The sequence below is a fragment of the Anastrepha obliqua genome, chromosome 1 (genome assembly GCF_027943255.1).
Source record: "Anastrepha obliqua isolate idAnaObli1 chromosome 1, idAnaObli1_1.0, whole genome shotgun sequence".
In the NCBI taxonomy this organism is placed as follows: domain Eukaryota; kingdom Metazoa; phylum Arthropoda; class Insecta; order Diptera; family Tephritidae; genus Anastrepha; species Anastrepha obliqua.
The window spans coordinates 68,655,860-68,765,953 of NC_072892.1; the positions used below are offsets into that span (position 1 = coordinate 68,655,860).

Sequence of the window (110,094 nt, forward strand, 5' to 3'; positions counted from 1 at the left end):
GCGACCCCACGCATAATCACCGGGATTGCCCATAAAAAACATTGGCGTATTTCCAAAGTAACCGTCATCGCCACCCGAAAGCGACTGTAGAAAATCAAGGAGAACGGTGTCTAAGCTTCCTAGATTCGGTGGATGCACTCGACCACCGCCAGGACCACCACTTCCACCGCTATTGCTGCCCGCATTTGTGCTGCCAGCCCCACTTCCTAAAAGCATGCTACTGCGTCTATTTGCTGGACCAATGGCAATTTCTATAGGTCCATTTCGTGACATTAACAACGTTTCAATTTCGCCTCGAATAACATCCAAATCAACTAGGCGATTTAGTCCAGGTGCATCGGTACTGCTATTACTGGGACCATCAGTTAGGCTAGATGTACTACTGCTGGCGCTCGTTGTACTAGGTAACGCTGGCAACTCCTCCACAAATCCACCAGAACAATGTGGGCAGGTGAAATCAGTATTTGGAATGTTTACTTCCATGCTACACATGTGGCAATAGAAACGGGTCGGAAGCGGCGGACGCTCATCAACAACGGCCTCAGCCATTCTGACTTGGTTTGAAATTTCAGCGGATTCACTGATAGGTGTACTGACGTCGACCACCGAAGCGGTTTCTGCGTTGTCTGGCTGTGTGGAGGTTGTTGTAGACTTCTGGTCGTCGCTAATTTTTGTATAATATACGGCAAATATGTCGAATCGATATTTAAATAAGTGCTATGTAAAATTTCGAATAAAACAAATGATTTCTTTTTCGACCTCTTTCTTTATGGATCGTTGCGTTATTTTCGTCCCGAATTGCGTTCAGTGTGCTCACTTCACGTTCCACCAACTTCTAGACGTCAGACAACGGCTGTCACAAAACTCAAGCGAATTTGTTGTTCCTTTGGATATGATGAAATTTAGCGATTTTTCTTTTTTACCACTAATGCTAGATTTTTATAAAATTTAAATTTTTCGATGTATGACACCGGCCGCTGAATTTGCAAAGTTTAATGAACGTTTTGAAATGTTATATATATTTCCTTTAAGACCATTTTTGAAGATATATAGCAGAGCTAAAGAACTGCTAAGATGGACCCATTGGGTTCCACTTAGGAAATGTTCGTAAAGACTTTATCGTAAGAAGGGGATTCGATAACAACAAGCATTGTTATCGACGTACAAAAATATGCGTTCCAATGACAGTCCGTTCTACGTTACCGGAACGACCCGGATTTATATCTGGCCATTTCACAATAGATCAGCTCTGGTCGCAGTGCGTAATGGCCTTCTAATAATAATAATATATCTGGCCAAGGACTGTCACTCCAGCAGCATTCCCAGTCCATGCTTGGGGAATGTTAATGCTGTTACAACAACAAGCACAACGTACAATAATAATAACAAGGAATACATTTTTTAATAGTAAAACAACAAAATTGTTTGCTGTTCTTTTCTTGTTTGCCGTGTTTTTTCAATATTACCTCGATATATTGATTTAAATATATTTGTGTATATCAATTAAACTAATTTTGAGTTTTAACTCAAAATTGAGGAAAATTTGCGAGGGAGTATTTATTGAAACGGACTGGCAACTTTGTTATTTTAACCTCTCATCATTTTGACTTTTTTAGTTTGACAGATAGAAACAAAAAGTCATCTTGTTCATTAAACGATATTTCATTGTCTTGTCCGAGATATTATTTAGTTTATACTTTTCGAAATAATCTAAAAGAAAACTAGCTTGCAAAATGTCGATTATGGCGTATAATGGTGGTTGTCTTGTCGCGATGCGCGGCAAGAACTGTGTGGCAATAGCAACTGATCACCGTTTTGGTGTGCAAGCGCAAACTATTAGTACAGACTTTGAGAAAGTATTTCAGGTCAATCCTCGCACATTTCTGGGACTTGTTGGTTTACAAACGGATATACTGACTGTGCACGATCGCATCATGTTCCGCAAGAAGTTATATGAGGATAGAGAAAACCGTGAAATGGCACCGGAACCTTTTTCCGCAATGATTTCTAATTTTTTGTATGAACATCGTTTCGGCCCATATTTTATCGAACCAGTTATTGCTGGTCTGCATCCGAAAACCTTAGAGCCTTTTATTTGCAACATGGATCTTATTGGTTGTCCAAATAAACCGGATGATTTCGTGGTTGCAGGAACTTGTTCGCAACAACTTTATGGTATGTGTGAAACGTTATGGAAGGAAGACCTAGAACCGGCAGAATTATCAGAGGTGATCTCGCAGGCTATGGTGAGCGCTTTCGATCGTGACGCTATCAGCGGCTGGGGTGCGAGTGTATATATTATTGAAAAGGATAAAATTACAAAAAAACAAATTAAAACACGTATGGATTAAAATGGAATTTAATTTTAACATTTATTGGAAATAAAATGTTTTATACCTTTAAAACTAAATACCAACTAATCTTGTTTTTTGCCGTTATGATTTAAGTAATATAAATAAAGTAAAATTTATATTATATATAATAAAATGCTCTAAACGTAAGCTCAAAAGCTTAAAAGAATGTTCGATCTCTTCCGATACTCAATATATTTATGAACTTGCAGGAAACTTAGCCTTGAGTCGAAAAGTGCAGATTATATATATTTAAACCTAAAACTAAGATGTATGATTGCATATAAGAAACAATTTATATCGAAATCTTGTTCTACATAGGTAGATTTCAATTAGTAAGGCATGTTGTTATTGTTGTATCAGCATAACCAATCTCCATACATACAGCTGTGTTCAAAAATATAGTGGTGCAGCGCCTCACAACATTCATATTCATTTTTCGACATGTTAAACAGTGTTAAATGAACACGTGATTATTTGTGTGATAAGAATAGGATGCAGGGAAGAGAATAGCGATTAAATCCCGTTAGTTTTGCATTGATTTGTGTAAGCTTTTGATGACTTTTGCGAAATCTCTCGGTCAGTGTCATTTACAGCCCGTCTAATTAAGCCAAATCTAAATGCCAGAAGTTCTAGAAAAGTACCCCTTTTGACTAGGAAGCATGTGGAAGGACGACTCAGTTTTGCAAATGCTCATCTGCTCTGGCCCGCAGAAAAGTGGCGAAACATATTGTGGATAGGCGAAAGCAAAATTGTTTTATTTGGTGGAACTGGCTCTTGGCAGTATCTACGACGTCCACCAAACACTGAATATAATCCTAAGTACACAAAGAAGACACTTAAGCATAGTGGACTAAGTATAATGATATGGGCTTGCTTTTCTTTCAATGGCGTTGGCCCTATCCATATGATAAATGGCATTATGGATAGACATGTTTATGTAGACATATTACAAAATATAATGCTACCTTATGCCAGTTGGGAAATGCTTATAAAATGGACATTTCAACAGGACAACGATCCGAAAAATACGAGCAAACTTGTGAAAGATTGGTTTGCGTCCGAAAAGATCGATCTTATGCTATGACCACCTCAGTCCCCAGATCTTAATCCGATCGAAAACTTATGGGGAGATGTTAAGCAGGTTATAGCAACTGCAAATGCTTCAAACAAAGCTTAGCTTTAGCAAGTGGTTCAGGAAACATGGTCTCAAATCCCCTAGAGGCGTTGTCAGGTCCTTATCGATTCCATGCCCTGCCATCATATGTGCTGCCTAACTTCTTAATTGTTAAGTTGATTGCGTTCGTAGAAATATTACACAAACATTTTTTTAAAAGTTCATCAATTGTTCAAACTAATTTAAAAAATTATTAGTTGTTCATAAAATATTTATATACAAGATAAAAAAAGAAAAATATATAGCTCAGTTTTACATAACTTGCAAGCGGTACTATTTACCAGTATAGAGCTGACTTTGTGGCACTGAACAATTACTCATTAGCCACATTCGATGACAGGTAGATATTTAAATAAATTTTTTTCAAAAAAATTTGGCGACAGATATTTTTTAAGATAAGTGACCCATTCGTGAATGAAATGAAAATACAAATACAGTGAAACCTCCCTTGGGCGGACACTCACCGTCGGCTGATTTTTGTCCGGCCAAGAGAGGTGTCCGGTTATGGGAGTGGGTAGCTATTTTGTAAAGTTTTGAATTTTTAACTAATTAAATGCTTACCAATTGCTCATTTAAATAAAATATATTCATTAGATTGCTCACACAAGATTTGTGTTTATTAATTCCAAAATTCATACACATGCATACATATCTCATATAAAGTAATAACAAAAATAAAAATAAATATTCCACTTAGAACAAAGCATTTTTGTTTGATTATTTAAAAAACTGGGAGATTGTCGATTGGCGTAAATTTTGTTGTTTATTTATAAGGAACATATTTTGCACATGGCTCTCTAATTGTTGCAGCAATTCAAAAGCGACCAGGTCTTCGCTGTAAAATCTTTTCAAATTTGAAATAGCCCCCAAAACAGTTTCGTTTGAATTAATTGGGTTAGCTTCTTCGTGAACGCTCACAGTATCAGTATCATCAATCGTTTCAAAACTTTCAGCCATTACAACGTCCAGCTCTAACTCAGAGCTCTCGGTCCATACATTATTATCAATTGCTACGAAGCCATCGCAACTTGAGTGACTAGACTCTCCAAGGGGTTTTGATATTTCCCAAATAGAAGCAATCGTTGCTAACGGCAAATCATCTTCGGGCTCGAATTCAGCTGGAACATTTTCATTTTTGTCAAAACCTGCTTTCTGGAAGCAATTTTTCACGGTTTCCGGTTGAACCTTCGCCCATGATTCTTTTATAAAATGTATTGCTTCTAAAACATTTATATTTTTGTTTGGCGAACCTGCCTCCATGCTAACCAAGATATTTTTTACTTGAAACTTTCGATAATGAATTTTAAAATTTTGGATAATTCCTTGATCCAAAGGTTGGCAAACTGATGTCGCGTTACTGGGAAGAAAAATTACCTTAACATTTTTCAAACTCATATCACGTGGATGAGATGCCGCATTGTCAAGAAATAATAGTACTTTTGTATTTTGCAACTCCATTTTTTTGTTAAAATCTGTCAACCACTGTGACATCACCTCACGGGTCATCCATACCTTCTTATTTGAATACCAATGTACTGGCAGTTTTTTAATATCAATTGATGCAAACGCTCTCGGCCGTGCAGCTTTCCCAATAACAAGTGGTGTTTCTTTCTCTCCTGCCATATTAACACAAAATAGGACAGTCAGACGCTCTTTCGAAAGTTTGCCTCCTCGACATTCCTCATTTTTTAGAGCCAACGTTTTGTTTGGCAAAGCTCTAAAGAAAAGGCCTGTCTCATCAGCGTTATAAATATCCCTGGGGCCATATCCAATTAGCATTGATGGTAGTTTTTCCAAAAATTGCTTGACATCTTGCATATCAACAGCAGCACTTTCACCACAAATGTACCGAAAAGTTATGTTATGTCTGGTTCGCCATTTTTGTAACCAGCCATTAGAGGCCACAAAATTATTGACACCCTGTCTTAAAGCGATATCTCTAGCCTTTTCCTGAATTATTGGCCCGGATATTAGAACATTTTGGCTTCGGGCCCTACAAAACCACTCGTAACACATCTCGTCAATTTTTTTTCCATCTACTTTCATAAATGACCTTTTGCTTTGATTGTTGTTTCCATCCATCCATTTCGCTCGGATATCTTCTTTATTTTTAACGATGAGCGCAGCCTGGGTTTTTCCAGTTTTGAGCCTTAAAACAGATAATATAAGGACTCTGTACATAATTAAGTCGATTTTATTTTTCATTGAAAACTGTTTTTACCTTCCGAATATAAATTAGAACGATGTTTTTTTTTTAATATAGTAAAACTTACCTTTTGGCTAATGCTCGTGCGGACATATTTTTTTCCTCACTAGCGATTATTATTTCAATTTTTTCTTTCAAACTCACATTCGACCGCGACATGGTTTTACGTCTTTTCACTTTCACACTTAACTGAGCAAACCAAACTAAGCATGCGCTTTAAAATTTTTTTCAACAAACACGGGATTCCCCTTTTTTTATTTACTCATATCGTATGTGTGTATACAACCACTACGACGTTTTTCAAAAGTCAGTATATATAATTGTAACGAACGTTTTGCATTATGTGTGTAAAGTTTTGCCCGCTTAAGGGGAGTTCGCGTCCGCTCAAGAGAGGTTTTTCTCTGATTTATTATGAAACGAAATCTCTTTGTCCGTTGACAAGAGGTTCGCGTCCGCTTAATAGAGGTTTTTAGTCTAATTTTATGACAAATCACTGTCCGCGTCCGGCCAAGAGAGTGTCCGGATAAGAGAGGGGCATTTGTTCTGAAAAATGCACTTAAAACTTGGTGCATGAAAAAATGTCCGGCCAAGGGAGGTGTCCGGTTATTAGAGGTGTCCGTTATGAGAGGTTTCTCTGTATTTATTACTGCAAATCAGATCGCTATCATATATGTAAATCCCAAAAGCTGTTTTGATTTTCTGAAGGATTAAAAATCAACGAGGCTGAAAGAACTTTTGTTGTGAGCATGGCGGAAGCTTAAGCTCGGTTGTTCTCCTACCATGCACGGTAATTACAAAAACTTACGAAAGAAACTTACTTACTTACAGAAACTGAACTGCGGAGGTTTATGAAATTCCTTGAAAGTTTATTGAAACGTTAGAAATTTAAAAACAACCGAACTGGTATTTTTAAATTCTTTGTTTAAACATGTCCTGTTTTGAATCTGCTTCTAATTAGTCGAATCAGTTGTTGCAAGTTTAAAACCGAAAACATTTAAAACTAATGTCTACAGAATGGATTTCATTTCATTCCTTTATTAAGTCTATGATTATAAAACCTTACAGACTAGATATACAGAAAGTTTTTAACACTAAATACAAAGTTTTTCTTATGAATAAGATGAAATAAGATCGCAATCTCAGTATCTACCTGATAACATTCTCAATAATATTTGGTGAAAACTGCAAATTTGCTAACCACAGAGAAGCGATAACATAATTTTTGTTATCAGATTTAAATCGATTTAGTTGAACCCAATTTCCAACGGTCAATAACAACTTCAAGGTAGGGGGAAAGATTGAAAAAAAGAGAGAGTAAACACCACATTATGACATCAATATCCACAGAATCACTAACAAAATTAGATTTGAAAACGTCCGCAAAACAATTTACTGTGTCAGAGAAATTATCGGAGCGCTTATCAAAAAGTCATACAGGTTGGAATATTTGAGCACCCTTTCAAGGACCGAATGTACTTCCATTAAGCCTTAAGCTTTGGGCTTTGCCTTCAGATTATCTTCGTCATAGAGTAATTTAGCAAGTACTTTCCCTTAAAAATGTATTAGGTTATTAGTGGACTTGTAGATTAAAATATTTGTTTCTTTTATTTTTCAACTTTTTTGGACTTTTTGTAAACCACGGTAATTTATGCAGCTGAAGCAGATTGCAGTTTAAAACCTAAAGAATATTCAATAAAAAAGCATTCCTTATTTATATTTATAGCATTAGATAGAAAAATATAATTCCAATTTATTTCTAAAATGATTGAGTTAAAATTTGTGTTACTGAAATGAAAAGATTAGTACAGGTGGAGAGGGAATCACACAATTGAAGAAATAAAGGGAGGGAGGTTATCATACTTGCAGATGACAAATTTATATTCTTATAATTAAAATAATTAGTCCTCGTCAACAAGCATGAAATCAATAATATCACCAATCTTATTAGCAAATTAGTTAATTTGGGTTACATTAATACTAAAACAATTATTTCATAGGAACACCTTACATTGGACCGAGTTAAGACATGATTTCCTTAGCAAGTTAGACCATACAATTCTGTTCAAATTGAAATCTACCTTATACAAAAAACCAAAAAAAAATATGGCAGTTAATGCGGGAGATGAAATAATTCAAGTTGTGGGATACTGATATTAGCACGACTGGAAAATTGGAACCCATCTCACGGGCAGTCCTTTTCTGAGATGCCGAGAAGTAGAAAAGTACAATATGATAGTTTATCTTATATATTTTTTTGAAAGCATGATTTTTTAATTTAATTTTTATCTATCTTTAGCTACTAACTCTAATATATCTTCTATTTATCTTGCCATTGAACACTTTTCAACGCCATTTGCAGAGCAGCTTCCTTTGTCTTTGCGCCACCTATGAATCCTGTTGAGTGAACAAAAATCAAGTCGGGTATGTCCGCCACTTTCGATAACTCTTCATCTCGCAAACCACGCCAAGGGAGCGGTAGGAACTTTCTGCCTAAGAAACTGGCGGGTGAAACGGGGACGCCTGCAACTCGCCAGCTATGCTCGTTTTCCGAAAATAATACAAGTTTTGGGATACCTTCAACGTTGTATTCCTTTTCTAGGTCAAATAAATGTACCTTCCATGGACAAAAACGTTCCAGTACTAAAATTTCACCAGTTTCGTAAACAGATGTAGCTTGCTCTAAGGCTTTTCGAACATACTCTCTACCCCTGATCCATGAGCCGGCCATGGCCAAAACATTGTCTACGAACTCTTTGCCAACCAACTCTAGAGCTTGTTCAAATAGTTTTTGTTCGGTTTCGTTACATCGCACATCTTCCCAGGACGGATTTAGCCTCTGAACACGTGATGACAGATGTGTCGATATTCTATATAGAGGCTCACCTACATTTTCGTACATGGGCACTCCATTATCAATAGCATCTATTTCACTAATAAAATTTCGATATATCTGTATGAAGCTTAATTTTAAATTTTTAGGTGATAATGCTGCCTCTTTATGCTTTTGAAGAATACTTTCTATTATCCGCTCACCATAATGGACATAAATAAGGCCAGCACTGCTGAGTCTGTAATAAGTAAAATAATTTTTTATATAAAACTTGGTAATTATATCTGCCTACCTAATTTTATATTCGTCTCCCAGTTCTGGACGCAATGAACTGAACGTTTCTTCAAAACTTTTTTGATGGTGGTCGTACAACTTTTGTTGGTGATCGAATTCCCCGCCAACATCGACAATTATATCACATTTTTCATGTAAGGCTTTATCATCCCGGCTTCTAAAAATAGTGGCATTTTCATATTCCGGTAGCTGCTTAAGCATAAAACATGCCAGTACTTCATCACAATGGAATGTGCCGCTGTGGGTCCCAATTACTGGAGTACTACTACGAATGCGCTTAGGAGCACTATCAGTCAGTGCCGAATCGGTGATAGAAGCCATTCTGTTGAAAACTGGGAATGCCGGTTTCTGCCTACAAAGCTGAGGATCTTAATAAATGGTTAATATAAGATAAATTAATAATTGAAATAATTCACCTTTATTCCACACACGTTTTGCCGCAGAATACCACAAGCAACACGTGAAGCGAATAGATGTCATTTTTATAAATAGCGTTGCCAAGTAAACAAAGATAAAGCACGTAAAAGATAGCAGCCTCAGGGAAATTAAGAGAGTTAGTTTATTTTAAATTTCTTAGTAGAGCGAGGATACAAAACGAAAATCAAGAAAAAAAGCTTTATTTTAAACAAATGTAGCAAAAGTTTAAATAAAAAGAATCGTATTTCATTTAATTTTTGCAATATTATGGTAAAACTCAAAAAATATTATAATGATTGTTATACAGGGTCCAGCACTAAAAAGTAAAAAATGTTTGAAAAGAATACAAAATTAAGAATCAATTTACTTTTCCTCGATATGACCACCTTTCGCCTTGACCATGGCCTTGAGACGGTCCAGAAACGAATCGCAAGCTGCCCGAATGTGACTTGCAGGTTGCTGTTGTTGTTTTAACAGTAATAGAAACCCCGCCAGTGTACGGATATATCACCGGTCGTCTTCGTCTGGCCCATCTAAAGGTAGCTTCAGGAAACATGCTGTTTTGACGGGTTGGGTCCAGAGGGAGAGGCGTGTTAGATGAGTAGGTTTTAGGGGGCATGTGAAAAGGTGGTTAGTGTCGTGCGGGGTATCTTCACACGCCGTATATATGTTTGGTATGTCGGGGTCAATTCTGCATAAGTATCCAGAACGTAGTTGTGCCAGTGTTACACGTGTCTCACGGGGAAGCTGGAACTCTTCATCTGCAATAGGTGGTGGTTGGTCTCCGATTACGGCATTCACAAGGCGGGAGCTTAAGAAGGTGGTGACGGTCTCCCACTGAATGTCGTTTATTGGCTGTCTAAATACTGGCTGGTCCAGTAGATTTCTGTCAGTTTTGCCCTGGATCTCGTCGGCATAGTTTAAAAGGTGTCTCCTGACGTGCCTAGGAGGCGGCTCTGGCTCAAGCAGGTGTCTGCAAGGGTGAAACCTACGGTAGCACCCCATTAGGAACTGCTTGCTGATCAGTTTATTGTGCTCCATTACAGGGAGCATTTATGCCTCATTGTGAAGGTGTTGAATAGGGGACATCAGGAGGCAACCGGCCGCTGTCCGAATGCATTCGAATGGCAGTATTTTGGCATGTCTGTAGCTTTATCCACCGCGTGCCACTAGTACCAGGCGACCTGACAGGCGCAGTATAGTTTAGAACCGACCGAGCAATTGCCTTAAATGTCGATAGCAACAGTTCTTTGTCTTGCCCCAAGTGCTGCCGGCAAGCGACTTGAGGACCTTGTTGCGATTTTTGACCTTAGTGGCAATTGCGGTTGTATGCGCTGAGAAGGAGAGAAAACTGTCAAAGGTCACACCCAAAATTTTGGGATTGTTTACTGTCGGAATTGGTGTGTCATCGACTTTTACACTGAGGGACAGTTTGGTCTCCATTGTCCAGGTGGTAAAGAGGGTCGCCGTGGATTTAGCGGGGGAAAGTTGGAGATTCCTCGCAGTGAAAAAGCGAGAAAGGTCGGTGAGGTAGCTGTTTACTTTCGAGCACAGACCATCGATGTCATTGCCCGACGCCATTATCGTGCAGTCGTCAGCGTATGAGACCAGGGGGACTCCCTCTGGTGGTTGGGGGAGCTTCGGGATGTAGAAATTGAACAGCAAGAGTGAAAGAACACCACCCTGCGGTACAACTTGCTTAATCTTCCTCTGCTTTGATATTTGGTCTCGAAAAATCACTGACGAGTGACGACCGCTGAGGTAGTTTGCGGACCTCCTCTTCAGCCCTGGCGGGAGTGTCGACTGATAAATATTATCTAGTAGCGTGGAATGGCTGACTGTATCGAAAGCTATCTTCAGGTCCAACGCTACTAGGACAGTCCTCTCGTAGGGGCGGTTTTGGTTAAGCCCGCGGTTTATCTGGGCGTTTATGGTGGTAAGTGCAGTGGTGGTGCCATGCACTCGTCAGAAGCCGTGCTGATGTGGGGCTGGAGCCAGGTGTTTCGTGAAGAGTGGGAGTAGGAGGGCTTCAAGTGTCTTCACTACTGGGGAAAGGAGAGTTATCCGACGATAAGATTCCCCTTGGTTGGCGAGTTTCCCAGGTTTCAGTAGTGGGACCACTCTCTCTGCGTTCCACTTGTCAGGGATGATGAGAGTGGCCAAGGACAAATTGAAAATCTTTGTGAGAAATCCTACTCCCAATGGTGCTTCAGGTGCTTCAACATCAGCGCGTTCAGTCCGTCAGGGCCAATGACTTTTGATTATTTTGAGTTGTTGATGGCCCCCTGCATCTCATCACAGGAGAAAGCAAGTGGCGCACTGTCGTTCGCTAGTTTATGCATCCTTCTGAAGGCACGACGCTTGGCCCTGTCGACCGGAGGATACAGTATAAAAAGTCGCCTAAAATGGCTCGCGCATCTCTTCGGGTCCGACGAAGTGCAATCGTTGAAGGTGATAGCCACCTTGTCGTTGTGCTTCGTCGGGTTCGACAGGGACCAAACGGTGGACCAGAGCTTACTCACCTATCTCGTCGACCTTGCTCGTGAGTCCGTTGCAGTTATATTAAAGAAGCTTAAAGCTTCTTGGTAAGTTAGTAGTAACTCGGGGGGTGAGGGACACGTGGGATTGCCTACGTTGGGCCTGCTGTGCATTCCGCTGTAGTTGTTGTGGCCTGATGGTGGTGGGGGCCGCGCCTCGGGGGCGATTGCGGGTGCAGAGCTCTGCAGCAGGGGGCAACATAGTCAGGTGTCCAATCACGGACTTTGTCCAAAGACTTTGTGCAATCACAGTTAAAGAGAAACCGAGATAAGCAATCACCAAACAAACTCGAACTCTCAAATAATAACAAAAAAACAAAAGAACAAAATGAAAAGCTCTACACAAACAACTCTACAACGAAATTAAAATCCAACCGAAAGAAACAACACATTATACAAAAATAATAGACTTACTAAAACAAAAAAAAAAAAAAATTTTATACATTTAGACTGAAAGAGCAACAAGGGTTTAGAGTAATTTTACGACAGATGCATCACTCGACTCCTATCGAAGACATAAAAAATTAACTTTTTGAACTAGGTCATGAAACAACAAATATTCACAACGTACAAATTAAAAACGCTTCGGGAATAAAACAACCTCTGTCACTATTTTTAATTGAACTAAAATTAAACGAAAACAATAAAGACATATACAGTATAACTCATCTACTTCACTGTAAAATTAGTTTTGAGCCACCGCGTCAAAAAAGAACAATTCCTCAAAAAACTATTGTATGGTAGGTCCAGTCTGCGTTAAGGGGTAACACAACTGTAGAAATTCCAAAAAATTGATTTTTTTTTTATAAGCTTAAAAAATTCTTTGAACCTTTTAAAATACAGAACAAAAAGTTTTATACGTTACCGAAGTTTATTTCATAAATATTTTAAGCTTTTAACCAAGCGTTAGTGACTGCTACCTAACGACTTCTCCAAATTTCCAAACTTTAAACGCGTTTTTCTCAAAACACGTTTTCTGAAACTGGCACGCAGCATAACTCAAACAATTTTAAATATTTTTAATCAGGTTTTTCACTACGTCTGTATAATAACCTTCTTAAGAGCAGAGCGTAGGGGATTTTCGATAGATTAATTTAAACGATTGTTATAATTATTTAAGTGCCGTTTTTTTTAGTCCAAAATAGAGTTTTTTCCTTCAAATGCTTGCTAATTGCACAAAAATAAATATTTTTTAAATCCCCTACGTGTTTCTCCAGCTATTCTTATCTAGATTAAGAAAAAAAATGTTTGTTTGTTCCAGATTAAAATTTGCACCCTCTGTGCTGCGTGCCGCGGAGCTCCTTCAAGAGAAACCACATTACAAAAATGTCTCCAATGCCGCCATTTTGTAAAATTTTTCGATCAAACTTTGTAGTTTTGTATTTTAGTATATAAGTAATATAATAACTTCCCAAATCAGAGTGATTGTTTCCCCTTTCCTTCTATACAAAAAAATTCTTTAAAAATCGTGTTTATTTTACGCGTGTACAGTGGTGTTGCCCCTTAAATGTGCTGGCAAACACAAGACAAATATGTGTAAAATTAAGAACAAAGCGGAAACAGACCAAATTAAATGTGCTCATTGTGGCGAAAAACATACAGCTAATTATAGAGGCTGCGAAATCTACAAAAAACTCCAAATATAAAGATATCCGACACTACGCAAAAAAGAAATTCAAACTTTTGTAAATATACCCAATTACAACATACACTACACTAATCACCCACGGAGGAACCGCAATAATCATCAAAAAATCAATTAAATATGTACTACGAACTTGATGGTTACAGAAAAATCAACATACAGGCAACGACAATTTCAATAAATATCTCAAATGGATCAATAACAATATCACCAGTATACTGTCCACCAAAATTCAATAATACAAAAGATCAATATCTGGACTATTTAAACGGGCTAGGAAGTCGATATATCGCTGGAGGTGACTACAATGCAAAAAATTCTATTTGGCGATCAAGATTAACAACTTCGAAGGGCCGAAAAGTTTTAGACGCTATAAGAGAAAATAATGGATACTTCATAAGCACCGGAGAGCCGACATACGGGCCTACAGATATCAAAAAACAACCAGATTTAATTGATTTATGTATTGTTAAAAATATTCCCCAAGCCAATCTCACCATTAAGTCATGTTTGGAGCTATCATCGGATCATTCACCACTTCTAATGACAATTATTGGAACTCTGCACCAACAAACTTTTAGAGGATTATATAATAATAAAACAGACTGGAATTATTTTCGACAAAATGTGGAAGCACAATTGACTTTAAATATTTCATTAAAAACGGTAAACGAAATTACCTTTTTTCAACTATTCCATAATCAAAGCCCTCACCTTTTCGACACTAAATATAAAAATTCAACAAAAAGAGTCTATTCCAATACATATCAAACAAAAATTTCAACAAAAAGGGAAACTCCGTAAAAAGTGGCAAACTACTAAACATCCTGAAGATAAAGCAAAACTTAACGATTCAACAACTAAATTAAAAACATTATTAAAAAAACACCAAGATAAAAAGCTTGAGAATTACATACATAACTTGGGCGCCACGGCAGTTAACGATTATTCTCTATGGAAAGCAACTAAAAACTTAGTCAAAGCAGTTCCATATAAACCTCCCATCAAACCTCCCATCAAAACACAACATTGGGCAAATACCAATAAAGAGAAGGAAAACACACTAGCTGAACACTTTAAAACAATATTCTCAAACGAAAAAAACAATCAACACATTGAACAAAATGTAAATACGAGTAACCCAGAAAAGATAATGAAAATGACAACCTCAGCAAAAATCAGATATCATTTGAAAAATCTGAACAGTAAAAAAGCATGATCTAATAATGATCTAATAAATGGTAAAATACTAAAAGAACTACCTGATGGAGCAATTACATATATACGACAAATATTTAACAGCATATTACGGACACAATGCTTCCCACGCCTCTGGAAAGTTGCACAAATAAGGGCAATCCCCAAGCCAGGTAAAAATGCATCAGAAACGACATCATATCGCCCTATCAGTTCTTGCCCATTCTTTGTTCTGTTCTGTTTGAAAAAATACTCTTTGCCAGATTAGACAAAATTCTGATAGAAAAAAATATAATACCAAGCCATCAATTTGGATTTAGACGACAGCATTCAACTGTGCAACAAGTCCACAGAGTTATAAACAAAATATTAAATGATATGGAAAATAAAAGGTTCTGCATAGCTGTCTACCTGGATATTGCAAAAGATTTTGACAGGGTGTTGCATAAAGTACTACTGCATAAGCTCAGCCAAATATTACCACGGAATCACTTCACCATTCTCGAAAGTTATCTGGAAAACCGACATTTTTTTATAAAGTTCGAAGACGAATGCTCAAGCATGATGCAAATGACAGCAGGTGTACCCCAAGGTAGTGTCCTAGGGCCTCTATTGTACCTGATATTTACAGCAGATATACCGATCCCAACAACAAAATTGCATGATAGCCACATTCGCGGATGACAAGGTATCATCGGATAAAATAGAAAAAAAGCGACGGACACTCTTCAACAAACAATAAATGACACTGTATCATAGCTCGATAATTACGGAATAGAAGTCAACAAGTAATACAGTATAATTCCTCTTAACCGGCTTCGCATTAACCGGTCGACGGATTAACCGGCCTGTTTACAACAGTCGAGCGCAATGCAATATTTTCCAAGAAATTCACCGACGAGGCGATGCGGCTGGGATTCCCCCGATATTACGGGGAGATCGCGGCGAAGTAAACTATAAACGATGTTAGATAGGATTTTGTCGTTTTGATCAATTTGGTTTGTTTTTGCTATGGGTACGGACATAACATAGTTCTTTCCTTAACAATGAGTGCAAAGCGCAAACGAATTGTGGTTTCGATGGGTACACGTTTAAAAGTGCTAAGGCGGATTGATAATGGTGAATCCGTAGCGAAAATATGTGCAGAATTTAATGTTGGAAAAAGCACTGTAAATGACTGGCGAAGAGATAGGCGTTCCATTGAGGAGTTTTGCTCGAAAATGGAATCTGATAGAAATCAGGGTAGCCGTTGTACGAGAAAAAAACCGATTTGCGAGGTCGTCGATGAAGCTTTGTGGATCTGGTTTCTTCAGGAACGTCGAAGAGGTACACCGATTTTGAAAGAAAAAGCTTTGGCTATCCACCAGAAGATTAATATTGGAGGTGACTTTTTGGCAAGTGATGGTTGGCTTAATCGATGGAAGAAGCGACACGGAATTCATTTCGCATATGTAAGTGGAGAAAAAATGTCTGCTGATACTTCTGGTGCGACAGAATTCAAGACTAAGTTTGGTGAAATGGTTAAAACAGAGGAATTATCTCCAGAACAAGTCTATATATGGACGAGACCGGGCTAAACATTAAAATGTTACCAGAAACAACTTTTCTAGGCAGTCATGAACAGTCTGCCTCTGGCTTCAAAAAGAACAAAGAACGTATTACAGTGGCGGTTTGTTCGAATGCAGCAGGGACTCATAAAATTCCTCTTTTCGTTATTGGCAAGTCTGCTAAACCACGGGCATTCAAAAACTTGAATCCATCTTCCCTTCCGGTTTATTATAAGTCACAAAAATCAGCGTGGATGAATTCAGACTTGTTTAAAGAGTGGTTTAATTTGGAGTTTGTTCCAAAAGTTAAAAAAACATTTAAAAAGTGTAAACTTGCCTATTAAAGCAATTCTTGTGTTAGATAATGCTCCAACCCATCCTCATGACCGCGCTGTAGATGACATAAAATTAGTTTATCTTCCTCCTAATGTGACAAGCTTAGTGCAACCAATGGACCAAGGAGTGATCGAAAGCTTAAAAAGACGATACAGGCGTAAACTTGTTTCTGAAATTCTGCAACATTCGGAGAGTGAAGACAAAGGTCTTTTAGAAGTCATCAAAAAGGTCAATATCAAGGACGTTATCTCTATGTTAGCTACAGCATTTCAAGAAATGCCCTCTTCAACGTTTGTTAAGTCTTGGAGAAAACTTTGGCCAGATGTTGAGAATCTAATTGTGATCTCGAATATTACAGGGACTGAAGAAGAAGAAAACAAATCTACTTTACAAGACCTTCAAAAGTTATCGGGTAACGAATAATTACAGGCAGAAGATGTGGAAAATTGGATGATAAACTGTGACGAACACCCTGAAAATGAATTTTTGAATGGTGACGAAATCATAGATTTAGCAAACAAAGAACAAGAGGAAGTGGATGAGAGTAGTGACGTTGAAGAGGAGAAAACAGTTTCTCATGAAGAAGCCAAAAATGTGATGGAAATTGCATTGAAATACATTGAGCAGCAACATGAGTTAACAGCATTAGACGTTTTGGTGATTAGAAAATGGAGGGATGTCGCATTCAGAAATTCACTGAAGGATAAATTTGATCTGATAATTTTTTTTAGACGGAAAACTAAAAGTTTAGGGGGCGACGCAAGAGAAATAATCAAATTGGTAAATAATGGACACCCTAATACACATATGTATGAAATTTGAAATAAAGTGCTTCATGGCGTAGGCCCCGAGATTTCCTGATCGCTGTAGTAGAATGGTAAGCAAAGTCATTATCGTTCTTTTGTCGCAAGACTGTCATAATCCAAAAAAATATGCATTTTTTAAATAATCGTGCAGAAAAGGCTAATGGCGTTATCTATTAACTGTATCTCATTAGATGTGTTTTTATTTTGGGTTTTCAGATTAAGACATTAGGCCGTACCGAAAAACAGAACGTAGGGTCGTCTCTTTCCACTTTTTGTCATAACATCCGCATTTATAGTCAGATCTTAAAGTATTATGTATCGATATTTTAGCCTTGAGAATAAATTTTTTCTTATTCCAAAGTTCATTTCCCTCAAGTACCCCGTCCTAGTACTTCCCACCAAATCTCTGATTACCCTAATGTACCTCCATAATGCCAGTTAAATAAAGCTTGCTAAAAATTATTAAAGTTTTATTAAGTAAGTTTTTCGATTTGAAGCAGTTTTGATTTTGCTTTTTGTCGAACGTAGAGGACGACTTTTTATATTTCTCGTCATATCCGCGGCATTTATCGTCAGATCTTAAATTGTATCGATGTTTTTGTATCAAGGAGACATTTTTTTGTGCAGTAAAAAAATTTAAAATAAAAAAGAAATTTTTAAAACACAAATCTATTTGTTTCATTTTATTGATATTTTCTGAAGTGGAGTAGATGCTTTCGAAGTGTAAAAGTGGGTAATCACTCTGATGTTATTTGTTGGCAGAGGTAATTAACACTTGCAAACTAATTTAAAATCAAAGCATCCAATGACGGCATTACAAACTGGCAACCAGACGTAGTTGATGGTGCGCCTGCCTTTATTTTGCTCAGAAGCTGAAATATAACCCCGACATGATGCATAGAAGAGTACATATGTGCACATAATATATAAGTATATGTACTTAAATACATATATAATATTAACAAGCAAATAAAATGTGTGTTTGAAGGTATAGCATGTACAGACATTCATACATACACACATATATACATATAATATATGGGTACGTATGGAGTTATGAATAGTTGAATTTTTTCATGTGGGTTCAAATCGGTTAACAAAATTTTCTATTACTTAGTGCGCGCATATTATGAAAAAGGTTTGGACGTTCTCCGCGACGTAAAAGGTTCAGGTTTAGAAAATTGGTGTTAATGTGAAATAATAAGCCACACAGAGAAAAAATTGTAATGGCAGAGACCAGGCTGAGGCGGAATTTTAGTAGTCACATGCCAACAATGTAAGTTTCCATTTCCGGCAAGAATTTAAATAAACATGTAAATAAAACACATAATGAAGTTATCTAATGCATTCAATATAATTAATAAAATGTATTAATTTTCGAACGAATTATAGTATATTTACAACCAAAAGGTATACATATACTGACAAGGTAGGCTGAGTGTACGTTTACAAAATATGGTGGCTTTAACCTATACTCGCGTTAATTTTTGTAACACATATACCCGCGCACGGTCTCACAGACCGAAAGTTCAAACTACATAAAATATTAGTTTTTTCAAACAAAACTAAAAACAAATTATTATTTTTCAATCCCGTAGATGTAATAAAAAAATATAACTACGCATTAAATTTGTATTCACTTATTTTATTGATTTTAAGTGATTAACAAGAAAGCCATCAAAATCGATAATTTTTTCTTAAGTACTACAAAAACAAAACAATAACATATTTTTTTATTCACATAAATAAAAATAAGTTATAATAACTTAAAAACACTTCTTGGACAATACATAAATTATACAATAAAGTATATTACTTTTTAGACTTGAAATAAAAAATCATGGCATATCGCAATTCATGTAAAAATCTGCCTTAAAAAGAAAACTTACGCTTTTACCTCTTCAAAAAAAAAAAAAAATACCTTTTCTAGCTTAAAAAAAATTTATTTGCAATAAAAACGTCAAACTAAACTGGGACACACTGTAGTATTTTTGAAACGCGGCTACAACTTCTTCAAATAATTCCCTTGTTGGAGCTAGTTTATCTACGGCAGTCCTTTCCGCTCGCGTAAATTTATTGTCAAATCTTTGACAACGCATTAATAAATAAAATCGATTCCAGCTCATAGTTAATCGAAATATCTCCGAAGAGGAACCATCTGTTTTGAATAAATCTTTAGCATTGAAGCGACTATTTCTCCTAACTCCAGCAAAGATTAAAAGGCCTAAAAGGGCTTCGATTTCTATGTTGCCTGCATAGGTACAGTCGCTTTCTCTTGAAAAATTAGGTTTTATGAGATCAATATGTTCATTAGTATACTTTACAATACGATTTATAACAACTTCAGTAAAAAATAAGCTCCAAACCTCTGCTGCTTTTCTAGGCCCTGGCAGTTGAGTGACTATATTCCTAGCGAGACGTCTTAAACGATTTGAAGGAGCATCATTATTCCACCTAGTGTGTCCATCTTTACCAAGATAAAATTCTCTATCATCTATCTCATTCAACTCCTCGTCGATTTCTTCATCATCTGCTTGCTCGGTATCATAACTTTCTACATATCCTGTAACAAAGTCTTCAACGTCGCTGTCATTTTCATCCTCATAATCAGAAGTCGAATTGTTTTCCTCCAAAAGTAGTCTGATTTGCTCTTCATTCATTATAATATTAAAAAGTACCTGCAAAATAGTAAAACGTAAAAAAATAAGAAAGAAACAAAAAACATAATAACTGCTTTAACTTCACAAAAAATTACACATATACCCGCGTCGGTCTCACAGACCAATTTTTATAAAAATCACCAACACGCCTGTCTAGTGCAAACGTCAAATCAACACTAATATAGAGCTTGCAAGAAAACCGGAAGCTAGCAGTAAATTCAACTTTGTAGAGTTTCTGGAAGAACAAAAATTTACGTAAAATCATTTTCTCGGTCTCACAGCCCAACGCGCGGGTATAGGAAGGTTAAGTGTTAACGGATAATGAAAACTACACACAATTCTAACCAAACTTCCTGCTTCTTTAAGTACCAAATTTTTACGTTTCCTGGCAAGTTACCAAACCCTGTTAAAGCTATCAAATTATCGAAATTATTGAGAAGAAGCACAGTTCTATGGAATTTCTTCACAATCGAAATTTAAGTGAACTAATGTTTAAAGGTGAAATTATTTCAATACAGAAAACCTATAGTTGTGTACGATTTAGATATGATAAGTATGCGGTTATTAAACGAAAAATGCGAATCAAATATAACCACCCCCAGTATAAATTAGTAACATCATTCTTAAGCCGTGCACTTTCAGCATTTTTTACATTCGAAAGAACTTTCTGATCGTCTGCGTTGAGGAACGAAAAATAACTAAATATGTAGACGGTCTTTCAAAGGAGACGGTTAGATGTCAGTAGTGAATACTTCCTAGATGGAAATTTTCTTTTTATGCCATTTTTGACGCTTGTGAAATAGACAGATGTACAATTTTTCACGATAGAACAATATGCTAAAATTATTGAAATTTATTATGAAAATGGTCGACCTTTAAAAACAACATATTGCAAAACTCGTAGTTTTTGGTGAAAATAAACGTCCAAATGAGTCAATATTTCAAAGGTTGGTGCAAAAATATCAAGAAACTAATTCTGTCGAGGATAGAAAAAGGACTGTCAGACTAAAGACTATAAGGTATGTCGCGTATTTTGCCATCTATCTCTCGACGTTCAGAACAATTAGGCATGAATTGGCTATTTGGCGGAATTTACCTGTAGATTTGCTAAAGGGGGACATTTAAGTGATAAAATTTTTCAAATAAAATTGTTAAGACCTATATTTTGAATAAAAATAGTGAAAACATTTGAATATTAAATAGTGGATTTTTACACTTTCTATTTAAAGACAGTCTTGATGTTGTTCCACAAATGGCCGACTTCAAACGGCAGAACCTTTTTCATGGCAGAAATACACTCGGAGGTTTGCTATTGGCTGCCAAGGGGCAACCGTTGTTAGAGAAACCTTTTTCTATAATTTGCTGTTTCGTGCAAGGAGATTCGAACGTACGCACTTTCGAATAGTAGTCATGCTCCAACTAATCGGCTACGCCGATAGTAAGGGTCCTCATATTTTACCTTGGGAATGCTTGAAGCGGCTATGAATTTATACGTTTAGTTGACAAATATAAACTCCATTGTTGACATTAACAGCAGGAGTTTGTTCGAGTTGCAATCACAACCGCTGTGTTGTATGTTTTTTAAAGTGTCATTCCGATAACTTTGACAAAAATATATCGTTGTGGTGTTAAAAATTCATATTACTCTTTACCTATCTATGAAAAATAAGTGCCGAACAACAGAAAAGTATCAGCTTAACAATTGCAACAGGGTTGCAAACCTTTAGTGCAACAGTACTGCCATTTTATCACGTGCTTCGAACATGGCCGAGCTTATCTATTAAAGTTTCATTCAAACTTGGTCAATATAAATACGCAAACATAAGGTAAAATCTTCCGAGAAATATTTTTTGAATATTTTAATCAATTAACGCTCTAACGAAAGGGTATTGTAGTCCTGAGGGTATTGTAGGAATGAAAGGGTATTGTAGTAATGAGTATGTAGATCGTTAGAGCACTCTCAGGAAAGGTCTGCATGCGAAGAACATAGAAGTCTAAAAAGTAACAAAAATATATATACATACATACATCTATACTTAGTCTTGCCATAAATTATGTGCAAAGCATACGGCAAAAATTACACTCAGTTTCGTGGCAAATTTCGCCTACCTACCTAATATTTCGAGAATGTTTGTTTACCACACGATCAATCGTTTTTTCCAAACTTCTGAAGTGACAGAGAGAAAAAGAAGTGGTCGTCCTCGCGTGGATCGAAGCAGAGTATCCTTAAAAGCTGTTCGAGAAAGAATTCTCAGAAATCCCTTTAGAAAACATAAAATCATGTCCATGGAAATGAATGTATCGACTAGATCTATGTCAAGATTAATTAGAGATGATCTCCACATGAAAGCCTTCCACCGCTCATCTGGTAATCTTTTGTCAATGCTTTTGAAGAAAATTAGCCTCGACAGATACAAGCAGCTTCTTCGGCGGACACGCGGTCAAAAGCCATGAAAATATTATTTTCCCAGAGGAGACAATTTCCACTGTGGAAAAAGTTTTTAATATGCAAAACGCCCAAACCTATGCTAAAACTTCCAAAGACACAACCTCCATAATAGTTTGGTGGAGAGTCTTGTAATATTCTTGGGTTCGTAGCCACAGAAGATTGGGCGTCTGGAAGTCCAGAGCTGAATCTATTGGGCTCCAGTTTGTGGTCAGATTTGGAGAACATGGCCTGTCGAAGATCTCACAGAAATTTGGAGAGTCTCAAACAATCTTTGGTTCGAGCAGCGACGTCAATATCCATGGAAACCGAGAGTGTTGAAATAGCTGAGTGGGCTAATCGTTTGAAGGCTTGTATAAAATCAAATTGTGAGCATTTCGAATGAAAATTAAAATTTTGGTTTTTAATATTTACATGATTAAATAAAACTAACCTCTTTAAAAAATATATAATTTCATATCTATAACGGACTTAACTTGCAACAGAACTTATGGCAGGACTAAGTAAAGGGTTTCTCAATAAGGGCAGGTGGATGTTGAAAATGTGAATCGTGGCGTTTGCTGTGTGGCACGTAGCGCCATCCTGCTGGAACCACATGTCGTCTAGGTCCATATGGTTTAATATGGGCCATAAGAAATTGGTTATCATCGTTGTGTAGCGCTCGCTGTTGACGGTGACCGCCTCACCAACGTCGTTTTCAAAAAATTACGGACCAATGACGCCGCCGGCCCAAAATCCACACCAAACGGTAACTTTTTGAGGATGCATTATCACCTGGTGAACCTCGTGTGGATTGGTGTCGTCCCATATACGGCAATTTTGTTTGTTAACACAGCCATTCATCCAAAAATGCGCCACGTCACTAAAGATGATTTTTCGCCCAAAACTGGGGTTCTCTTCCAAACGATTCGAAGCCCAGTCAGCGAACAAACGGTGTTGTCTATGGTCATCAACTTTGAGCTCCTGGGTCAGTTGGATCTTGTACGGGTCCCGACGCAAAATTCGCCAAGTTGAAGTCTGCTGTACACTTTCACGGACCGCGGCAATGTTCTCGGCTGATCTTGCGTTCCTTGAACGTACGGGTGTTGGCTGATTGTTTACTGACCCGGTCGTCTCAAATTTGGCCACCAAACGTTGAAGAGTCGATTTTGAAGGGCCACCACGTCTACCGAAAAATGGGCGCAATGCGCGCAACGTTTGCGTTAATGAACACTCATTAAGTTTTATCATTTGAACGTGCTGTTCAATCGTTCAACCTACCTTGATGATTTGGCATAAACAACTGAATAATAAACAAACGATTTGACAGATGTCACCAAAACTAAATGGCTGCCACAGGGCGCCAAAATCGACCCGCGCCAATTGAAAAACCCTTTATATAACTATATCTGCAAAGTTCTGTTCATTTGCAATATAAATGCTAATTAAAAAATAAGTTTTGTGTATTTTTACAAAAAAATGTGTTTTCTACCCATTTGTTTCAAACTAGTTTTAAAATTAAAAAAAAATTTTTTCTATAATCTTAAAGTTTATGTCGAATTTGAAAATTACTTGACGAATGGTCTGAGCTAACCGTATTAAAATAAAACGACAAAAATGTAAACTGGGAGTTTATGGTCACAAATTTATATCTGATTTCCAGTTAAACAAGGTTGAAACGTCTATATTTGCAGGCTTACACTCAGTTTAAAAAATTCACAACAGTTAAGCTAGTGCTTTAAAATTTAATAATTGCGTTCAATTTCAGAATATTGGAGTTTTCCTTCAATATTTGGACACATCCATCGTTTTCGACCTATTCTCAAATTCTTTTTGCTCAAAAATTAAATACGAATTTATATGCCTTGATTACCTTCTAAAAGCAGCCAAATGCAATGCTGTAAATTGTTTTCAAAAATAAAAATGTTATTCTAAAAAAATCCACATATTTATTGTATACGTATATTTAAAACTGACATAAACATAACAAAACTTTACTCTATAAATAAAATATTAACGAAAATCCTACGATTCCCCATATTTTTAAGGGACAAAAGTATTCATACAAAGTATGAGTTTTAAATTTTAACCGATTTTTTTCTAACAAAGCCACCCATGCTTACGAATAAGCCCCGTTATGAATATGAAAATGAAACTTACACATGTATGTGATAATTTCAAGTCTTGGGTCGGAAACAAGCAGACACAAATGAAGTTGAAAGAAAAATACGAGGGTGGTTCAATAAGTACCAGTATTTCTGTCTACCAGAAATGAAGACACCATTTTTAAAACAATTTGTTTTTATTTTCCAACATGGTCGCCTTTAGAAAGATACACTTCTCCCAACTCTCCGGCCTCGTTTGAATTACATTTTTTTCCCTTGAGCCATTTTTTTATGTTAAGGAACAAGAAAAAGTCACAGGGGGCCAGATCGGGTGAATACGGGGGTGCGGCAGCAACTCATAACGCAACTCATACAGTCTGGCGGCGACAACTCCGGATGAATGTCCGGTGCGTTATCGTAATGAAACAGCACTTTCTTTTGCGCCAAATGCGGCCGTGTCCCTTTCAATTTTTTGTAAAAGCGGTCCAATAACTCAATGTAGTATTGTCCAGTGATCATTCCTCCTTTTTCTAAAAATTTGGATGACGCCGTTCGCATTCCAAAAAAATAGTCGCCTTGACCCTTCCGGCCGATGGGACTGTCTTCGCTTTCTTTGGAGCAGATTCACCGAGAGAAATCGATTGTTTTAATTATTGCTTAGTTTCTGGTGTGTAATGATGAATCCAGCTTTCATCAACGGTGACAACTCGACGCAAAAATTCCTTGGGATCTCGCTTAAATTGCTCTAAACACTGTGTCGAAGGTAACACTCGCATCCGCTTGTTTTTGCTTGTGACCAATCGCGGCGCCCCTTGGGCCGACAATTTTTTCCCCGCCAACTTATCATGTAATATATGTATGTATTAATTGCGATTCCGGTCGACACACCTATGGCCTCTGTTACTTCGCGCACTTTCGTTCTTCGATTAGTGATGATGTCGTGGACTTTTTGAATGATTTCCGCGTTAACCACGTCTGCGGGCGTACTGGTCGCTCCTCATCAAAAACGGATGTTCGCCTACTGCTCTTTTTCCATCTTAGCGAACATCACGAAACACGTCTTACTCGAACGTCTTTCCAAATCCAAACTAAGCTATCAATCAGTCTGAAATTTGTTTTGCTGTCGTTTGATAGCACACGATACTAAAACCAACTTCCCTTAAGAACGCCCTCTGTCATCAAACACGGGCACTTATTGAACCGTCCTCGCAATGTTTCATAGGTATGATTAATGAGAGCAAATCATGTGCAGAAACCGGTCAAATGGTGAATAGAAGGCATTTCACTATTTATAGCATAATTAAGCGATTCAAAGGGAAAACAAATCTTAAAAGGCGACCTCATATACTGGATGACCTTTCAAATTGACCGGCAGTGATGAACACCATAAAATAAGGAAAATAAAAAGGAATCCAAAAATTACATCAACGCAAGTAGTAGCAGAAGTACCTGAAGAGATTATAGTAAAGAAGTCCATTCGAGAACTGTTTGCAGGGCCATGAAACATGCCGGGTATAGCTCACGAATGGCACGATGGAAATCACTCATCAGCAAAATCAATAAAAATAAGAAGCTGGGGTTTGCAAAGATATATAAAAAAAGCCACTTGATTTCTGGAGCAATATTATTTTTAGCGACGAGAGAAAGTTAAACATTTTCAATCAGGGGGAAGGATTTGAGTCTGGAGAAAACCCTAAACTGAATTCGAAAAAGTACAGTAAAACTTGGTAGTGGAAGTGGGGTGTATGTCAACGGCAGACGTGGGTCTTGTATTCATTGATGGAATTATAAACAAATCACTTTGCCTTTATATTTAAAAAAAAGACTTATATGAAAGTGCGCAAAAACAATGTGTTGGGAATAACTTTTATTTTCAACAACACCACCACAGTCTCCACACTTGAATCCCATCGACCATTTGTGGGATGAACTCGGTAGGCACGACGCTAAAGTTAATATAACAAGCAAAACCCAACTAAAGGAGGTACTCCAACAGGAATGGCAAAATTGGACCCATGTCAGAAAAAATTAATTAGCTCTATGCCAAATAGATAGATAAATATAGGAAAGTTTCCAACCACAATCAGTGAGATTATGGAAGGAGCTCTGGTATTCTCAGCAATTGGACCACAGACTGTGGTTTAAGTGTAAAGCAAAGAAAAACTGAACTGATGCTATTCACCAAGAAAACCAAGGTACCAAACTTTAATCTCCCAAAACTAAACGGCGTTAGTCTCACGCTAACCCAACATGCAAAATACCTAGGCGTTATCCTAGACCTCAAATTCAGCTGGAAGTCCAACGTAGAGTACAGGGTAAAGAAAGCGAATTTAGCTTTTTACACGTAAAAGAGAATGTTGGGAAAAAAATGGGGTCTCCAACCAAAATTATCCAACTGGTCCTACACAGCCATTGTAAGGCCAATACTAACATATGCGGCACTAGTTTGGTGGCCTGCAACAGAAAAGAAATACAACAAAACTAAGCTGAACAAGATACAAAGAACAGCGTGTATCTTAACTACAGGAGCGCTCATCACCAACCCTACTGAAGCGCTCAATGTACTAACTCATCTGCTACCATTAGATGTACACATTAAAACAATCGCTACTTGCAGCGCGAGGAGACTCAGAGAAATAGGAAGCTGGACAACAAGGTTGTACGGTCACAGTAAGATCCTTCTACAGGGACCCTCGCTGCTCAAAAACAGATCCGACTACACAGTCCCCGACCTTAACTTCAAGAAAGACTTTACGGTACGTTTTCTACAGAGAGCCGAATGGAGCAAAGGGAAGGTGATTGGACGGTTCTAAGATGAACTGTGGTGTAGGAGCTAGTTTCCATTCGAAGTCACTCAACCTATCTCAGTCAATTCATCTTCCTGATTATGCCGGCAGAACTTTTAGCGATCAGAGAAGCATGCAAATAAAAAAACTCTACAAGGAAGTTGGTGCAAGAGTAGCTATCTTTTCAGACATTCAAGCAGCTATCAAGGCCTTGGACTCCAACTCCATTTCATCCAAACTAGTCTTACAGTGTAGAGAGGAGCTGGAATTGCTTAGTCATTGGCTTGAAATTACTCTGATATGGGTTCCCGGTCAAAGGAACATACGGGGTAATGAGATAGCGGATGAGCTAGCAAGAAAAGGTTCAACACTAGACTTAGCAGAGGCGGTGGCAGTATTCACCCCACTGAACACAATAATAGCATAACATGCTTTAGCTGAAAGAAGATGGAAGCAACTAACTACATGTATTACAACAAAAAACACATAGCCATACAAAATCCAAAGGACGAATCACCTGTTAGGATGTTCTCGACCAAACATCTCATAGACTCAACCTCCCCTTCAATCCCATTTGTAGAAGCTGTCAAGCGGAAGGAACGAAGGAAAGTCTTTTCCACTATTTATGTGAATGAACGGGGCTACCTAGGGTAAGCCTTTCCTACAGCAAATTAAGGAGATCTCAGACATTGAGATAAAGGATTTGCTGTTATACTAGGACTTCGCCAAATGGATCTCACTTGGAAACGAAAAAAAGACATCATCACACGAGACAGTGGTAGCAAAACGGTGCTGGTCACTAATTAGGATTATTTCAGTGGAAATATTAAACCACTTCAACAACAACAACAACATGCCAAATAGACTTAATGAACTAAATATTTTATTTGAGAAATTGAAGCGAGTGAATAATTTTATCGCTTAAAAATATGAAGAATTCTGTGATTTTTGTTAATTTTTTATTCCTGGAGTAAAGATTTGTTAAGATTATATTAGTTTGAAATATACAATAAATTTGTGGATTTTTCTTAGAAGAACATTATTATTTATATTCACTTTTTCTCAAGATACAGCTTGAATGAAAAATTAGTTGTTGTGAGATTAATTTTGTGTGTATGTATGTATACAGGCTAAATTAATCAAACGTATAGGAAATATTAATATTAAAAATAATGGTTACAAAATTACAAAGTTTCCCTGCAAACTGTTGCAATCTTACGAAGCAGGCATATTAAATATTTGTTTTTAAACAAAAAGCAATAACATTTCGAATGGCACACTGAAATATCACAAGGATGGTATGCACGAGTATGTTTGTAGAGTGTATTGTTGTAATTTTATTCGCTTGGAAAGTAGCAACAACGTCTTCAAATCTGTCGTAAAGCTATAGAAATTATGACATGAGATGTTTTAACTATAAATCTCCTAATTGTTGGAGCCCTAAAAACGATGATTTTACATTCTAAATATTAAAGTGCAATTCATCATGTTTTTGACTTGGATTTCTACGAGGGCTACTATTAGGTTGGGGAATAAGTTCGTAGCGTTTTTACATTTTCTTTTATTTTACAACGATTTGTTTGCTGTTTGGCAAAGGGTAAGTATTCATTCGATAGAATGAATAGAGTGCTCAACAAAACTATTTTAATTGTATTTTTGAGTTATGTATTGTATTATTGAGTTATTTAGTTTTGAGGTTTAGAAATGGAATACTCAGGAGGCAAAAATCAACATTTTGAAGAGCTCGAATGGGAGGTCCTTCAACATTTGCCGTATTCTCCGGACCATGCACCTATCGATTACCATCTTTTTCGCTCCCTGCCAAACTATGTGTAGGAGGTTACCTTCGATAACAAAGAGGCCCTGAAAAACTAGCTCAACAACTTCTTTGACACCAGTCCAGGCGATTTTTAGCGGAACGGCATACACAAATTGGTCGAGAGGTGCGAAGAGGTTGTAAACAGCAATTGATTCACTAATTGATATTACTTTGTTTTTTTGTTGAAATAAAAGTCTTCGGTAAAAACACTACTTTTCTTCCCCAACACAATATTTATATTGTGGGTCTAATTATGAAAAACAGTATCCCTTATGTACTCAGAACATATCTATATCTATCTATATGTATTTAATTCTGCCTTAAATTTTGTTTTCTTTTCCCAAGCTATGAAAGATTGCATATATTATTCCCGTTCCCAAGAGTGACAATTCTGAAACACCAAAAAATTATGAATTTTGCAATATGTTGTTCTTAAAGATCGATAATTTTATATTAAGTTTGTCTTCATGATATAGACATAAAAAGGTACCGTCTAGGAATTATTCACCACTGATATCTAGGCGTTACTTTTGAAAGATCCTTTATTATTGTTGGCCCTAAAATGGTTTCAATATATTTTATGTTATATTTAACTGATTACCGTATTTCGACTCGTTTACGACTGTACCGATTCGATCCTTGGTTTTCGGTTCAGTCGCAAGGCTCAATATTGGGTCGTTTACTTTTTAGTAAACAAACTGGCATTGTCTACTTCTGTGAACATGCTTATGTATATTATTTTGTATACCGATGATGTACATATCTACTAGTCGCGACCAATTAGATTCGAAGTTCTTAAGATAATAGAAATCTGGGCCAAAACGATTAGACTCTGTTTAAATGCTGTAAAACTGCGGGTTCTATCTATATCACCTGATTCTTTTGACCTCAGTGTCATTCAACTTACTCAGATCAACCACTGCATATCAGCAATATATTTTGTTTTAAGAAATCTTTCGCTTACTTGTCCTGCCGAATGAGTCGAAACTGTGCGGCCACTTCTCGTATTAGTGGGAATCTTGATTGTGAATAGAGAAATAAACTAAAAATAATGCTGCTGCTTTTATACATATATAAAGGGTGTTTCAATAAGGGCGGGTAGATGTTGAAATGGAATAAAATGGCATTTGCTGTGTGGCACGTAGCCCCGTCCTGCTGGAACCACATGTCGTCTTGGTCCATATGGTTCAATATGGGCCATAAGAAATTGGAAGGGCCACCACGTCTACCGAAAAATGGGCGCAATGCGCGCAACGTTTGCGTTAATGAACACTCATTTTGATAATAAAGTTTTATCATTTGAACGTGCTATTCAATCGTGTAACTTGCCATGATGATTTAGCATAAACAACTGAATAAAGACAAAAGATTTGACAGATGCCACCAAAACAAAAGGGCTGCCACAGGGCGCCAAAATCGAACCGAGCCAATTGAAAAACCCTATAGTAAGAGAAATTTGTTTTATTAAATACTGTTTGGAATTTGGCTTCGAAAACTGCCAAATAATACTATACTATTTAATTTTTATTTAAATTAATCAGAAATCGAAAACCATATCGTCCCCTTAGTATTAAAATAGCCTATAAATTTTTTGATGCTTTGAGAAAATGAATTTCAAACTTTTTGTTGAAAGTAGCTTTCACTCAAATCTCGTTATGTCTGTAAATATTTATTATTTTTTGACTGACGTTTTGACCCACTTTGTGGAACTAGAATTTGACAAAATTTTGACCACATATAAAATCGACGATGGAGAATCCAAAAATTCAATAAAAAAATAATAGCCTATGAGCACATAGGCTATTGTTATACTAAGGGGACGATATTATCTTTACGATGTATTAAAATGTGTTTTATCAATTAGCTCTCGAGCTATTGTTGTTCCAAAATATTGAACAAATCAAATTCGGTCCTTGTAGCCGCGTGGGTTGATGTGTGACTATCATTCGGTAGTGTTCGAACTCATTCGAAACACCAAAATTATAGATAATAATTTTCTAACACTGGTCAACCCTCGGCAGGCAATGCCAAGCCTCCGAGGGTATTTCTGTCATTAAAAAATGTCTTGTATCATGAAAAACCATCTGCCATCAGGAGTTCGGTCACTCATCCGACAAAATAATGCAAGCGCAAATTTATACATATGTATGTAATGTCTTCCCGAATGTATTTGTTGTACTATCACAATAGACAACTTCAATAAATGTCTAGTTCAATTCAAACAGCAGTAGCTTTCTGCATCTGTTCTTCAAGTGTCTCCCATTTTTTGGAGTTAGTTTTACATTATACGGTATATTTTATATACATATTATTATTCGCTTATATTCGCCTGCACGAGTGTTGCAGTTCGCATAACATAGGGATTATTTTCCTTTGGCGCTGGGACCAGAAAGGCAGAAGTTTGTTGGTGAGCTTGATAATCAAAAACACTGGAGTGGAAGTAAAATCTTGCCACAATGATCAAAACGATTAAACCATGGTCGTAATTTCTTAATTATCAAATTGAAGGTAATCAGAAATGTATCCTGTGAGCAGTTTAACTATAAATATTATTTCTAGCATTTTTCTAGCACTATTAAGATTTGGCAATTGCACGGTGTTGTTATTACGTTATTTGAATTTATCGTTCTGCATTGCTGTAATGACGATATGATTTTTTTTGAAAAAATATACGACGAAGCACTTTGGGTCCGAACAGCATTAGTTAGGTTTGTCACGTCTCGAAAGACACATACAGGATTGCTGTTTAGTTTCCACGATTTCCTGGGCTCAGAATATAAATAGTGACTCTCGTAATAAATTGCTGATCATGCTGTTGTCATTTTCCATTATTTCAACACATTCGGTTCCTTTGTTACTATCATTAAAAGTGCTACTTTTCAGCTTTTGTATAATCGATGCAACAAGCGTGCATTGTTTATGATCAACTAATGAGAAAATATTCACACGACCTTGGTTTGCAAATGCGGTAGAACGGCCAATGGCAAAAGTCATCTTAATTCCATCTATAGTATTATTGTACATTAGGGTGGGTTGAACCGGGTCGCTGGATGGAAAAAACTTACGGTCATGCCAGTTTATTATTGCGACAAACTCAGTACACCTCGGAGAGGACTGATTATATTGTACCGATGGTAAAATTCAAAAGGAATTTCCACTCTCTTTCCATCTCAGGAGGAATGGAATAACATATTCTCACTCAACAACTTTGACACTACAGCCTAAATGGAATTTGGTGCTGCAGCAGGTGGTATATATTCTCATAGACTTAAAATTTAAAAATCTGAACATCTTCCTAATGCCTGCAGTGTCTTCCAAGCGGAAATACTGGCAATTGGGAAAGCTTGTAGGCTACTGATCGTATATTCCTCTTTTAAGGGCAATATCGCTATTTTTCACCAAGCACCAATCCAGGCACGGGACTCGGCTACAACAACCTCTAAACTGGTGGAAAAAGTAGGAATAGTCTTAACACCTTAAACCATAGCGTTACCTTAATCTGGGTTCCGGGATATCGGAACATTGAAGGAAACGAAAAAGCAGATGAACTGGCAAGCGGGGATCTGCCATGAATAACGTTCTTGCAGAATCGATATTCACACCACTGGGTGCAATCAAAAATACAATTTCCTTAAAATACCTCCAAATCGCGGATTGTAGATGGAGAAACCAGACGACATGCAAAATTAGCGGAACGTTATGCCCTACCTACGACCTCAAACAAACGTCAACATTAATAAACATGAAACGACGAGTCGCTTGGATACTCACAGCAGTCATAACTGGCTTTTGGTTTGTCGGAGAACAAAGAGCCACAATGGGCAAATCTTACAACTTACACTGTCATAATTTCTCTGTGAATACCCTGCCCTATGAAAGGAGAAAATGACAACCCTGGGCAAACCACTGTTCGACAGTCGCGAACAACTGTCTGGCGTAGATGTCAACAACCTAATAAGGTTCTTAAACCACACATCCAGTCTGTGCTGCAAATAACTGATAAACAAGTTGGTAACGAGGAGCTGTCAACAAAATGTTGCGGAAGCGGTAGTTGGTCTTTCGATGAATCTCCACTTTAACCAACCAACCAAGGAGGGTTAGTAGAGGGAAGTATTTAGAAAGACTTGTCTTTCACTCCGGTGTAATTGACTGAGCTCTTCTTTTAGAACGTATTGTTTTTACCTTCAATAAAATGCGGAGTAATGATTTATGCTTTCTAAATCGAGTTAGAACGGTTTATGCCTCATATTATTATTATTATTAGAAGGCCATTTGCGTAATGCGCACTAGAGTTGATCTATTGTGCAAGACCTCTTTTTGTAATCCTAGAGTTTTATACTTTTTACAAATTTTAGCACAAGACTCATATGCTCTGATACATAGAACATTGAAAGAATTTAATAAAGTTTCAAATTCTTTGGCCTTTGATTTATCGTCTTCAAATTAAACCTTCAAATAGTCACTGAATGAATTATATAGAGAAGTATGAACTATTATCGTTAAGTATTTTTGTTGATCTGTCTGTCTGATTGTAGTCTGGATTTACTAAGAATAAATAAATACATAAATATAATAAATAAATAAATAAATAGAAGCAGCAAATTCATGCTAAATTAAAAAAAGTTAAATTGTAGGTTGATCATTAAAATCGTATAGTAAATCAGCCAATATTTGTACCTCTGCTGTTGACGGCAGGACTTATACAAAGTGTGGGAAATATTAAATATATAAAGAAAATTAAACCATCAGTTTGTTGATCTAGAGTTTTAAGCCGACTTCGAACTGCAAATGGTTTTTTAAGAGGAGCTTTTTAATGGCAGATATACCCTCGGAGGTTTGCCATTGCCTGCCGAGGGGCGACCGCTATTAATATATAAAGAACGTTTTTTCTCATTTGGTGTTTCATGAACGGAGGTCCGAACCTGGGCACTTACGAATGGTAGTCACGCACCAACCCATTCGGCTATGGCGGACATAAGTATAACAAAATAATATTTTTGCCAGAGTAAACGTCTGCTTATTTGGCAAGAGTCGGTCTATACTTTATTCCGCACACGTTATTGTAAATCATTAACGAGTATTCTAATGGACATATGTAAGTACTATACTTCATTTCAGATTGTACTTGGTGTCTAATAAAAGTTGGTTTATTTGTAATTATATCAAGCCGGAGACAGGTTAAGACTTTTTATAAATGCATGTAGCACACAGAAGAGTACAAAATAACAGCAGTTATTTTGCCAAGTTATGGCTATTTATTTTTTTGATTAAATTTCCTAAATTTTTTTTTATAAAAATATACATAGTTTATATGTACTACTACAAAAGCCATATAACTTAAAGTCCAAATGTAAAAAAAAATTTAAAAAAATATTTAAACCGTTTGAATCTCTTCGAAGTTTTTTTTATTAAAGTTTTCGTACTTTTATTCTGTGAGCTCAAGACTGGTTTAATAATGAAACAACAAATTAAGTTATTGCTTTTATTTATTTGTCAAAATCTCAATTAGAAGTCTTTTTCAGGAACTCTTGGATGTCTCTGTCGACTAAACATATGTTGAATTTCCTAAAATTTTGTGCAAATTTTTTAACTTTGAGTGGTTGTAGTATGAACTATATTTTTACGCAAAAAAACAACAACAAAAAACTGTTACTTTAATGCAATAAAGTCAATATCAAGCATTTCTAATAGTCCCATGTGCAACCATATGCATATATGTATGTGCATACATAGACACTCTTTATAAATGTGTATTTGCACCAAGTCAATTTAGTCATATTTAATTGCAAACAGAACTTACAGTAATGTAAAACTAATCGACAAGCAAACAAATTTAAAGTGTCCGAAGCACAATAAGATCATTTGATTTGAAAGTGGGCTTGTTTGAAATACTACTATGCAGGTTCATTCATATGAGGTATGTTCAAAAAGTATCGTATTATAAGTATTTTTTTGAAAAATTTTTTATTTATTCATTAATATATATTTTGTCCCCTTCAAAGTAATCCCCATGAGATAATATGCACTTGTGCCAACGTTTTTTCCAATCTTCGAAGCACTTCAAAAATGCAAGACTCAATTTTTGTTCTTCCACAAATCCGGGCGTCTCTGGCGGATTGCTTCTCGCAAATTGCATATAACTTGCAGGTAATATTCCTTATTGACTGTTTTACTCTGTGGTAAGAACTCATGATGCCCAACGCCCCTGCAATCGAAGAAAACGGTAGGCAAAACTTTTACATTCGACCGAACTTGGCGCGCTTTTTTCGGTCTTGGTTCGTGCGGCAGCTTCCATTGAGATGATTGAGCTTTGGTTTCCACGTCATAACCATAAACCCACAATTCGTCTCCAGTTATGACCCTCTGGAGCAAATTTGGGTCGAACAGAGTCCAACATCTCATTAGCAATGTTCATGCGATGCTGCTTTTGGTCGAAATTGAGCAGTTTTGGTACGAATTTTGTGGCGATCCGTCTCATGCCCAAATCATTAAAAAAAATCGAATGGCATGAGCCAATCGATATGTCTAGGTCCGCAGCAACTTCTCTAACGATGATTCGACGATTGGCCAATACCATTTTCTTCACTTCATAAATTTTTTCATCTGCTGTTGAAGTGCTCGGGCGCGCGGCACCCTTTTCGTCGTTCACATCTTCTCGACCTTCTGAGAACATTTTGTACCACCGATAAACGTTGCTTTGGTCCAAAGTAGCTTCACCGTATCACACAGTCAACATTCGGAATGCATACGCGCATTTAATTTCGTTTTTCACACAAAATTTGATACAGGTTCTTTGATCCATCTTTTAGAATAGGTAAAAATCGAAGACGAGCCGAAACACCTGCAAGCAAAGCAGTATTCAAAAATTATCTGAAGATTCAAAATGGCCGACCTCGTCGGCATGAGTGAGAGACATGAGTACCAACATATCACCACAAAAAAATCGAAATTCGAATATACGTAACCTGCGAAAATCTAAAATTCGCGATACTTTTTGAACACACCTCGTACATACATTTGCAGATTATTTATGTGCGTACGCTTTTTAATTGTTATTATTTTCTGAAAAGTTTGTTTGAAAATGACAAACTTCGCTCCGGTTAAATCAGCTTACGAATTTCTTCTTTATAAGTGACAAATTCTTGCCGCAAACACTTATTATCTTCGTGAAGAACACTGACAGCGGAAAGAATGCGAGCATTAACCTGTTTGACCGGCAAGATCAACAGTCGTAATTGGCAATTTTTGTTGCTTAATTACGCTCTTATCAGGGATTTTATTTTTCCTATTGGAATTGATTTCGATAACAACGGATGGAAGAGGAGAGTGAATAGAACGCAGACATACACAAATTGCTAAAAACATCTTATCTGTGTTCAGCAAGTACTCAATATCAGCCTGTGGACTGTCAACACAATTCAAGTGAAAAAATTATTGAATTTAGATCAATGCACTTAGGTCAAGAGCGATCTACTTTCAGCTCACCATGTCAAGGCATATTAAAGAATAAACATTTGTTCATAGTAAATTCAAATTAAAAAAAAATCATTATGTCAGATTGATTTTTGCACACACAATATTTATTTTTGTCAAAAAAAAAAAAACACTAAGAGCGAATAAAAAAAAAACATGACTGCACAGCTGACAGCTTCTTTGAATGGCCTGCGCCCTTTTGGACGCACTCTTTGAACATGTTTTTTGGTATGGCTTTTAATGGTGGTCGTATTGACTTTTTTGTTTCTTAGGTTCATTTTTTCCTTTGTCATCGAAGAGGTATAGTTTGAGCGGCATTTTTGATCTCCATAACAATTAAAATTTGCAAGGAGCTCGTGAAGTTTGCCCTTTTGACAAATTTTTCGGGGACATTTCGATGAAGGCCTAATTCAATGAAGGTGTTGAATCAGGAATTCTACTAAAGAAATAAATCCGATGGCATTAAATCACGAGATAAACAACTGGCACAATTTGGGTAGCGGATTTTCAGGGTTTCTATGCGCTTTAAAAAAGCGCTAACTTCAAAATACTCGGTCCGAAGGGAACATGTAATATTGTACTGATAAATGAAAAGGAGTTTGTGAGTATGCGTGATTTACTATGAATACTATGAAAATTTTACAAATTGTTTACGACTTACCAAGTATAGACGATATATTATATAAAGCATTTAACTTATTAAGGGGGTGGTAGGGTTTAGCGCTAAAAAAAAACACTTTTTTTGTGAATTTTTTACAGAAATATGGCTTAAGATACTTTAATAAAATCAGTTACATGTTATTGTACATCTTTTCAATAAATTTTTAAAAAATATTAATAATAAAATATTGACAAATAAGCCCATGACAGAGTTTTTTTGGAGATATGTTTTTCGAGAAGTGCCAATCGGCATTCGTCGTAGAATCATCTGAAACTATATTAAAAAAGTCGAATTTTTCAGTTAAAGTATGATGTAATGCTCCCCCCCCACATTAATAAAAATTTTTTTTTTCATTTTTGTAGTTTTGGTGGCAAGAAAACGTAAAACGACCATTTTTGGCGAAAAATTTCGCCATATTTGTAAGTGAAAAACAACCTTAAAAAAAAAAAAAAAAAACAGTGTGGGGGGAGGTATTTTTGATTTAGAAAACGTGTGCCAAATTTGAAAAGAATCGGTTGAATAGTTTCGGAGTTGTGATTGGCACCGACTTTTAAGAAGTCGTTTCGGGAAAAACGCGTTTGAAAAAATGACTCTGAAAAATTATCGATGCTCCGCATTCGAGGTAGAGTGCCTACAAAGGCTATAACTTTGAGAGTTCTGCTCCGATCCACTTAAAATTTTGACACAACATTCTTGAAATGATTTACTATAAGATGAGTGAAGAAAAAAAATTTCGATTTTGTGACCCTACCCCCCCCTTAAAACGTTCAGATACATGTTAATATATTGTTTTCCCGTTAAAACGCCTGTAAAGAATTCCTAGAGTTTTTCAAAGTGTTAAATTAAACGCCAGAAGAATGCATTTTTCGATCCATTTAATAGTGGAGTTGGAGTCCATCATATCAATATTATTATTGACTATACTTAAATATTTAAGAAATTGAAATAAGGCTGGCTAATTTTTTGTGAGTTTGTTTAAAAATATTAGTTTTGCATTTCTATTTTTCGACAAATATAGTGAATGTCGACCCAGGTATTAGAGTAATCAACCCATTCCCCAAAACAACTAATTTAAGCTACTTATAAGTATGTATGTGGAAACTTACCATTACTAATATATATATATAAATATGTAATCAATTTTCCAAAAATATGCATATGTTCATTTAGAGTAAGTAAACTCAAGCCACCACGTAATTTATACAAAATGAAATATTCGATCACACTTTTATAAATTTATTCAGAAGCAAATTTTACGTTCTACGCCATTTGTGTCAATTTCCTTAGGGCATTTTTGAACACTTCCAGTCATTTTCGTAAAAGCAACCTTTAAGTTCACCGAAAAAATCTTGAACTGGTCTACATTGTGGTAAAGTAGTTGAATTTCTATGTTTAGGCACAAAATTGAAGTTTTCAGTAACAAAGCAATCTAACGTAGTTCTTGGGTAAGGCGTGGACGATTATTATTCTCTTTAAGCAGAACTTAAATGCGGCAATTTTCTTAGTGATTTAACACCGCTGTCACCAAAATTTCCTGTGTAAATTGGGCTTCAATTTTTTAGAAAGCGATAAAATCTTGTAATTTACTGTCTATGCAATTTTGTCTTATCAAATTATCAGAAGCGCCCAACAATTCATGTTAACGAACCAATTTAGAAACTTATACTCCACGTTTCCTTTTTTCAGGCGATGTGGAATCGTTTAGAAAATCGCCTCTAGTAAATGCAGTTTTAGGAAGAAGAGGTATCAACATTTTGCTCGAAACAATAATTTTTATAGATGGCTTGATTTACTGCCATTTGGCTTGTAGTAAGGCTCCGAACTTCCTTCATCAGATACTGTAATATGAAACATAACCTTTTCCTGGCAGATATGTAAATTGTGTAAAATGTATCCTTTCATGGCACTGTGGAGCGTTTAGTGAAAAATAACTCTCTAAATTTTCGATTCTTCTCTGTAATTTGTGCACATCTACTAATACTGAATATTAACTGTTTGAATCTCCTGCTTTGTGTGTATTGGAGACCACAGTTATTTTTCGCTTTAATGTTGAGTGATTTCAATGTCTTTCAAATACATACACCCGACTCTTTTTTACGTTCCTTAGAAAAGCGTGCGAAAAAAGTCGTCAAATATAATCTTGTAAGATGAAAAAACTCTAAATATTTTCCAAAACGACCGTGCAAACAGACAAAAAAAATTAAATTAGTGTACACTGTACAGTGAAGATTTAATCCACAAGTACCAAACATATAAAAATTCAAATGGAAATTAAGTAAAAAGTCAATATTTGATTCATCGCTACTTGATGATAAGCGTGAACCTTTATTACGGACTGGATCAAAAATGCTATCATCAGCAGATACCATATCCAGCTCATCCCATTTTATTCAAATTATTCTGTTGGTTTTTTCGTTGTGACAAACAGACTTTGCTAGCGACTGTTTCTTGCTTTCTCGAGTTGTTTAAACAAAGTGCCGCAAATTGAATCACCTTATCGTAAAATTTAGATTTTTTAGTCATATTTCACTCTTGTAAACTAGAGAGCTGTAATATACAAACAGATCAGCAATGGAGCGCGTAGAACTTAAATAACGAATTTTTTTTTATTCAGGAAAAAATGATTCAAAAATTGGAATCTTTGAGCTTAATTTTCACTGGCTTCTAAAAATCTGATCGACTTGAAATTTTGCACACCTATCAAGGACCGATGACGATGCAATAATTTGATAAAAGTTTTCCATTATCCTTATTAGGATTGCCAGGATTATTATTTTCTTTTTTTTTACTGTGGGCAAAAAGTAAGGTGAATTTGGTTGTAAAATGAAAAATCTTTAGTTAGGCTCCCTCCACGAAATAAGTTCTTCATTCCATTCTTCTTTATCACCGCCGATAACTGCATAGCTTTAGACTCACAGTCGATAAGAAAGGAATTAAATATAACACGAATATATCGAATCATTTATTCACTGACTGCAATGATAACAATAATTTTCATTCATAATAAAAATAAATAGTTTAAAGAACCTAAAAAACACGCTTTTCTGCTAATCGAACTAAAAAGTAGAAAATAAAAAATAGTTTAAAAAAACTAAAAAACACGCTTTTATTGCTAATCGAACTAAAAAGTAGAAAATAAATTTTAATGACAAAGGGACCTATAATGAAGTAATAGCAAATCGAACGATCAGTCATAGTCAACTACCTCAAAACAGAATTATAACAAAAATTAAGATATATTTGTATGCATTTTGCTTCACTTTCATAACCCTCTGTACATAGGTAGTTGCCAATAGAATGATTGTAATATTTGCTATATCAAGCATCCCACGCTTTTAACTCTAATTTGAATTATTCTATTTGTATCTTAATTTTTGTTATAATTCTGTTCTGAGGTAGTTGACTATGACTGATCGTTCGATTATTTAAAATTTAAAAGAAAAATCATTTAACTTGTTTTATTTTATTTTTATTTTAAAATTTGAAAGGCGTGTAGTTTGATTTGCACTATCCAAAAAATCTATAACATTTTTCGGTCTTTCAACTTTAATATTTTAGCTGTCCACCACAACATTCCAAATTGAATTTAAAGTATTTTTATAGAATTTGTTGTTTATAAATGTTTTTGTCTATTCGACGTTACATATAAGTACAATCTTTTCTATGTTTTGATTTAATTTCTCGCGATATTTTTACTTCGATTGCCAGTAGGTAAAATACTATCAAGTTGAGTGTTATTCGTTTTAACAGTCTCACGATATTTTTTACTTCGGGTAACAATAGATGAAATACTATCGGGTCGTGTATTATTGTTTTTTACAGTCTCACGATATTTTTTACATCGCTCGGCATTTGATAGTTTTGCCCTTTTATTGTTAGTAATTGCTTTCACTCTTTCTGTATATTCTTTGGCACGCTCAGTGGCCGATAAGGCACATGCAGGTTTTCCAGATATTCCAGAATGGGTTTCCATACTAAATTTTTTATACATTTTTTTTATTACAAACAAGTATATAGGTATACAATGTTTGTTGACACTACAACTTTAAAAGAAACTAAAAAGCAGTATTATGTTAACAATTTTTTGTGGTTTTGATGAAGAGAATATTAAAATCTCTTTATATTATGTTAACAACAATAAGATCGCATGGTTTTTTTCGCTGGAGTCGTCGGGCTGGACCTGCGGTGTTGAGAAGCTTGCTGGCCTCCTCGTTAACGAGCCTCTAGAGTCTCAAAGAGTGAGCTTCAACTCATTTTTTAATAACATCAGCGACCATGGGGATGCTCAGGTCACGATGAATAGATTTCATTTGCGAACGTACCAAGGTGCATAAACAATATTTTTGACAATTTTACAATGAAGTCGTTTAATTATGTTGATATTATTTTGACTAGCACAGCCCCATATTTGTGCGTCATAAGACCATACTAGTTTGATAATTTGCTTGCATATAATTATTTTGTTATATATGGAGAGTTTTGAATTTCGTGCGATGAGCCTGCTCATTTTTATTATTTTTAAATTAAGTTCATTTCATTTCTATATGCTCCAAGATAGATATTTGGCAGTGTTTACGTAAGGAATTGGAGCGCCTAGTAGCATTATTAGGTGATGGTTTCTTTTTTATTGGTAAAGTTCACCTGAATAGATTTGTTACTGTTTAATTTTATTCGCCAAATTTTCGTCCATTTATCCACTGCGTCTATGCGGTTTGAAGTTTAGCTGCCGCTTCTTCGGGGGTTTTTTCTCTAGCGAGGATTGCTGTGTCTTCAACAAAGTTGGCGATCATAGTTCTTGGAGTTAATAATACAGGGTGAACGATATGAAGTGTTACCAACTTCACACTGCTTGTATCTGTAAACCAGCTCATGACATCAACGTCAAAATTGTTCTAAATATATTGTTTATAAGCCATCAAAAGCATTTGCGTTTCAGTTTTGTTGAATTTTTTTTTCTGTGATGGAATTCACACGTAATAGTGTGATTGCGTTATATTTGGCTGGAAAATCACAACAGGCCATTGTTCGTGAGCTCAGTCACCTCAAAGTGAATAAAATGTTTGTGTATCGCACTATAAAACGTTACAATGATACTGGTTGCGCTGCATTGCAAAACGGTATGGAGGTGGACCAAAAAAAACCACAACAACGCCAGAAATGTTTCGGAAAGTGAAGGCTCGACTTGTACGAAATCCACGTCGAAGTGGAAGAAAAATGACCAAAGAACTGAAAATATCGGAAGACAGCATTCGACGCATATTGAAAAACGAGCTCAAGGTCAAGGCTTACAAGTTCCAAAAAGCACACTATCTTTTACCCCAGCAAAAAAAAGTTCGGTGCGAAAGAGCAAAGGAGTTATTGCGCTTGCACGAACGTGGCGAATTTCCTAACATTGTGTTTTCTGATGAAAAAAATGTCCCAATTGAGCACTTCATAAACACTCAAAACGATCGTGTTTACTTGACCGAACGCTCATACGAGAATTTGAGCCTACGTATGGCCACTCGAAGCAATTTCCCATCGCAAGTAATGGTTTGGGCCGCAGTGACCGCTGATGGACACCCTCCAATCGTTTTTATCGAGCCTGGTCTCAAAGTGAATGCGACTTATTATCGGGAAAATGTTTTAGAAGCTGCTTTAGAGTCGTGGACACGCAAACATTTCGGTCATAGATCATGGACGTTCCAACAGGATTCGGCACCTTCTCATAAAGCTCGTGTGAACCAAGAATGGTTAAAAAATCATGTTCCACACTCATTTCATTCATTCACACTCATTCATTTCGTCCACACAATGACTTTGGATTCGCCTGACGCAAAACCGCCGTGACTGGTCCATTTTCGAGAGCAAGGTGAGGACTAAAAAATATGCCAGTATGGATGCGCTGAAAAAAGCGATTATACGAGAATGGGCCAAAATACCTCAAGATCACATTCGTGCAGCATGCAACTCATTTTTTGACCGTTTGAAGGCTATAGTCAAGGCAAAAGGTGGTCATATCGAGCTAAAGTGAATAGGTAACACTTCATATCGTTCATCCTGTATATATTTCGTGTACAGAAGATAAAGCAGGGGTCCCTTGCGGCACGCCAGCGGTTTTTTTCTCTAATTTGAAATTCTCATTGTGTTGTTTTGCGCTAAAATAGCGTTCAGTTATTATATATAAGAATTCACAGCGGCTCTGTAATGAAGTGGTAGGCATGAGTTCAATTTGTTAATAAGGCCAAACCTTGTCGAATGTTTGAGCGACGTCCAGGAAGTCTGCTGAGCATATGTTTTTCTCTCTGAACGATTTTTCTATTTCATCCTGTTATTCTGCGCACTTGGTTTATGGTGGAGCGTTTGCAACGGAATCGAAACTGGAGTGAAGTCATCAGATTATGAGATTCAATGATTGGTTTTAAGCGATTTAAAATGAGCTCTTTCAGTAGTTCTGAAATTTGTGGCAACAAGAAGGTTGGCCGGTATGTTGAGACAATGTGTGGATCCTTTCCTGGTTTGGCAATCATAATCATCTCCGCAACCCTCCACAGGCTTGGAATATATTGGAGTCTGATCCACGGCTTTTGTTGTTTTTACTCCAATCAAATCCAATTAAAAATAAATAAAAATAGATACTTGGCGCGTACACTTCTGTTAGGTGTTTGGCTGAGCTCCTCCTCCTATTTGTGGTGCGCGTCTCGATGTTGTTCCACAAATGGAGGGACCTACAGTTTCAAATCGACTCCGAACGGCAGATATTTTTATGAGGAGCTTTTTCATGGTAGAAATACACTCGGAGGTTTGCCATTGCCAGCCGAGGGGCGACCGCTATTAGAAAAATGTTTTTATTAATTTTGCTTTCACCGAAATTCGAACCAACCCTCTCTGTGAATTCCGAATGGTAATCACGCACCAACCCATTCGTCTACGGCGGCCGCCTAACAACAAATCCAATCAAATCCAATTAATAATCTTATAATACTGCGATAGAATTTTCGCAATTTTCTGACACGTATAATTATCCAAACGGTAAAATACTAAATAATTTTATAAAATAAGAGTATGTTCAACAATACATCCTGTGTTCTAAACTTCTACATGGCCAAACAAAAAATTAAATTAATAAATTTATCAGGTTTTAGTCAAGATAGAATTATTTTCTCTACGGTGGGTTTTAGTGTTTGATGGTGTTTCTTTTGCATATTTTCGAGCTTTTACTGATTTTCAATAATATAAATTTAATTGTGAACCGTGTTATTTCAAGATCGTCTAAAGAAAGATCATGTAAAAAGGGAGTTGGATGTACCCATATTTGAGTGTGAACGTATGATAGATTAAATAGTTCTTTTTGGCACGCAAAGCATGCTAAAACAATTAAAATAGTTATAACCCGTTAGTGTGTCTGTAATATAAATAGAGCCAGTTTATGGTTGATAGCTTCTTTGAAGTTTACTTAGTTTCATTTTTGACTTTAATCCATTCCAGCTCTAAATGTTACTGTGTTTTCAACATTTGTATAAAACAAAATCATATAAATACATATATAGTATATATGAAATCAATGGAAATACCATAATCAAACAAAACAAAAACATTTCTAAAACTGTTATGTGTGCGTATTTCTATGTTTAACATCGCCCAGAATATCTATAAAACGTAGCTGAAAGACCGTCAAATACAAAAATTTGCGGAAAACCGGATTCGGTGTTTTCAATATGCTACGCCCTCTAAGTAGGTTAGATTAGCCAGGTTGCTTGTCTAAGACAAGACACTCGGCTGCCCTAAGGCATATTGTGATACCAGCATTCATCCCTAACAAGCAACTTAGTTCTTTGTTAGAAGGTAATTAGTCCCCCTATGGAGACATTTTGCAAATTTCCTAGGTCGTCAAGGAAATAATCGCCAAGATATTTGGCAAAGCTTCTTTAAAGAGCACGACATTCACAGAGGAGGTGTAGTACCGACTCAATTACTTCTTCATTCCCACAGCTCCTGCAAAAGTCATTGTAAGGTACACTCATTCTACTGGCTAGACGGTCAATAGCACAGTGACCCGTTATAACACCTGTGAGAACGCTGCTGAATGCTATTGAATCCAAGTAGACATTTTGTTCTTGTAAGGTTCAGTTATGGCGAGCGCGTTTTGGAGACCCTGCAGTTAGTAGTCAGAAAATATCTTCTATTGGTGTCCGTGAATACGCACAAGTCAATCGCAATGCACAGTTCGTTTAAAGGAATGTTTGTGTCCTCTGCCATTCTCTGATGGTCAAGTTCAGAGCCTTTTCTTGCCCTCTAAATAAAAATAGATACATTTTCATGAGCTGAGGTACTGTTACTATCGAATTTTTGACGTGACAACGTCTTATAATTCGATTTAGCCGGCTGCACGCACGAAAAAATGTGTCGTTATCTTGCTCAATTGTCGTTATCTTGCTCATTCGTCGTTATCTTGCGTATGCCATTCCGCCAAAAAACACCTGGCCTGGTGTCAAAGAAGTTGTGGAGCTAGTTTTTCAGGACGTCTTTGTTATCGAAGATAACGCTTCTCATATGGTTTGACAGGGAGCGGAAAAAATGGTAATCGGTCCGTCCAAGGTCCGAAGAATACGTCGAATGCTGAAGGACCTCCCATTTGAGCTCTTGGAGTGCGGATTTGACGACTTGTGCAACATAGGTCCTGGCGTTATCGTGAAGGAATATGGTTTGACCATGTCGATCAGGTCTTTTCAGTCGAATAGCTTGATTCACGCGGTGTACCTGGGCGATGTAGAGCTCATTGTTGACTGTGAAATTCTTTTCGAGCATTCCCACATATCATGATCTTCTTTGGATGAATGTTCTTGACTCTCCGCTTCGGCGTATCCCTTGGAGCCACCCACTACTTTCTTTGCTTCATACTGAAGTACAGGCACCATTTATCATCTCCCATGACGGTTCGGTACAAAAAGCGCTGTTTATCACCACAAGGCGTGTTGCTCGATGACGGGCGAGATGCTGAGAAGTAATTTGAAGGCGACATTCTTTGTTTTTTTCGTTCAGCTCGTGCATAGCATGAAGATGATTGAGAATCGTTTTATGATCTCAATTCATTTTTTCCGTCAATTCACGACTGGTTTGGCAACCGTTGTTCTTCAAAAATGATTTGAGATCTACTTCATCGAATTCAGAAGGCGAATACGCTGCGGGACGTGTCATCGACTTCAAAGAAGATCAGGTGTCGAAAATGTTGATTTTTGTCTCCTGGGTATTCCATTTCTAGGCCTCAAAACTAATACAAAATTAAATAACTCAAAAATAAAATTAACATAGTTTTGTAGATCATTTTATTCATTCTATCGAATGAATACCTACTCTTTGCCAAACAGCAAATAAATCGTTGTAAAATAAAAGAAAATATAAAAACGCTACGAACTTATTCCCCGACTCAATATTTTACCATAAGCACAGTGGCTTTAAAAATGCATATAGCGAAAATTAGAAACAAATATATTATTAAAAATTTTCGTGCGATTATTTTCAAAATTTTCGATGTGAATTAACAAGATAAGAATGCACACAGATGAACTAAATTTGGTTGTACGAGTACGACGAGCAAGCACCATCTTTTAACAGCGTAAAAAACTGGTACAATGAATTTTCTCGAGGTCGATTGTGCGCGCGAAATGATTGAGCAAGATCATTATTTCACATATCGTGAGATTGGGACATCCTTGGGCATTAGTACGACGAACATTAATACGATTTTGCATGACCACTTTCTGGTAAAAATAGTGTGCTCGCTTTGGATCCCAAACAAAGTGTCTAGAGAATTAATTCATACGAAGGCAAAAGCTTATTGATCATCATGGAAATACTTTGAAGAACAATAAAACCATTTTCAACCACTAATGCTTATTTTTCCATTGTTAGGCCAAAAATATGAACAGCAATCCTCGTAAAATGAAGCTGCTGGCATTTTTTTCTTTGTTGTTGTGCGTAATCTGTGCTATTTCAACATTCCTCAGAATTCGGTACATCACAGCCAACATTTTTGTGAGGAGAGTTATCGAAGTCTTTGCTTTTGTATTTATGGGATAAACCAAACTAACATTTTGCTTGAAATACAAATGTAAGCTTTTTTCCTGCCCAGAGCTATACGAGTATATGCACATCATGTGCTTCTCAAATGAACTCGTTTGAAGTTTTACATTTGTATGTATGTATATTTTAAAGATACTCGAAGCTATGAGTGGAGATCCATTAATAATTCAACTTCAACACTTCATGATGCCTGCACTCATGTGCATACACACAAATACAGATGTCTATACATATGTAGGTATGTATGCATGTATGCACGGTTACAGATTATTTCCTTTGCAGTACCGATGATTTTACTACGTAATGACACATCTTGAATGTCATTGCCAATAACCTTAATATATTGTCCAAGATCAATACCAATATTTAAACGATCATTCGCTGATTATTTCTGCTACTTATAATACATGCTTACATAAATACATAAATATGTAGTCACTCAAAATAGACATTTCTTAAAAATATATATATCTTCAGCACAAATAACAGTCTTACATGTATTACATATATATATGCAAATGTATGTAGGTATGTAACCAAGCAATAGTTATCTTTTCACTAAAAGGCCAATAAAAGCGTAATTACTCCAGTATTGATTTGAATATGTACGTAACTGTAACTGTTCATTATAAAAAAGATCTCAGAGAACAGTTCGCTAATGTAAAAGCAAAATGGGACTACATATACACAACCGGATATGGGAGTAGAATACCAGCATTGAACGACACTTCGGCAATACTGGCAAAAATAACAAAAAAATTAGTGCAAGCCATTTGGAAAGTATCTATGTATTTACAATAGTGAAAACATTTGCCAATCCCATGCCAAATACATAGTTCGTATTTGGAATTGTGCAGAACGGGCTTGGTCAATGCAACACAAAATATTTGCATATATGTATGTATGCACTTATCCATATATACTACATACTTAGAACAATAATTTTGCATTTAAATAACGGGTGATCAATCATGAGGTGCTTTTTTCAATAGTTAAAAAAAAAGCAAAAATGTAAATTATGTTCAAAACCTTTATTTATCATTTGAAAGGACATTCTTTGACATTTACTTTTTGAATATGACTTCATTCAAATGTTGGCCGCAACTACGCTTAAGGTGGTTCATTCTGAAGGTCCAATTTTCAATCACTCGTTCGAGCATTTCGACTGGTATGTCGTGAATAACACGCGTAATGTTGGCTTCCAGAGCTTCAATCGTAGCTGGTTTATCAGCATAGACCTTGGACTTCACGAATCCCCAAAGAAAAAAGTCCAAAGGTGTGATATCACAAGATCTTGGTGGCCAACTCACAGGTCCTAAACGTGAAATCAGCTGCTCTCCGAAATGACTTCTCAATAAAGTCATTGTTTCACGAGCTGTATGGCAAGTGGCTCCGTCTTGTTGAAACCAAATGTCGTAGAGATCATTAGATTCAATTTCAGGTAGCAAAAAGTCCGATATCATGGTACGGTAGCGAGCACCATTCACAGTTACGTTGCGGCCATCATCATTTTTGAAAAAATATAGACCGATGATTCCACCAGCCCATAAACCACACCAGACCGTTGTTTTCTCTGGGTGTAAAGGTAGCTCTTGAACCTGTTCTGGTTGCTCTTCATCCCAAATACGGCAATTTTGCTTATTGACGTAACCATTGAGCCAGAAATGCGCCTCATCGCTGAACAAAATTTTGCTCGAAAACAACGGATCTTCTTTTCTTTTCTTTTCAAGAGCCCAATCAGCAAAACGGTGACGTGCAGGAAGGTCATTTGGCTTTAGTTCTTGTACGAGCTGCATTTTGTATGCTTTTAAATGAAGATCCTTCCGTAAAATTGACCAAGTTGTTCCATACGACAGTCCAAGTTGCTGAGAACGGTGCCGAATCGATTCATCGCGGTTTTCACGTACACTCTCTGCTACTGCCGCTATATTCTCAATGCTTCTTGCTGGACGTGGTCTATTCGGTCGAGAATTATCCACCAATGAATATTCGGATTCAAATTTGTTGATGGTATGTCGAATAGTGTTTAAGGCAGGCCGATTATGTTGACCATAATGCGGTCTAAGCGCACGAAAAACATTTGTCACAGAACTCTGATTTTCATAATACAGTTGAACAATTTGTAGACGTTGTTGCGGTGTGAGTCTTTCCATGATGAAATGCCAAACGCTGTTCAACAAATCCACGATGACAGTTTGCCACAACTCGCGCGCGATCTGTAAAAAAAAAACGCAAATGAAAAAAACTCCTCTTAATTGATCACCCGTTACAAATGGATCAGTAAAAATTGGTTACGATCTGGCAATACAAAACGACATTCAAGGCTTTCAAGGTTTTGTGGAGTGACACGGCTTGCTGTAGTCCCACAAGTTGAGGGATTTACAATTTTACAAGTAGTTTTATGAGAAGCTTTTTCATAGGTGGTGGCTGAGGCTGCTTGCCGCTGTGAACCTGCTATTTCTTGTATAATTTCATTTTTAAGTGCAACGGTAGAAACGCGCAAACTCACTTGGATGCGGTGGCCACTAATTTCGTTTACCACGATCATATTTTTCGTATTATTGCTTCAAAAGACTTCCTCCATATTTCCATGTTTGGCCTTATAATCGTCTCTTCAGGCAAGCTGTATCTACCTATAGTACCTAAATGCGACTTAATACACCCACTTTTGAATGCTCCTGTGATAGTGAGAGTTGTCATCGATTGTAGTATCGAGGAGTGCTTAGTTCCTTAAGTGATTCAGTTATAAATGATCCATGTCAGTCCATTTCACGAGTTCACAGGAAAGGAATTTTTCAATTCAAATTATGCCAAAGTTTGCATGAAGACAAAAAGCTCGAGATGTGAATCTTTGTGATTATTGTGAATCCCTGATACTTCTCCGATAGGACTCTGCAAGAGTAATATTATGGCATTATTGAAAAACCTTATACTGACTTATCTTAATTAGATGCTGAAATAAAATTGTTTGAGTTTTTTTTACAGCGAGCGAGGCGCTGTAGCCAACGAAAAAATGGATATATCTACGCAGAGATGCAGATAAGCTCTCCAAACTTTCTTTTAAAGCTAAATTTTCCCCTATTTTTCTATTTTCACAAACAACATCAAAACAATTTTAGCTATCAAATACTAATTGAGTTAGCTTAATTGAGTGGGTGTGGGGAACAAAGTCGATAACTCAATTAAAGATTTAATTGCGTCAATCAAAGGACATATGTGAATATAGTATAAGACCTTAATTGTGCTCAATTTACAATACGAGAACTCAATTAATATTAAATCATTGCACCTAAAACGGGTTAGATTCGCAATGCAATCTTGCGACGTCTGTTCAATGAGAAATGTTATGAAAATTAAAAAGAAAAAATAAAAAAAAATTGCGAGTGATTAAATTAATATTTTTTTTATTTATTATCTTTCCGATTACTCTTACATACTAAACATTACTTATAAAATTTTAACAAATTTAACTTAAAGCTACTTATTTGTCAGCTATAAGCCAGGTAATTTACGCCTACTAATATGTGTAGTTTGGGATACCATTCGGTCATGTTAAAATACGCAAAGCAGTTGTAAACAGCCAGAGAAAAAGGAAACAATCTTCCATTTCCTCTGTGAATACCCTGCCCTATGGAAATAAGAATGTTAACTCTGGGCAAACCACTGTTCGAGAATGTAAATAACTGTTAAACAAGTTGGTAACCGGGATGTGGCAACAAAATGGTGCAGAAGCTCTAGTTGGATTCTGGATGATTCACTTTAACCAACCAACGCAAAGCAATTTTTGTAAAAACTTTTTGAACATTTTCAATTTGATTAGTATATAGATGATGATACGGATTAAAAACAAATGTTGAAATATGATTGACATTTATTCCCATTTTCCCTCTTTCATAACAACCTATGAGTATGTGTTTTGCTCTAATGGTTCCAGAAGCAATACTTCCGATGCTTCTGATACTTCCTTGAACTTTATACAATTTTCTCTTTCTTTTGCTTGGGAAATTTCTTTTTAATCCGAAATTCTCTCAATTTTTGCAAATTCTTCAACACAAATTTTGTCAAACAAAATCGCATCATTTTCAACCGTCAAATGATAATTGAATAAACTTCATTAAATGTACCTATGTGAATATTTATTAAACAGAAACCTTAAAACTCTTCAACTTTCAAACTCTTATGAGATATTACACATTGTTGCTTTCATCATCATGTCAGCAAAGTAGGATTAACAGGACCAAGTGTCTGTCATCAGAGCACAACCTCTGTGAATACTCAGCTCTTCCAAGACGACATTCACCTAGGTGCTGTGACTCTAAATAAATACATATGTCTGAGGAGGTACTCAAGTTTTTCAGAAGCTTCCAATTATAGACTTGCGTTCAACACAATATACCACAGTGCACTATATCTTAATTAAACTAAAATAAAATAAAATAAAATAAAATAAAATAAAATAAAATAAAATAAAATAAAATAAAATAAAATAAAATAAAATAAAATAAAATAAAACTAAATTGCATCAAATCCTAGAACATAGTCGTATCTTAATCACAGAGATGTGCACTAAGTTTCGTTCAGATATTATATTTTTACTCAAGCTATGGTGTGCACAGAAAAACAGATTCGATTCGAAACGTCGTCTATTGTGCCGTGTGTGAATTTGAGCGAAGAATATGCATTAATTAATAAAATTCCTAAATTTCAATTAAATCAACAGAGTGATGTTCCATATCCGGGTTGAGCATTGAGATAATCCAAATTGATTTGAAATTGTGATGCAAATGAAAGGGATTGCAACACTTCAAAACCGGTTACTGTAAGTGTGGCAAACTTTCTTAGCTGCCAAAGTACCTACGATACAATTTATTACCGTAGTCGCAATTACAGTCATGCAAATATTTGCATAGTTATATACACAAATACAAAATTCATGTATGCATACCTTTGAATTTCCCAGGCAATTAAATTAACAAAATTCGCATCGAGAATGAATTGAGTTAAGACGAGTCAGAGGAACGGAAGTTTTAAAATTTACAAAACTAGTAAAATCAAGCTGAATTTCTCAGATTCCACAAAATAAAAGTGGTTTTGATAGTGAAAATAGGCCCCTAATTAAAAAGACAAACAAGAAAAAGGAAGAGCGAAAGGAACAACACAACAGCGAATAAAAGTGGCAATAAAACACAATGTGCAATGTACACATACGCTTACATATGTACAGTGAAACCTCCCTTGGGCGGACACTCACCGTCGGCTGATTTTTGTCCGCCCAAGAGAGGTGTCCGGTTATGGGAGTGGGTAGCTATTTTATGAAGTTTTGAATTTTTAACTAATTAAATGCTTACCAATTGCTCATTTAAATAAAATATATTCATTAGATTGCTCACACAAGATTTGTATTTATTAATTCCAAAATTCATACACATGCATACATATCTCATATAAAGTAATAACAAAAATAAAAATAAATATTTCACTTAGAACAAAGCATTTTTGTTTGATTATTTAAAAAACTGGGAAATTGTCGATTGACGTAAATTTTGTTGTTTATTTACAAGGAAAATATTTTGCACATGGCTCTCTAATTCTTGCAGCAATTCAAAAGCAACCAGGTCTTCGCTGCAAAATCTTTTCAAATTTGAAATAGCCCCCAAAGCAGTTTCGTTTGAGTTAATTGGGTAAGCTTCTTCGTGAACGCTCACAGTATCAGTATCATCAATCGTTTCAAAACTTTCAGCCATTACAACGTCCAGCTCTAACTCAGAGCTCTCGGTCCATACATTATTATCAATTGCTACGAAGTTATCGCAACTTGAGTGACTAGACTCTCCAAGGGTTTTTGATAATTCCCAAATAGAAGCAATCGTTGCTAACAGCAAATCATCTTCGGGCTCGAATTCAGCTGGAACATTTTTAGTTTTGTCAAAACCTGCTTTCTGGAAGCAATTTTTCACGGTTTCCGGTTGAACCTTCGCCCATGATTCTTTTATAAAATGTATTGCTTCTAAAACATTTATATTTTTGTTTGGCGAACCTGCCTCCATGCTAACCAAGATATTTTTTACTTGAAAATTTCGATAATGAATTTTAAAATTTTGGATAATTAATTCCTTGATCCAAAGGTTGGCAAACTGATGCCGCGTTACTGGGAAGAAAAGTTACCTTAACATTTTTCAAACTCATATCACGTGGATGAGATGCCGCATTGTCAAGAAATAATAGTACTTTTCTATTTTGCAACTCCATTTTTTTGTTAAAATCTGTCAACCACTGTGCCTTCTTATTTGAATACCAATGTACTGGCAGTTTTTTAATATCAATTGATGCAAACGCTCTCGGCCGTGCAGCTTTTCCAATAACAAGTGGTGTTTCTTTCTCTCCTTCCATATTAGCACAAAATATGACAGTCAGACGCTCTTTCGAAAGTTTGCCTCCTCGATATTCATCATTTTTTAGAGCCAACGTTTTCTTTGGCAAAGCTCTAAAGAAAGGGCCTGTCTCATCAGCGTTATAAATATCCCTGGGGCCATATCCAATTAGCATTGATGAAAGTTTTTCCAAAAATTGCTTGACATCTTGCATATCAACAGCAGCACTTTCACCACAAATGTACCGAAAAGTTATGTTATGTCTGGTTCGCCATTTTGGTAACCAGCCATTAGAGGCCACAAAATTATTGACACCCTGTTTTAAAGCGATATCTCTAGCCTTTTCCTGAATTATTGGCCCGATTATTGGAACATTTTGGCTTCGGGCCCTACAAAACCACTCGTAATACATCTCGTCAATTTTTTTTCCACCTACTTTCATAGAGGACCTTTTGCTTTGAATATTGTTTCCATCCATCCATTTCGCTCGGATATCTTCTTTATTTTTAACGATGTGCGCAGCCTGGGTTTTTCCAATTTTGAACCTTAAAACAGATAATATAAGGATTCTGTACATAATTAAGTCGATTTTCTTTTTCATTGAAAACTGTTTTTACCTTCCGAATATAAATTAGAACTATGTTTTTTTTTTAGTAAAACTTCACTCACTTTAGTAAAACCTCACTAGCGATTATGATTGTTTTTTTTTACGTCTTTTCACTTTCACTGAACACACTTAACTGAGCAAACCAAACTAAGCATGCGCTTTAAAAATTTTTTCAACAAACACGGGAGTCCCCTTTTTTTTATTTACTCATATCGTATGTGTTTCTGTATACATAATTGTAACGAACGTTTTGCATTATGTGTGTAAAGTTTTGTCCGCTCAAGGGGAGTTCGCGTCCGCTCAAGAGAGGTCTTTTTCTGATTTATTATGAAACGAAATCTCTTTGTCCGTTGACAAGAGGTTCGCGTCCGCTTAATAGAGGTTTTTAGTCTAATTTTATGACAAATCACTGTCCGCGTCCGGCCAAGAGAGTGTCCGGATAAGAGAGGGGCATTTGTTCTGAAAAATGCACTTAAAACTTGGTACATGAAAAAATGTCCGCCCAAGGGAGGTGTCCGGTTATTAGAGGTGTCCGTTACGAGAGGTTTCTCTGTACTTACATGAAAATCGGTCGGTATGCATTTGTTTCGATGCAATGAAAAAGTCTTGCTTCACCCAATATTATAAATTTAGCGGTATTGTTTATATGTATATGTAGGAGTATGGAAGTGTACTGAAGCCGGATAATTTATTTTGATTGGATATTTTGTTGTATTTTATAGCTTTTCCTTTGTGCTGCCCACTTCTCGATTTGTTTTACGATCATTAACACATTAGCTTGTATGCAAGAGCCACAAGATTTGCTGACAAGTTACGGTTAAACCGTCACATGAGCATAGGCAAGCATGGCTTAAAGCGAAATCTAACAATTGTTGGTCGCTCGAAGCCAAGTAAAATGGTTTGCATAAAAACGATCTGAAACCTGAAAAGAGAAATAGCTAAATAAATTTTCAACACCAATACGTAGTAAGCTTGCTAATGGTGTTACCAATACCGTAATATGGTTTCATAAGGTGGCATCAAGTGAGATTTCGGGATTAGCAGCAATCATATTTGGATGTGCAATGTCAAAAATTGCACTCACAAAATTCGAGAGCTAAGACTTTGTTAAACTTAGAAACTTCCTCGAGCGCTTATGATCAACTCGTGACCAGAAAGATCTTGTAACCTTTCAAGTTTGTGTAGTTGCCAAGCATCCGCTGATTTGACGCGAAAACCAGTTTTTCAGTGGTAGACCCCCACCTCACAAGTCTCCTACCTAGATCGCTCATCCATCCAGCAGTTTTTTTGCAATGTCACTGTGACCAAGTACACAGCAGAGTCTAACAACAAAGAAAGAGCCCAAGGCCTTATTTGCCGCTTGGCTGTTGGAGTAAATAGACGAGTTTTTGGCGTGAATTTCACCTCAGCCTATTTAAATATGTTTTGTTGTGCTACTGTACGTCGACGGTGTTGTTGACCGATTCTCAATTTACTACGTTTTTTGGCTATTGTCGGTTATAATCGGTATATTTATTTAAGAATATTATCCAAAATATATCTCGTGTCCGTAGTTTGAGAAAATTTCCTGCACTAATTACACTGTAGGTAAAATATCAGGTATTATCTTTTAATTAATTGACCACAGAAACAGGCGGATCATTATGACACTCGAAGATCGTTTCGCTGAAAAGGGAATTGCCTCCCTGCGCGCGGATTTCTGTAGGAGGATTGAATCTAAAAGTATAATAAAAAAAAGAGGTTGTCTATAAAGTCGGTTTACTGACGATAGTTTAACGTGACAACGTCATACCAAAATGCAATTTTCAAAACAAAATTTTAATTTTATTTGTTTGATAGATATTTTGTATGGATATAGAGAAGGAGGTGAATGGTATCGTGAAAAATGAAACATTTATCGAATTCATGAAAGATATGTTCAATTTCGATTGTGCATCAGGCGTTAATAAGTCAACAACACTAAGAGGCAACATCATCGATTTGCCTTTTTCAAGACACATTACACTCGAAACACCCCCTTTCATTTTCTACTTTTCCTATCATCTCCTATTCTCAACAGAGAAATGGTTCATTACCATACACACAGGAAGAAGGCATATGCAAATACAAGTATGTGAATTTATATACATATGCGCATATACATACATACATATATAGGTATGCTCACTCAAGTAGGAGAGAGCCAGATGTCGAACGTTGCCGAACGCGGGGGCTGATTGTGCTCTTTTTCGTTCGTTCCGCGCCCTCGCTTGCAGTTCAAGCAAGATAACGACGCATGAGCGAGATAACCACACATTTTTTCGTGCGTGGAGCCGGTTAAATCGAATTATAAGACGTTATCACGTCAAAAAGCAAATATTAGTTTGGCGGAAAAGGAATCCATTATTTTATTGGTAGATGGCTGTAGCGATCGATATCTCCTAAAGTTTCTTTCAAACTATTGAAAGCTAGGTAACTTTCATACTACAAAAATATTTTGCGGTTTTTATTTGTCCCATTCAGTTGTGAGTTACAGGGTCTTAACAATGTAAGTCAGCAAAGAGAAAATTGAGTACATTTTACAATTTTTATTTGATAAAGGCGAAAATGCGAGCCAGGCCGCGGAAATTATTAATGCTGTTTATGGTGCCGATACTGTAACAGCTAATTGCAAGCAATTTTGGTATCGTCGATTGCGTTCGGTCATTTTTGACGTTAAAGACAAAATCTCAGAAGTAATCGAAGTTGCCAGACATGCTAGTAGTCGTATCATCGCCTAAGAGCTAAAGATCGACTATAAAGCAGTTTTAAGCCATTTGCGCCAAAATTTTACCATTAAATAAATATAAAATAATGGAATTAGTTTTCGCTAATATAATGATTTACCAACATAGCTTATGCTAAATTAAAAAAAATGTATAAAACACAAAATTTTTAAATACTAAAATTTGGTAGAAATTGGTCAAAAAGTGCCCAAAATTAAAAATAATGAATTGCAATCCATCGAAAATGGGCGGCCTTCTATCCTAGTCTTCAGTTTATTTTTATTAAAAAATAATATTGTAGATAAATTTTTCGAGGTATAATGCAAACTTAGAATCGAAATATTTTGAGAAAATTACCTGACCCAAAAGAACGGATCTCAGATCCGCAAAACTTATGTGCTTTGGCGTTTTCATATGTCATTTAAGCGTCCCTACAGCGTTATTAAATTATCGCATCTTTGGAATTTTGGAATACTACAATTAAATGGAAGGTGCCCAATTTTTTTAAAACTCAATACGAGGCTACCTCTATGAAAAGTACATATGTACAATAGTAAGATTCGTTCAGATACTCTAATTTTCGTTCAAGTTAACGTGTGGACAGAGAGACTTAGCTAAATTGATTTTTTCGCCTTTCTGAAGGCAGCTCGATTCCTCTTGGCTGTCACAAGCGACCGTTTTATAACTCCCTTGTGCACTTGTGCGGCATAGCTAGTTACATATGGTAGATATAACAAATATTTAATTGATAACAATAAATTGTATATATATTTACTTATGTTTGAAGTTTCTTTAAAGTGTAATTTTTCTCCAAATTACGGGACTAAGCCCGAAAAATTGAAACTGTGGAATTCAAAAGTTCACAGCACGAATATATGTTATGTTTGTGTACATGAAAGCCAAAACGAAACACTAAGTACAGTGAAAACAAGCTCTGTGGTGTATATGCCGGAACTTTAAAACTCGAATTAGTGTTGCTCAGAACGCGGAGGCGCTAGTATGCATAACCGCAGCGGTAAAGGAATATTCGCTTTAAACTAACTACCTAAAATCTACATTGTTAAAGTGGGATTTCCGGATTGTGAAGCGAAAGCATAGCGCTAAGTGAAGAAAGAGCACTAAAAATAAATAAATAAATAAAAATTAAGAGTGAAACTGGTACACAAATTTTTGTGCTTATAATTGACATATATTTATTAATATTGTTTTTACCTGTGACGCGGTTTTAAATTTGTTCATACATACAAGTATATACATATAAATATATAATACGTTTTTAAACTTTTCCGCCAATTTGTTTTGTTATTAATATTTTTGGAATGTAAAAATTTGGCTGTCAAGTGATTAACGCCTGATGTTAACATCTAATTTATATATAATGTAAATAGTGTACAAAATAATATCGAATATTCAATAGAATATCGAGCGATTTAGTTTTTGGTAAAATATTTTTTTATGAAATGTATGCAAATGCTCGTAAATTAATGTAAGAGAAAGGATAAGAGGTTAAGTTTATTTATTTTGAAGTACAAATTTGTCAAATATATTCGGCGAAGTAAAAGGTTCTGAATGTTTTTGCTAGACATCTTTAGTGAGCCATCTATCAGATTACATCTGCTTAAACTGTACGAGAATTTAAAGCTGGCAGGAGGCTTAAAAAATCCGTTGGCTGTTTTGTGTTTTATACAGCCAGTTTTGTGTTATGGAGGGGGGGGGGGGGGGGGAAATATAAAATTCGGTGCATTCTTCAGTACTTACGCATACCACAGGCTGCTGCTTAAGGGCTCAATGCAGTATCGAATAAAAGTTGATAAATTATAGCAATTGTCGAGTCGGACCGGCATGTAAGCACTTATTTCTTTGCCGAGAAATTGAAGATGAGTCAGAAATCTATAAAAGCACCGTTTGGGTAAGGATAATTATTACTAAGTTAATTTTACTGTCGAAATAAAGCAAAAAACCTTGACAACTTTTTACTTCACCTAATATGTATTAGTATGAACATATGTTGTACTTATACATAATTACCGTAATCGGTACTTCAAGACGTATTTTTGTATTATACATAATTTTACCAACAACCTCAATATGGTTATTAAAACGTTTAAATTTACAAAGCACGAAATTTTAGACGTTTGAGCTTACTTTTAGATGAGCGCACTTGATGAAAAAATTATTTGTGTAATGTTGCTTTCAGTCGTTGAAACTTACGGAATTCGTGTAAGCGATTGCTCATTCAAATTTCGACAGTTGTTTTAGGCCGTCAATTTTCGAAATTTTATAGTCATTTAAATGAATAGCTTTAATAGCCACAATATTTAAAATGTTAACTGCAGTAAATCAGTACAAAGTGTTATGTTATGTACACACGTAAGCATAATTACCATATGTACGTAGTATGTATGTATTTGGACACGTCGTGCACTGCTAATGCAAGGTAGAAGTCATGACTGAGAATTTTAAGGCAGAAAATAATAAAGTTTAGTTACAACAAGAGATCGCCGTGCATGTGTTTGAATACGGTACGTAACTGTGTAATTTCAAAGTGAGCTAAGTACATGGCGTATGAGTGATATTCGATTAAGAATCTGGTTTAAATCATCAAAGTATACATATTGTACATTTTTTCATTTTCCGATTTGATGCATTGACAAGCTGCCTGTTTGATCACAATGCTAAGAATTAACAAATAAATGTGTTGCTTGTCATTTGAAAGATATGCATAAGATAAAGTATGAGAAAAATTAGACGCATTTATTTTTATTTATTTACCTTTTAGATGTAACATACAACATTAAAACTAAATAATAAACTTTAAATTTTTAGTTAAATATTAGTTTTTCGTATTTATCTAAATTTATTAAACAATCCGGCGTCCGAAAATTTTTATATTTTTACGTTCAGTTTCGAGGCAATGATGAATGAATTAAATATCGATAAATTTACGATCAAAATTAAATAAATATTTTTAAATATAGGCAGTAATGGAGAAAAACAATTAGAATCTATAGTCCGTTACTTCAACGCTGGAGAATATGAGCTCTTCAATCTATCCAACAGTAGACAGAAAGAGACATCAACAGCCTGAAAATAAAGGGTGTTTTTTTAGAGGTTAGGTTTTCAAGTTGGCACTACTTTTTTCGTAGATGGTCTTTCTGACAGCTGTCACTTGATTTATGCTCATTTTGGTTTGCCATTTCATAATGAATAGACTTACACCTGAACAACGTTTGCAAATCGTGCAAGTTTATTACGAAAATAATGGTTCGGTTCGCGCGACGCATCGCGCGCTGCGTCCAATATTCGGTCGACATAATCGTCCATCAGAGTCACTAATTCGATTAACCATGGATCGGTTTCGCACCACGTTTGCTCTAGTGGATAATACGCATCCTCAGAGACGTCGTACAGTGCGCACCGAAGACGCTATTGCTGCTGTGGAGCAGAGTATCGAAGAAGACCCGAATGAGTCCATCCGCCATCGCCCGCAGCAATTGGAGATGTGCCCATCCACTTTATGGAAGATTTTGCGGAAGGATCTTGGTTTGCGGGCTACAAAATCCAACTCGTGCAAGAATTGAAGCTGAACGACCATCAAGCGCGTCGCACGTTCGGTGAATGGGCCCAAAACGAGATGGCCACCGATCCCGATTTTCACAAGAAAATTTTGTTCAGCGATGAAGCTCACTTTTGGTTGAATGGGTATGTCAATAAGCAAAATTGTCGCATTTGGAGTGAACATAATCCACAAGCCATTGCTGAGACGCCGTTACATCCTCAAAAAGTCACTGTTTGGTGTGCTCTATGGTCAGAGGGAATCATTGGTCTGGTCCATATTTCTTTAAAAATGAAGCCGGCCATAATGTTACAGTCAATGGAGAGCGCTATAGAGCCATGATTAATGACTTTTTCGTGCCTGAATTGGACGATGTTGATGTGGGCGACCTTTGGTTCCAACAAGACGGCGCTACTTGCCATACAGCCAACGCAACAATCGATTTATTGAAGGAAACTTTTGGTGAGCGCATTATCTCGCGCCGTGGACCTGTGGCGTGGCCTCCAAGATCGTGCGATATAACACCGCTGGACTATTTCTTCTGGAGCTATGTGAAGTCGCCTGTCTACGCAGATAAGCCCGAGACGATTGACGTCTTGAAAGAGAATATTCGGCGCGTTATTGCTGACATACGGCCCCAATTGCTGCAAAAAGTGGTCGAAAATTGGGCCTCTCGGCTGGAATTTATTCGAGCCAGCCGCGGCGGCCACTTGCCCGAAATCATTTTTAAAACATAATGGCAAACCCTTATCTTTATAATAAAGCTAAATTCTTGGCCATAACATTAAATTATATACGTTTTATTTCATCTTGAAAACTTAACCTCTAAAAAAAACACCCTTTACTAGACGTTTTAACTTTTGTTCTACAAGTGGCGAGACTCTTTCCAAATAAACGAAAAGGTTCCTTTCAAAGTAAACTGTTTGGTAAGATATATTTCAACGCTTTTTTTCATTTTCTAAACATTGTTTCTATTTCGAAATCGCCGTCAACTTCTTTTATGAATTCTCTTTTATCGCCCCAATTTTCGTTAAGGTTTGCCATTGCCTACCGAGGAGCGACCGCCATTAGATCAATGTATAGACACGACTGCTCTATTAATTTCGATACGACTGCTTTTTAATTTAGCTTACCAATTCATCCATTGCCATTCATAATATTTATTTTTGTGTATGCAAAGATTTCAGTTCAGTGGTGGAACCAAAATTTGCATAATTAGCATACAATTTAACTTAATTCGAGCAATTCAAGTAAAAACTTAACACCTTAATATTCTGTAAACTTGTTTTTAAGCCCGTGAGTGTAAAAAATCTTTACGCATCGCTAATTATGTTTTGTTGTTAGCCGCAATTCAAAGTTAAGGCTATTAGTTGTGCATGTATTAGTATGTACTGAATTGCAGTAGTTTATTTTTTTTCATCGTATTTACAATACTTAGAAACTCCGCAGTGTGAAAAGAAATCACAAAGCACATCTAATCGATGAAGGCAAATAAAATTGAAATGAAAATCAAAATAAATGCGCGCCTTTCATAAACGGTTTCGCTGTGCTTTTCTTTTAGTGTGAATAGAGTTTTCTTTTTTTATACCGCACTTTACTCAATCTGTGTTTATAACTACTTCTAGTAGTAATGATAATTAAGGTTTGAATTAAAAAAATATTTTTTTTCGGCGGTCATCTTGTTGTACTTGAACTTTTTTAATTTACTTACACAAAAGCTATTAAGCCATTAAACTAGTTGGAATGCTCATATTACATAAAATAGTGACGCGTTCGTGTACGCTGTCTAATTTGTGTCGTCCGTGACTTTATTATTTGCATTACACTTATTAAATAAAAAAACAAAAGACTCAAGCTACGCATAATAAAAAAGGCAGAAGTTTAAAAAGCGTGACATCTATTTCTCTTCACATTAATGGAGTTTTGCAATTAACGATTTTTATTTTTTAACTTTTTTACCACTAAGCCGAACCAGCGACATCGACAGCAACAGCAACGGTTACAACTATGAAAGCGGTTTTTATTTAGCCATAACGTTAATTGGGTGCCTCAATGCATTACAGGCATTTAAGTGTACACGTTTCGAGCACACATTTTCAATGATAATTGAAACACGCCCACCTAAATAGCTAATACATAAATGGAGGTGAAAAAGAAATAAGAAATCGCAAATAAAATACATGACCGTTAATCAGTGAATTAAAAATTAAAAAAAACTGTGATACATAAATTTTGAACAATACAAACCATTGTGCTTGTGATATTGTGTAGAATATGTAACTAAGTGTCTGTGAAAATACTCGTATGTATGTATGTTTATATGCGCATAATTCCAAGTATGTAATTATGTAAAAGTAAAATATGCTGAAACTAAAAAAAAAAGGAGTGTCTAATCAAAACATTTCAAATAGTAAGACAGATTAAATTCACGCACTTACTAAAAATGTGCAACACAATGACGGCAACGGACAAAGCAACGGAAGTAACAAACGGGTAAAATCCATGTAGAAAATACAAGTAAACATATCACTAAGTATTTAATAGCTCGTTTATTGTGTGATTGGGCAATCGCAATACTGGCGGTTATTGTCAATTCCGGGATTTCAACATAATTTTAATGCAATAGCGGAATCACGGCATTGACCTTATACTCATTAGCCATAAGGATAGAACAAATTCAATAAATAATTTAAATTTTCAGACATTCTTGATATTATTTGGTCGTAAGTTATCTTACAATTACTTAAAATTTGTGTACGAATTTAAGGAGTGAGTTTTTGGATTGCACTGTAACATTAATTATTTTTACAAAAAAATTATGATCTTATTTTGATGAAGGCGAATCTATACAAGGTGGCGACAGTAGAGCAGTAACAACATTTCCATGTAGTTTGTTTTTGTAGTTCGGTATTTTGAATATTAGTATTTCAATACGTCGGCTGCCGTAGCTGAATGGGCTAGTGCGTGACCACCATTCGCAAGTGCCCCAGTTCGAATCTCCGGGCATGAAACATCAAATAAATAAATGAAACATCAAATCATAAGGAATATGGAACACTCTAACCCAGCTTCAGCTTTCATTGCGGTCACTCCATTTATGGAACAACATCAAGACGCACACCCTAAATAGGAGGAGGAGCTCGGCCAAACACCCAAAAAGGGTGTAAGCGCCAATTATATACATATATATATGCTGTTCCCTCTTAGGAGAGAAGATTATTCCGATTGCGATGAAATTAATGATAAGAATAATAAAAATATGTGTATTTAGCAAAAGTACGTAAAAGAAAAGAAATTTTAACAGTTTTACAATTTTGATGAGGTTTATCATACTTCGTTCTGATATGTACAATATATGAGAAAGATATATGTGCATATGGGTGATGTTAAAAGGGGTGGAAGAAAAGCCTTGGGATTATCATATAAGTAACAACAGCACATTCCTCAGCTAGCACCAGCTGGTACCGCATCGAATACTTTCAAAGCCGAAGCGTTTGCATCCATTCGGGCAACATGATCCAGCCAACATAGCCCGTGGATCTTTATTCGCTGCGCTATGTCTATGTAGTCGTAAAGCTCATACAGCTCATCGTTCCATCATCTGCGATATTCGTCGTTGCCAACGTGCAAAGGCCCCTAAATCTTCCGCAGAATCTTTCTCTCGAACACTTCAAGCGTCGCTTCATCGGATGTTGTCATCGTCCAAGCTTCTGCGCCATACGTTAGGACGGGCATGATGAGAGTCTTGTAGAGTGTTAGTTTTGTGCGTCGAGAGAGGACTTTACTGCTCAATTGCCTACTTAGTCCAAAGTAGCATTTGCTGGCAAGAGAGATTCTACGTTGGATTTCAAGGCTAACATTGTTATCGGTGTGAATGCTGGTTCCTAAGTATACGAAGACCTTTCCAACTTCGAAATCATAACTGTCAAGAGTGACGTGGTGCCGATACGCGAGTGCGCCGACTGTTTGTTTAATGACAGGAGGTACTTCGATTTGTCCTCGTTCACCACCAGACCCATTCTCTTTGTCTCTTTATCCAGTTTGGAGAAGGCAGAACTAACAGCGCGGTTGTTAAGGCCGATGATGTCGATATCATCGGCATACGCCAACAATTGTACGCTCTTATAAAATATTGTGCCTGAGCGATCAAGTTCTGCGGCTCGTACGATGCTCTCCAACATCAGGCTAAAGAAGTCACACGACATCGAGTCACCTTGTCTGAAACCTCGTTTAGTTTCAAACGGCTCGGAGAGGTCCTTCCCAATTCTGACGGCGCTGCTGGTGTTGAGCAACGTCATCTTGCATAGCCGTAGTAGTTTCGTGGGGATCATTCAGACATCGCGGCATATAGGAAACTTCTTTTCGTACTGTCGAATGCAGCTTTGAAATCGACGAAAAGGTGTGTGTCGATTCTCCTTTCGTGGGTCTTTTCCAAGATTTGGCGTATTGTAAATATTTGGTCGATGGTAGACTTTCCAGGTCTAAAGCCACACTGATAAGATCCAATCAGTTGATTGACTGTAGGCTTCAGCCTTTCACACAATACGCTCGCTAGAACCTTATAGGCGATATTTAGAAGACTAATTCCGCGGTAATTGGCACAAATTGCAGGATTGCCCTTCTTATGGATTGGGCAGAGCACACTTAAATTCCAATCGGCAGTCATGCTTCCATCCGTCCATATTTTGCATGGAAGCTGATGCATGCACCTTACCAGCTCCTCGCCACCAAGTATGAATAGCTCAGCCGGCAGTCCGTCGGCGCCCGCGGCTTGTTGCTCTTTAGCCGTGTTATTGCTATTCTCACCTCGTCATGGTCGGGTAGCGGAACGACAATTCCGTTGTCAACAATTGGGGCATCTCTGTGACATGCACAGCTATCACTATTTAGCAGGTTCGAGAAGTGTTATCTCCACAATTTAAGTATGCTTTGGGTGTCAGACACCAGTTCGCCGTCTTTGTTCATACAGGAAAATGCCCCGGTGCAGAAACCTTCTGTAAGCTGCCGAATTTTTTGGTAGAATTTTCGGGCGTTGTTCCTATTGCCCGTTGTTCCTCGTACTCACGTATTTCGGCCTCTCGTTGGCATCGGTGTGTATTTTCTTATGCTGGAATCTGGGGCTGCAGACTACCATGTTTCGTGCACCGGCGAAGTCGATCAGCGTCTGTCCGTTACCGGATGTTTCGCTGTGCAGGCTGAATTTTCCGACTGTGAGACCAAAAATTCCCTCCTCGCCTACCCTGGCGTTGAAGTCGCCAAGCACGATTTTTATGTCGTGGGGGGGCAGCGCTCATAGGAACGTTCCAAGTCCTCATAGAAGGAATCTTTGGTCGCATCGTCCTTCTCTTCCGTCGGGGCATGGGCGCAAATTAGCGAGATGTTAAAAAATCGCGCTTTGATGCGGATTATTGCGAGACGCTCGTCCATCGGAGGGAACGACAGTACTTGGCGACGAAGTCTCTCTCCCACAACAAATCCGACACCGAATTTGCGCTCCTTTACATGGCAGCTGTAGTAGACGTCGCAAGGACCAAGGTCCTATGGTCCGGACATTCCAAGTGCATGCCCTCAAATCATAGTCCTTAGTTCATTTGCAGGGGTCGTCATCAGTGTTGGAAGTTCTCATCCGAGGCTTTGTTGCTGTTTTCATTGGGGGGGCTTTTTAAGTGGCGGGTTCCAGCGCACAACCAGCTATCCTGGAATTCTTCGCCTTCTCACGTTAGCGGGTGTTCGGAGTCTACCCACAGGAGCTAATCCCGGACGTTGTGAGCTGCTTGAGCCATATGCAGAAGAATCGTCCTGGCCACTCCCAAGTGAATGGCGATTGGTAACTTTCTCCATTTGCGTGGACTTCTACACATGGAATCACCCTCCATGAGGAAGAGGAAGGCCACCTATGCGTTGGAAAGATCAGGTGGAGAAGGACTTGGCTTCACTTGGTATGTCCAAGTGGCGCCGGTTAGCACGAGAAAGAAACGACTGGCGCGCTTTGTTAAACTCGACCAAAATCGCGTAAGCGGTTCTCGCGCCAATTAAGAAGGAAGAACAACAGCACATGCCTTCCACTGCTCCGACAAAATGGTACTCAGCCGAAATGGTTCTCTCAACCCTTTAATGCATTAAAAGTAATCAAAAGTTTAACAAAAAAAAAATACTCTAATAATAACAAAAAAATATTCTTAATAATAATATCGATTACAAGACTCGCTTATAGCTCCAAAACTATACATTTTTATAACCCAAATTCCTTTCGCAGGATAAAAAACAAATTATGTGAATTAGTTTAGAAAGACAGACTTAATTGGTCCGAGTGAAATTGTACTTTGTTCGAAACATTTACATTTGTACCTACCATAGATGGGTAAAAGTCACTAGGGGTTTGTACAAGAATGATTGAATACAACTTTACACCATTCCAGGCCGTGACGTCAGCACAGATAATAAAAAAAGGAAAAGAAGAGGACAAATTATCGAAAGCATCCCGTGTGGAGTGCGAAAGCATTTGGAAGGCAAAAAAAAAAACTTCATTTGGAGTCTTTATTAACAATCGCGCTTTTACGCACTTAAATTTTTAAACTATTTTTTTTTAATTAAAAAATCAAAATATTCACTGATTGATTGCCAAACAAGTAACCTTTGTGTGCAGGTTTACTTTTTTCTGGTCAAACGTCACTTCTTCTGTCAAATTCATCAAGAACAAAGTAACAATTTGCGGATGATGCTGGCTTTCTATTCTTTCCATCATGGGATTTGCATTGTATGATAAATACTAATTATAAGTAGAATAAAAATGTGTTTATACTGATGAAATACTTCTTTATGTTTTTTGTTTGTTCTTAACAATAAGAGATTTCATGACAAAGGATTTCCCACTATTTTTGTTATTTTTTTGTCAATAAAAACTGGAGCACGCATTTAAAAGTTAATTAGTATCCATATGTTAATTTTAACAAGTATGCACATTAGGGTGACTCTTACACGGAAAAGGGTTTATATTAAGTTCTCAGACTCACATCCTAGAAACACTAACAACTGAGAAATATCTTCATGAAGTAGATCAAGAGTAGAGTAGTAATGTAATTTATTGTAGCTCCAACTTGCTTTCCACTCTGTAAAATTACCAAAAATCTGCCCACTAAAGATAAAGTTTTTAAAATAAATTGGCTATCAAACTTAGTATTCTGTAGAATTTATAAAAGTTATGAATTAAATGAGTTGTTAATAAAATAAATTATAACTCATATTTATGGTTGGACTAATTGAAGAAAGTTAACAAGTCTTAATTTTTCAAGATTCGAGTCACATTTTGTTAATCAATCTAAAAATTTACAGTCCTTAATTTTCTTCTATTCGCATATTTCTTCGGGGGTGAAATGGAGAATACAAACACCTTTTTTCTCCACACATTTAATAAGGGCTGCCTTATTGTGTACGACGGCCGTCGTAGCCGAATTGGTTGGTGCGTGACTACCATTCGGAATTCACAGAGAGAACTTTAGTTCGAATCTCGGTGAAACACCAAAATTAAGAAAAACATTTTTCTAATAGCGGCCACCCCCCGGCAGACAATGGCAAACCTCCGAGTGTATTTCTGTCATGAAAAAGCTCCTCATAAAAATATCTGCCGTTCGGAGTCGGCTTGAAACTGTAGGTCCCTCGATTTGTGAAATAACATCAAGACGGACACCACAAATAGGAGGAGGAGCTCGGCCAAACACCCAAAAAGGGTGTACGCGCCAATTATGTATATATACATGCGTATGCACTATAATTATATACTTTCCACACTCGTTAAACCCTTAAAAAAGATAATAATAATAGCAAAAAAATATTAATTTTTTGCTTTTAATAAGCGTTTTTATTAACTTACGATCTATACACATTATTTGTCACCTTATTTCATGTAACACATAATTATTTAATAAAAGCACATTATTAGATGCGCCATACTCAAAAATAAAATAAAATATTTGCAAATGTATTTTTTTTTTTTTGTTTCCACGTATGTGCACGTGTATTTATAGCACGATGGAGAGAATAATGAGATGGCGCCTATCGGGGTTCCGTAACTTTGCTCTTGGCGAATTTGACAACGAGTTACGTGATTTTAGCTCCAGTATGGCCAGATTACTATTTTCGTAACTTGAATTAGCATTTTTTTTTTGTTATTTAGTCTCGGAGTTTTAGTTCTTTCTTCATGAAATTTTTCTAGCCTGTTCTAATTAAAATGTAACATTTATATTTTTGTAAAATATACATTTTTTAAGAATTAGTTAAATAATTCACTCAGTTTTATTTAGTTTTACTTTTTTTTAACATCTGGTGGCATTGCCCGCGATTGCAGGTGTTGTTGGTGTTCTTCTGCTTTCGGCAGTCAAATCTCTCTCTCGCTACTTTGGATATAAAAACGCACTAAAATGCCCATTTAAAGAAAATAAAATATTATATTAATTTTTTGTTAAATTACTTCAAGAAATTTCAGTGCGTGACCAATTGTTTTTAAATTGTGCGTTTTTTTAAATAAATGGTTTATAGTTATGTATAATTTAATATTAATTTGTTAAGAGATACTCTTTTGTTAAGAGAACGACTTTTTTGATATATTTGAGGGTATGTAAAAATATAAGGTATTTTTTTTGTAAAAATGTCATTATGGTTTCTCCAGTATTTTTTTGCTTATTTTACTATGAATACCCCTCTTGATGCTCTGTGTCCCATTAAGAATTAAGGACCGGAAGAAATGATTACACCTCTATGGTTTTAATTCGCATTTAGTAAATTCAAAAGCCTTTTAAAATGTGTAAAAAGGTTTTCAATCTTAAGAAGAGTTGAGAGAGGGGCATTTAATATTCTTGCATAACCTTAAAAGTGTCAAACAATTAAATTCACACTTTCAAAATATCTAATTTAATAAGAACCAACTAATTTTCATTAGCACTAAAGTCTTCTCAGAGTGGCATTTTTTAACATTCTTTTGTATAATAATACATTTTTTTTTACTTAAATTTTCGGTAGCTTTAAATTAAAAAAAAAGAAACCAAAACGAAACTTCAAAATTTTCGCATTTTCGGTATGAAAAAGCACTAAATTTATTGCGAAGAGCAAATGGTTGGCAATACTGCACAACTTGGAAAAACGTGACGTCACGCACTCTTGATGGGCGCAATCTTCTTTCTATCATTCTTGTATTTATAGTATACTCTTTATGAAAGAGAAACATTTCTCCACAGTTTACAAAGAAGTATGAAACATTCCTTTTCGGTCGACAGTTAATTTCGTTTTCAACATACTATATGATGACATTAGTAGAAAACTGCCCGCTGAAACTAGGCATTAAACACATTTTAAATTAGAATTATTTAATATACCTTTTTTAGTTTTTGAACTTTTGTTTCTGTTTAAAAAAAACATAAACGAAGTTTTTTAAAAGCGTTGCTTGTCTAATATAAACCTTTTATTGGACTCAATGAAGCCAGCTTAAACTGCTCTTTTGCTCAGTCTTATTGGATTGCGCGATGACATCCTTCGACCATGTCAATTGACTTGTAAAGGAGCCTTTCTAAAATGGACTTTGTATAAGAAATCTTGTTAACGGTTTAGAATGGGGAACAGAAAGTCATGAATTAATTATGTTAAGAATTTATTTATGTATATATTTGGTTGACACACCAAGTCACTAATTCTAATTATTCTGCTTTTTGTCCACATTTGCAAGATCATCCATAGTTTTAATTCGTGTCTGAAAGTTTTTATGAAAATACTTACACTAAAATCTAAAAATTCTTTTGGAATTTGTATACATTTATTTTTAGCACTTCCAAGCAACTGATTGGGAAGTAAGAGAAAATACAAATTAAAATTTTTAAATTGCATATTCAATTATATTATTTGTGTTCGATAACAGCCTTATTTTTTGTGTTCGATAATAGCCTTCGCCATCCATCAATCTAGAGAGTAAGCGAAAATTCCCTCTCAAATAGCAGACAAAGCAAAACAATTAACGAATGCAAAGTTTGCCATCACTTGCAAAAATCGTTAGAAGAAGAGATATCCGCTGAGATTGTTTAAATTTATCTGTGTTAAAAAAAGAAAAATACCATAAATATGCTTATATACATGCGTTGTTTTTTGTTGTTAAATTTTCCATTTTATCATTTCTGACTGTAAACTGTAAATTTCGGGCAAAAGTGTACAAAGAGCCAAATTGAGCAAAAAATAAACTAATTTGTTTACAAAGAGCTCAATCATATGCTTTATAATTACATGTTTTTGTGATGGAACATTTTTACAGGCTAAAACTACTCCGGCACAAAATGAACGTTTCTCTTGCATCGAACTGTCATTTTGCTCTCTCAACTTTTATATAAAGTATAATTTTTTGGCGTCATTGAATGCCTACTTGCAAAAATTAAAAATATCTATTACAAATTTCTGTGTTATTGAATGAAAATATTATGTACCAGTAAAAATTAAAAAAAAAGGTCTTCGGTGAACTTACTCAAGCTTACATTAAAAAGTGGAGCGGGACACTGTAGAAACATTCCACAAGAAGCGAAATGGCAATAATGCCGATTAAAAACCTCTATTTTGTTTCCATAAGCAACGAAGAGAAATGCTTTCACATTACTTTCTAATGCAAACTTCCTTTATTTTCCTTGAGGGCATTCGTAGCCATAGCTGAATACGCGTGTGTGTGACTACCAGTAGGTAGAACCCATGTTCGAGTCCCACTGTGGGCATGATGGAACACCACATAGCAGAAATAATAGCGGTCGCTCCTCGGCAAGCAATGCCAAACTTTCGAGTATATTTCTGTCATGAAAAATATTTTCCGAAAAAACCATTAGCAGGAGCTCGGTCAAACACACCACAAAGGATGTACGTACCAACAATATAAACAATGTTTTTACGTTTCTACTAATGGACATAGATTTTTATGTGACTATCAACAAAATTATCTACGGAAAAGAGGGTATATCTTCTGCTCAAATATGAACGAGACGTTATCAATAAAACGGTCCGCGGATGACACATGGCAAAAATAAATTTTTTGTTTTTTGGTAGGACTGTTATAAGTTTACATGGCAAATTTCAGCGTGATATGTCACATGTTTGTTTTCTGTGCTACTGTAAACAAGTAAAGCAGAAAACAAACTATGTGACATATCACGCTGAAATTTGCCATGTAAGCTTATAACCTACCATCCAACAAAAAATTTATTTTTGCCATATGTCATCCGCGAACCGTTTTATTGATAAAGTCTCGTTCATATTTGAGACGGTACGTTATATGAAGAGTGTACCAACATAACTAAAAAATGTTTGGCTACTACCATCAAACCGCAAAACTTGTTGAACAACCTATTATGAAGAAAAGATTACCAACTTGAAACGATAATATATAGACTATAAAAACTTTTTTCATATTCTTATTAACTCACAATTTTGGTACAATAACAACATTTGTTGCAGGCTTAAAACAATAATTTTTAATTTTTTATTTTATGTTAATCGTGTATCGTGTGCTCGTGTATCTTGATAAAAAATTATCGACAGCCAGCACACTGTAATTTTCACTTTTAATTTGTTTGCTTTATCTTATTTTATGTACAAGTTCTTAAACGAGTACACATACTAATAGAAATGTTCTTATTTAACATCCAACAAAATTGAATAGAAATAATTTTTTGATAGAAAGTCAAAGTTGTGTTGAAATTTCAAGCAAATCAGAGGAAAACTGAGGAAGTTATAGAACTTTGACTGAAAGAATTTAGCAATGGTTACTTGGTACTAGTGAGGGTTTAGGCTCATTTGACCAACTCTTTTTTAGCCGATTTTTGTGTTTTACCATATTTAGGGTACCAGTGTAACGCTTCAGTAATTTTGCGTCAAAATTTCTAGCATTTCAGAGGAAAATAGATGCGCTTTTTTCACAATTTTTTGCCAGATTTATAGTTTTTACCATAGAAACAATCGAGTTATAATATTTTCCATGTGCTGTATTTTAGTTCGTGAAACAATGACGCCTGAAATAATAAAAGAACATGAGGTTTAAAATTTAATCATGTTACCTAGATTAGACAACGGTCTGTCGATCAATGCTAAAATACAATAGTTATATGATACATTAACAGCTTTACAGGATAAGTGGGAAATAAAATACCACTCGCGGACCAAAACAGACAAGTACCCGCTTTGAGTTGCGGATAGTTTATCTATCACCAAGTAAGAACTAGCAGCCTACTTGCCTAAACCAAAACATGCAACGAATCGTCAATCAATAAACAAGAGAAGATAAGTCAGAGAAAGCTCCTCATAAAAAAATATCTGCTGTTCGGAGTGGGCTTAAAACTGTAGGCCCCTCCATTTGTGGACCAACATCAATACGAGTACACCACAAAAACATAGGAGGAGGAGCTCGGCCAAACACCCAAAAAAGAGTGTAAACGCCAATTATATGTATATATCTACATACATACCATGTGAAGGTACATTACAATCTGGCAATTCATTCTTTGCCTACAATCCATTTATTATCGACGTGTCACAGTATTTTCTACAATAGCAAAATCAAGTATCGTGCAGAGATTGAATTTTTATTTTTGCACGTTTAAAAGCAAAGGGAATGTATGGACGAATGATGAACGTGTATCGAGACTTTTCACTATCAATTAGTACAGTAGAAAGATGGGTTTCTGATTTAAACGTGTTCGTACAAGCCTTCAAGACGATCCACGTCAAGGACATCCAAAAACAGCAACCCCAGAAATCGGAGAAAAAATCATATGTATGATTCGTATTGGAAAATTGTCGAGTAACTGAAAGAGTTTCTAGTTGAAGTGTAAGCAATATTTTGACTGAAGTATTGGGTTTTAGAAAGCTGTGTGCACAATGGGTGCCACACTCGCTAATAATGGAACAAAAACACATTCGAATGCGACTTTCTCAACAACATTCAGATCGTTTTCGAAAGGATAAAGTGGATTTTGTGCACCGATTCATCACTATGGATGAGTCTTGGTTCTATCACCATGATCCTAAATCAAAACAAGAGGTTAAAGTGTGGTGTGAACCTGATTCTTCGGCTCCGTTTTTCGGATGCGCAATTAATTTTGTTTGTGGATTACTTGCGAACTAGTAAAAAATAAATTCTGACCCTTATTGTAACCTTTTAACCCAGTTGAGGGTATGAATAACGTCCGTAGCGTTTTTCATCAAATGATGAGGTCATAACAGCTGCGGCAACGAATTTTGCAACCCTTCCAGATTCTTACTTCAGGGATGTAATTTATAGATTGGAATCCCGTTGGAACAACTTTTAAATACTGATATTTGGCAAATCTTACATAGGGAATAAAATTTCAATGCTATCCATAACAGGAAGTTCTCCTCATGTTTGTCTCCGTATAGGATTTAGACTTATATCCTCGATTTGAAAAATCTTGTGGAAAATGATATCTTTCGCTTATGTTGATTTAATGTCAAGTATGCCAAATTGTATTAAAGTGAAAATAAAACTGTTAAAGCAATGGAATCGAATCCGGAGGCACTTCTTTAAATCCCAAATTTACTAAAGCCAATTATAGCTCAATACTTCTTGATTTGCTTTAATTTCATCGATAAACTTGGAGCACACAGGATAGATTAACCGTCAAATAAAAATTAGCGTATGAATAGATTTGAAATTTGGGATGGGGTCATTTGACAGTCGAAAGCGCACAACTGTAATATAATCCGTTAATATTAGTTTCATGACCTGTATAAGCTTTACGACGACATAGACATAGCGCAGCGAATAAAGATCCAGCGGCTACGCTGGCTGGGTCATGTCGTCCGAATGGATACAAACGCTCCGGTTTTGAAAGTATTCGATGCGGTACCAGCTGGTGGTAGCAGAGGAAGAGGAAGGCCTCCTCTGCGTTGGAAAGATCAGGTGGAGAAGGACTTGGCTTCACCGGTTAGCATGAAAAAGAACCGCCTGGCGCGCTTTGTTAAACTCATTACTCTTGGGTAAAATTTTTGCGCAAATGGTTTAAAACTGTTTTTTAGCCGATCTTTTGCTCCTGGGACTACTAGCATACCGGTCAACTTCGATTATTTCTGAATTTTTATAGACATTTTTGACATTATCGACATTTTCTTTATCATCAAAACAGTGTGAATGGAATCGACGAAATCAAAATTGCTTGTAATTAGCTGTTGAAGTATCGGCATCATGAACACCATTCACAATTTCAGCGGCCTGGATGGCATTTTCGCCTTTATCAAAGAAAAATTGTAAAATGTACCGAATTTTCTCTTTGCTGACTTCCACTGTTAAGACCATGTAACTCCCAACTGAATGGAACAAACAAAAAACAGCAAAAGATTTTTGTTAGTGTGCAATGTCACCTTGACAACGAGCATTGACTTTAAATTGTTGGATCGATACTTTACGAGATATCGATCATTACGGCCATCTACCGAAAAAATAATGGATTCCCAAACTAATATCAATGCCACCTGTGGTCAAACACGGTATTTATTGATCGTTTGAGGTTGTATACTAGTATCTAACGGTAATAAAAAAAAAAAATATTAAGTAATTATTTGCAAGGAGTGACGGAAGTCAATTGTAACTTTTTTTAAATTGTACTTGTATATCTAATGAATGTAATGATTATCTAGCCTTTCAATTGGGTTACTGTTGGACTTTAAAGAAAAATTTGCATATCTGAGACCAAACGGGCATTTTCTCAATTCACTTCTAACTATAAGCTTTCTTCATCCAGCTGGTAAATGCATTTTTAGTTTCTGTGAAGTTTGTTACATTCTTGGACTGATAATATTTAATTATAAATTGATATGCCTTTTGAAATCTGTAGTTAGATTTAAAGTGAAATGTAATTAAAAAATGCAATGTAAACAAACAAAAGGTGGATTTTTACTCAAACTTTACCATATTTTCGGAATCAGTAAATTTATCTTCCCCAGGGAGTAGAGGAAATGAAAGTCTTAAAGGCCATTGTAAAGCTAGGCATAATTTATCGCCTCGGTTAGTGAAGCACACTTTATTGGTTAGATGCTTTGTTTTACTTGTAAATGTAATTTATAAATATTCATTTTTAAATTTCAGCTCCGTTAATAACCAACCGTATTTCATACAAAATGGCAACCGGAACCTTTCATCTGACATGGCTGGTGACCCTTCGGAAATTAGTAATTTTCGACGCGCATTACCACAATTTTTAGCTGTAAGCGCTAAGAATATATTACTTTTTGGTAATTAGCAAACAGTTTAAACTATTTAGAGAAATATACATTTAATTCTCATTCGTCATAAAGAGAATTTAACTTTCAAATAGTTACATTTGTATATAATATTGTATATTTCCCCTACAGTGTATGGTATGACGCTGGGCTTTCCCACCATAGTGATACCAGCCATACAGGGCGGTGAAGGACGTGAACCCAGTGATATAGTATTAAATAGAGATGAAATATCTTGGTTTAGTAAGTATCGAAAATATATAGTTTTACTAAAAATTTTGTTAAGAAATATATGAATTTATTTTCTTTTACAATACACGTACTAGCTAGAAACGGAGAAAATATATAGTTCTTATGAAAGCTATTGTGCCTCCTATTCTTTAAGTTTCTATTTTGTGGAATTATCTCTAGAAAATCATATTAATTCCGTTAAAATCGGTTCAGTATTTTGAACAATCTGAGTATTTTAAGCTTTTGAGGTTTCCACCTTTTCTCCCTGTAGCACCAATATTATATATTTGCACAATAAATGATATATAACGCTTTTCGCAAGCTGTTTTCACAATTCCAGAACAAGGCTGCAAAAGCAACAACAGTAGTTGGACTAAACTAAGCACCAGAGTATCGTACGGGGAGGATTCAATAAGTACCCGTGTTAGAAATGAAGACACCAGTTTTTCAAAACTTGTTTTTTTTCACATAATCCCCTTTTAGAAAGGGGGGGCCCTTCCGGCCCCTCCAAAAAGTAGGACTTGTCGACCTCTCCAAAATACGCCTCTGTTTCGACGATGACCTCCTCGTTTGAACTAATTTTTCCCCCCGTGAGCCATTTCTTTATGTTAGGGAACAAGAAAAAGTCACTGGGGGCCAGATCGGGTGAATACGGGGGTGCGGCAGCAATTCATACAGTCTGGCGGCGAGAACTCCGAATTAATGTGCCGGTGCGTCATCGTGGTGAAACAGCTCCTTTTCGCCAAATGCGGCCGTGTCTCTTTGAATTTTTTGTAAAAGCGGACCAATAACTCACTGTAGTATTGTCTAGTGATCGTTCTTCCTTTTTCTAAAAGTCCATGAAGATGACGCCGTTCGCATCCAAAAAAATCGCCTGTGACTGTCTTCGCCTTCTTTGGAGCAGATTCACCGGGAGAACTCGATTGTTTTAATTATTGCTTAGTTTCTGGTGTGCAATGAATGAATCCAACTTTCATCAACGACGACAACTCCACGCAAAAATTCCTTGGGATCTCGCTTAAATTGCTCTAAACATTGCGTCCAAGTTAACACCCGCATCCGCTTATTTTTTCTTGTGAGCAACGGCGGCACCTATCGGGCCGACAAGTTTTTCCTCGCCAACTTATCATGTAATATATTAATTGCCATTCCGGTCTGCACACCTATGACCTCTGTTACTTCGCGCAATTTCGTTCGTCGTCAGCAAGAAATATGTCGTGGACTTTTTGAATGATTTCCTCGGAACCAATATCTAACTGTCGTCATAGATGGTGAAGCGTTCCCATAGACATCGACCAACTTTGCTCTTATCTCCTCGCATTTTTTCCTATCTAAAAACAAAAAGCGAATTACGAAACGATACTGCTCTTTTTCCATCTTAGCGAACATCACGAAACACGTCTTACTCGAACGTCTTGCCAAATCCAAACTAAGCTATCAATCAGTCTGAAATTTATTTTGCCGTCGTTTGATAGATGGCAGTACACGATGCTAAAACCAACTTCCCTCAAGAACGCCCTCTGTCATCAAACACGGGTACTTATTGAATCGCCCTCGTATTCACTTAGTCAACCCTCGATGAACGTAGAACAGTAACCAGCTCATTAGAAGGAATAGGTGTGTATGGATTTCTACGGGATATATGACCAAGTGAGGCACCGTAAAAGGTAGGAGGTGTAGAGAATAGGGAAAGGCGGAGTCCATATAGCTCTTCCGAGCCTTTTCTTTGAACTCTTCTCCATCCTTTCGGCAAAGGCTTGGCGGAGGGACTGATTGAATTCAACAAAAGTTCGGATGGTTTAAGAACATGGGGCATAAGATTAGGTAAATCATTTAGCCACTCTAACATAGCAATAAAAGCTGGCAGAAAAAGTTTGCCCGTCAGGTAATGCCAAACCTCAAAGTGCAATTTTTGCATGACATTATTAACGGTTATTAACGTTCAGTTATGGGAGAAAGTTTTTGAAAGAGGGTGATCAATTACCTTCGTAATTCTACAGCATTCCTCAGGCTTAATTTGGGTTTTAAGTGAAAATATGCGCTTATCTAAAAGCAAACCACAACGAAATGCAAAACCTGTTAAACGCCATATCCACTGTTTCCCATAAAGTTGGTCTAATATAGAAATCAAAGCGATCTAACGCTCAAAATGTGCAACCTTTCCATGCTGGTAACGACGCTCTTGATGATGTTGAGCAAAGCGGGCTTACGCTTCTTTTACGGAAGTTCGGAAATCACCCACAATCGATTGAACGACTAAATTAAAAAAATTTAAAGGTTTGGCACACAACAAAAACCATTATACCCAAGATGCAATGTTTCGTCAATAGCTGCTTACAGCGAATAATGAGAATTTTCAGCGAGAGACATTCCGAGAACATTTTCTAATCAAAGACTATGGAAAATCACGAAGCAAAAAGGCAGAGATAACGACATTAAGCTCAGGAAATACGTGTGAATCGGCCACACGTTAAGAAAGGACGCAAACATTGTTGCACATTCAGCTTTGGAAAGGAACGCGATCGGTACTAGAAGCAGAGGGCGACCGAAAACCACGAGGAGGCGTATAGTTAATAATGAAACATCCAAATCCTTTAGCGAATTACGTGATTCGTAACAGAGAGGGCTTGAAATGTTTTGTAGATTGGCTAAATCCCAATATTAAGGAAAGCAAAGCACATCTATGGTGCGGACCAACGTAGAAGAATATTTCAGCGAAGCTAGAGATTCATTCCACTCATTTGGCGACAGCTACAATACTGGAATACAATACTGTCCTACATGTTTCGCATTGCAGAAGAATTATTTTAAACATGTTTCAACGAAAATCTTATTAACAAATATTCGATACAAATTCGCCGATAAATTCCCCATGAATAATTCAACAGTACTTTCTAGTCGAAGAAGAACTGACGTTCGTCAGCAAAATAAGTTGAATAAACATTTTTTTTTTTACCATGTCTGCTGACGTCTTTTCGCTCCATTACAAAAAAATTTATTCAGCGCAAAAAAAAATGTCCGTTATTGTTTCCTTTCTTACATACTATGTAGTAGATCTATATGTATGATCTCATACTATTTAGTCGTAAAAACAGCATCAATGGGCATTTGTACGTGCATTAAGGAAATACACTTTCTTTGCAGGTTCTATAAATTTAATTTGTGTGCCTTTGGGTTGCCTATTTTCGGGTCTTCTTACACAACCGCTTGGCAAACGTCGCGCTATGCAGGTAAGAAAATAAATATATATATATATTCTTTTTTTTATTATTTACAACTATTGAAATTTCATCATTTTTAGTTGGTCAATTTGCCTATTTTGGCTTCATGGCTACTTTTCCACTTTTCGACGCGCACTGAACATCTTTATGCTGCACTGTGTTTGAGCGGACTAGGTGGCGGTCTAATGGAAGCGCCGGTAATTTAATTTTATATACTTTGTAAACAACTATGTACGAGTGCAATTTAATTGTGTATGTATTTGCTTTTGTTTTACATTTTCCCCCTTGTTTAGGTATTGACGTATGTTGCCGAAATAACCGAGCCCAAATTCCGTGGTATACTATCAGCTCTCGGTTCAACATGTGTCATAACCGGTGTTTTCATACAATTCATTATGGGCTCTTTGTTGGATTGGCGAACAATAGCCGCTTTGAGCTCAGCTTTTCCGATCATTTGTATAATAGCATTGTGCTTTGTGCCCGAAAGTCCCACATGGCTAATAAGAGAACATCGCTTTCGTGAGGCTGTAAAATCTCTACAATGGCTACGTGGTTGGGTGCCAGAATATATGATTGAGGCAGAATTCAATCGACTTTACGAGGAATTAATTACACAACCGGCTTTGGAAGAAGCTTCTCTAAATCATGATGATAAGCCATCCAAGTGCACCAGTCGTTTAAGAATGTTTCGTAAGCGTTCATTTTTGGCGCCATTTTTGCTAGTCACATTTACGTTCTTTACGGGACATTTTTCTGGCAAGACAACTCTACAAACGTATGCTGTGCAGGTGGGTGTAAAAAAGAAAATCTATGTACCTTTGGTGTTGTCAATTATAAGGAAATGTGTACAAGTGGTTATCCGATTGCTAAAGCAAAAAAAAAATCCTAAGAATTCCCTAAATTGTCTTAAACTTAAAAGGCTTGTATGTGATATTTCAATCATTTGTTTCTCCGATGGGATTTCGTTTGTCAGTGTTCGCAGTTGAGTGGCTAATTCAATTCCAAATTGCGACCGATAGTTGAGGCTAATAATTTAAAAAAGGAGCTCGCATAATTATCACTTATAGACATTTTCTTATTATTCACACTAGTTAACCCGATCGCTGCGGTTCAATCTCATATGAAATTATTGGAAAAGTAAATAAATGGATTCAGTCCATGCAAGTTTAAAGTTTGATAACGCGGTTGCTCCAAAAACTTGATATACTTTTGGCAGATACCTTTATACCAAAGATGGCCCATTATATCCATTATAAGCAAATCAAACAACTTAATTTAAATATTTACTTTATTTAGCAATGCAGCAGGTAATTAATCATATTTTTACCTGCAACGAAATTCGTCCCAAAATACAATAACAAAGAAATGACGTTCGTGAAAACAGGTACGGTTTTTAGAAACATGTCTAAAATTTGTTTGAAATATCTCGACCACAGTGCCACCTATAAAATTTCTCCGATTAACTTCCAATAGGCTTGACAACAAACTTATCCTGCGAGTTTGATGTCCATTGGCTCCGCTCACAAACATAAGCGTAAAACGGCAAAATTCTTTACCGTTAATCAATTATTTTGTTGAAAAATACTTGCATAATTTTATTAAAAGAATGATAGAGAAAGATATTGCGTTTAGCGAGTTAATTTAGTTAATTTATAATAGCTCTACATTCCACAGATACTTTGGATGAAGTATTTTGGCACTGTAGAAATTTAATGGCAGTTTGACTGTCAGAAAAAAAAGTGATGGGTTTGGTGTAATGGATGATTCCCAGACCCACAAGGCATTCTCTTTTATGGACAGAAGGTTTACTTGAGCCTTAAGAGTCTTGGTTGGGGCAGAAGGCAGCGCTTCTGTGATAAGCTTGGATGCTGCCCTTTGTACCCTTTCCATTTTGGATCTGGAATCTAGATATCTATAAAAATCGTATTTACGATCCGTTTCGACGCATATGCAGAATTAGCAAATACCTAACATGCTTTAAAAATTGCATAAAAAAGTGCCCAGAATGGCGCGAGGCATCGGAATCTCTCGTCCGTACTCGGAGAGCTCGAGTGGAGGCTTACGTATCTGATAGAATCTTGATATATGTGTTACTCTTCCCATATATTAATATTGAAAGTAAGCAAAATCTGGTGCTCACCGCGCTTATTTTATATTTAACGGAAATTTTCAAAAATATAAAAGAAATTTTACTTACGAGGTGATATCAGAGAAGTAAATACGTTTCTTTAAAAATTTTGCGAATGGGCTTCGAACCACGTTTTCAAGTAAATGTATAGACATACATATATAAAATTCTTTTAACAAAAACTCTGCCAAAATTGGTAGCAACATTGTGTTTGAAAATTATTGAATCCTGACAAAAACCGCATCAACCTTTCGTACAAGTCGGTTAACAACTGCGCCCATCTTCCATATACCTACATATCAGTAATTTACAACGTTGCCTAAGAACTAAAATTTTTGTAACTAATAAAGAAAATTCACGGAAAAAACTACGTTTAAAATAAACCTTAAATCTTAAAATAGATAAAATGAACACTCTTTCAATTTCATTAGAAAATACGGTTTATTCGAAAAGTTATAAATATACCTAAATACTAGGGGTGGGATTATTTTCGAATAATATTCGAATAAACATTATTCGAATAAAACTAATAATACTATTCGTTTCAAATAATTCGAATAGTTCATTATTCGAATACCTTACTATTCGAATACCTCACTATTCGAATAGTTTAAATATTACATATTATTCGAATTACGAATACCTCTCGAATAAAAGATTTTATTATTCGAATAATTTTTATTCGAATAGTCCCACCCCTACTAAATACATAGATTTACCATAAATAAAATTATAAACTTTAAATTTCGCGATATCTCAAACAAAAAATGTTTACGAAAAGGTGTTTAAAATACTTTAGCTAAAAACTAGCCTTTAACAAAAGCATTTTAAGCATTATTACTAAGCGCGAGCGACGCAACTGTTCTCCTTATATGATTATGTTCAAACCGACGCACCCCAATGCCATTAAAATTTATATTTGTATTTTTAATATAAACTACTGTATTTTTCAGATTTTCCATACACTAAAAGCACCTATTAACAAATACCACGCGACAATTTTGCTGGGCGTTGCAGAGATGATTGCCACCATAATGTGTGTCTTCCTCATTCATTTTACCGGAAAGCGGCCACTGGTTATGATCTCTACACTTGGCGTGGGATTTTGCATGTTTGGAACGGCCACCTATGCTCATTATGTAAAGGTGGTGCCTGGTTTTGCGGTGGACAATGTGGTCATAAATGCTTCCAATATAGTTCCAAAAGAGAGTTTAATAACACAAGCGAATATTAGTAAACTTTTCGAGACCGACTCAGATGCCTTGTTACCAGCAATGCCAGATAAATTGCTGAATAAGCAATTATTGGAAACAACAACTCTGTACACATTAGCGGATGACACCAGCATAGAGGTGACTACGTTAGTAGCCAAAAATGACACCAAGGAAATATGGAGCCAAATATTAAATCGCACCAAAAGAGAAGGGCAAGAACTTTCTTTTGACGACTACAATGATCAATTATCCTTTGTAGAATTGCCCGGATTGGATTACACAGATTCAAATAATACCAGCCGAAATTCTACGCCATTTTTTGATCTTACTGACTCGGAAGAAGATATGGAAACAACAACAGCGTCACCTAATTTGAGCGAAACAATAACTACGGCTTCATCAACAATTTCTGTCGTCGAGCATAAAGCGAACTTGCCATCTACAGAAGAGGTCAGCAAGGAGATATTGCTACCAGTGCCAAAACAAACAACCAACAATCTAGTGTGGCTTCCATTAATTTTATTGCTGGGCAGCGCATTTTTTGCACATTTCGGAATACGTATGATTCCTTGGATACTTATCGGAGAAGTATTTCCAGCGCCGGTGCGCAGTACTGCTTCGGGTCTCGTCAGTGGATTGGGTTATATTTTTGGTTTCTTGGCTAATAAGCTTTTCTTGCAAATGCTGTCAGCATTCACTTTGCCAGGAACATTTTGGCTTTATTCGGCGGTAGCGTTGATAGGCGCTTTTGTGTTGTATTTCACCTTGCCCGAAACGGAAGGACGTACTTTACATGTAAGAATTGTGTTTTCGACTTTTTAAATTCTTAGTTTATTTATTGAAATAACATAATTGTTTTCATTTCCAGGAAATTGAAGCACATTTCTCGAAAAAATCCAATACTAATTTAATGAAGAAATCATGTCGCCAAGATTTGAATAAAACTTCTATACAGCTAGATAATCTTCAGAATTTACAAATACCAGTAAGCGCACAAACAGAAGCCAAGATAATTCAGTTACAACAAAGTGATTTTTTGCCATACCAATCGTCAATTGGCGGCGAAATCAACCCAGCGTTCGAAGAAAACACGACAACACATTTATAACATGTAGACGGAAATTGTAAATAGGCGTTAATTTATATATGAGTAAATTTGTAATTTTCCATCTGCATTATTTTGCTTGGTGTAAATAAGTATTATTATTTGTATAATTATGTATGTATGTAGTTAACATTGCGAATATGTATAATGTACAGGAATGAAAGTCATTATTGATCTGAAAAATGTTGTGCAAAAATAATAATAAAAATAATATTACAGCTTTCGTTAGTTAATTTTGTTGCAGTTCTTTTTTCTTTTCTTTTTTTTTTTTTTTGTTTTGTGTTTTTGTTATATACATATATAATTTATAATAATATTTGTTTGCTAAAGTAACATACCAATATTAAATTTTTATTAATACAGCGCACGCTCGGTAACGTGAACTAATTCAAACCAAGGCAGTTCACGTTAACAAAAGTGTTCACGTTTTGGAATGCCCAAAAAGACTAAGTAAATATATTTTTTCACATTTTATTCTTGTTTTCGTTATATGTTAATTGAAAATTAAGTCCCATCGTATGAAATTATTAAAAAAAAAACAGTAATCTTTGCTTGTATCTTCTGTTTTTCTAAAACTTGAAGCACAGCTTTCTCCCTTAACCATCTTAGCACACTCATATCATTTTGATCGACGTCTTCATGATCAGCCCATATTAACGCCTTGTTGAAAATTTCAACTGCTTCAGTCGGCTTAATTTTCTCCAGATGCTCTGATACGCTATCATCATCGGATTCGCCCTTTTGTTGATGATCGGGATCTGCATTGCTCTCCTCTGTATCTTCGTTCCATTCATAAATGGCTGGTAACGTGAACTCAATCTGAAATTTTTAATAAAAAAAAGTTGTTTCAATAGCCCACATACATATCTTTGAGCATATCTGTGAACACGAACGAACCTCAGGATTTAAACTACTAAGGAGATCGACGGTGTTGCTCATCAAGGTGCGAAGTTCAGCTTCCCATTTTTCTTTTAAAACCGCCAACGGAACATTATCTTCGGGATCATCATTGTTTACCGCAAAATTTAAAATACTGTTCCAGCACTTAGCTAATGTTGCTTCACCAACACGAAACCAAGCTGCATCCAAAAGATTTATAACTGTTTTTAAGCTGATTTTTTTCAACGACTCGAGCAAATCAGACTTTGTCGCTGCTATTGAAGCTGGAAGGCAGTTTCTGTAATGCAACTTAGTGATTTTTATTGCATTCTGATCCATCGGTTGAATGAGGGGAGTAATACTGAAAACAGTGACTGACGTACGCAGTCCCTTAACGCAGCCCCTAACGAGCACAAAAACTCATCCCGTAGAGAACAACTGCGTTCTTTTAGTTACATATTTACACAATGCATCGGTTTGTGTGTGTATGTGTTTGGTTGTATCCACACAATGTTGCCATTGATATTTTCGCTTACACACTTTTTCACACATCCGCGTTATCAGTTAGAATTTTTCATTGTTTAACAAACCAAAGCCAAAAACCAACAAATGCAAATAGTTCATTTATCTATAATTAACATTATTCAACAGTTTTTTTAAGTTATATTAATAAAAACTATAATTTTTCTAAGTTTATTTTGTAAATGATTTCGAAATGTACTGCTTGGCAACACTGTGTAGTGAGAAAAGGATGATGGGATGTAGATGACAGGGTTCTACGGGAATTTTTAAAAATCCTGAGATAAAATCTACGATACTACGACACGGAAGGAAGAAATTTTTCATTTACATGGGGTTCTCATTAGTTTGATCGTAACAGCTGACAGGGGACTGCGTTTACGTCGGTCGCTGTTTTCAGCATAGCGTTTGGTGGCATAATACAGTGCACTCGCGGTAACTCGAATAGCCGCTAAGTCGAACGACGTGCTAACTCGAACACATTTTTTCCCCTATTGACTTCTTTGTAACTCGAACAAAAAAAAAGCTCTATAACTCGAACAAAAAAACAAATTTATTTGTACACACATTCTTTTCAAACATGTACATTTTGTACATAGATGCATATGTAATAGTATATGTATATAAATTATATGTATACTAGTGTATTGTCCATATGAATATTTCGGCGTTAATATCCCGTTAGTTTTCTGGGAACAACATCTTGCATTGACCAAATTGCTTTAAATTTGTCATTTGTAGTGTATCAGTGCACGTGAGTAATGGATCGTAAAAGGTTGAAGTGTTTAACATTAAAAGAGAGGGCTGAAGTCCTTAACAAAATTAAACGTGGACGTAGTGTTACTTCTCTAGCGAAGGAATATGGGGTAGCCAAGTCCACCATAAGTCTTATAAAAAAGAAAGATAAGGCAATTTATGGCTTGCACTAACTCTACCGGCAACCATAAGCTTAAACTTCTCGTTATTGACAAAGCAAGAAATCCTCGTGTTTTCAAAAATTTTAACTGTCCGGTGGAGTACAAAAATTCCAAATCAGCCTGGATGACTTCGGCGATTTTCAAAGACTGGTTTCATAATTCGTCCGTGCCGCAGGTAAAATCCAAATTCATTGAAACAATTTTTTTAACCAAGTTAAATGACTTTAATATTTAGGTAAGAAAATATTTGAAAGATGGGGGACTACCTGAGAAGGCTCTTCTTCTAATTGATAATGCCCCATCACATCCCAACGAAATCGAATTAAAGTCCGAGGATGGTTTAATTTTAACTATGTTTATGCCGCCGAATGCGACACCATTGATCCAGCCAATGGACCAAAATGTAATTCGTATAACGAAACTATACTACAGAAATTTTCTACTGGCTTCCATTTTCAACAATCGATCGAAAAATCGATATCGATGACTGTTTTTTTAACATAGCACACTCAATTGATAAGTCGCACAAATTCGATAAATCGAACAGCGCCTGTTTTAATTAGTTCGAGTTATCGCGAGTGCACTGTATATATATATATATATAATTGGCGCGTACACCCTTTTTGGGTGTTTGGCCGAGCTCCTCCTAGTATTTGTGGTGTGCGCCTTGATGTTGTTCCACAAATGGAGGGACCTACAGTTTCAAGCCGACTCCGAACGGTAGATATTTTTATGAGGAGCTTTTTCATGGCAGAAATACACTCGGAGGTTTGCCATTGCCTGCCAAGGGGCGACCGCTATTAGAAAAATGTTTTTCTTAATTTTGGAGTTTTCACCGAGATTCGAACCGACGTTCTCTCTGTGAATTCCGAATGGTAGTCGCGCACCAACCCATTCGGCTACGGCGGCCACCAAATGGTTTGGTGGAATAAACATTGCCGAAATTGGCCCATTCTCCGTTGTCAGTTCAGCTTCATTTGGGAGAGAAGGAGCGTTGTCGATTAGGAGGAGAGCTTTAATTGGTAAGGCTTTCTCCTTTACAAACGATGTAACCTTAAAAAATAACCAGTTAACCTTAAAGCTAAATACACACCAGGCAACCGTTGCAGCAACTCGGCCATGTTGAAGCAACCGTTGCCTCGTGTGTAGCTGTGTTGCCAAATGATTTTCGTGTTGCTGCAACCGTTGCCTGAAATATCAAATAAATTTGATTTTTGGGATAGGTTGCTGCAACCGTTGCTTCGTGTGTATCATTGATTACTGCTTTTACTCGTTCAGTTCGTTGAACACAAGCAAAGAAGAAGGTTCGTGCGGAGTAAAATAAAGTGAAAAAGGAACAAATGGCAATTGAAAATAATGAAAATTATGTTAATTTTATTAACGCATATAAAAATTTGAGAGAGCTGTGGGATATAAGTAGTGAAAAATATAAAAATAAAAATTTTAGAAAAAAAGCATACGAACAATTAAAAAATGAATACAATAAAATTGATAAAAATTTCAAGTCCGCTAAAGCGTTTCCTGTTGCAAGATACCGCAAAGTTATTGCCGGTCTAACTTCTGCTGATATTGCCTCTCTCATTATAGTATCTTGTTTCGTTATTTTGGCCTTTACGAAGTCCAACAATTTTCTAAACAGGGCTTCGTCCATCCTCATGTAATTTTTATAGTCCGCTGGCTCATTTTCCTTCAGTTCTTTCAGCAGCCTCTCGTTCGAAAATTCGATTTTTTTAAAAGCCAATTTTTGGACCAGATCTTTTTTCTCTTCTTTTGTTGCATCTCTTCTTCCTCATTTTCGTACAAAAGTTCGTCAATTATAATAAGAGAAGTAATTTTACGCATTTCGTCGATCATTTAAAAAATTTAATTTTACGTATCTTCCGCTTGTACCTTTCCTGCACCACAGTTATACACAATACTGAGATTGAAGCAACGGTCGCAACGTGTTTCTTAAACAAAGGCAACACGTTGCTGCAACCGTTGCTTCAACGGTTGCCTGGTGTGTATTTAGCTTAAAAATCAGACAAAACTTAAAAGGAACAAATGACTCATGAAATCACTTGAAAATAGCCGACCTCATCCAGGCGGATTTCGAGCTCTTACAGTCGGTGGGACCCTAAAAGTTTTTAAAGCAGTATGGATTCCTTGCCCTTCCAATTACCAAAAGCTTAAGCTTGTGGGATCCAGTGGCGCTTGTACAGCACAAAAACGTGATTCGCTGCTTCTCGGACTTTACCCTGGGTCTGTCTTCTCCAAATTTAACGCGTACGTTTTCTCTGGCAAAAGTCTCCAGAATAACCCCGACTCATCAGCGTTATATAACTGATCGTTGCACAGCTCCTATTCGGCCATTTTATATTAGCTTTAAGTTTTTCTTTAAACGGATCCACTAGCTAAGTTTGCGAAGACAGTTTTTCGCCTGATATTTTAAGAAAACGAATGCCGAACCACTTCTTGAATCCTTGGAGCCATCAATCATTAGCGAAGAAGTTTGCTTCATTTTCTTTAAATTTTGCATGAAGTGTTTTTGCCTTTTCTTGCAACATTAGAGCACTTACTGACCAGTTTTTATCTCGCATTCAGATAAGCCAACGATAAAGAGCTCTCTCCATTTTGGAGAAGAACGCAGTGTTTTTCTATTTCCAGGTCCACAATAAGTGTTGTTTACGCATTTTAAAATCACTTGCTTTTTCGCTTTAATGTTACAAATTTTTGATTTAGCAACATTATATTTATGTGCTTAATAACACTAACGCTTTATTGGCATTGATTCTCAACTCAATCGCTTTAAAATGAAAGCAATTTCAATGCAACCAAGGCGCATTCACTAAAAGTGGTGGCACTAGACCAACAACAATGTTCTGTACGTTTGATTGTTAAAGCAAAGTACTGTGAAACTAGAAAACAAATAATGAGTTCGCTTTGTTTCATTCTGAGCTGGCAGCCATATGGACACGGCGAAAGAAAAACAAAAACATATCCATTGATTTACCAACACCACCTTTAATAGATTCGCCTTGAATGCTTGAGCCGGTGAACATAAGGTCTTTAGTCTTACTTTTGATTATTATATCTTGCATTAAATAACAGTTGATATGTAAGCATGAAAAACTAAAAGAATGTGAACTTGTACACTAAATTACTTTTTATCCCCTATAATCTCACTCAACTTCTATACCCTTATTTCAATGATTCCCCAATAATTTTATACCATCTCTGTAATAAATTTCACGAAGGTATGCAAAAAACCACCTCTTTTTTTCTTTATTTAAAATATTGAGTACTCTCTCACTTGTGTTTCCGTAAACAATATGTAGAGAACGTTATCTATACATCACGTAATGTATACATTAATGTTAACAGCAGATTTGTTCAATGTACTGTTAGTTAGTTGTTAGGGTTTTTCAGTAAGAGCGCTTCAACTTTTGAACTTTTTTGAATAAAACACAAACGGTTTGACTTTTTTAACTAATTTTTTTTTTATTATCGAGTTTAAACGTATACATTTAAGCATGAAATTCGATTTGTTTTGCATGACCACCGCGTGCACGTTTTACGAAGTCCAATCGTTGAACCCAATTTTTGACCACTCTTTTGCATAAATCGGCCGAAATTCCAGCAATTTCGCGTTCAATATTGGCTCTGAGCTCACAAATCGTCGCCGGCTTGTTACTGTAGACCAATGACTTCACATAACCCCAAAACGGGACGGCTTGTTAAATGGACCGTAAAATGGCCGTAATGCTCTTAAAGTAGCAAATTATTATTATTATTATTTTCATAAAAAATTTGCACGATTTGCAATCGTTGCTCAAGTGTGTAGCGTTCCATGATGAAATGTATATTAATGAAGTTTACAAATGACAAGCGAAAAATAAAAAATATTGCGTCGTTCGCCCTACCTATCGGAAAAAAGTTGAAGCGCACCTATTGAATAACCCTATACAAGAAAAAATAGAGTTTTGAAATAACCAAGGAAATGCAGTGTTAGAAATTCATTTCAAAAAATTCCATTCACAGACTTTTTCTCCTATACATAAGACATCCGGCAACACCGGTTTGGTTAATCAGCTGTTTTGCTTTATGTAAATAATTAGTTTCTGCACGCGCAATGTCGTCAACACAAAAATTAAATTCACTATTTAAAAGAAAATCAATAAGATATGGAGTACCATTCTTGTTTCTCATGGTTGGCGGTTCTTTTGGCTTGGAACAATTTTCTAAACTTAGGTAATGAAGTCAAATTATGGCCGAGTGAAAATTGGTGTTAAAAAATATTCCGTTCCTCTTTATCAGATATGAGTTCTCCCGCAAAAGGACTGTGAGTCCACAGGAAATGGAAAAACTGGGTGTTTCAATGAAAAAATCCGATGAAGTTACGCTTGACAAAGAATATGAAAAAATCAAAAGCTTGAACATTGATGAATGGGAAAACAAACGCGGGCCTAGACCGTGGGAGGAGACGCAATAGCGGTCCTAAAATATTTTCGCTAGAAAAGTGGCATCAGGAGTTTTAAGGAAATGCGTCGTTTAAATTTTAATTATTTTACATTAATTGTACTGACTTTGTTAAAATATATAAACTTTTACCAAAATTGGTTGTATTATTGTTATCTACTATTATTATTTATGCCTCACTGTGAACAGTTCGTGAGTACAGATGTGACTCAAGCAAAAAAAAAAAAAAATATTGTCAAGCTGGCAATTCTTTTAAGTGAACAGATATTTTGACATTCAATCGAAGAAATTCTCAGCTGGTTGGTAATATACAATCCGTGCGAAGATATCGCTTTCACCAACAAAACAACAAATTCGAACTGAAATTGTAATCAATTCATTTCCCTGCGTTTTCATAAAATTGTTCAAAATAACTTCCCAAAGTGAAATGACACCTAAACTAAAATTCGTCGAAGGTGAGATCTTGGCGTACCGAAGCTTCCAGTAGCAACCGTACAGTTGTCTCATGAATATAAATTTCTAATATTTGTTGTGTACTTTTGCAGGCGAAAAAGTTTTATGTTTTCATGGACCCTTAATTTATGAAGCCAAAGCCCTAAAAAGCACTGTTACAAAGGATAAGCAGATAAAATACTATATTCACTACGCCGGCTGGAACAAAAAGTAAGTAAATATCCGCTAACATAGTCCACTTTATTTCACAATAATAATATTAAATTCCGCATACTTAGCTGGGATGAGTGGGTTCCGGAGAATCGTGTGCTCAAGTACAATGAAGCGAATGTACAACGCCAAAAGGAGGTTTACAAGCAGCATTCTAATGCTGCCGGGAAGAATAAAAAAAGTAAGTAACCAACGGCGTCACTGAATTTATCTAAGAGTGTTTTTTTTTGTAATAAGCAGCCACACCTAAAGGCAAAAAGGGTGATGCGGCTGTAGGAGTGGCTTCTAAAGATGGTACTGCTAGCGGCAGTAGTGAATCACGCGCGTCTACGCCTTCAAAAGAATTGAATACTACACCATTGGCGGCACCTGCAAGTTCTAGCCGAAGCAATCGCATAAAACCGACTACCAGTACTCCACTCCCCAAAGATAGTGAGGGAGGAATTTTTCCTAAAGAGGAATCAAATACCCCTTCAGGCACCAATAAGGATGATGCTGCCAAGGAGGAGCCACCGAAAAAGAAGCGTGGGGGCTCCACATCAAATGCTAGTGACAAATCCAATAGTAGCGCGGCCAGCACTAGTAATAACACATCATCCACACCTGCAGCTACATCCAACACGGCTGTTGGCGGGGCGGCAATTCATAGCCGTTTAGATACGTGTGTAGAATCCGAAGAAACATTCCTTTCCAAGGTGGAAGTGAAAATAAAAATACCAGATGAACTGAAGCAATGTCTTGCTGATGACTGGGACGCCATTACGCGCCAGCACAAACTGCTTGACATTCCCGCAAAGATTACAGTGCAAGATATTGTTGATCAATACATTGCCTTCAAGAAGACTTCTAAGTCGACCAATGCTTCCAAGGAAGTAGCAATAAACGACGTATTAAATGGAGTCGTCGAGTACTTCAATGTCATGATCGGCTCTCAGTTGCTCTATAAATTCGAGCGACCACAATATGCGGAAATATTGCAGCAGCATCCGGAAACTCCACTTTCCAAGCTTTATGGTGGATTCCACCTATTACGTCTATTCGTTAAACTCGGATCAATGCTGGGGTTCTCCGCGTTAGATGAAAAGTCAATGCAGATGTTGTTAGTGCATTTGCATGACTTTTTAAAATTTCTTGTTAAAAATAGTGCCACTTATTTCAGTATGACTAACTTCGTCAATGTAAGTCCAGAGTACCATCGTAACACTCAATGATTTTAAATGTGCTGCGGATTCAGAAATGGTAACGGTAAATAGGTGACTATTGTTAAATATAATGTTGCGTGGATCCGTAGATTTTCATAAAATTTCATTATAAAATCTCATTCGCATCTTCATAGCACGTCATTGAATATTTTAATTTAGTTACGACTAGCGTACCAATACAAGTTTGTAAAGGTTCCTTTTTTAGCGATATCACGAATTTAACTTTAACGTGATATGTTTCCTTTATTGTAAAGCCGATTGTAGATGTCATTGTGTATTCAATAATGAATTTATATTTTAACAAACGTATATGAAAATGTTATACTTATGAGTTCTTAAATTAGAATAAAAAACTTAAAAACTATAAAAACCTATCATTTACTTTTAAGTATTTCCAAGTTGCGGTCGCAATTGGGTAAAAGGCCTTTAAAAAAGATGTCTGAGAGAAACAAAGTAAAACAAGGCAAACAATTTATTTTTATAAGATTATCTTTTACAGTTTATTAATTTTTCATCAAACTAAAAAATAAAACTTACTTTAGCTCAGTTTTTTTACATTGTTTGTTAAGTTTTCGACGGGGTCTTCTTCTTCGCTACTGCTCGTCGGATAGAACTCACTGAAATCCTTTGGCTTTTTATGTGCAGCTTGCTCCTCTTCCAGGTATTCATTTTGCGCCCTTACTATTTCCTCACTAGATTTGCATTCAGCATACTTTTTGAGTATACTTTCATTGAGTTCGATAAATGAGTGGCCCCAAGAAAATTTTCCCATATACCATTGCGCTTCCGCCTCGTAGCCACAAATATAGAGCGTAGCCGCTATCGCTTCAACACAACTCAATTTACAGGGCTTGCCGTAGTTTATTGGATTAGCTGCCACAAGATATGGTAACAAGCGTGGATGAGGGCTTCGCATGCGATTAAACGGAGTCTCTTCAAGTTTAGCCCATGAGCAATCAACCACCGCTATACCTGCCGAGGCAACTATATCTCTATCAAGTGGACTGACACAGTTTACACCTACCGGCGTTAGTACTAGACCGGGAAACTTCTGGCCCAAACGCAAATTTTCGATAAGACCTAATCGAGACAACTTTCGCCCGGAACATTTCTTTGGGTCACAATGATTAAGGTCCCACATGGCTACAGGAAAGTCAGGCGGATGCCCAACGCCATTTGTACCTGCGTCGGAAGACGATGAACTGTTGTCACTGTCACCACTATCTTCGTCGCTGGCTAATTCACAGGCACGTTGCGCAAAATTTCGTTCACAGTTACGATTAGCTTTAACATTGCGGTATTGTCCATGTGCACCTCCTCCACGTTTGTTTCGACCTCGGTTTCGAGAGCTCATATTCAAATATTTTTCAAAATTATTTGGAATATATTGAATGGTAACAAAAAATTAAATATCTCCGATGTCCTAATCGCAAAAATTGTGTTTGTTTATATATTCTTTTTTTTTTGACAATTCTGTCACATGCTTTCAAAGGCCATTTCGAAATTATTGCTCTATGGGTTTGTTCACAGATGGGTTAGTGAGTTTGATAAAATAGTGATGTAAAAATTAATATTAAGTGAAATACAGCAAATGAATAAAACAAAAGTAAATACACGCCACGAAAACGAAATTGAATGAAAAAAAAAAAACATTAACTATAAATGACAAATATAGTCATCATAGCTTCCGTGGTACTTGGTGATTTGTGTTATACAGCAACCAGAGCTTAACATTATATGCCGAACGCTTGGGATCATTATCATGCTGAAACCAACTGTTGAATAAGAAAATTGATCCATTGACTATAAAAAAAAATTTAATAATAATAACTCCTTGCGCCGTCAAACGCGTCCAGACCATTACACCTCCCCCGCCATGCTTCACAGTTGGTACAAGATTTCGCTTGTAAAAAAGTGGAAGGACATCTCGCTAATGTTAAATATGGAGCATCATACTGCAGGCTTTTACTTTTAAGTATTTTTCTGCGTTTACACCTTCGTTTTTAGACAATCTTAAGAATTAAAAATTTTCGACCTCTTCTGGATTCTACTGTTAAATCAGAATCACACGATTTATATCCTAACTTAGCACTTAGAGCCTCAAAACTAGGGATAAGGCAGCCTATGAAGCGCCAGACCACAGCAGTATTGTCCAAGCGGAAGTTTTTGCTGTGGGGAAAGCCGCGGAGCTAGCCTACACAAGAGCAAGAAAGAACTCAACAATTAATATATGCATATGTGGACAGTCAAGCAGCAATAAAAGCAATAAGCTCATATTGGTATGCTAACAGGTCATAATCTATTGGTTGCACATGCGTACAAGATAGGGATTGCTAACACGGACAAATACAGGAAATGCAGAGAGGATGTTGAGGAAACTTTCGAACACCTTCTGTTCGTCTGTCTGGCATTATTAAAAACTCGCTTAAAGTCCCTGGACGTCTCGAAAGCGGATCTCCCAGCTCTGCTTAAATTCACCAAAAGCGCCGACATCCTGCATGATGTCTACTTTTAGTATTAGTAGAGTTCGGTCTCCATCTGGTATCGCTAGGACCAAAAGGTCTATGCGTGGCTTATTACCAATCAGGCTAACCTAACCTAACCTAGCACTTAGAGCTATTAAATATTTCAGTGATGATTTTTCTGCATACGCTATTAGCTTAATTTTTCGTGCATCTGCTTAATTTATAAAAAATTTCGTTTAGAGCATTTTGGTGAAAAGAGGTTAGCTCTATCTAATATTACAAATATCTTAAATGGCTGTGTTTATAAAGCTTTGCATAAATATTTATCCTGCTATCTCCAGTATAAAGAAATGATTTTAAATGAATGCTTGTAACTACACTTTTGAGTTTAATTAATAATGTTTTGTGCGTACTGAAGTTTTAGTTATTGTTTGCATTTTATGATTATACACTTGAACCTGAATCCTGTGAGTTAAAATACTTGTACTCAATGTTATAGTTACTAGTTTCAAGTACCCATTTTATATATATAATTATTTTTTTTTTAAATAGAGAACATAACATAGTATTAGGAAAGTATTGTAGTATTAATATAATAAAATTCGAAAGTTGAACAAAATGTTTTTGACGTGATAACGTCTTATAATTCGATTTAACAGGCTGCACGCACGAAAAAATGTGTCGTTACCTTGCTCATTGCCGTTACCTTGCGCATTGCCGTTACCTTGAATGAACTGCAAGCGAAAGCGCGGAGCGAACGACAAAGCAAACAAAGCAAACGAACGGCAACGTTCGACATCTTGCTCTCTCCTACTTAAGTGAGCGTATATGTGTATGTATATGCGCATATGTACATATATAAATTCACGTATTTGTATTTGCATATGCCTTCTTATTGATTATTATTAATTTGATTCACTTGAAGAATTTAAAATAAAACCAAGTTTGTTAATAATACCTGTTGTTTTAATGTTATTATTATTTTTTGACGTGATAACGTCTAATAATTCTATGTAGCCGGCTGCACGCACCAAAAAATGCGTCGTTATCTTGCTCATGCGTCGTTACCTTGCTTGAACAGCATGTTATGTTATGTTATGTTATGCTATGTTATGTTATGTTATGTTATGTTATGTTATGATATGTTATGTTATGTTATGTTATGTTATGTTATGTTATGTTATGTTATGTTATGTTATGTTATGTTATGTTATGTTATGTTATGTTATGTTATGTTATGTTATGTTATGTTATGTTATGTTATGTTAAGTTATGTTATGTTATGTTATGTTATGTTATGTTATATTATGTTATGTTATGTTATGTTATGTTATGTTATGTTATGTTATGTTATGTTATGTTATGTTATGTTATGTTATGTTATGTTATGTTATGTTATGTTATGTTATGTTATGTTATGTTATGTTATGTTATGTTATGTTATGTTATGTTATGTTATGTTATGTTATATTATGTTATGTTATGTTATGTTATGTTATGTTATGTTTTGTTATGTTATGTTATGTTATGTTATGTTATGTTATGTTATGTTATGTTATGTTATGTTATGTTATGTTATGTTATGTTATGTTATGTTATGTTATGTTATGTTATGTTATGTTATGTTATGTTATGTTATGTTATGTTATGTTATGTTATGTTATGTTATGTTATGTTATGTTATGTTATGTTATGTTATGTTATGTTATGTTATGTTATGTTAAGTTATGTTATGTTATGTTATGTTATGTTATGTTAAAGTATATTATGTTATGTTAATGTTACCTCATTCTCTATATCCATACAAAATATCTATCAAACAAATAAAATTAAAATTTTCTTTTGAAAAATGCAACCATTCAATCAGTATTTTCTTATGACGTTGTCACGATAAACTATCGTCAGTAAACCGACTTTACAGACAACCTCTTTTTAATTAATTATGTAAAAGAGATTCTCATCTCGAAATAGCGTAATGTCTTTTTAGCTATTACCTATGTGGCAACGCTGCCAGCAATATGAACACATTATGAAGCTTCAAAAATATCAGCGTACAATGTTCAAAAATTCCTGTATCCCGCAAACATTTTTAAGGGAAACTACCTTCTTTTGTATCAAGACTTGAGCCCATCAAGGTCCTCGGCTTCGCTTAAACGCTCTACTTCCTATTTACATAAACTTACATGCATATATATATACATGTGTACATAAAATAGATATAATGCTTATCGCCAGTAGTTTACGTGAATCGAATATTTGCCATTACGTAACGTTCAATTTTTTTATCTCATTGCCAACAAAAAAATCAAAACACATTTCGAAGGTAGAAGTAATGCTGCCAAAAAATTCGATTTAGGAAACCTTTGATAGTAAGTTCAATGTTAAGTTTCTAAATAAATCTAATTGAAGTATGTATACGTTTGTACATAGTTATGTATCATAGCAAATCGGCAAGAAAGACATTTTTATAGGATGTGTTTGAAATTAGGTGAAGGTTGTGGCTATGTGTAGTGAGTGAGTGCTTACGCCGTGAGCGCATACTGAATACTACAAGTAATCGTATTTTAATTAAATGCTATACTACATATATTTAAATTTAAGTTTAATATTTTATGAATTTATTTCAGGTTCACTGTGAAAGGATACACCTACCAACCAGTTTAATGTGGTTTATAAAAAACATAAATAAATAAATTAAAAATAAAACGTAATTTCATTTGTTTAAAAAATAAATTTGAACAATATTTGTTTAAAAGAAGTTGATATATTTTTGAAATATGTAACCACATTTTTTGAAGTCTACTAAGTATGTATGTAGCTGTGTATGTATGTAGCTGTGTTGAATATAGTACTTCCCGCACACATTGAAAACGATTTAGGTTATTGAAAATACTAATCAAATGACGAACCAAGGTTTTTCATTATGATCATAAAACGAAGCGTTGAAGCACCACACTTGGCATTGTGAAACGCTGGTACGAATTCCAATATGGGCCATTGGTCCTTGTAGGACGAATTCCGTGAAGGCCGTTCAAATTAATAAAGCGTCAGTTGATAGCGCAAGATCGTTATGTGATATATCGCGAGATAGAGGCGTCCTTGGGCATTAGTGGGACCAGTATACGATTCACTTAAAAGATCGAATTATTGGGTCATCCGCTTTGCAACCCTGATGAGCACCTAATGATTGTTTTCGAAACGAACGTCCAAAATTAAATGCCAGGTCTACTTTTTTGAACGCCTAAAGAAGTCTTGAAGCATTTAAACAGCTCGTTTCAGAGGTATCCACTTCTGAGTGGCAAATAAAGCCATTCTCAATATTATTTTACTCTATTTCCATTATACAAAATATAAAAGGCAACCCTCGTAAAAATCGATTTAGGCAAAGAATATTCTGACCGATGTGAACATAGATAATGAACTGCATTCTCGAATTGCTTGAGAAATTGGTGCGATGCTTGAATGTAAAATTTTAATATTAGTCGACATTACTGCTGCCGCATTATTGGTAAACTCAGTGAAAAAATAATAAAAAACTACATGAATTGTTGAAGAAAAAGTTGTGGGTTCTCCACCAAGGTAATGCGCCGATCTATTCCGCGTAATCAGTCAAAAGGTTTTCAACCAAGTACAGCATCCCGTGTTAGGCCGTTCTCCATACTGGCCGGATCCTAAGGTTTGAAATTTTGATGAAAAAGTATTGAGTTTGTTTTTTCAGTTTGAAACTTGGATTTTATAAAAGTACAATACATAAGTAACAAGTAAGTACATGTAAAATCCTTGATCTCCTTATGTTTGTGACTTGACTAATTTTTAAGTTATTAAATAAAACCAAGTTTTTTAATTTACATTTTATTCAAACCTTTTGTCCACCACTTAAATTTTTTTTGAATTTTTCGATATTTATTTTTCTGAATTTATTTGAAAACTGTCATAGTTTAAATACTTTTTCCCAACCAGTTTTTCAGATTTTGCTGTTACTTGGTTGCCACATATCAATATCAAAGTCTCTGTGCTATAGTTATTAAACGCACTGTATGCCTGCAGATATTAGGCCCCTAATGTATATAATTGTATACGTCATTGCTAACTGTAATAACATATCTAGAAAGATATTTTTAAAAATAAATGATTCATTTAACGTACAATCACGATAAAACTGGCCAGGAAGGCAGGCGAAGTAAAATATTTTTTTTTAATATAGATTTATAATATACTATCTGTACACGGCGCGCGTTGCTACGCCAACAACTAAAATAAATTTAAGAAAAATAACTTTAAAGAAAAATCAGAACACAAATATTCAATTCATTCTAAACCATTTTATTGATTTTGTTTATTTCGGAAAAATCGGTTGAACGGGGCAGAAGTTTCTACTCTGCAGCGCCACCTGGTGGCGAGTGGCAGCAATGAACATATTTTACAAATCTTCTCCGTGGAAAAATACATATAAAGGGTGAATTTTTAGCTATTATCTTTTTAAACAGTTGGTTTAAACAGCTGACGCACGCTTCGTGTTTTGTTTCACTGTCAAACATCTTCAGTTTGGTCTATAATTTAACCATGAATCGTCTTACAAACGAACAACGCTTGCAAATCGTTGAATTTTATTATAAAAATGCGTGTTCTGTAAAGAAAGTTTATCGCGCGCTTCTTCCATTTTATGTTCAGTTTAACCGACCCACTGAAGCGGCTATTCGAGCTATTGTGACTAAATTTAGAACCAAATTTACATTATTGGACATCAAACCACCAACACGCTTACGTAGAGTGCGAACTGAAGAAAATATCGCAGCTGTATCGGCCAGTGTTGATGATGACCATCAATTATCGATTCGTCGCCGTTCGCAGCAATTGGGCCTCTGTTACTCAACAACGTGGAAAATTTTGCGAAAGGATTTAGGTGTGAAGCCTTTCAAAATACAGCTGGTACAAGAATTGAAGCCGAACGACCTACCGCAACGCAGAATTTTTGGTGAATGGGCTCTAGGAAAGTTGACCGAAAATCCACTTTTTTATCGAAATATTGTGTTCAGCGTCGAAGCTCATTTTTAGATCAATGGGTACGTAAATAAGCAGAATTGTCGATTTTGGAGTGAAGGTCAGTCAGAAGAATTGCAAGAGCTATCAATGTATCCAGAAAAGGTCACAGTTTGGTGCGGTTTATGGGCTGGAGGTATCATTGGACCGTACTTCTTCAAATATGCTGCGAATCGTAACGTAACTGTGAATGGTGAGCGCTACCGTGAAATGATATCCAACTTTTAAAGTTGAGAGGCGAGTTCGGTGAACATTTTATTTCACGTTCGGGGCCTGTCAATTGGCCACCCAGATCGTGCGATATAACGCCTTTAGATCATCTATTCAGACAAGCCTGCTTCAATTAAAGCATTGGAAGGCAACATTAAAGCATTTATATGTGAGATACCGGCCGAAACATTGGAAAGAGTATGCCAAAATTGGACTAAGCGGATGGACCATTTGAAGAGCAGTCGCGGTCGACATTGCATGAAATAATCTTCAAACATTAAATTATATGGACTGTACCATCGATTTAAATAAAAATTTCATGCATTTTTGTGAATTTTACGTGTGTTTTTCAAAACGTGAAAAACTTTCCTATAGATTTTAAAAAATCACCCTTTATATGGTATACCAATTTTTATAATAATCGGTCCAGTAGTTTTTGTGTTCATCGAGTGCATACAGACAAACAATCATTTTTATATATAAAAGAAGATGTGGCGAATGTTTTTCGATTTCGAAGAGAGCTGTGAATTAGTAGAATGAAAAATTTTTGGACAATGAGAGTTATACCTTTGAACATTAGATGGACTTATTGATATTTAGTTTTGATTCTGATACTGATTCTGATTCCGTTGTGGTGAGTCAAAGATACACATTTTCGATTGCACAAAGCTAAACGTCGCACACTTTATATTTATGCCTTCAACTCACTGCTGAATCGCAAAAAAATTTACCCATTTTTGAACCGGGCGGTGACTGGTGATGAATAGTGAGCCACTTATGGTAATATAAACTGGAAACGGTAGAGGTAGTATCGCGGTGAGCTGGTTTAAATGGTGGCCAAAAACGGATCGACGCTCAGAAAGGTATTGATGTGTCGAAATTGTACGCAAATAGTTCCGGTCCCATACGAAGGAAACAATCAGCCCATCTTATAATCCCACCAAGCAATTACCACCTCTTCCTGGCTATGATAGTGAAAAATGCACATCTTAAAAGGCTTGTGAAAATTGACTGTCCCAGTGTTTTGACAATAACGATGAGGGTTCCTTTAAGAAAAGCAGAATGAAATTTCCTCCAAAATGGCAAAAGGTTATTGCACAAAATGGTGATATTTAATCCAAATATGCTCAAAAAAGCTTAATCTCATGCAAAAATAATAGGCTTTTTCACTTCATCTTACTTTTTTTACTTCCTTTAACAAAGAAACATTTTGAAGTTATTTTTTTGCAAATTAATGATTTTTATGTAAAATGATAGATTGGGCAAATACTGTAATTTTCTTAAAAAATCTGACCTCCTTCCTGTGTATTTTTTCCAATACATAATATTTGTTATAATTGTTTTTTTTTTTTCTTACTTTAACTTAAATCATTACCTGTGAAAGGCCACTAAAGGACAAGCCCGTTAAAAAAGGAGTTTACCTTGACCGCTGCATTTGGAGACAAAGACAAAAGTAGTTCAAAGTTAGATTTCCTTTTTGCAACGACAACATTTATATGTTTGTAACAAAACATTATATTTATACGTACGTAATTACAAATGTATGTATTTAAATGTGTATATGGCTCAATAAATTATCGCTTCGACATAATGTTTGCGCAACATAACCCAATAAGCCAGATTGGTTTGACAGTATATCTGGAAGCCAAGAAGAAGTTAAAAAACATTTGCCGTTCGGAGGCGGCTTAAAACTGTAGGCCCATTCATTTCAGACTTACGAATACACTACAATTAGGAGAAAGAGCTCGGCCAAACACCCAAAAAGAGTGTACGCGACAATTATATAAGTATATGTAATTTGTGGAAACATGTCAAGGTATTACGCTTAAGCCAGAATATGCGTGTCGAGTTGCCAAATGACCCATATGGAGACATATTCTCTAAACAACTCATTGACATTGGTAATGGGGAGTTTCCTATAGACACCTTGACTGGTCGCATTAACTTTCCTCAAAGCTTTTGACAGTTAACTCGATCAAAAGATTAACTTATTCAAAAGGTGTTTCCAGATGTTCTCAAAATTACAGAAACCATGATTGGTTGAGCGAACGGACTATATTGGCTGCAAAAAACATAGATGTAAATGAATTAAATTTCAAAGTTCAAGAACAAATTACAGGCGAATTGAGGATATATAAATCAGTTGATTCGGCTACAAACCAAGATGGTGTCGTTAACTATCCGCCTGAATTTTTAAACTCGCTGGATTTACCAGGATTGCTACCTCACAATCTTCAATTAAAGGTTGGATCGGTAGTTATATATAATTAGCGCGTACACCCTTTTTGGGTGTTTGGCCGAGCTCCGCCTCCTATTTGTGGTGTGCGTCTTGATGTTGTTCCACAAATGGAGGGTCCTACAGTTTCAAGCCGACTCCGAACGGCAGATATTTTCTTTTTTATGAGGAGCTTTTTCATGGCAGAAATACACTCGGAAGTTTGCCATTGCCTGCCGAGGGGCGACCGCTATTAGAAAAATGTTTTTCTTAATTTTGGTGTTTTCACCGAGATTCGAACCTACGTTCTCTCTGTGAATCCCGAATGGTAGTCACGCACCAACTCATTCGGCTGCGGCGGCCACCGCATATATACATATACTTATAATATATATATATTTATAATATATATATATATATATAATATACATATATGTACATAAAACTCATTTTGAATTTCATTTATAATGGGAACAAATTTTCAGTGTGTCTAAGTTAAGCTATCACTTTTTGACGTTTGAGTTGTAAAAGCTGAGGTATTTTCTTAAACTTAACTTTAAAAGCCTCGAAAAAAGATTTTAAGATAATTCCTGAGTGCTTCGAAAAGTAAATTGGTCACGAAAATAGCATACAAAAGTCCCCCGAAAAGGGGGCCTCTTGGAATTTGTGGAAACCTTTAGTGGAGGAGTCGGCGGGCGCCGTAGCCGAATGGGTTGGTGCGTGACTACCATTCGGAATTCACAGAGAGGTCGTTGGTTCGAATCTCGGTGAAAACACCAAAATTAAGAAAAACATTTTTCTAATAGCGGTCGCCCCTCGGCAGGCAATGGCAAACCTCCGAGTGTATTTCTGCCATGAAAAAGTTGCTCATAAAAATATCTGCCGTTCGGAGTCGGATTGAAATTGTAGGTCCCTCCATTTGTGGAACAACATCAAGACGCACGCCACAAATAGGAGGAGGAGATCGGCCAAACACCTAACAGAAGTGTACGCGCCAATTATTTATTTTTTTTTTAGTGGAGGAGTTATTGCATTGCACAATTGCATTTCAGGATTGTTTATGAAATTTATAGCGATTTCTTCATGTTTTGTGATATTTTCCATCCTTTGGTCAGGAATTTGTTTCTTCTCTCATGATAGGAAAGATAGGTGTTCTTACAAGTCCACAAAATGCATCCGTACGCCAGGATCTATTTAGTTAATGTAGTTTTTGCAGTTATTTGTATAATTTTCGGCCAACGCGCTTAGGAATACAAATAAATATGAATCATTTTAAAAATTACTTTTGAATTACCGGATACGCTTCTGTTGCAGTAAACCGCATTAAAAAAAACTGTACAAAAATATTTATTTATTTATTTATTTATTTTTACAAGAGTAACAATTATAAATAACTGTCACACGTAAGTACTAAGCGCTGGCTGCCAGGGCCTTCGGCTTATGATAATATAAACTTAAGTATCTATATACTATACATACATACTAACATACTAATTTGTTTTTTTGGGTGAGGTTAAAAACTGTACAAAAATAAAATCTGCACAAAAATATTAGAATTTTCATGTGAAACTCCTAATTATGACAGTGGAAATATTTATTTTTGTGTTGTAAAATTGGCCGCTTTGTCAAACTTAATTAGAGTAATCTCGAAGAAAGTTGTATAGTTGAAGAAGAGCTAATACACTCGTCCTCACTTTCAACTCCATTTTCATTAATTTGGGCAAAGCCATGCCAAAACGTTGTAATAATAATAAAATATTATATGTGCTAAAAAAAGCGATGAAAAGGAAAACCGTGTAAAAAAGGACACAGGAGATAAAAGAATTCCGTGTTAAAAAAATTCGCCTTGAAATACCCAAGTGGATCATTTAAAATATATACCTAAGCAGATGAATTACTTTACATATTTTCATATTTATCGTATTTTTTAATAATTTGTCCTGCTGCACGTTTGTTGGGTACTCCACCATGGAGTTCGTCACATTTAATCAATGCATATGGAAGTCGCTGTCACCGCCACTGTTTTTGTCGTTTTCATAACCAACCGCTGGTACCCGCCTTTCCGCAACTCTGTGCTACAGCTTACATACTTGACAAAAAATCAACAAGTCGTATGTTATTTCATTATTTTTAGACTTGATGCTCGGTTTTTTTTTTAATTTTTGCTACTGGAGTACATGCATGTACATACTTTCAAACATGTAGAGAAGTTGTTGAAATTATCTCGGAGGCAACAACTTTACGGTCTTTAATGCCTCGTAATTGGCAAAAGCATTTTGGGCAAGCGTCAATTTTCACCATTTATGGAAGTGATTTTCTTGACTTGTATTGCTTTTTCTATTATTTTTCATATTTTCCTAGAGCAAGTGGTTCTCATATGCTAGTCAACGCACATATATGCAATTGTTCTGAACAGAAATCACTATTTGAAAATATGAAAAATAATCCCATAGAGTAACTGCAAGGTTGAGAAATATTGCGAGAAAATCAATAAATCAATTCAAGTATTGTATTTGGAAATTAACTTTTTTCGATAAAAAAGTAGCAGAATGGATTTTGGATGTGACTGAATGGGCGTGCGAAAAGAGAACAGATATGTCGATAATATGCATTGCTTGAACTCATGGATTTTATTGGTGTTTAATAAAAAAGTTTGGATTAAAATCAAAATATGTGTTCTAAATTAAGAAATATTCCTCCTTCTTGATGTTGTTCCACAAATGGAGGGACCTACAGTTTCAAGCCGACTCCGAACGGCAGATATTTTCTTTTTTATGAGGAGCTTTTTCATGGCAGAAATACACTCGGAGATTTGCCATTGCCTGCCGAGGGGCGACCGCTATTAGAAAAATGTTTTTCTTAATTTTGGTGTTTCACCGAGATTCGAACCAACGTTCTTTCTGTGAATTCCGAAGGGTAATCATTAATTATTTAATTAATAAATTAAGAAATATAAGAAAATAAAATAAACAAGATAAAAAATAGATTAGGTAAGTGTTCTTCTTAAGCATTGAAACTTCCGCCCGCTGCCGAGATGTATGAACGCAATAATACATTTCAGCCGGTATAAAATGAGTTGGTAGACATTTTTTTTCGACACGTTTCGTACCCTCCCACAATCACCTCCACCGCGGGTGCGCCAGCTGATGTTCACTTTCGTTATTCATGAAAGCTAAATCACAAGTGTAGTCAAGAATTTAACGGTATAAAAACGTAGTCCAAAATGAACCCCTGGCTCCCGCACTGGTACTGTAATGTGTGAAAATTAGCCAAATGGCAGTTTTACATACTCGCAGCTGACGTATTTTCCCCCCTCTACGGTGCAGCTGACTATTTTTTTTTATTCTACTAAATGTTAACAATACACAAAAAAATTTCAGCCGGTATTAAATGAGTTGTTAAAAATTTTTTTTCGACTTATTTCGCAGCATCCCACGCTCGTACCCACCGCTACTGGACCAGGTGACGGTTGGTTTTGTCATCCATTGGATGGCGTCTGCCTTCAGTATTAAAGTCAATCGGCATGAAATGATGAGGTCAAAATGACTCCTGGCTCCCGGACTATTAATGGGAGGGCAGGAATTGGTGTCTTTTCGTAAAGCCCACTCCTAAACCGACCGCCTGATTTTCCCGATCATTGCAGCCTCTCTAAGCTGATTCTCAGCCATGATAGAAGCTGTGGAGTAATATGAAACCGGGCCTCTGGAAAGGAAGTCTTCATATTATATTAGATTGGTGAAAAAGAAATCCATTATTTTTGCGAAATGGTTTCAAACTGTTTTATGGTCGATCTTAGCTATTCTACGCCTACTAACATCCCGGTCCACTTCGATTATTTCACGTAATTAGCTATTACAGCATCGGCACCATAAACGCTTTTATTAAATAAAAATTGGAAAATGGACCGAATGTTCTTTTTTTGACTTCCATTGCTAACACCCTGTAACTCACAACTCCCAAATTTCGCGTTTATGTGGATTATGACGAAGTCTATCTTCCACCACAATTACGACATCGAACTTGGGTGACAGGGTTTAATGGCCTTCTTATACATATATATATAGGAGGAGGAGCTCCACAAATAGGAGGAGGAGCCTCTGCCAAACACCCAGAAGAGGTTTACGCGCCAATTATATGTATATATATATATATCCTCCTATTTGTGGCGTGCATCTTCATGTTGTTCCACAAATGGAGGAACCTACAGTTTCATGCCGCCTCCGAACGGCAGATATTTTTTTTATGAGGCGCTTTTTCATGAAGAAATACACTCGGAGGTTTGCTATTGCCTGCCGAGGGGCGACCGCTAATAGAAAAAACTTTTTCTTCATTTTTGTGTTTCTCCGAGACTCGAACCTACGTTCTTGCTGACCTCCGAAGGGGTGGTCACGCACCAATCCATTCGGCTACGACGGCCTTCTTACTTTTTCTTAATTATATCAACCATTGTTTCTACCAGAGCATAAACTAGTTAGGTAAAGGCATCGTCCTCAATAGCAGAGCGGGAATTGAAGGAGAATATTCTGAAATCATAGACCTTAAAAAGTATGTCACAGTCTTCATAGAGAAGGGTGGGGTGTGGTATTTCATAACATATAAGGCTTTGTTGGCGATTTCATTAGCATATTTTCCAAAATGATCTAGAATGTTGGGATCTACAAATACATATATATATATATATAATATATATATATATAATATATATATATTAGTTCGTTAGATAGCCTTGCGGTGGTTAGCGGTGCTCATATTCGGCGTTAGTTAGGAGTTCTACAACTAGTACTTATTGACTCAGTCGGCATTAGCTTGCATATTAAGCTATTAAAATTATGCTTCAATAAACCGACTGGAATTTTTTTTCCTGAAAGAGGCTGGAAATCCTAGGATTGGTACTAGGAAAACCGGGTCAAATGTACTTGGATCCAAAAGGAATAATAATATTTAACAAAAATTTTATTAGAATTATGTTTACAGACCTGTTTTCTTTGCTGGTATCCATTTCATTTAGTTTTTATTTTGATGTTTCTCCTTACATTCCTAATAATAATTATCGATGACACAGGGTTGTATGTCAAAAAGTATGGTTATTATCTAGGATTATTTTATAATTTCAGATTTTGGGAGAGAAATTTTGTATGGGAAATCTTGTTTTTTAATTACGGATTGGGAGCTGAGCACAAAAAAGTAAATCATCTACTTATATGTGAACGTATTATAAGTATCTATTGGTGGCCGCCGTAGTCGAATGAGTGTGTACGTGACTACGGATTCAAAACTCACTGCACTGTGGGCATGAAACAACAAATGATAGAAAAAGTTTCTTCTAATAACAATCGCCACTCGGCAGGAAATGGCTAATCTACGAAATGGCTAATCTAATCTCGGCCATAAAAAAGCTTCTCATAAAAAACCATCTGCCGTTCGGAGGCGGCATAAAATCTAGAGACTCATCACAATTGGAAGGGGAGGACTCGGCCAAACACCCAACAAAAATGCAATTGCACCCTACTGGGTGGAGTGCTCAAATTTCTTTTCTAACTTTCCATACTAGGAAATTTTGCCTGAATTGCACCTAGAAAACGAAACTGATGATATGTACGAGTATATAAAGGGGGATTTTTTTGAAGCTCTAGGAAAGTTTTTCAAAAAAACACACGTAAAATTCAGAAAAATGCATGAACCTTTTATTTAAATCGATAGTACAGTCCATATAATGTAATGTTTGAAGATTATTAAATGCTTTAATATTGTCTTCCAATGCTTTAATTGAAGCAGGCTTGTCTGAATAGACATGAGCCTTAATATAGCCCCACAAAAAATAATCTAAAGGCGTTATATCGCACGATATGGGTGGCCAATTGACAGGTCCCGAACGTGAAATAAAATGTTTACCGAACGCGCCTCTCAACAAGTCCATTGTTACGCGTGCTGTGTGGCATGTGGCACCGTCTTGCTGAAACCACATGTTATGCAAGTCAAGCTCTTGCATTTTGGGCAAAGAAAAGTTGGATATCATTTCACGGTAGCGCTCACCATTCACAGTTACGTTACGATTCGCTTTTTGAAGAAGTACGGTCCAATGATACCTCCAGCCCATAAACCGCACCAAACTGTGACATTTTCTAGATACATTGGTAGCTCTTGCAATTCCTCTGGCTGATCTTCACTCCAAAATCGACAATTCTGCTTATTTACGTACCCATTGATCCGAAAATGAGCTTCGTCGCTGAACACAATATTTCCTAGAGCCCATTCACCAAAAATTCTGCGTTGCGGTAGTTCGTAAGACGATTCATGGTTAAATTATAGACCAAACTGAAGAAGTTTGACAGTGAAACAAAACACGAAGCGTGCGTCAGCTGTTTAAGCCAACTGTTTAAAAATATAATAGCTAAAACATCACCCGTTAGTTGTACAGAGGTGAAGTAAGTAAGAAAATTCCGCATTTTTATTATCTGTAGTTGAGGTAGGTAATCTCAGGTATAGCTCTGCATCACAAAAGGTCGGGTCGATTATCTACCAGGATTTTTTGTTGGATGTAGGAAATCTTAAAACGGCTTTGATTTTATTCTCCGAGCATTTGAGATAAAAAATGTTCTTTAATTTTTAACGAAGATGGCGCAATACTTTTTCTAAATAGCTTTAAAACAAGTTTTCTCTATTTTTTTACATTTTGTATAATAAAAATATCACGATGCATAGAATTTAAAAATAAAACTGCCTCAAACCAAATATACTTATGTATACGTCTACATATGCGAGTTAATATAAAAAAGTTTCGCATTGAAAAAAAAATCAAGCAAAAAGCTAAAGGCAACAAGAGATGAAAGCAACTGCTAAAAATACCGGGCAAAAGAAGGCGATTTAAATATTTTCCATTCCTTACGCCAAAGTGGAAATATGTGAAAATCTGTATCACAAGAAATATAATGAAAAATTGAAATAAAATCGAGAGAAAAGTAGGGAAATTTTTTTTAAATATATCGTCCACCGGAGAGACATCAAAATACAACACCAAGAAAATGCACAAATACAAACACATAGATGCTGTCAAAAGTTCACTAACACATAGAAAATGTAACCACTACATTGAAAGAAGGGAGGCTGCCCGGTAAACTGAGACGTCGAATAGGTTGATGTGGGTTGGGAAATTACGAAAAAAGATTTTTTTGGGAAAATTTAAACTGAAAAATATCATCATAAACAAGCAGGTGTACGTACACAAATATGTGCACATGTATGTACGTATGTATATACTACAAACATATAAACGCTTATAGTAAACACTTGGTGTGATTTTTTATATAAAACAAAATTGCGAATTTTTTAAAAATATTCTGAAAATATCGTAATGCATAAACAAAAATTAATATGTACATACATATATTTTATAGTACATAAATTATGTATGTGTATTTGGATATACTATATATGCGTGAACATTTATAATAAATACTTGGCGTGATTTTTTATACGAAATTTTTTGAAAAATTGGGTTGTGATTTCGCAGTTGAAGAAAAATACCAAGAACCATATGCCTGGTTGTGTTCACACATTTACATATGTACATACATACATACATGGCTGTGTATGCATCACACTGCATCGCCTCCTTTTCCGCCCACTTGGCGCACACAGCAAAATCAAAAAGTAATCCTTTCTGCCCCCTTGCATTTATCAGTCCCCCAAAAGCACAAACATATACATTCATATGTTTGCATATCGAGCAAGTTCTCGCACTTTATACATACTTATAGCTAGAACAA

At 36.1% G+C, this 110,094-nt stretch overlaps 8 protein-coding genes across 20 annotated transcripts in view; 4 read left to right on the forward strand and 4 right to left on the reverse strand.

The window, feature by feature from the left end:
• Nucleotides 1-1,089, reverse strand: part of LOC129252204 (E3 ubiquitin-protein ligase Iruka) — a 2,527-nt gene extending 1,438 nt beyond the window's left edge. The window contains exon 1 of the mRNA XM_054890910.1: nt 1-1,089. This exon is cut by the window's left edge and continues 1,438 nt beyond it. Coding sequence (XP_054746885.1) covers nt 1-549 — 549 coding nt within the window. The 5' untranslated portion in view covers nt 550-1,089.
• Nucleotides 1,090-1,631: 542 nt separating this feature from the next.
• LOC129248231 (proteasome subunit beta type-3) lies at nt 1,632-2,410 on the forward strand. The gene has a single exon (XM_054887702.1). It carries the CDS (start codon nt 1,734-1,736, stop codon nt 2,349-2,351), a length of 618 nt encoding a protein of 205 aa, XP_054743677.1. The 5' UTR covers nt 1,632-1,733; the 3' UTR covers nt 2,352-2,410.
• Nucleotides 2,411-6,742: 4,332 nt separating this feature from the next.
• LOC129253326 (MYG1 protein) lies at nt 6,743-9,373 on the reverse strand. 2 transcript variants are annotated; one of them, XM_054891640.1, is made up of 3 exons: nt 9,275-9,373; nt 8,857-9,226; nt 6,743-8,802 (listed from the first exon to the last, which is right to left on the reverse strand). In XM_054891640.1, exons 1-3 carry the CDS (start codon nt 9,336-9,338, stop codon nt 8,052-8,054), a joined length of 1,185 nt encoding a protein of 394 aa, XP_054747615.1. In that variant the 5' UTR covers nt 9,339-9,373; the 3' UTR covers nt 6,743-8,051. The 2 variants fall into 2 exon arrangements, with proteins under 2 accessions (XP_054747615.1, XP_054747616.1); XM_054891641.1 differs by having other exon boundaries at nt 8,857-9,218; nt 9,275-9,358.
• A 9,087-nt stretch (nt 9,374-18,460) lies between these two features.
• LOC129249282 (facilitated trehalose transporter Tret1-2 homolog) lies at nt 18,461-83,993 on the forward strand. Of its 11 annotated transcripts, none has more exons than XM_054889016.1 (9): nt 58,042-58,228; nt 62,579-63,105; nt 75,728-75,873; nt 75,994-76,104; nt 79,237-79,322; nt 79,394-79,510; nt 79,607-80,101; nt 82,395-83,450; nt 83,524-83,993. In XM_054889016.1, the coding sequence occupies exons 2-9, from the start codon at nt 63,056-63,058 to the stop codon at nt 83,761-83,763; spliced, it is 2,301 nt and encodes a 766-aa protein (XP_054744991.1). In that variant the 5' UTR covers nt 58,042-58,228; nt 62,579-63,055; the 3' UTR covers nt 83,764-83,993. The 11 variants fall into 11 exon arrangements, with proteins under 11 accessions (XP_054745034.1, XP_054744991.1, XP_054744975.1 ...); XM_054889000.1 differs by having other exon boundaries at nt 58,042-58,214; XM_054889087.1 differs by having other exon boundaries at nt 58,042-58,214; nt 75,728-75,845.
• A 266-nt stretch (nt 83,994-84,259) lies between these two features.
• On the reverse strand, nt 84,260-84,834 carry LOC129236092 (uncharacterized). Its single transcript, XM_054870296.1, has 2 exons — nt 84,658-84,834; nt 84,260-84,579 (listed from the first exon to the last, which is right to left on the reverse strand). The coding sequence occupies exons 1-2, from the start codon at nt 84,697-84,699 to the stop codon at nt 84,265-84,267; spliced, it is 357 nt and encodes a 118-aa protein (XP_054726271.1). The 5' UTR covers nt 84,700-84,834; the 3' UTR covers nt 84,260-84,264.
• A 5,309-nt stretch (nt 84,835-90,143) lies between these two features.
• On the forward strand, nt 90,144-90,652 carry LOC129252953 (cytochrome c oxidase assembly protein COX16 homolog, mitochondrial). Its single transcript, XM_054891146.1, has 2 exons — nt 90,144-90,305; nt 90,372-90,652. The coding sequence occupies exons 1-2, from the start codon at nt 90,187-90,189 to the stop codon at nt 90,544-90,546; spliced, it is 294 nt and encodes a 97-aa protein (XP_054747121.1). The 5' UTR covers nt 90,144-90,186; the 3' UTR covers nt 90,547-90,652.
• Nucleotides 90,653-90,806: 154 nt separating this feature from the next.
• On the forward strand, nt 90,807-92,725 carry LOC129253058 (nuA4 complex subunit EAF3 homolog). 2 transcript variants are annotated; one of them, XM_054891296.1, is made up of 4 exons: nt 90,807-90,988; nt 91,079-91,196; nt 91,265-91,377; nt 91,434-92,725. In XM_054891296.1, exons 1-4 carry the CDS (start codon nt 90,961-90,963, stop codon nt 92,405-92,407), a joined length of 1,233 nt encoding a protein of 410 aa, XP_054747271.1. In that variant the 5' UTR covers nt 90,807-90,960; the 3' UTR covers nt 92,408-92,725. The 2 variants fall into 2 exon arrangements, with proteins under 2 accessions (XP_054747271.1, XP_054747272.1); XM_054891297.1 differs by having other exon boundaries at nt 91,437-92,724.
• Nucleotides 92,726-92,855: 130 nt separating this feature from the next.
• LOC129253059 (18S rRNA aminocarboxypropyltransferase) lies at nt 92,856-93,863 on the reverse strand. The gene has a single exon (XM_054891298.1). The coding sequence runs from the start codon at nt 93,750-93,752 to the stop codon at nt 92,937-92,939; it is 816 nt and encodes a 271-aa protein (XP_054747273.1). The 5' UTR covers nt 93,753-93,863; the 3' UTR covers nt 92,856-92,936.
• Nucleotides 93,864-110,094: the final 16,231 nt, after the last annotated feature.

Bases quoted from the DNA above. Each gene is read 5' to 3' on its own strand.
- LOC129248231 (XM_054887702.1), top strand. From the start codon at position 1,734: ATGTCGATTATGGCGTATAATGGTGGTTGTCTTGTCGCGATGCGCGGC.
- LOC129252953 (XM_054891146.1), top strand. From the start codon at position 90,187: ATGTCGTCAACACAAAAATTAAATTCACTATTTAAAAGAAAATCAATA. The intron at 90,306-90,371 runs GTAATGAAGTCA...CCTCTTTATCAG, and splicing joins GAACAATTTTCTAAACTTAG to ATATGAGTTCTCCCGCAAAA.
- LOC129249282 (XM_054889059.1), top strand. From the start codon at position 18,570: ATGGCAGAGACCAGGCTGAGGCGGAATTTTAGTAGTCACATGCCAACA. The intron at 79,511-79,606 runs GTAATTTAATTT...CCCCTTGTTTAG, and splicing joins GCGGTCTAATGGAAGCGCCG to GTATTGACGTATGTTGCCGA. The intron at 83,451-83,523 runs GTAAGAATTGTG...TTTCATTTCCAG, and splicing joins CGGAAGGACGTACTTTACAT to GAAATTGAAGCACATTTCTC.
- LOC129253059 (XM_054891298.1), bottom strand. From the start codon at position 93,752: ATGAGCTCTCGAAACCGAGGTCGAAACAAACGTGGAGGAGGTGCACAT.
- LOC129236092 (XM_054870296.1), bottom strand. From the start codon at position 84,699: ATGAGCAACACCGTCGATCTCCTTAGTAGTTTAAATCCTGAG. The intron at 84,580-84,657 runs GTTCGTTCGTGT...TAAAAATTTCAG, and splicing joins TTAGTAGTTTAAATCCTGAG to ATTGAGTTCACGTTACCAGC.
- LOC129253058 (XM_054891296.1), top strand. From the start codon at position 90,961: ATGACACCTAAACTAAAATTCGTCGAAG. The intron at 90,989-91,078 runs GTGAGATCTTGG...GTACTTTTGCAG, and splicing joins TAAACTAAAATTCGTCGAAG to GCGAAAAAGTTTTATGTTTT. The intron at 91,197-91,264 runs GTAAGTAAATAT...CCGCATACTTAG, and splicing joins TACGCCGGCTGGAACAAAAA to CTGGGATGAGTGGGTTCCGG.
- LOC129253326 (XM_054891640.1), bottom strand. From the start codon at position 9,338: ATGACATCTATTCGCTTCACGTGTTGCTTGTGGTATTCTGCGGCAAAA. The intron at 9,227-9,274 runs GTGAATTATTTC...CCATTTATTAAG, and splicing joins AAAACGTGTGTGGAATAAAG to ATCCTCAGCTTTGTAGGCAG. The intron at 8,803-8,856 runs GTAGGCAGATAT...TACTTATTACAG, and splicing joins GGAGACGAATATAAAATTAG to ACTCAGCAGTGCTGGCCTTA.